The sequence below is a fragment of the Arachis hypogaea genome, chromosome 1, assembly GCF_003086295.3.
Source record: "Arachis hypogaea cultivar Tifrunner chromosome 1, arahy.Tifrunner.gnm2.J5K5, whole genome shotgun sequence".
Classification (NCBI taxonomy): Eukaryota; Viridiplantae; Streptophyta; class Magnoliopsida; order Fabales; family Fabaceae; genus Arachis; species Arachis hypogaea.
In genome coordinates this window covers 17,005,254-17,149,432 of record NC_092036.1, presented here as the reverse complement: position 1 = coordinate 17,149,432, position 144,179 = coordinate 17,005,254, and the positions used below count along the sequence as shown (strand labels likewise).

The 144,179-nt window shown below is 35.3% G+C and overlaps 6 protein-coding genes and 2 long non-coding RNA genes across 9 annotated transcripts; 4 read left to right on the top strand and 4 right to left on the bottom strand.

The window, feature by feature from the left end:
- Positions 1-780: 780 nt before the first annotated feature.
- Positions 781-2,242, bottom strand: LOC112737024 (UDP-glycosyltransferase 84B2-like). Its single transcript, XM_025787118.3, has one exon. The coding sequence runs from the start codon at positions 2,201-2,203 to the stop codon at positions 809-811; it is 1,395 nt and encodes a 464-aa protein (XP_025642903.1). The 5' UTR covers positions 2,204-2,242; the 3' UTR covers positions 781-808.
- Positions 2,243-36,965: 34,723 nt separating this feature from the next.
- Positions 36,966-39,214, top strand: LOC112799653 (microtubule-associated protein RP/EB family member 1C). The gene is made up of 6 exons (XM_025841725.2): positions 36,966-37,150; positions 37,250-37,405; positions 37,506-37,609; positions 38,235-38,448; positions 38,550-38,663; positions 38,755-39,214. Exons 1-6 carry the CDS (start codon positions 37,043-37,045, stop codon positions 39,022-39,024), a joined length of 966 nt encoding a protein of 321 aa, XP_025697510.1. The 5' UTR covers positions 36,966-37,042; the 3' UTR covers positions 39,025-39,214.
- A 1,026-nt stretch (positions 39,215-40,240) lies between these two features.
- Positions 40,241-40,987, top strand: LOC140183912 (uncharacterized). The gene is made up of 2 exons (XR_011880494.1): positions 40,241-40,419; positions 40,572-40,987. It is a non-coding gene; the product is annotated as an uncharacterized lncRNA (long non-coding RNA).
- Positions 40,988-41,323: 336 nt separating this feature from the next.
- Positions 41,324-49,349, top strand: LOC112799644 (ADP-ribosylation factor 1). The gene is made up of 6 exons (XM_025841714.3): positions 41,324-41,497; positions 41,584-41,758; positions 42,299-42,369; positions 42,454-42,573; positions 42,641-42,759; positions 49,000-49,349. Exons 2-6 carry the CDS (start codon positions 41,611-41,613, stop codon positions 49,088-49,090), a joined length of 549 nt encoding a protein of 182 aa, XP_025697499.1. The 5' UTR covers positions 41,324-41,497; positions 41,584-41,610; the 3' UTR covers positions 49,091-49,349.
- Positions 49,350-65,535: 16,186 nt separating this feature from the next.
- Positions 65,536-69,211, top strand: LOC112799632 (uncharacterized). Of its 2 annotated transcripts, none has more exons than XR_003201147.2 (4): positions 65,536-66,304; positions 66,378-66,477; positions 66,558-66,659; positions 69,070-69,211. It is a non-coding gene; the product is annotated as an uncharacterized lncRNA (long non-coding RNA). The 2 variants fall into 2 exon arrangements; XR_003201142.2 differs by having other exon boundaries at positions 66,544-66,659.
- Positions 69,212-85,499: 16,288 nt separating this feature from the next.
- LOC140180416 (serine/threonine-protein phosphatase 7 long form homolog) lies at positions 85,500-87,289 on the bottom strand. The gene is made up of 5 exons (XM_072221522.1): positions 87,221-87,289; positions 86,175-86,917; positions 86,002-86,089; positions 85,685-85,917; positions 85,500-85,641 (listed from the first exon to the last, which is right to left on the bottom strand). The coding sequence occupies exons 1-5, from the start codon at positions 87,287-87,289 to the stop codon at positions 85,500-85,502; spliced, it is 1,275 nt and encodes a 424-aa protein (XP_072077623.1).
- A 2,347-nt stretch (positions 87,290-89,636) lies between these two features.
- LOC112799617 (cyclin-D3-3) lies at positions 89,637-91,960 on the bottom strand. Its single transcript, XM_025841702.3, has 4 exons — positions 91,126-91,960; positions 90,812-91,013; positions 90,534-90,664; positions 89,637-90,432 (listed from the first exon to the last, which is right to left on the bottom strand). The coding sequence occupies exons 1-4, from the start codon at positions 91,627-91,629 to the stop codon at positions 90,130-90,132; spliced, it is 1,140 nt and encodes a 379-aa protein (XP_025697487.1). The 5' UTR covers positions 91,630-91,960; the 3' UTR covers positions 89,637-90,129.
- A 3,826-nt stretch (positions 91,961-95,786) lies between these two features.
- On the bottom strand, positions 95,787-96,161 carry LOC140180411 (uncharacterized). The gene has a single exon (XM_072221484.1). The coding sequence runs from the start codon at positions 96,159-96,161 to the stop codon at positions 95,787-95,789; it is 375 nt and encodes a 124-aa protein (XP_072077585.1).
- Positions 96,162-144,179: the final 48,018 nt, after the last annotated feature.

Below are 144,179 nucleotides of genomic sequence, written 5' to 3'. Positions count from 1 at the left end.
AATTAATTATTAACCTGTCCAACCAAAAAATACTGTAAAAATAAAAAAATTAAAAAAAATTATTACTTAAAAAGATAAAATATTAAAATGATATCCGAAAATTCATACTACTAATAAAAATAATCTCAAAAGTTATAAACGACAAATAAAGTCCATAAATTATTTGAAAACATGATAAAAATGTCTAAAAATATCACTTTTGTAATTATTAGTGAAAAATTATTTTTATATTTAACAAACGACTTATTTATTTAATATAAATGTAAAAATATTTTTATAATCATTTGGAAGGTGCACAAAAAAATGAAACAAAATTTGATCTATCGAATTTTTTAATTTTTAACAGAATTTTATTAATTCACAATAATAAAATAAGATTATTTGACGTAATATTATCAAATTTTAACAATAAAAATATGTTTTTTTTTAATAATTTTTGTAATAAACCGTATCAAAATATAATTTCGATAACATTTTTTGAGAATATATATTCAGTAGTTGTTTATTCTTATTGGATTTCAAAATTTTTCGAAAAGTATTTGTCATTAATATCATTTAAGATTATTTTTGTCACAGACATAAACTTTAGATACAATTTTAATAATTTATCTCTACTAAAAATTTCATTAATTTGACTTAGAAATGTGTCATTACACATAATGTAATGGGTCTCTCCTATATGTCAAATTTTTTTTTATTCCACGCTGAAAAAACAGTTTTGCATTTAAAAAGATCTTAATCAATTGATTAAAGAAACAATAATTATTTATTTAGGCCAAACATTCATACTAAAACCCCCCTACTATTTTTAAGGGTGTAAGTTGTGAATGATCATATCATGGATGAATTGGTTGATGTGCTTATCAGAAGAACCTCCTTCTTGTAACGCTTTTCTTGCTAAATCCTTCATCTCCATTGCTCTGTTTTTAATCTCTTCAGCATTTGGCCCGTCCATGACCTCCCAAATGCACCTTTGAAGCTCTTGTGCATTGATAACTCCATGTTCCTCAGACTTAGCATTCACTCCAGTCTTGAACACATTTGATACAAGCACCGCATTTGTTGGCTGATCAGTCCATTCGGGACAAGCGATGACCGGCACGCCGGCGACGAGTGTCTCCAACGTAGAATTCCACCCACAATGACTAACAAAGCATGCCACAGAAGGGTGCATGAGAACCCTCTCTTGTTGGCACCATTTCACAACCAAACCTCTCCCTTTTGTCTCTTTCAGAATTTCAAAAGCTAATTCATCAGCACCACCTTCTTTATTTTCTGCCCCAGGGTTCAGCACCCACAAGAATGGTTTGTTGCTGTTCTTCAAAGCAGTAGCTATGTTTTCAATGTTCTTATTGGACAGCACAATCAAACTCCCAAACGACACATAAATCACTGAGGAATTTGGTTTATTATCAAGCCACTCTATGCAAGAATATTCAGCATTCCACAAGTCCACACTAAAGACATTGGTTTCTGTCTCTCCTAACAAAAATGGAGATACTAGTGGTCCAATGGGGTAAATAGGGGTAAGTGAAACCATGGATTTCACTATCTCTTCCTCAGCTTCATAAAACGATGTGCCAAAAACCCATTTCACTTTATCAAGTGATTGGTACAAATGCATGAGTAATCTTTTAAAATGATCAGGACTTGAAGGAAGCATAAGAGTTGGAAGATCTCTAACCTTAAATGTTGGAAGCCCAGGTAACTGCACCTTCTCATTTGGATCCTCCAAATTTTGAAAATCATCACCAGTGTTCTTGAAATATCGATAATAAATAGAGAACACTGCAGAAGCTTGGATCCAAAGCATTGCACAGGGTATGCCATGTTCATTGGCTACATCTATAGCCCAAGGAACAAAAGGGTTAACAATCATGCAAGAAAATTCTTGAGCTTTGGTGAGGTTGGTGATGAGAGTAGACAAATTTTTAGACCCTTTAGTATAAAGAGAATTTATTAGTGAATTTTGATCACTACGATCAAAATCAAAGCTAAGGCCATCAGAAAAGAACTCAAGATGAATCTCTGAGCTCTGAGAATTTGGCATTTTGGGTAAACGATGGCGTGCATTTTCTGTGGTTGCAATGGTAACATGAACACCCTTTGAAATAAGACGTTTGGCTAATTTTAAGAAGGGATTAATGTGACCTTGAAAGGGTAGTGAGACCATTAGAACGTTTATTCTCTTGTCGTTGGCCATTTTTTTTCAGTGCACAAGAGAATCAAAACTATGAGAAAATAATTGATATTTCATATACATATATGAGATTCAAGAAGCAGAACATGTTATATATAGTGCTTGATTGGGTGTCGTTAAATTAATAAAAAGAATTTATATTTTTTTTATTTTTTAGCGTGTTTAATAAATTTTTAGTAGTAAAAATAAAATACTAAAAAATAAAAAAATTCTTTTTTAGGAGTTACAATTTACATTATTTTAAAAAAATGTTTAAGAAAATATTTTTTTACATAATAAATAAATAAATAATATTTTTATATTATTGTAAAACATAATTAATAGATAAGAAGATCTTTTTGTATAAGATATCTAAATATAAAATGACTTTTATTATTTTAAAAGATCTTTTTGAAAAAAATAAAAAAAAAATTTTAAAAGCTCACACAAATAAACCTATAATATAATTTACATAAATATTTGTCTAGTAGAATATTCTAGAACAAATAAATAAGTCAACACAATATAAATTTGATGAATAAATATATGAAAATTAACTTTAGTTAATATTAATTTATTTTTTATTGTAAAATAAGTTTTTAATTTTTAGTTTAAAAAATTTAGAATTTAAAATTTAGAATAAAAATAATTTTAAAAAATTGCAACTTAAAAAATTAACTTCTTAATTGAACTCAAAAATTTAGTAGTAAATATGGTGTAATTGCATCAAGAAATGATTGTCATATATCAAAGAAACACACGTCTTTTTACTCTAGATAAGTTAGAACCCGAATAAAATAGATTCTATTCGTCATAATAAAAATGATAGAATAAATTTGAGAAAGAAAAATAATGTATATAAATTATTTTTTAAATTGAAATATTAAATGCTATTATTAATAAAATCAAACAAGAAAATCATGAAGTTAGTAAATATATAGATTTGATTCGGTAAAATTCTTATTTTTTGAAAATAATTTATCAAAATTAATTTTTAAAAGATACTTTTACAAAAATTGTTTCACTTATATTTAATAAATCAACCTAAACATAATTTTCGATAAATATAGAAATAGCAATCATTGCATAGTTTTCGATAAAAATAGAAATAGCAATAACTGTTTATTGGGTTATATTATTTAACAAATTTTAATTGGATGAATAAATAAGTCAACCTCTTAAATTCTTGAAAATTAAAATATATGTTGCATTAAATTTTTAAAATAAAATTAAAAATACTTTTAACTTTCCGGAATTATTCAGTGAAACATTTAATTTAGTTTATTACTAAACTTGACTACTAACACGGACACTTTTCATATTTATTTGTCCGTATGTCGAACACATTTTAAATATTTTATTCATGGATATTCATTGAATATGTGTATTTTTTGTGTTTAATCATATCTTAATAAAAAAAATTTTGAACATATCTAAATATCATTGCGTGTTAGCATGTCCAACCTTATTCTTAACATGTATTCTTGACGTAAGTTTATAAATAATATATATTATTAATTATGAAAAGAAAAAATATTTTAAATATTTTATATAATTAAAAAATATTAAAAATAATTAAAAGTTGATTTATATTTAATATTGATAAAATACTAAAAGTTCATTATAATTTATCTAAAAAAAATATATTTTATATATATGTCTGCGTATCTCATACCGTATCGTATTTTGTGTCCGTATTAGTATCCGCGCATCATAACTACTAGTACATTTTAGAAAAAGTGAATAAATCTTTAGTTTTACTTCGAAATCAACCATTAGTAATCAAACAATTATAACTAACTTGAGTTAACCTAATGGTTAGTTCACTAGTGTATTTAAAGAAGTGCGTCAGAAATTCTAATCTCACTTTGTATATACAACAATTTATTGATCAACGATAAACTCTTAAATAAATCTCCAATTCATGTGAATTAATTCTTGACCTGATAGACCAGAAAATACTGTAAAAATTAAAAAATTCAAAAAATTATTGCTTAAAAGGATAAAACATTAAAATGATATCCAAAAATTCATACTGCTAACAAAAATAATCTAAAAAATTATAAACGACAAAGAGTCTATAAATTATTTTAAAATAAAATAAAAATATCTAAAAATTATCACTTTTTTAATTATTAGTAAAAACTCACTTTTATATTAAACAAACAGACTTATTTATTTGATACGAATGTAGAAATATTTGGATAATCATTTAGAAGATTCACACAAAAAAAGGAAACAAAATTTGATCGATTGAATTTTTTAAATTTTTAAAAGAATTTTATTAATTACAATAATGAAATAAGATTACTTGACGTAATATTATTAAAATTTAAGAATAAAACTATCTTATTCTTTAATAATTTTTATGATAAACCGTATCAAAATATAATTTTCCTAATGTTTTTTGAGAATATATATACAATAATTGGATATTTTTATAGAATTTTAAAATTTTTCGAAAAGCTATTTGTCATTAATATCGTTTAATACACGACAAAAATTACATAGGTGAAAGAAAGGATACGTGCCTTTAACTATATTAAGTGTTGGATTGTCATATATTCCTTCTCAGATTAAAATGAAATTAGAATTAGGTGACTCTGTGATCTTTTTATTTTATTTAACAATTGACATATTGTTGCAACGTTTTTGTCCGAGATGGTATAATCCGTAGACGATCGTAGGATGAAAATAATATTCATTATTTTTGTAAGGCCTAATTATTCTGCAGGTCCTATAGTTTTACCGAATTTTTAATTAGGTTCTTATACTTTTTTCTTTAATTGGGTTCATGTACCTTTTTTTTTTTAATTAAGTCCCTGTTAACGTTTGACGTTAAAAAAAACGTTAGTGAGTTGTGAAATGACTTATTTACCCCTATCCTCTCCCTATAAACACTCTCGTTGCAGTATACGAGGTTTCTCTTCTTTTCTTTTTTTCATTTTCAGTTTTCATATTCTCCAAATTTATGGCTCATAGTCAAGGAACCTCATTCATTCTCTCTTCGGAAAGCTGTGTTTCGAAGAGCTCGTACTCGAAGGAAAGAAGACACTTGTATTTCTGTGGAGAGGCAGTAACCGTCCACCGTTCCTCAGCCGTTTCTGACTATGGTAGGAGGTATGTTACTTGTGGGAAGATACCAAAATGTAACTTTTTTGAGTGGATTGATGATTTTGATTGGATTGAGGTTGATGACGGTGCAAAGAATGGGTGGAAAGAAAAGGCGGGTTCACTGTTTGTGTGGTGACACTCTCAGTCTTCAAATTTCAGGAACCACAAAGAATCTTAATAGAAGATTTATTTCTTACCCTAACAGAAGATGCAAATTTTTTGAGTGGGTTGATGAAGTTTGTGAAAGAAGTAACGTGTCTGCTGCTGCTGTTGGAGTTGTTGGAACACAAAATTATGCTAAGTTGGAAGCTGAAATGTGAAAATTGAATGCACAAAAAAAAAAGATAGAGAGGCTAAACGTGGAGATGGAGAGATTAATTGTTGAAGCCAAAGAAATAGATGCTTGTGTGGGTAGATTATGTGATGAGTTGAATATTTTCCAAAAACAAGTTCGGAGGTTGGATGACAATATGAAAATTCAATGTAAAATGCAATATATGCTATTTATGTTTTTGCTAGTCTTAATAATTGGAATGTGGTTTGCAAGAGTTTAGAGTTATCTGTGCTATGAAGTTGTAATATAAGAGATTGTATGGCTTCAATCCAATTAAAGTTAATTAAGTTTAGTTTGAATCAATTTTGCACTTTGATGTATTTTGTGTGTATAACAAATGATAGTTGGGAAGCAACTTTATCAATGTGAATATTTAAATTTTCACAATTGACAACAACTTGCAGCAAGAAGTGGCCAGAAAATATGCTACATATATTTTCATTAAATGTTCCTGTAAACCATACTTACACAAAATATCATAACATAAGTGGTCATATAATATGCCACATATAGCTAATCCAAAATAAAGATCCAAAAAGTGTAACAATTAAAAGTGGTCCAACTTGATTACAAAATATTAAAATAGTGGTCCTATCCACATAATAAACAGTGGCCACATAGACACAATTCATCACAAGATATAATATTTAACAGCAACCCCAACAACCCTAACTATAAATATAAAGAGACTTCAGTCATCACTTAGGTCTATATGTAGACTAGGTGCTCCTTTTTGCTTCATCACTCCTAACTTCAGCCGCCCACTTCTCTTCACACCAAACACCTTTGTCTTTGGTAAAGGTTGAGAAGATGCTTTAGGTGCTTGGTGAGATTTTGTACTTGCCACAGCTAGGAGAGGCTGGGAGGCTGGCCCTTCAAGAGGTAAGGCTCTAGTCTCAGCCTCTACAGCAGCAACAGCAATTGGAAAATAGTTATCGTTTGGATCTCTTCCGACAGCCACCAACAATTGTTGACCATGATCACCCTTTAAGTGGCAGCCATCTACTCCTATGATAGGCCTGCAACCAGCCAAAAAGCCTTGCTTAACAGAATTTAGACACATATACATCCTCATAAACCTTGGTTGGTGTGTAATTGAAGGCCTGTCAACCAAAATCTGAGTAGTTGACCCGGGATTTGTCCTCATAATCTCTGTACAGTAATCTCTGAGCTTGCCATATTGTAGAATATCCCTGTCATGTACTTCTTTCCTCGCCTTTCTCCTCGCCCAATAAGCCTTTGTGACTGAAATATTAGCCATGTATTTATCCTGAATGGTTTGAATTACTGTTGCAATCTTCATCTCCCCCCTACTAATATTGGTAATAATCTTCTGAGACACCCAACTACTTGATGCAAGCCTACCGCTGTAATCTCGTCCACAAGTGTGCTTTCCGTTAAGGATCTTCAGCCGAAAGCAATCGGAACCACCAACTTTGGATGCAAACGCCATCCACCTACACTTCCCTTTCTTTCTTCTACAGCCCACTCTACATCTAACCTTATCATTCTTGATATACCTAATACCCCTTCCATTCAACAGAGCATGCTCCCTAATAGCATCCTTAAACTGACCAAGTGACTTGAACTCTAATTCCACCTTAAACACATATTCCCTACTCATCTCAGTCTCATTGCATTTAGGATATCTTCTCTTCTTAATTATATCATCCGAATCTCTCTCATAGCTATCAATATCTTCAGTTTCATAACCCTCGGAAATCTCTCCAACCTCAACATCATCCCTATCGGCGGCGTCATTCACAGCAGCATCAACACCACCAGTTTGAGCATTGTCATGTTCATTTAAAGGGCCATCAAATCCCCCAAAAGCATTTCCAACTCCACCATCATTTCCATCTTCAACGTCAAATCCGAAATGATCCTCGTGGTCTCCATCGTCTGCACTGTCATCAAATCTATCCTCCTCACTAGACGCTTCTGATTCACATTCAACCTCTACTTCTACGAAACCACTCTCATTGTACTCACCTTCAGTTGGCACATAGTCCTTATCATTCGAACATATCTCAACACCGTTACCTTCCCTACAGCCATCAACAACATACACCAAGCAATGCTTAACAGTTTGCGACACTAATAACCTACCCATTCTCATGGCATCTCCATCACTCATCAACTCTCTGAGACCCGAACTCAATTGACAGCCTGATTCACAGTACCAGATCCTGGCATTCCCTTTGTACCCTAATTTTTGTAACTCACTAACTATTTCTTGCAAACTCCATTCATCGAGCTCATAATGCATATCTTCCAACACATTTTCCCCCAAATATTCTAACCCGTTCCCTAAATCATGAAACTTGCCACCATGGTGTATGTCTATGGTAAAATCTGAGTCCCCCATTCCTACAGGTATTAAAAACAGAAACATAATCCATTTAAAGTAACATCAGCACAGCCACAACAATCAACATTCAAGAATAAACAAAATTTATCATCCAATGCCATAGTAGCTCCATTCAATCACATAATTTGAAAAAAAGGTTCAGACTTTCATAAGTTGAAACCATCAGCATACATTACACTTTCACAAATCTCCCATTGAAAGCAAAATCTATTTAATAAAAATAGAAGTCGAATCCATTTAAAGCACCACCATCACAGCAACATGAGTCAAACAATGCCATATTTTTTTTGAAAAAAATAACACAAATATCAACTTTTAACACTGAAAAAATTAGGGTTTTTTCTTTGTCACTTACTTGCAGAAACTTTGACTGCAGAGAGATGGAGCAGAGGCGTGGTCGGAGGCTCGGCAACGTGCGGCACGGTGACTCCAGGCGAAGGCCTTCACCGCGGCGGAAGGAAGACGCCTTGGCCGGACAAACCATGGAGAAGACCTCTGACAATAACAACGCACAAGGGCCCAGCGCATAAAGAAGGCGACGGAGGGGACACCAGCAACCGTCTGTTGCAGTCGATGGCAGACACACACGCCGTCGACGGAGGCAGGAGACGGAGAAGACAAGAGAAACTTAGGATTTCTTTTTTTCTTAGGAATAAAATGTGAGGGGTTATTTGAGTATTAGGAAAAAATTTAGATTACTTCACCAAGCCTCTACAGCTAATTGCCAAGAATATTTTTTTTTTGTGAAGAATATTCTGTTATCTCAAACGGTACACTGACGGCAGGGACTTAATTGAAAAATAAATAAGATACAGAGACCTAATTGAAAAAAAAAGTATAGGGACCTAATTAAAAATTCAGTAAAATTATAGGACCTACAAAGTAATTAAACTTTTTTTGTAAGAGATTGTGCTATAAAATTTGAAGTCACTACCAATTAATTTTTTTATAAAAATAAAATGCTAATTAGATACTAAAAACAAAAAAGGTCTGTCATATCAAAATTTAAGTTTGGGAATCAATTACGAATAAAAAAGGAATTAATACTCTATATCATCTATTTTTAAATAATTATCTTTTATCTATTATATTATTTGTAAATATTTAATTTTATTAGTCTTCTTTAAAAAATATATTTTTTATTTATTTTTATTATTTTAATAATTAAATTTCGTCTACATAATTAACGAGAAATAATATATTATTTCTAATAATTTTATCCAAAAGAAAGATATTTATTTTATATTATTATTATTTGTTATGAAAATCAAATTTAATCAATGCTCATGATTAACTTTAACATATAATCTTAGGAATATTAAAAAAATTAATTTAATTGATATCCTAATTTTCTTTTAATTTTTATTATATTAGTTAATTTAAAGAGTTATAAAATATATGAAGTTATATTGTTCATAATTTTGGGCAATATTATATTATTTATGAGGATATTATTAATTAATATAAAAACGTAAAAAAAATTAAAGTTAAATAATTATATTATAGCTATCATCATGCTAAATTAACAGCCACCAAACCCGATTCGATATTTAGCTACAATGAATGTTAAATAATCATATGACAAGAATGTCCCAATTATCCTTATAATTTGTGCTTGAATTAATATTATAGGACTAAGTAATTACGTGACTGAACTTCACAAATTTTAATATGAATTGAACGACTTACTTGAGCTTTAATCCGTGATTCACATATATAGTAATTTTTTAGTTAATAAAAAAAAACGCTTTTACGTAAATGATTAAGAAAATCAAATATTAACAGATTGGGCTCTCATACAATATTATATCAAGAGATAAAAAAATTAGATAGAAATAAGAGAAAATAAAATAAAAATTTTTAAAATTAAAGTAAAAAAATTAGAATTTTTAATTATATTATCTATATTTATATTATTACATCATATTTTTATTTATAATATATTATTTTTTAATTAAACTATAAATCCAATATTAAATTTAACAGACCTATTCATTATTTTTTTAGTGAGTTCTAGATACACTTATTCTTATAAATTTAAACTGATATAACCAAAAAACCTATGTATGTAGATGGACAGAAATTAGGTACTGTGTTTTTTTAAGGTCTAAGTGCAATTTTAAAATATGTAAGAATATTTTTGTATATTTTATATTTTTTTTAAAAAAAAAAAAAGAAAAAAGGTCCACATGACAACTGAATTTTTTTAAAATAAATAAAATAAATAATTTAATTACGAATATATACTAATTTGAGAGTATTTACGAATTTCTATTAAGTGAGTTATCTTATTTACACTATAAATGAGATAAGTTTGGTCATATTTCGTTTACAGTGTAAACAATATATTTCTAGAAAGCGACTATAAATAAAAGTTGTTCACAGCGTTTCTGACTCCACATTTCTCTCATTCTCTCTTTTTTGCACCGTTTTGTTAATATTTATTAGTTTTCCAGATGTTATGGTACACAGGGATGCACGCATGGACGCAAGGGACCCTGACATCAACTGCCTCAACGCTAGTTGGCATATTGCAGGAGCTATCAACTTTGAAGTTAGTATTATCTTTATTGTTTAAATTAATAAGTGTATCCAATTTTATTTCGAGAACTTTTATAGAGTTAGTGTTTTAACACATGAGTAGATTGGATGATATCGAGGTAACACAATTTAGGTTAGTTGGCAAGTTAGTAACATGAGTTAGGTGTATAATTTACTCATAGTGAAAGTTAGATAACTAATTAATTTGATTTGATTAGTTAATTAAATATTTTTATTAGTTAATATTTTTTTTTTAAATTCGGAGAGGATTCTTAAGTATTGGTTTTGTATTATGTTTATTATGTTGTGATGTTTATTTGAGTTACATTTTAGATTTGTTAGAATAGATTTGCACATGCTAGAGAACTTAGTTTGGAATCGAATCTTTATAAAAGTTTTTCTTTTAAACAGAGGCCTCGCCTGCTACTACCTAGGCGGTTAGTAACACACTTGCACCCACAGACGCTATCATCCTTTACTTGAGGGAGGCTGGGTTCGGTGACACGATGCAGTTTAGGAACTTTGTGTTTGACAACTCCCTGATCACTGCAATCGTGGAGTGCTGGCGTCCAGAGATCCACACTTTCTACCTGCCATTGGGTGAATGCACCATCACCCTACAGAATATTGCATACCACCTCAGGTTACGCACGCATGGGGAGCCAGTGGGTGGGTGCCTGCATGACTTCTAGACTTGATACCAGCGATTGACATGGGAGTACGTGGAGGAGCTCTTGGGTGCCAGACCCCCACACGGTCTGCAGCAGGGTGCCCAGAAGAAGGAGTCATTTAGTATCAAGATGACATGGTTTTGGGACAGAATTCGCCACATGCCTCCGAGTACCACGGATCCATCCACCCTCCGACAGTACACTAGGTGTTACATCATGCTATTGATCGGTGGTTACCTGATTTCCGACAAGTCCAACAATCAGGTGCATATCAGATGGTTGCCACTGTTGCCTGACTTCGGGAGGTGCAGCAGTCTATCGTAGGAGTCTGCTGTACTTGCATGGACGTATCACTCCTTGTGCTATGCAGCCACTGTAAATACCGATTATCCGCTACCATTTGAGCATGTACCTCCCTACCCTTCTGGACAAACAACTACTACAATCTCTTGTATGTACATATAATAATAGCTAAAATTAGTAGATACCTTGTACCTTTCAAAAGCGCGTTAATGCACTCAAATAGGCTAGTTGCATGTCCCTAAACCAACGTCCACCATCACAATGTTACAACCATATTTTCTTATTAAATCTACCGGCTCAATAAGTCATCACACATGATAACGTCCTCAGAACATCCATGTACCACTCGTATCCAGCATTGCTAGGACTGTATGCAGTATTAATGAGATACAGTTTGTCCTCGGCTGACTTGAACCGAGACATGAAGTTTGCAGCCATGTGCCTGACACAATACGCATGGTGTTCCCTAGGAGGCTTCTAGAGGCTGTCATCAGCTCTAAGTGTAGCCTTGATGTCTTAGGATATATCAGATATAATCAGTAGCTCTTCTTGCAGTGTCACATGGCGTCTTATATTGGTAAGGAAGAATGACCATGATTTCGTACTCTCAAACTCAATAATGGCGAAGGCCATAGGGAGGATGTTATTGTTACTATCCCGTGCAACTACAATTAGAAACCCTCCACCATATTTGCCATACAAGTGTGTGCCATCTATGGAGACAAACGGCTTACGATGCTTGAAAGCTGCAATGCAGGGAGGGTATGACCAGAACATCTTGTTGAACCAACCGCCGTCGCGCACCATCAAGTGGCCATCATAATACGACACTACACTGATATCACATACCATGCTAGGGAGACAACTCTGCAATGCTTGGAGCAATTGTAGCACCTTGTTGTATAACTCCTTCTAATCACCATATATCTACGTAATTATTTTTTGTTTTGCCATCCAAACCTTTCTCTACGACGACTTGAAGTGATAGCTCTGTCTCGCTGTACTCTATAGAATAGAAATGGTCACTGACGGAGTGAACTGTATGAGTGGCAGGATGATTCTGCATATGAGGTTGCTGTCAAGCTGTCGGTGATCCTGTGACATGATGGGGCCAGAAACGTGTGTGTAGTCTGCTGAATTTACGCACCTCCCTAACCATTTTAAATATAGTCAAATTAAAATCTAACCAAAATAAGAATGACGAAGAAGATAATGAATTAAAATACAATAACACTCACCAATATCCCAGATTCTGTCGGAAGGCGACACAGAGACTATAAGGACAACCATCTGTAAATTATCGACAACATACATGGTACTTTAACCGATCTGACTCGACTATCCGATACTCGATACTTCTCCGAATGTTGTAATTCTTCACGTCTTGCTGCATTGCCTCTTTGCTCCTGAATCTGTGACCAACCCGAAACTCCACACCACCATTGGTGTTGTAATTATCGGCTCCCATATTCGAATACAGAGTTTCCTCGTGTAGTGCATCCAAATCCAATGTATGGTAGTGGCTGGGTACATATGATAACTTTGGAATTGGACATGGAGCAGGGAAAAGGTATTAAATTGATCCACCAATAGGAGTCTCAGGTATGAACTCATCATCGTCGTCATCGTCAGAGGAACCACTTTTATGGCTATCGGCAACGTACTCTTTGTCGAATTCCTCATCCTCAACGTCCATGTTCTACACTAGACTAGCATAGTGCAATGGTCGTGGTGTGAGCGGAGAGTCATTCGGTACAAAGTTGAGGCCGCTAGCATCACCACCACTACCAACATCATGAACCTCCGCAGAAAGCTCCATCACTTGTTCAACCATAATTCTACCATGCACGTCAAGCATTAGGCGCACATGCTCATCGCCATTGAGCCAGAATGGACGAACCTGAAATGCACCATTCCCTGTCGTGCTAGCATCCTATACCCAACTCTACCAGTCTCTTTTCTCTCCCTACCGCCGACGTGCGTCAATATCATACTCTTTAACTCGGGCAACGAATTTTCTCTTCGAGTTCGAAACAACATAGGACTCTCACACTCAAATATAACCCTGATATCACTATTTTTTATCTGACAGTTGGGATACACCATCACAACAAAGAAAGCATTGCCACTAGATATTTTTGCTAAATTTTTCGAGAAAAAAAAACGGGAGAGAAAGAAGAATTGATTTTAGTCGTATTCTATCTCATTTACTGTGTAAATATTTTTTAATCTCATGTAAACATGATACGTTACCACATGTTCATGCCTTATCTCGTATACACTGTAAACGAGATAAGTCACTTAATGAAAATTCGTAAATACCCTCAAATTAACGTATATTCGTAATTAAAATATTTATTTTATTTATTTAAAAAATCCCATGCCAATTTCTTTTGGAATTTAGAAAGAGCAGGTAAAACAACTTGTAAAACAAAAAGTAGTAAAAAATATAGGTAAATACCAATTCGGTACCTGAAGATTTAAGCATTAATAAAATGGCACCTACCAGATGTTATCAACAAAATGGTTCGTGAACAATTTTTAAATTTGACAAAAGTGATCATCCGCCATTTGACTCCATTTTCATTGATAGAAAATTATGAGTTGACCAACAAATTTGATAAATTTTCTAATTTACCTTTAGTCACAAATCCTAATCTCATCCTCTTCCACCCCTAACTCTCATCGCCACCATCCTCTCACCTTATCCCAATTCTGTCATCACTCTAACTTCTCACCACATAACCTCATCATCATCATCATCATCATCATCATCATCATCATCATCATGTTATTCATCAACAATATGAAAAAATGAATTTTTTTTTTACAGAAAAGAAATGAAAAGAATGAGGTTCTAAATCCGGCTACATTTTTCAAATTCACGCTCTCAGTTAAATAATTCTCCGTGAAGTTTTTCAGAGGCTTCACCGACAAATCAAACCTTGTGATGGCGAACCTCGATTCGTTGTAAAGGATCAAGCCGGAGGAATCTTCGGAAAATTCTTCGTCGCTAGGGAAGGGTTGTAACTTCCTACTTCTCTTGAGGTTTTTTTTGTTTCCGTCACAGCATGTTTTCTGATGTTGGGATAAGATTTTTGTGTTCTTCTTTTTCTTCTTCTCATATTCGTTGTGGTAATGGTGGTGTTCTTCTTCTCGTCTTCAGCGGCGCTTTTTTCATTTTTCATCTTCTTTTTTATTGTTACTTAGCTTTAATATATTTTGTTTTGATTATATTTAATTGTGGTTGTTTTTCTTTTTCTTTTTAGTTATGTTGTCACTGCTTTCATTTTTCTTCTTCCTCACTTCCCTATTTTTGGGAATTTTTATTCATTCATAAATTTTGATTATCGTTTGATTGCTAAAGTCTTAATATTTCTTCCATAAAATCAATGAGTTTGGCTTGTTGATAGTGATGCTGCAGGGTTGATGATGATGATCCTCTATTTTCATTTGTGAATAAGAAGAAGAAGAAGAAGGAGGAGGAGGAGGAATACAAGAGAGAGAGAGAGAGAGAGAGAAAGAGAGAGAGAGAGAGAAGAATCAAGGGTAAATTAGGAATTTTATCAAATTTGTTAGCCAACTCAACGTTTTTCGTTAATGAAAATGGAGTCGAATGATGGATGGTCACTTTTGTCAAATTTAAAAATCGTTCAAAGACCATATTGTCGATAATATCTGTTAGGTACCGTTTTGTCAGCGCTAACAGTTTTCTAATCCTTTTATAAGGGGTTGATTTTAGTTGTATTCTATCTCATTTACTGTGTAAATATTTTTTAATCTCACGTATCACATTTACTATGTAAATGTGATACGTTACCACATGTTCATGCCTTATCTCGTATACACTGTAAACGAGATAAGTCACTTAATAAAAATTCGTAAATACCCTCAAATTAACGTATATTCGTAATTAAATGAATTTTTTTTTACAGAAAAGAAATGAAAAGACAGAGGCTCTAAATCCGGCTACATTTTTCAAATTCACGCTCTCAGTTAAATAATTCTCCGTGAAGTTTTTCAGAGGCTTCACCGACAAATCAAACCTTGTGATGGCGAACCTTGATTCGTTGTGAAGGACCAAGCCGGAGGAATCTTCGGAAAATTCTTCGTCGTTAGGGAAGGGTTGTAACTCCCTACTTCTCTTGAGGTTTTTTTTTTGTTTCCATCGCAGCATATTTTCTGATGTTGGGATAAGATTCTTGTGTTCTTATTCTTCTTCTTCTTCTCATCTTCGTTGTGGTAATGGTGGTGTTCTTCTTCTCGTCTTCAGTGGCGCTGTTTTCATTTTTTATCTTCTTTTTTATTGTTACTTAGCTTTAGTATGTTTTGTTTTGATTATATTTGATTGTGGTTGTTTTTATTTTTCTTTTTAGTTATGTTGTCACTGCTTTCATTTTTCTTCTTCTTCGCTTCCCTGTTTTTGGAAATTTTTATTCATTCATAAATTTTGATTATCGTTTAATTGTTAAAGTTTCAATCTTTCTTCTATAAAATTAATGAGTTTGGCTTGTTGATAATGATGCTGCAGGATTGATGACAATGATCCTCCATTTTCATTTGTGAAGAAGAAGAAGGAGGATGAGGAATACGAGAGAGAGAGAGAGAGAGAGAGAGAGAGAGAGAGAGAGAGAGTAGAACCAAGGATAAGTTAATGATTTTATCAAATTTGTTAGCCAACTCAACGTTTTCTGTTAATGAAAATGGAGTTGAATGACGGATGGTCATTTTTGTCAAATTTAAAAATCGTTCAAAGATCATATTATCGATAACATCTGTTAGGTACCATTTTGTCAGCGTCTAAATTTTTTGGTTACTAAATTAGTATTTACTTTAAAAAAATTATAAAATAATAAGTTAATGACACTGTATATGTAGCAAGAGACACTCATATAAAATGTTTAAACAATACAAAAGATACTACTATCACTTCTAATACACTAAACAAAAAAGTAAAAGAACCATAATTTCAAACACGCTCAAAACAAAATAATAGCAAAGAGAGTAAATACTTTAAAGTTATTTCTAGATGAGCAGTCCCTTCTTCTTTTTTATTTCTTAGTTTTTTTCTTATGAAAAATTATACGAATCTTATATAAAATTTAAAAATTTTCAGCCTCAATTGATTCAAAATATTTTGCTCCACTAGCTCTTTGAAATACTTTTAATGAATTTTAGAAAAAACTTCTTCTAAACATTTTAGTAATTTTTTTTCTAAAATTTTACTAAATAATCTCTATTGAGTTTGAAAAACTAAATTAAAATTAATATGATGAACAAATATTATTAAAAATATTTTTAATGTTTTATTAAATATTTTAAATTGTTGGTTTGATGTATTTGGTTAGTGTATAAGAAAACAAAATTCAGCACCATAACAAATTGATCCAAAAATAAATGGTTGAACCTTGAAATTAAGAAAAAAGACAAACCCATTTACAAGCCCATGAAGCAAACTTAATGAATTAAAAGGAAGAAATCCAAAGAGGTCCAAAATCACAAGTCCATGAACCAAAATTGATAAATCAAACCTCTCTTGTTTCTGCCACATCACTCATTCAAAGGAGAAGAAAGAAGAAAAATGGAAGGCACAGAAGAAAGGTCTATGAAAAAATACTAAAAGATTTTTGCCACAGAAGGAAGGTTTTTGAAGAAGGGATAAAAGATTTTTGCCAAGAAAGGAAAAGAAAGGCTTCGATAAAGAAGCAAATCTATCTTGGTAAAGGCACAACAAAAGTTTATTTCCTTTTTTGTGCTGCAGAGAAAAGGAAAGCTTCAAAGCCTCAAGCAAGAAAGAAGCAAAAATGAAAAACGTGAAGCCATCTTGGATCAGATACTCATCAACGATCAGAATCAAAACTTGGAGCCAAAGTCAAGTTCAAGGATCAAGATTGAAAAAGGTTGAAGAAAAAGGATGAGAGAGAAGAGGTGAACTTGCATGCAACAGCCTCGGTCCTCTCAATCCTCTCTGATGAAGCCGCTACTACTCTGATGTTGGAGAAGAAAGATAATGTGAGGGTTGAACTTGTATCAACCTTGGAAGTTTCACCCTTCTATATTAAGGGTGAACAGCCAAGGTTTGAGAGTAAGGAGAGTAAACAAAAAAGTACAGAGTTCTCATAACTACCCAAAAGCTGCCTGAGTTCTTCTCTTTCATTAATGTTTTTTTAGTTTTTTTTCTTAGTATTGTCTGTTTGAGTCTCATGGTAAAAGACAAACATGGTGAGGTTTGTAAGAAAAAGTCAGTGAGAGGTAAAAGGCAGTAAATAATATTAGAAAAAAGTCATAGATGTCTTAGAGTTTTCTTTGTACATCTTTCTGTTGTGTATCATGATCCTATGGGGATTCTCTTACAAGTTGGGTTAGTACTTTGCAGTTGAAAAGTTAGGTTTTGAGTCCTAGTCAAATTTAGATTGGGTTTAGAATCTGGATTTGTTCCAGATAAGATTGGATAGATCCTAAGGAAGCATTGGTGTTTATAATCTTGAAAAAAAGATAGTGAAATTTTATCATTGTTGTAATGAAGATTGGATGTAGGCTACATTTGTAACGACCCACATTTTTGAAAATATAAATATAAATAAGTTATAATTTATTTTATAAATTGGAGTTTCTTATTTTTAAAAATTATTTTATTATAAGTAATTGAATTAATTTTATAACTATTTAAATTCAATCAAATTTATATTCTTATATATATTTTTATTATGATGAAATATTTTGCAAAATTAAAACTATAATTTTAGTAATTTATAAATAATAAAAATTATATATATATATAAATTTGAGTAATTGATATTTTTAATTTAAAAATAAAGTTTAGTTAATAATTTGTTATCGAGCTAGATATCTACCGATATGAGTAAATATCGGTACTTTTCGGTAAACTTAGCTTTGCTAATGCTTTATCATATATCTTTTATTATTATGTTACTAATGTCATTTATATTAGTAACTCATATATATTATTACTTGCTTTTTAATATATCCAGTTTTCATAGTTATCCGTTTAACATATTTATAACTTGAATCGCTAACTCAACAGTTTAAGAACATGACACGTGTCTCCTAATATGACACATGCCCCTATAACACATATAATCACATTAATCTCATTCTTCCCTTCATTTTGACCGAAGCCAAGAAAGGAAAAGAGAGAGAGCACGAGAAACTCCATGGAAGCCACAAATCTTCGGCGTTCAATTTTTTGAGATCTGCAACTCTAATAAAAAATCTAATCAGATAAAAGTATTCGTATCTTCTTCCTCTTCACGTTGATGTTACTTTTGTTTAGTAGAAGTTGACAGTGACATATCTCCTCTTTTTCTTGAGTTCGGCCAATTGGATTTCTAGAAGGCACAGACGATTTCTAACGATTTCTTCTTCAACAACTCGGTCAGACAATTTCTAATGATTTCTAACGTTTGATTGATTATTGATTGAATTTGACTGAATTTATGTTGAATTTTTGTGATATATTGATATTTGTGATTAGTTTGAGGTTCGGTCAATTTAAGTGCAGCCAAGAATCGAATTGTTTTGATAAATTTGGGATTGGAATGTTGTTGGTAATCAAGTGGAATTGTTGAGATTTGATTATGACATTGAGATTTAATAAGAAATAAATTGATGACATGCTTTGAGATATGGAAATGGTTTGATTTTGGAAGCGGTTGGATTTTTAATTGGTTTAATTTTTATAAATTTTTTGGATATTAGAAATGATTTTGATTTATTAAAAATGATTTGAAAGAAATTGAGAAATGGTTTGGATGGGACCCAAGAAGGGTGGCAATGTCCGAGTTTTAGGGGTGATGCTGCCAAAATTTTGTTATAAAATTTAAGACTTTGTTTGAAATGTTATTTAGAAAAATATTGGATTTGAAAAGTTGTATTATTTGATTTTTGATTTATTAAGAAAATAGTTATGTTTCGAGTTTAATTCATTTAAGAAAAGTATATGTTTTGAGTTCGATTTATTTAGAAAAGAATTATTTTACGATTTTAAATTATTTAAGAGAAGTATTATGTGCTAAGGTTGATTTAAATATGAAAAGGACTTATGTTTTGAATTTGATTTAAAAATTTCATTCGGAGAAGTTTTAGTAAATTTAAAAGTAATTGAATTTTGATTGAATGATTTCATTTTGCGACGTCTTGGAAAAAGTTAAAGAATTAATTTTAAGAATGGAACTCGGATTGGTGTTGTTTTTGACATTGGTTCAAACCTCTGATTTGTATGATTTGGTTTTGATTTGATTTAGAAACTTTATTTGATTAATTCAATTTAAGAAACAATGATTGTTAAGGATTTCTAATGAACTTAAAAAAATGAGATTGGTTGTTGCTCCCCTAAAGTTTGGAGGCTTTGCTGACGGGTTTAACTAATAAATGGTTTCTCTTTGTCTTTTGAAAGAAGAATTGGTTTTAAGTGAAATTGTTTTAAAGGTTTTGGAGAATGTCATAAGAAGGTGGTTTTGGTTTAAAAAGAAAAGGAGAAGATAAATCGGCATGTATGATTATGGGAAGGTCACGAGAGGGTGACGTTGGGATTTTTGTTAGTAAAGAATTTTATAAAAATATAGTCGTATTGTAAGTATAGATTCTAAATCAACAGAAAATCCCTTCGTACAAACATTTTGGTTGTCACAAGTAACAAACCCCTGATAAAATTGATAACCGAAGTATTTAAACCTCGGGTCATCTTCTCAAAGAATTGCAGGGAGGTATGCATATAATTGGTTATGGAAAAGTGGGTTTTGGGATTTTCGGATTAAGATAAAAAGCAACAATAGTAAATGGCAAAAGAAATAAAATAATAACAATAAAAAGCCTTGATTAGGAGAGGTTAATTGGAAGTTCTATCCTTGTTGGAGTTCTCCCAAGATCAATTGATAATTGAAGGTTGTTTCTACTTAGTTATCCTTTACTAGGTAGAGAAAAGTCAAGTAAGTTGGAAGTCTACTTCTATTCACAAGTTCTAATCCTCTCCCTTGGGAAGGATTAGTGTCAATGACTAGAGAGCCAGCCAACAATAAACCCAATTACAAATTAACTCTTGAGTCTTCCAACTCAAGGGTCTCCAAATATTAATCAACTCCAAAATCAAGTTGCGATCTAACTTAGAACATCAATTAGTTACAAATAATAGAAGAAGTGATAAATATGAAATACCTCAAACTATGTTTAAACATAAATTCAAATCTAACATGGAAAGGTTCATAAGCCAAATTGAAAAGATAAATATCAATTAAAGTAATAAAATAAAAATAGAAAATAAACTAAAGGAACATTGAACCTGTGATTGAAGAAGATGAAATCATAATCCTAATCCTAATCCTAAATCCTAAGAGAGAGGAGAGAACCTCTCTCTCTAAAAACTACATCTAAAACCTAAAATTGAATTATGATCTGATATGAATTGATGTCCTGAGTCTCTGCATGTTCCCGGACATTAATCTGTGTTTCTAGGCCGAAAATTGGGTTGAAATGCGGCTCGAAATCTGTGCCAGCGACTTCTGTAATTCTGCAGATCGCGCTCGTCACTCAGCATTTCTCGTACCATGCGTGTGCGTCGTCCACACTTTCGCGTCGTTCGTGCAGCTTCCAATCCGCGCGGTCGCGTCAGGCACGCGAGCGCGTCACGGTAATTACTTCTATTTCGCGCGGTCGCGTGAACCATGCGGCCACGTGACTTCTCGCTGGTCATCTCCTCAATTCCTTGTTTTCCTTCCATTTTTGCATGCTTCCTCTTTATTCCTTACGCCATTCCTGCCCTATGAAGCCTGAAGCACTTAACACACAAATCAAGGCATCGAATGGTAATAAGAGAGGATTAAGATTAGTTAAATTAAGACCAAAGAAGCATGTTTTCAATCATAGAACTAAACTAGGAAGGAGTTGTAAAATCATGCAAATCATATGAATAAGTGGATGAAAAGCTTGATAAAACCACTTAATTAAATACAATATAAACCATAAAATAGTGGTTTATCAATCCCCCCACACTTAAACATTAGCATGTCCTCATGCTAAACTGAAGGAGACTAAATAAATGAGTAGGGAAAGGCAAGACTCATGCAATGCAACCTATGAATGTGAATGCAACTACATGCTAAAATAATTCTACCTATGTAACACCCTAATATTCAAATCCTTATGCTCGAGTCATAAGTCAATGATATTACGGCGGTACGACTCTCAGGTAGATTTTTAATATATAAATATAGGTAATTTCGAAAAGAGTATTAATCGAGAAGCCTGAAAGGAGTAGAAATAAAATCGCGAAGACGTATCACTCACGTTTCGACAACGAAAAGTTACACCGCGAAGCCGAAAGCGATATACGGACAAGGCATAAAGGAGATTAAGAGATAGATAACAGATAGATATATATAACATAAGTAAATAGCCACTAGTCGCGACCCGCGAAGTTTAGGCCGGCTAGGGTACAATATGAAAGTAGTTGACAACAGTGCATCCTAATCTCTCCCAAAAGAAACATAAGAGCCTCTATAGGCAAGTCCCAAAAGAGTTCAACACATAACATAATATCTTCAAAACAAAGGTGGAGAGATTCTAAGCAAAACACAAAGTAGAGAAAATGAAGATCTTCGCCGGCTCTCAGACGAACCGCAGCTCACTTCTGAGCACTTGGACCTGTATCTGAAAAACAAGAGATATATACGGAATGAGAACCCCGGGCCCATGGGTTCCCAGTACGGTAAAAGTGCCAAATAAATACAATGCACTGCAACAAAAACTCACTAAGCATCCTAAACTCCTTTTCACCAAGTATCCAGCCTAGATTCTCACTAATCCATAAATAGGCATCTGTTGTAAGGGGATACTAAATCTAGTTCATGTTACACATGTTTCCCAACTCGCTGATTCTTTCACAAATCAGACTTAGAATCATAAGCAAAACCATTACCAGTTGTTCTGCCTCAGCAACTTTATATCAATACATCATACCCTCGCCTGGAGCTAGTGAAATCACATCACTGCGTCTACCCAGGGGGCTCAAATGATCTCATTCAAAAATCATCATCATTATGCAATCGCATTATCAATTCATCTCATCAAGAACATCCCCCAACATCCACCAACACCATCATGAGGGATCTCTCAGTTGTACAAACACAATCAATGCAGACAAGTAATACACAACTAAGGTACAAGTAGAACAAGTAGCATGTAATCAGGTAATATAGCATATATGATATAGAAATCCAAAACAAATAGGCAAACCCAAACAATTCAAACATATGCAAATGATGTATGCCTGCCCTATGGCTGATGATATCATCTGTCGGTTATCAAGCCAACCCGACGTGTCCGGTAGCTAACCCGGGCACAGTCTCTCTGTTGCGTATTAATATCATTAGAGGGAATATGTGCCCTGTCACCATTAGAGGGTATCTGCGCCCTGTCGCCATTAGAGGGTATCGGTGCCCTGTCGCCATTAGAACCAGAGAGAAAACACAAGCATTGACCCGGAGCAAGCGGGACGAACCACAACCCTTGCTACTACCCAGGTATCTGAGTTACATTCATTCAAAACTCCATAATTAATTCATTTATCATAAACATCATTTTTCGTCTCATACCCGGAGCAAGTGGACTAGCCACTGCTACTACCCAGGGAAACTCGTAACTCAGATAGTGGAAGTGCAAATCACAATTATTAATAATTCAGCATAAACATGCATGAATTCTCATCCATGGATCAACATCCATATCAGCCATCCGGCTCACGGTTAAATCCATAACCAGCCAATATTCATAGCATACACAGCTATTCCGGCTCACGGTTCAATCTAGAACCAGCCAATTCATAAACAATTACGGCCCTTCGGCCAATGGCATAACAAGCACTTCCACCATCATCCTCCCCATCTCACATAATCCTCAATGATCCTCATTGATTATTCATTTTCCCCTTGCTTCACTCGCAAGTTATCTCATTCACTAGCCCTTTTCTAATAGCTAGGCATATCATAAAGATTTAAGATATAAGTGGTGAGATCGGAGGCTTAGAAGTATGAGATTTGGCTTTTAAAACTCAAATATCAACTTTGGCATGAAGACAATGCCACGCGTACGCGTACTCCACGCGCACGCGTGGATGTCCTTAAAAACTCATCGACGCACAAGCGTCATGCACGCTAACGTGTGTATTAAAAATCTGCCAAATCGACGCGCAAGCGTCAACCACGCGTACGCGTAGATACTCTCGTGCCCCAGGCACAAAGCTGGCACAGTTCTGGCACAACTCTCTGGAAAATGGCTGGGCATTGGGTGCAGCACTATCGGCGCGCCCGCGCACATCACGCGCACGCGTGGATGGCGTTTTCTGGAAGATCGGCGCATACGCGCCAAGTGCGCCCACGCGCAAGGGGTTATTCTGCTAAAAATTTTCTAAGTTAAAAACTGCAGAATTCACAGATTCAACCCCCAATCTTCCGACGGACATAACTTCCTCATTTTAAATCGTTTTTCACCCGTTCTTCGAACGGCATGGACATCCCGGATCCAATTTCATTTCTAAACAGATTTGGCACAAAACAAAGATCCGTAGTCCAAGCTATGTCCCGTCAAAGTATGCCCAAAAACCATGTTTTCATATAAAACCACAAAGTGCCATTTTCAAAACAAGCCATTTTCAACTCTTTTCAAAATCAACCAAAACATGCCAATTTCAACCCTTTTTGAAACCAATCAAAATATACCAAAATCAACATCAAGCCTCCTCAACTCATACATTAATACCTTGCCACCATTCACAAACCGCCATATAACCATCTTTACCTATTTCAAACGAATGGCTAAATTACAAACATATCAACATGCCATACATCCTTCCTCATCCAAATTTTCCAACAATATTATTTCCAATCAACCATCACTATACATAACCAATATCATACTCACTATCACGTGGTTTCACCCCCAAATCAACCTTAATCATTTCTCAAGCATATATCACAACATACATATCTCTCATGCATTATCATACCATCAAGGCATCAATAATCATACTCACATATATGACCACATAATATATCTCAACCAAAATCAAACATACCTCATCTATACAATTTCACCCAAAATTACCAATTTCCACACTTCAACTCCTCAAACCTCATTATCCAATAACCAACCCAATCATTCATATATTCATTACATGAAATTCATCCAATCACTTGTGTCATCATACAATGCACACATCAACTTACCTCCCTTACCTCTTTTCGGCCTCCGGCCCAAAATTTACGGCCTCCGGCCCAATTTCACAATTTAAATGCATAAACCACAAATTAATACTCATTACCCAATACATCAAATTTTCAATACACCAAGCATACAAGGCCACACAATTCTCAACCCAATCATCAATTCACATTACATACCAACTATGCATATTAGCATCAACCATTTACACAATCCAAACTTAATCCTAGGGGCATCTAGCCTAGGAATTCTCATCACACCACACGGTACTTAAATGAAACTTAAACCGTACCTCTTGTAGCCAAATCAATTGAGCCTCTTCTATGGAAGTCTCCACCAACCCTTAGCTCCAAGCCTCACCAAAGCTCCACAAGCAATACCAACCTCCCAATTGTGCATCAAAATCACCAAATACACTAACATAACCAATATCACATACATACATCAACCTAGGGCTCATAAGGATGATAAATCACAAGGGTTTGAGCACTTCTTACCTCAGCCCATATGAAGTAGGGATAGAACCCACTTAGAATCCATGTTGGAGTATCCCTAAACACCCAAAATCACAAGATTTCAACACTAACTTCCCAAAAATGTGTAACAGTGGGGAAATTCGAAAACTGGGCAGAGATGAATGGAATACTCACCACAAAACTTAGATAGAAATGTAGAGGATGAGAAGAGCGACGCGTGGCCGCAAACGGCTCGTCAATCGGAGCTCCGTAGCTCAAGTTATGGTGGTTTGAAGATCAAAGAGAGTTAGGTTTTCTCTCTTCTCTTCTCTCTTCTCAAATCAGCGCCCCACACTACTCTTTTAGGGTAAAAATGAGCTGAAATGCTCATAACTAATGTTTATATATGTTGGGTCTTGGGCCCACTTAGGCCCAGTTCACTTATTTTTGTCCGTTGGCCCAATTTTGGGCCAAAACCTTTAAGATTAGCGCTTCAAACCGCACTTTCAATATTTCTACCTCCCCTAATCATAATTCCTCATTTCTTAATATTATTTACTCATAATCAAATTTCTCAGCTGCAGTACCAGACAGGTCTCAGCCGGTACTGCCGGTCAAAATTCCACTGCGCGCTTTTACACAGGAAACTATGTCTTCCGACTCAGAAAAACTCACTGAATCCAAATATCATATTTAAATCATCAAATTCCAATTGCAAAATCTTCCAACCCTATTCGCTCCTACTTAACTTATTATTTAATCAATTTCGGTTAGACCGGGTATTACAACCTACTTGGTGAAAAAGTAAATAAATCCTTCAAGAATAAATATGAACTGGATTTCACTAATTCAAATCACAAAATACAATACAAATAACTTGCAAGAAGAAGATAGCTCATGAAAGCAGGGAACATAGAATTAAGCGCTGAACCCTTACTTGGTAGTGTATATCATTCTAACTCTCAAGTGTCTAGGGTCAATTCTCTCAATTCTCTACTAATCTTGCTTTCTATAGCTTGCTCTTCATCTAACAATCAACAAAAATTTAATGCACCAATACACAAATCAAGAGGTCTTTTAAGGGTTGTAATGGGGTTAGGGTCAAGGTAGAATTGTATTTGGCCAAGTGGACTAAAATCTGAATCCTTAATTAACATAAACTTTCCACCTAACTTAAGACAATTTATTTAATTAAAATATAAAATCTAACTTCCCATTAACTGTGTTTTTCACATATTCATGCATCCCAAATTTGAGTACAGTACATATGCATTGATACCAACACTTACTTTGGGGCATTTTGTCCCCTTTTATTATTTGTTCTTTTCTTTTCTTTTCTTTTCTTTTTCACTTTTTTTTTTATTTTTTCTCTTCTTTTTTTATTTTTCTTTTATTTTTCTCAATGCATATGATTAAAGTATTGAATGCAATAATATGTGCTCAACTATTATTTTGCACATTTTCACTAAAATATACAACACCCAATTACTCAAACCAAATATTTTTAAATCCAACTTCTCCACACTTAAATTGTGAGCACGTTTACTAGTCTAAGCTAATCAAGGATTCAAATTAAGGACATTATTGTTTTCCACTTAGAGTTAGTAATGAGCTAAAGTAAAGAACAAATGGGTAAAATAGGCTCAAATTGGTTTGCAAAGGATAATGGAAGGGTAAGGCCATATGGGTATGTAAGCTTAGTGAAACAAGGCCTCAATCATATAAGTGCATGCATACATCAAATAATGAAAATATAGAATTAAGCAAGACAAAGATCACAATTTTAGAGAGAATGACCCACAAAAATAAAATATATTGGTTGATAAAATGCAACCAATCAAGTAGGCTCAAAATCTCACTGGTTTTGTGTGTTCGAGCTCTAAACCATGTTCCAGTATAATATTTCTTCAGACAAGTTTAACAAAAATTTTAATTCAAATTAGTGAAATTTTCTAAAAAGTTTCTTGAAAAAGAAAATATTACTTTAACCAAGTGGTAAAATATGCACAAAATCAAACAAATATGCAAATGCAACAACTATTTTATAACAAAGAAAATTTAAACATTGGTGTTGAGATAGGAAGGTACTAACCCACGGAGATCGGTATCGACCTCCCCACACTTAAAGATTGCACCGTCCTCGGTGCATGCTGAGATGTGCAGGTGGATGGGTTATTCCAACTGATGCTTTTCTTCAAGGATTGTGCAGATAAACTTGTTTGTCTCCCTTTTTAGAAGTTTCTTCCTTTTTTCGTCTTTGGTGGCCAGCCTGAAAGAAGAGAAAAAGAAGAATAGTAACCCAGAAATAAAGATAAGAAAGCAAATAAAATATGGTTGGGTTAATGCCAAATAATGAGGGTCTCAATGACATGGCAGCTACAACATGCAAGTGAGAAAACAGTAGAAGTACATGGTAAAGCAAGAGTGCAAAAAATTTGCAACAATGGGGAAGAGAGTGTGGGTAAGGAGAGATAATATAAATTTATGTCAATGCAAAAGTAATACAGGTATAAAAGATTGGCATTGATTTAAATAATATTACCTAACCAGAATAAAACAAGTCACTAAGCACCCAAAATAAATAAAGAGAAGATGCAACAGTTAAATAAGAAAAATTTAACACCAAAGGAAAAATAATAAATTTAGAAAAGAAAATAAAAATGTGCACAAAATTAAGATGCAATGAATGAAATATGAAAATAAATAAAATGAAAGATAAGAAGAATGAGAAGGGAAAGAAGGGAAGAAAGAAGTAAGGAAGAAGGGAGGGAGGAAAAATTAGGATTTGGGAAGAAAAGATAAGATATTTTGGCAATGTAGGGTAAGTTGTGCGGCGCAACCAACGCGGACGCGTGGGGGACGCGGTCGCGCGACTTGCGCTTAAATTAATCGACGCGGTCGCGTTGGTCACGCGGACGCGTGATGCATTTTGTGCTACTGGCGCGAGGGCAGCCTCGCGCTCGCATAACTTTCTGTTCAGAATTCATTATTGCCAAATTCCAGGGTGACGCGGTCGCGTGGGTGACGCAATCGCGTGGATGGCCTATTTTGAAAAATGACACGGACGTGTGGAACACGCGTTCGCGTGGCAGGCTTGTGCTTCTAGCACGAGTCCAACCCAATTCCAGCTCATCTTTCGGCCATACACCCTTTTTACGTCGATTTTGAGGCACGCGTTCGCGTGGGTGACGCGGACGCGTGGGAGGCGTTTTTCCTACATGACGCGGACGCGTCAGCGACGCGGTCGCGTGGACCAGTTTGTGCCAGAGGCACGCCTCCAGCCACACTCTCGCATGACTCTACGTTCAATTTATTTTCTTCCCAACGCACCTAGGACGCGGACGCGTCGCGTGCGATTTTTTTTGGATGCAGTATGCAGAATGCAATGAATGTTATGCAAAATTCTAGATTCAATAGAAAAAAGTAAAACTTAAAAACAAACAAAACAAAATAAAATTAAATTGAAAAAGAACGATCATACCATGGTGGGTTGTCTCCCACCTAACACTTTTAGTTAAAGTCCTTAAGTTGGACATTTGGTGAGCTCACTGTTATGGTGGCTTGTGCTTGAATTCATCCAGGAATCTCTACCAATGTTTGCAAATCCAATATCCTCCAGAATCCCAAACTTTGTTTCTACACCCGTCTTTAAGTGGATCATCATGATTCCATCCGGGTGGCAAGCTTCCAACAATAATGAACCGTGCAGGACAATTCTTACCACTGACCATCTTCCTCTTACTCTTAATGCCGCAAAGAGCTCTAAGTTGACCATCCGTCTTCAGTAGCCCATATTCAAGTGGAATTAGAAAGCTAAGGGATATGAATTTTACCCACTTAAATGTTGTGAAGGATGATGGCAACTTAGGGGGAGGGTTTTCTAATGAACTTGCAAGCTCCACTCCTTTGTGTTCTTCTCTGACAACTACCACCTCTTTGTAAGCTTCTTCAAGATCAACCTCTTCCTCTTGGTAGCTTTCTTCCAATTTAATCTCTTCTTCATTGCTCAGCAAGGACATGGGAGGTTGTGCTTTTTCTTCCTTAATCTCTATCTCTTGAACAACCTCTTCCAAGTCTTCAACCATGATATGCCTTGGAGGTTGTACACCCTCATCAACATCAAATGCAGCCGTCTTGGAAGGAGGCTCTATGTCTTGACTTTCCCATGGAAGTTCAGCATCTCCCAGGTTTTCAACCACTTCTTCCTCTGCAACTATTATGGCTTCCTCCACTTGTTTCGGTACAAAGTCATGCTCCTTATTGTCCATTGGAGTCTCTAGTGTCTCCTTCATGTTACGTTCTTAATTAGATTCTCCACATGAAACCATGGGGGTTCTTTGAGTGTCCGAACGTCTGGAAGGTAATTGATTTATTGCTTGCTCCAATTGATGAAGGGTTGCATGAAATTGATCTACTATTTCCTTGAAATGATCCCTTGACTCTTGTTCCTCCTTGATGATTATCTTTTCATGACAACTCCCTTCAATTATTCCTTCATCTTCAAGGGTCTCTTCTACCTTCACCTTTAATGCCTCCTCTAGCTCCTTATGAAGTATGGATTCGCGAAGACGATCATCTCTCTTTTGTTCCATATCAATAGCATAATTGGAATCATCTTGCTCTTGGATTGATGGATGTGGGTGATCTTCCATGGATGGTGGTGATGGGATGGGTGGATCATTATGTGGTTGAAAAGGAAGTGCACTAGAGCTTGATGGTTGATTGTTGAAGGTATTTGGTGGTCCGATTCGGGCGGCGAGAGCTTGTATAGTAGAGTTTAGATCGGTAAATGCTTTCTCCATGGAGGTTTGGGGTGGATAGGAGGGTTCATTTGTTGGGAGAAAGGGTTCATGGTAGGAAGGTGGTTCATCTTGATAATGATAAGGAGATGGTGTATATTGAGGTGGTGGTTCTAAGTATGGCTCATGTGATTGATAAGGATTAGGGTCATATGGAGGTGTTTGGTAGAAAGGGGCTTGTGAGTATGGTGGTCCAAAGTCATGTTAAGGAGGTGGTTCGTTGGCATATGATGGGGCTTGTTGGTAACTACAAGGGGGTCCACCATACCTATCATCTTGGTATGCATTATAGAATGGTCTTCGTCCATGATATCTTGGAAGGTGTTGTTGCCTAAAAGGTTGGTCAGATCCTCTTGGCTCCGTCCATCTTTGATTGCTTTGACCTTGATGCATATTCCTGTTATAGCTTTCTCTTCCTGCAACATAGTTGTAACCAGACTCATAGCCAAAGGGGTGAGAGTTCATAGTAGTAGGAGAAAATAAAAACAAAAACTAACAAAAGAAATTTTTTATTTTAAAAAGATTTGATTTTTTTTGAAAAAAAATAAGATAAAATATTTTTGAAAAAAATAAGATAAGATTTTTTTTGAAAAAATATTTACAATAACCAATAATAAGGCACACGTTTGCAATTCCCCGGCAACGGCGCCATTTTGACATTGGAATTTTTGCTAGTAAAGAATTTTATAAAAATATAGTCGCGTTGTAAGTATAGATTCTAAACCAACAGAAAATCCCTTCGTACAAACGTTTTGGTTGTCACAAGTAACAAACCCCTGATAAAATTGATAACCGAAGTATTTAAACCTCGAGTCGTCTTCTCAAGGAATTGCAGAGAGGTATGCTTATAATTGGTTATGAAAAAGTAGGTTTTGGGGTTTTTGGATTAAGATAAAAAGCAACAATAGTAAATGGCAAAAGAAATAAAATAATAACAATAAAAAGCCTTGATTAGGAGAGGTTAATTGGAAGTTCTATCCTTGTTGGAGTTCTCCCAAGATCAATTGATAATTGAAGGTTGTTTCTACTTAGTTATCCTTTACTACGTAGAAGAAAGTCAAGTAAGTTGGAAGTCTACTTCTATTCACAAGTTCTAATCCTCTCCCTTGGGAATGATTAGTGTCAATGACTAGAGAGCCAGCCAACAATAAACCCAATTACAAATTAACTCTTGAGTCTTCCAACTTAAGGGTCTCCAAACATTAATCAACTCCAAAATCAAGTTGGGATCTAACTTAGAACATCAATTAGTTACAAATAATAGAAGAAGTGATAAATATGAAATACCTCAAACTATGTTTAAACATAAATTTAAATCTAACATGGAAAGGTTCATAAGCCAAATTGAAAAGATAAATATCAATTAAAGTAATAAAATAAAAATAGAAAATAAACTAAAGGAACATTGAACCTATGATTGAAGAAGATGAAATCCTAATCCTAATCCTAATCCTAAATCCTAAGAGAGAGGAGAGAATCTCTCTCTCTAAAAACTACATCTAAAACCTAAAATTGAATTATGATCTGATATGAATTGATGTCCTGAGTCTCTGCATGTTCTCGGACTTTAATTTGTGTTTCTGGGCCGAAAACTGGGTTGAAATGCGGCCCAAAATCTGTGCCAGCGACTTCTGTAATTCTGCAGATCGCGCTCATCACGCGTCCGTGTCGTCCACGCGTTCACGTCACTCAGCATTTCTCGTACCACGCGTTCGCGTCGTCCACGCTTTCGCGTCATTCGTGCAGCTTCCAATCCGTGCGGTCGCGTCAGGCACGCGAGCGCGTCACGGTAATTCCTTCTATTTCGCGCGGTCGCGTGAGCTATGCGGCCGTGTGACTTCTCGCTGGTCATCTTCTCAATTCCTTGTGTTCCTTCCATTTTTGCATGCTTCCTCTTCATTTCTTACGCCATTCCTGCCATATGAAGCCTGAAACACTTAACACACAGATCAAGGCATCGAATGGTAATAAGAGAGGATTAAGATTAGCTAAATTAAGACCAAAGAAGCATGTTTTCAATCATAGAACTAAACTAGGAAGGAGTTGTAAAATCATGCAAATCATATGAATAAGTGGGTTAAAAGATTGATAAAACCACTCAATTAAATACAATATAAACCATAAAATAATGGTTTATCAGAGGGTGACGATAATATGGTTAAGGTGCCGAAATATAGATGTTAATAAGCCGTGGGATTTGTTTGTGATTTTGCGGGGATGGCCGTAAATATGGAATGGCTTCCACGAGAAGGGGTCACATGCTTCAGCTGGAGAATCAGCGCCTGCAAGGAGTGAAAACTTACAGAGGTTATGTTAATGGAATGCCTTATCCGACTTGTGAGTTGGATTGCGTTGGGTGCGGGTCGAAACTAACAATTGAGCTCATTACCTGCGATAGGAATAGGCATGTATCATCCTTGTTTGCATATTTTATATTTGATTCGGTGTGTAAATTGCTTGTGATTGTTTGAGTGTGTTTGTGATTTTCTTTACTTGTTAATTTGAACTTCTATGACTGGTTATTATTCTGGGTCCTTGTGTTGGACTATGAATTAAGTTGAGCTGTGATAATTCCGACTTAACTAACTACTTCGACCCTACTAAGAACTCCCCACTTCTTACCCCATATTTCCATCCCTTTCAATTACAAGTGCGAAGGTTTAGTGTGGAGTTATAAGAGCATAGAAGATTATGTTTACAAGTTAAGCTGTTAGATTTTATTTTTCCCTCGTTATTTATTGTTTTTAGTTTTTAGAGGGGCATGATTTGTTTTTGAGAATCTTGAAATAAGTCTATGTATTAATGCTATGTGAATATATATATATATATATACCTTTGTGGTTCAGTGGTTTAAAATAAAGGATTTTCGTTTTTCTTAATTAAAGGTTTCGGCTCATTTTTGCAAAGGCTCAATATTAAATAAATATAGTATGAAATTAAAAAAGTAGAGGTAGGTGACACCCGAACTTTTAGTACAATCATGAGGTGCTAAAAGTTAGGGTGTTACAATATTGCACCTTATAGCAGAATCAGGATATATCTGAGTATTTTTTCTTCTTTCCTTCTACTTTTCTATTTCTGTAACTCAGGAGACAAAAATAAAAATATCTCCCAGTTGACCACGAGACAAAAGTAAAAATATCTCTTAAGTTTCCTTGAGAAAGAAAAAGCAATATTCAGCAGAAATAATAGCTAAGATTCAACCCCCTTCTTTTAGCCACTGATAACCATCAATCTCTTTAAACCATTTTTTGTAATTTTTCTCACTTTTATTCTTTTTTTTTTTGAAAACTCTCATTTTTAGAATTTTTTTCTGAATCTTTTTTTTTCTTTTATTTTAGGATTTTTTTCTGAACTTTTTTTCTCTCTCCCCTCTACATTGATTTGTTCGTGATATTTATAAAAAAGATGTTCCTCTATTAATATAAATTGAAGAAAAAATTTCATCATCTGTATCTATTTTGGTCAGTATTTATAATAACAGCTTGTAGATAAGATGACTACTTTGTTTTACAAGATTTTGGTGCTGTTAATTTTTTTAAAGGTTTCTATCTCTAACTTTATCCTGTTGTTAGCTTACTATTTATGATTTTTCATATTTTTTATTTTTATTTTTATTTTTTATACTAACATAAAAAATATAAAATTATTTTTGTGATTTTTATGATTTTTTATTTTTAATTTTTTAAAAAAATATAATAATAACAATAATAATAATAATAATAATAATAATAATAATAGAAATAAAATTATATGTTAATTAAAATAAATAAAAAATAAATTTTATTTTGAATTTATAAAATATTCACTAAATAATAAAGATAAAAATGTATAAAATATTGAATCTATTATAAGTAAAATTTTAAATATAATAAGTTTTTTAGGATTTAGGGTGTATTATATTACATTGTGTGATTTTGATTAAATTGGATCGATTTTAAAAAGTAGATTCGAAATTCTATCAAATCCATGCGGTTTGTCAAATATAAAATTCGATCAAATTTAAATTAATACGGTTTTAATTGATTTTCGGTTTGGATTAAATTAGATAAACGATTTAATTTAGATTACTTTAGATTTAAATACCACTACTAAAAGCCAATGTCAGAACTTTTAATGTTAAAAAAGGGGTTAAGTACGATTTTGGTTCGTAATGTATAGGCCAAAAATTTTATTCGTCCCTAACATTTTTTTACATACAAAATTGTCCCTAAGGTTCAGCTTGATTTTAAAATCGTTCTTTTGGATAAAAATACCCTTATTCCTTAATTTATCCTAATCCCTCATTTTCTTTCTTCACTACAATGAAAGGAGGGCAGAGAGATAAAGACACTGGCAGTAGCAACGTGGGTGAGCAGAAATGCAGGCGGACAGAGACGTAGGTGGTCGTAATGCGAGCGAAAAGATACGCTGGCGGTAACGAACCAGACAGGAAGAGAAGCATGCAACAGCCACGCAAACGGCAGTGACACGGGTAGAAAAAGATGCATGTGGCAGCAACGCAGGCGGGCACGGACGCAGGCGGCAGCAACTTGGGTAGGCACAGACTCTCACAGCAGCAACGTGGGCAGGCATAGATGCTCGCGGTGGTCTGAGTCGCCTTCTTCTCATTGCGGTGGTCACCCCCATTTGTACTCCCTCAAGTTCTATTCGAAGTCTTTCATCACATAAAATTTTGAGTATTTGGTGATGATTTTTGTTATTATTTGTGGCTGATTTTTCTTCTTCAGTCTCTGTTAATTTTTTGTTCTTGTTGTTGTTGATTCTCTTTGTTCATCCTTCTCTTTTTCTAGTTCGGACTTTAAGAAATTGTGACATTTGTGTGAGAAATTGGTGTTGCTGATTCTTGAATTTTTGGAGTATATGTGAAAAATTGTGAAAATTAGGATTGTTCAGTATGAGAACTTGGTTGGTGTTGCTGAGTATGAGAACTTGGTTATCTTTCAATAATGTTGGATCTGAGAGAGTGGGAGTCAATGTGTGTAAAATTGGAAAAGAGTAATTTTGTCCGAAAATTAGAGAAAGGACGATTTTAAAACTAAGTTGAACTTTAAGAATAATTTTGTATACAAAAAAGTTTGGGGACGAATAAAATTTTCGACCTATACCTTAGGGACCAAAATCGTACTTAACCCTTAAAAAAATAAATATAACATAATTTCTAAAATGACATAGGATTTCAAAACTTAAAATTTTTAGATTTTAAACTAAGAAAGAATTCGATCATAACATTTGTTATACACTATTTATTTTACAAATTGAATAATAAATTGATTGATGTAATATTTTAATTATCTTTTAAATAATATATTATATAGATTTAGTTGATATCTTTATGTTTTTTTATTACGACTAGCTAGAAAATTTAAATTTCTGCTCCTATACAACTTAGAGGCCATATTTTAGAGAAGATAAAAACTATATATGCACTGTATGTAACTAACTAATTTATTTTTTGCTAACAGCGTTTGAGAAATACATATAAAAATAAACTTAAATGACATAATTTTTTTAGGATATATCTAAAACGAGCTTAATCATTATGTGCTTATTGAATGGACCACATTTATATAGGTCATTAAAATTTATTAGATGAAAATCAAAAGCTAATATAAAACAAGAGCATTGATGAACTCTAATAAATATAGAATATCCTAATACATAAATAAATACTTTAAATGGCAATACTTTAATACACAATACTTTAAACGACAATAAAATCTTTTATTCTTAAATAACTAAATATAAAATATATGAGTATTTTTTATTTAATAAAATTAATTATTATGCAAAACTTTTTTATAATATTGAAAAATTATATTAAAATAATATTTTAAATAGTAACATAAAACTATAAAATCATTAAAATTTATTTTATATTACTTGATAAATAATTAGATTATTATATTCAAAATTTATTAACTAACTACTTTTATTAAAGATATTATTATATAATATAATTTTTTATAAAAATATTTTTAAAAAATAATTTATTTAAAAATTATATAAAATATATGAAAATATTAACTTTTTTATTTAAGTATGTATTTAAAATTATATTATTTATTATGTTTTTCTAAAAAAAATGAAAAAAATAAAAAAATTAATATTTTCATGTATTATATATAATATTTTAAATAAATTATATTTTAAAATATTTTTATAAAAAATTATATTATATAATAATATATTTAATAAACTTAGCTAGTTAATAAATTTTAAATATAATAATCTAATTATTTGTTAAGTAATATAAAATAAAATTTTAATTATTTTATATTTTTATGTTAGTTATAGTTTAAAATATTATTTTAATATAATTTTTTAATATTATAAATTTTTTTTGTAATAATTAATTTTAATAAATAAAAAATATTCATATATTTTATATTTAATTATTTAAAAATAAAAGATTTTGTTGCCGTTTAAAATATTGTGTATTAAAGTATTACCATTTAAAACATTTATTTATGTACTAGGATATTCTATATTTATTAGAGTCTATCAATACTCTTATTTTATATTAGTTTTTGATTTTCATCTAATAAAATCTAATGGCCTATATAAGTGTGGCTCATTCAATAAGCACATAATAATTGAACTCATTTTAGACATACCAATTTTTTTATACTCATCTAAGAAATTACAGATTTGAATGTAAAAAAAAATGTCTGAAAATCTATTTGTTCTGTAATTCGTAAACTGTGCCTACCAGATTAGCTAGTAAAGTAATATATAAAGCCGTAAATTTTCTTATTTTTGCACAAAATAAAATAATAAATTTTTTATTTAGATAAAAGAAACCCTAAAATTGGTAGCACAGTAGTATTTATTTGGACTTAGCACAGTAGTATTTGAGTCACGAAGGCCCACCTAGAGGCCCAAACAGCGTCAATCAACGTTCTGATTTGAAATTCGTGAGATTCCCGCTCTTCTCTCTATTTAAATTTCAACTCTCCCCACATTCTCTCTCCATATCCAGATAGCCGTTAGAACTTAGAACTCAGAACGAGAGAGAAATAATCAGAGAAAGAAAAAGAAAATGGCGACCAACATCGGCATCATGGATTCGGCTTACTTTGTCGGTAGATCTGAGATTCTTACATGGATCAACTCCACTCTCCAACTCAGTCTCTCCAAAGTTGAAGAGGTAAGTAAAAGATTCTCTCTTTCTCTTTCTTTCTGTCACACTAAACCCTAAAAAAATTTGAAAATTCCGTTTGGTTCTTGTATTTTGCAAAATTGATAGGCATGTTCGGGCGCGGTTCATTGCCAATTGATGGATGCGGCTCATCCAGGGATCGTGCCGATGCACAAGGTCAATTTCGATGCCAAGAACGAGTACGAAATGATACAGAACTACAAGGTTCTCCAAGACGTTTTCAACAAGCTCAAAATCACCAAGGTCGGTTCGAATTTCATGAATATTCTCTGCTATTTATGTGGTTGATAAATTCAAATTTCTAATTGATTTTGTGGTTTTGTTTTGTTTTGTTTTTTTTCAGCACATTGAGGTTAGTAAGCTTGTGAAGGGACGCCCTCTCGATAATTTGGAGTTCATGCAATGGATGAAGAGATACTGTGATTCAGTCAATGCCGGCGCCCACAAGTAATTTCTTAACGTTCTGTGTGACGCTTAGTTATTAAGATTTAAAGATTTTGTCATAATTTTGAGATTTCTAATCTAAGAAGTTGAACAGGTTCAAGTGCATGCTTGAATTATCTTACGTACTGTGTTCGAAATGAATTGCAACTTAAAGCATGTGTCCCTTTTATATGGGAAAAAAAGGATAGGTGATTCTCGATGTATTGGTTTTTAGGCTCTCTGAATTGATTTTGGGGGTTATGTTTTTAAGGTTATCTGAAATTCTAAATTGCTTTATGTTTTTGTTATCATGGTATCTGAAATTTTGAATTGCTTTCTGTTTTTTATTCAACCTGTTTTGATTTGTAGTTGGTTTAACATCATCTTGTTTTAGGAGATGTTTTTCTTAGCTTATAATTTATAATCATTAAATATGCAAAATTGAAACTTCAACTGTATGCTTCAAAATAAATTGCAATTAAAAAGGTTGTGTTGCTTTTGAGTTTAAAAAGTGATTTTTGAATAAAATTGGCTACAGGTATATTAAGTGCCTTGATATTCTAGTTTTGAATTTTGTCAAGTTTGGTTTTCCATGGATTTGTATATGGGCTTTTGGTTTGATATCTCAATTTGAATTTGAATGCTGCAGTTATAATCCTCTTGAAAGGAGAGAGGTTTGCAAGGGAGGAAGAGAAGGTGGCAAGAAATCAGCACAATCACAAGCCTCCACCAAGGCTTCTTCAGCACCGAAATCTCACTCTTCTCATCCTACTCGAAGAAATGAAGTGCCATCTGCAAATGCTGCTGCAAGTCAAGCTGCAAAGAGGCCCTCTTCTTCTGGTGGCCCTGCTTATGACGAAAAGGTGTGCGTCTTTTTTTTCTTTTTTTTTTTTTTTTTACAATCTAAAATTTATGAAAGCAATAATAAAGTGCATTTATCTTGACTAATCCAAAATCAATGCAGATAACTGAGCTGAAGCTATCCATCGATAGCCTCGAGAAGGAGCGCGATTTCTACTTTGCGAAATTGAGGGATATTGAGATACTCTGCCAAACACCAGAGATAGAACGCTTACCGGTATTGCACTCTTTTTTTCCTTTGGTTTTTTTTTTAACTGAATATGGACTCCAATACTGATTATTGAGGTTCTTTTTATCATTTTCTTCAGGTTGTTGCAGCAATACAGAAGATATTGTATGATGCTGGGAATGATGGAACAGCCATGGCCGAAGCTCAAGCTATGATTTCTTCTGATCGCTACGAGGATGCTGCTGGATTGAGCCCCATCGCGGAGGTTTCAGACGAGAGAAGCGCTTCTGAAAACCAGAAGAGAAAGAATATTGTGAATCCAGAGTTTGATGCTGCTGGCATCACAACTCCGAGACAAAGGCTTTCGGACATTTCCAATGTTCACTGCAGCGAGTCACCTCTTGTATGACTTGCTAAAAGAAAATGACTGTTTTTTTCTTCAACTATGAGCTTGTATTGCTCTGGGTGAATGTGTTGTGTTGGGTGAATTATGTGCAAGGATTAGTATTGTTCTGCTTCTATATGAATACTCGTGTATCTGATATATGCTATATGATTACAGGAATCAAATATTTTATCAGGACAAGTTTTTTTTACAATCTTATTGGGTGATTATATCATATTAATTTTAGAAAAATAAATCAAAACATACTGTATAATTAACACCCCTTACAAAACTTATCTTCCTAATCACTATAAAGGGGTATAACGGCCTCTGCTTTTTGCTAGGACTTTGAATGCTCTTTGGTTTTGAAGAAATAAATACATCTTCCATAGGACTTGAGAGCCTGAGGAAGGAAAAATTCATGAGCTCGTGTTTCATATGGTAAAGGACTATCATATAGCTAACTGCCTAACTCTGAGTGTTTGCAAAGGTGAAAAAGAGAGTCAGTGCATTTTAGGAGAGATTACTTCGCTGGTGGAGAGATTACGACTCGGTTGATAAATAGGGAAGGGCGGCTGGTGGAGGAATTTTGAGGGATCACGATGGGAGGTTCATTGCTTGCTATAATGTGAACCTTGGTTGTTATTCGGTAACCTCAGCTGAGCTTTGGACTATTTTATTTGGTTTAGATTTGGTGCTAAATATGGGTTTTCATGAGGTTGAAATTGAGGTGAACTCTGCTACAGCTGTTTGGTTATGCTTACAAGATCTTGGTGAGTTGTATTCTTCAATATCATTTATTTGTGGCAGCTATCAAGAGGCGTTGTAGCGGATTTTGTAACTCAATTCTTCATCCTGAGTATAGGGAGACTAATACTTGTGCAGATAAATTTGCATTTTAGTCATAATTTATCTTATGGTTGTCATATTTACTTTATTCCATGCAAATTTAATTGGAATTACTCTTTCTTGAATAATTTCGATATCGTTTTTTTTTTTTTTTGAGCTTTTAGTCCGGTTGTTCCAAAAAAAAGTATCCGTTACAAATCACCTCTATCTATTAGAAATTTCCTATCCTAATAACATCATAAAAATCAAATGAACACATGACAAAATCTTATTGGGTGGTCCAATGACCCAAAATGTAGCATTTTGCTTTGGTGACACGTGGACGTGGGTTTGCGTGTGAGCAGACCCTTTTCCTATGCCTATATAATCGTCTTTGAAGTAGTAATCAACTCCCAACATCCGTTATTACCTGAAATATTTTGTTTATAGCAATTTTTAAATAAAAGAAGACTAAAAAAACAAAAAAAAATCTTAAAACTGAAGCATCTAAAGAGTAACACCAAATTAAATTTCCTCAAGGAAGAAGCAGTATCTAGATCAAAGTCCTTTGTTAAGATGAATGCACAACAAGTAAAGAATCTATATCCTTAATTCCTCTGTTTCTATGTTAATTGTCGTTAATCAATGTGTTGTTATGTTAATTATCACACTAGAGAATCTATATCCTTATTTCCTCTGTTTCCAAAGTTGATTGAAACTTGCATGATGAGTTCCTATGTCAGAATGAGACCATGAACACAGAAGCAAGTGCCACTCAAACAAGGGTGGAGACGGTGGAATATCGATCCTCGGCCGGGCAACCGCAAGAACAGAGGAAGGTGGAGGTGATTCACCAGCACCAGCACCATCCCAACACCACCACCAAAACCAAAACCAGCGGTGGCATTCTTACTGAAGCCGCAGCCGCCGTGTCGTCTACTCTGGAGTCTGCAAAAGATGCCTTGTCCAAGAATTAATGTCAACTCAGAATGTCCCATTCCCATAGATAATTCAGCATCTAAACAAGTTTGTTTAGGCCATGTAAATTTGGCTTGGTTTATGTTTCATTTGTATCTTCTGTTTTTGCTATGGCTAGCTGCTGCACCTTTTATTATTACTATGATCATTTTTTTAATTTGTCAATTTTCTTTGTGCCTGATCCATATTCTACTATTCCTTTGTTAAGATATTTTTTGGTCAAAATGTCTAGTTCAAGTGTTCAACAGATTCCTTGTTTCATTTCTCAACAACAGCATTATACAGATACTTGTAATTCTAATAAATGACCTAATTGTGGAAGCAGGGAAATAAACAAAAAGAGATTTTTTTTTCCTTTAAAAAATGATTATTAGAATGATGCTTTCTGCATGAACCGCTGCCTTTTATTTTTCTTTTAAAAAACCCGCACAAAATGATTGTGCTAAAATTAAAGACATATTCGAATGCTTTTATTTATGTCAAGCACAATATGAGAATGTTACAGCTGGAACAATCCACGTTCTCTTTTACCCAACTTGGGCCTCCTTTATGCTTTCATCAATCCACATTTGAATCTTATTCCTATCAATTCTTACTTAATGGTAATTTCTCGTTTTGATGATTATATAATACGCCATCTGCTAGTGTGAAGTACTTACAGATATTTTGCTATAAGATATCATCTAAGCAGGTAAATTATTTCTTCCTTTTTCTTTGTCATAAATTGTTTAATTGACTCTGGAGAATTCTGTTGGTCTTACTTTTCTGTTTTTTCAGCCTCAGATTCAGTTCCTAATAGGCACAATGGGTTTGATGATATCACGGCTATTCAGAATGCTGTATTCAAAGAAAGAAATGAGGATTCTCATGGTGGGTCTTGATGCTGCTGGCAAAACCACCATACTCTATAAGCTGAAACTTGGAGAAATCGTCACTACCATACCAACCATAGGTGATCCACTACTTACTTCATCCCATGATTAAGTGCTTGTGTCTTTGTTTGCTTGGTGTTGGAAGAGGATGAAAAATTGAAATTAAAGTCTGTTTGGTTTCTGTTTCTATTTCCTGTGTTTATTTTTGGTGTTCTATTTTCAGGATTTTAGGAAGACAAAGAGATTTTGTTGTTTTTCCTGTTTCCAATATTTTCTTAGCAAAATTTGTTAAATAAAAACATTGAAAACAAAACAGAAAATGAAGGCAGAAAATAATCATTTATTACGTTGATGAAGTTCAATACATGATTTTTAGCATGCGTTTGGCAAAATCAACTTATGCTTTTGCATTATTTTCAGTCCAGCATGTTTTGAAAAAAATGGTTTCCCCTTAGAACAAGCCATTAACATAGATGGAAAAATATTACTTCGAAAATTCAGTTGCAATTTTCACTTTCTATCCAATTTTACTCTTCACTAAAGAAGTTTTTAGATTGTCTGTCATTAGTTCATTATAACAAGAAAGAATATAGTTGTTAATTACTTTCTTAATGAAACAGGTTTCAATGTTGAGACTGTTGAGTACAAGAATGTTAGCTTCACAGTTTGGGATGTTGGAGGACAAGACAAGGTACAACATGTGATTTATGACCATTAATCCTAGGTTTGTCAAATATTTATGTATGATCTAATTATTTTGCCAAATTCTATGTAGATTCGACCACTGTGGAGACATTATTTTCAGAACACACAAGGGCTTATCTTTGTGGTAGATAGCAATGACAGAGAAAGAATTTGTGAAGCCAGAGATGAACTCCATAGGATGCTAAGTGAGGTAAATAATGAAATCCAGATTTGAATTAAAAGGAAATATGTGATTGAAACCATATTGTTCCTTGCAGATTGAACTTCGCGACGCAACATTGCTAGTTTTTGCCAATAAGCAAGACCTTCCAAATGCCATGAGTGTTTCAGAAATAACAGATAAACTCGGTTTGCATTCGCTTCGCCAGCGCCGCTGGTAAGTCACAATTTAATTAAAGACCTAAGAAAACTTGGAGTAGAAGCAAGAGCTCCAGCTAAAATGAATTTATCAAACTAACTAATTCAATTTTTTTACATGCCTTGTGTACAGTACTCCCAAAATTTCAAAATATCCGTTAATTTAAAACCTTGCTTCATTTATATCTCGACATATCGAGTTGCAATTATATCATATAGATACATTAAATTATTAAAAATTGAGATAATATTCAATTTGGTCTTTAAATTTACAGGTGAGTTTCAACTATCTCTATTTAATTCCTAAATTTTGCATACGTGTCTTATATTAGTTCTTGAAAATAATTTTTAACGCACAAATGTTAACAGAATGCTGACCTAAACAATAAGATGTCAGTGAAACGACGTCATTTTGGTTTTGGTACTCATACTCAAATAGCCTAAAAATATCGTAAGTGATGTTTATTAAAAGTTTTCCTCACAAAATTAGTGACATGACGTGGTTTTTGAGTTATTTAAGAATCAAAACCAAAACCAAAACTACATCAATTTACAGATTGCAATGTGGCAATTGACTATATACGTCAATGCTTCACTAACGTTTGTGTGCCGAAAATTGTCTCAGAAGACTAATAAGTGAGTCATGTTTGCAAAATTTGGAGATTAATGGCCAGTTTGGATAAACAACTTAATTAAGTTCTTTTTTTGTGACTAAATAGAAAAGAAAGAAAAAAAAGGCAAAACCAAATTAATTGGCTAAGTTTATATCTAAATCTATTAGATGTTAAAGCTCACTCCATGGTTGGCTCCAATTTGAGTGAAGTTCGCGCTAGAAGCAGCTACTTTAGCCATACAATGTGCAACACTATTTGCATTCCTCTGAATTAAAAGAATAGAGACTCTCCAATTCCAATTCATAACCTCTTGTATATGCTTTGCCAAATCCCATTCCGGAATATCCTTACCAAGCATTCTTTGGTTTACCAAGAAAAGAGCTTCTAAACAGTCTGTTTCACAAATAACCTCACGAAATCCACTCTCCCATGCAAGAAGTAAACCTCTCCAAATTGCATACAATTCAGCAAAAAGAACACTGTACACTTTGACTTTCCCAGTGCAACCTTTCAACCAGCATCCATCAGGATTGCGAATGATACAACCAAAACCAGCATAGCCAAAAGGAGCAAAACAACTAGCATCACAATTCAATTTAATAGAAAGAACTGGAGGTGGATCCCAATGCAAACAAAGCGAAGGAGGAGACAAAGATTGATGCATAGAAAAAATAGTGTAAAACTCCCTTACTGAACTACGAATCAAACTCACCACTTTACTAGCACTCCAAGAATTATCTATATTAAATAAGTCATGATTCCTGCTTTTCTAAATCCACCAGATGGTCGAAAAGAAAAGAAAAATATCTCCACTCCTTACACCTCTATAGAGCCAATCACGTAAATTCGAGTTATCTGAATACAGGCCTAAAAGGTTCCAGACCTCCTTGGCACTAGGGCACTCCCGAAGACAATGAAGAATGGATTCAGAACCATTCTGACACCGATGACAGGTGCTACATAAAGCTAAGACATGACCCAAACAAAACTCTACCGTAGGAATAACATTATGAAGACTGAGCCAAATCAAGAACTTGTACTTCTCAAGAATATGTAGTCGCCATACCCACAACCAATTATCATGCTCAGTCTAGTCAAACTTTCTTTTGGCTAGCTAATTGTACCCACTCCTAGTTGAGTAGAGTCTAGAAGATGCCACACCCCACGACCAACCTGAACTCTCTCCAGTATTCAAATCCGGATTATAAGCATTCAAACGCTGTTTGACATCTTCTGAAATGATAGAGAAAATATTATAGAGATTCCATTGACCATCTTTTCAAACATCTCTAATAGTTAAATTAGAGTCAGATATATGTACAAAAGGGACATCTTGAGCAATTGGGCCCTCAATACTTCAATTGTCAAACCAAAAAGATTGATCAAGTGACCCAACGCACCAAGAGAAGGCATCCTTAAGAGCACCAAAAGCCTTTGAGATACTCTTCCAAACATGAGAAGCATTGCAAGGGATAGGGCCATCTAAAACTCCCTCATTCCTTAGATACTTTGCTTTCAATAGTGCAACCTAAGATTTGTCCTGACAATGAAAAAGTTGCCAAACCAATTTACCAAGTAAAGATATATTAACACACGCAGAATCTCTAACACCCAGACCACCAAATTTCTTTGTAGTGATCACGGTCCTCCAATTAATAAGAGAAAGACCTCTACCATCAACTTGACCATTACAAAGGAACTGTCTCATCATAGAAGACAATTTATCGCAAACCCAATTTGGAAAAAAAGATACCTACATATGATAGACAGGAATGGATGCTGCAACAAAATTGATTAGGCAAAGTCTCCCTGCTTTATTTAGAAGCCTTCCTTTCTAGTTAGCTAATCTTCCCCTCACCTTTTCAATCGCCGAATGAAAAGAAGCCCTACTGGTACGGGAATGATTAAGGTTAACTCCAAGGTATCTTCCTAAGTCCAAAGCAAAACGTATTGAAGAAACACTAGTAAAAATATCTCTTTTACGAGCAGTCACATTTTTAGATAAAAAAGCTTTAGACTTTTCAATATTCACTTTCATGCCAGATGCCTTGCAAAAAATGTTAAGAGAATGCATGACCATTTGGACCTGAATCTTTGTAGCCTGACAGAAGAGTAAGAGATTATCTGCAAACATCAAATGAGAAAATTTTGGTCCACCCCTAGTGACAGAAACTGGTTTCCACACACCCTCGACCACCTTATGAGATATATAGCGAGCAAGTCTTTCCATATGAAGCACAAATAAGTAAGGAGATATTGGATCGCCCTGTCTAAGCCCATTCTAGGAGCAAAACTATCCAATCTATTCCCATTCCACATAATAGAAAGAGATGATACACGGACATAATTCATAATCAAATTAACAGTGATGATAGGAAAACCAAAAGCAATGAGAGTACTCTCCAAAAATCTCCAATCCACCCTATCATAAGCTTTTTCAAGATCATTTTTAAAAGAAAGAGTACCTTTCTTGGATTTTGTGTGCTTCATGAAATTCAGAATTTTTTGGGCCACAATAATATTATCAGGAGCACCATGACCTAGAATAAAACCTCCTTGTAAAGGACTAACAATATCTGGAAGAAAAGGCCGAAGTCGATTAGTCAATACTTTGGTGATAATTTTATAAACAACATTACACAAGCTAATATGCATGAAATCCTTCATAAAGCTAGGGTTATCAATTTTAGGAATAAGCACAATCAGAGTTTCCATGATGCTAAGATTTAAGTACTCTCCCAAAAAAGTGCTCCGGACAATATTCCAAATCTCAGTGCATACTATCTCCCAATATTCTGTAAAAAAAAGCTTGAAAGCCATCTGGACGGACCAGGAGCCTTAAAAGGGCTCATACTGAATACTGCTGACTTGACTTCTGCAAAAGAAACAGGGTCAATTAACCTAGCACAAGCCTCGATGCTTAGAGTGAGCATCAGAACATCTCCTAAACAATCAACCTCAACCTCTTCCGTTGTACCAAAGAGATTCTTGTAAAAAGAGAGGGCTTCTTCCTGGAGAATATCTGGATTAGTAGACCAAGATATGCTTTGAATCTGATCAATCTGATATTTCAGCTTACTTTTTTGCACAAAAATATTTCCAAAAATCTTTGAGTTAAAGTCCAAAGAAGCCTGTTGAACCATCTTAAGCTTTTCAGTAACGCCTCCAAACTCTTTATTCCAAGCCTTACTAATAACATGTTTATAAGAAGGATGTGTTGCCCACGCAACTTGGAACCCAAAAGGACGATAACCTTTCACTCTGGGGCCACCATGACAACGAACTAAAATAGGACAATGATCAGAATGAAGCCTACTAAGAATTTTAGAATAACCCTCAGGAAACATTGTCATCCAAGTCTCATTAACTAGAGCTCTATCCAACTTTTTAGCCAAGTCCCTGCCAGCCTGAATTGCTCTATACCAAGTATATCTCCTACCAGTCACTTTAAGATCAAAGAGCTCACAGTCATCTAGAGTAGTAACTAATGGACTAGCTCTGTGAGAAGAAAAATAAGCACCTGTACTCTCGTTTGGTGCCACAATCTCATTAAAATCACCAACGGCCATCCACGGTCCATTATGGCCTGAATTAATAGAACGCAAATAATCCCAAAGCATACTTCTTTTTTCGAATTGAGAACTCCCATACACTGCACTACAAAGCCAAACTAAGTTACTCATACTCACTTTCACTGTGATACATTGGTCAATTTGGTCAATAACCACACAAGAAGCATTAGCAATAGAAGATAGAAATCAAATGCCACCCCTGTGTCCTACTACTTCCTCAATACCAACACAATGAAAACCCAACTTATCCCAAAAATTCTTCAAATTATTAAACATGGTATGAGTCTCAAAGAGAAAGAAGAAAGATGGTTTATATATTCTCACTAAATTTTTGCAATGCACACGGACCATCTTGTTAGACGCATCCCTCACATTCCAGGCTATGATATTGAAACTATCTGTAAAAAATAGCAAAAAGGGAGCTCCAATAACAAACCCGAGACTCAACATGATGTCCCTGTCTTCGACGATCCTGCCTTTTGATGGACTCTCAAGTTGCAGCACAATTTTCTCCGTCGAAACTTGTGCCACACCCGCCGTCGATGCTCCATCCTTATCTACTGGTGAATTCTGCAAAGAGTTTGGGTGAGGATGCTTTCATATAGTGTCATTTGTTGTCTCACCTTGCTGCTGATGATGAATATTGTGCCGGGTCCCTGAAGAGGCCACACTAACCGATTTTTCAATATTGATGCCCCTGCTTAATTTTACTTTAGATCCAATAGCATGTGTTGTACGTTGTTGGTTAGGCCTTGTCCAAGTATTGATAGCCTTGTTAGGTGTCTTCTTTGCTTTTGGTTGGACCTGATGGGTGCTAGGAGAAGGCTTTTGACCTATTTTATACTTTCCTTTCCTAATCACTTGAGTCCAACCTTCCAAATCCTCATGTTATGCATGATCTACATGAACAGCATGCAAATCACTTTCCACCAAATCCGGGACAGCAACATTTATAGTCTCATCTCCAAGATTCTTGCTAAAATTAAAATTTGCCTTTTCCACATGCACTGAATTTTTGGAATTTGAGCTTTCTGGCTGCTTTGCTACATCACCGACCACCTTGGCATTTGCTCCTCCTACCGTATTGCTGTCAGTCTTGCACACCTTCATATCATGACCAAACTTGAGACAGGAGTCACAAATAAGGTGAAGACTTTCATATTCAACTTCATATTCAACACCTTCAACAAGAATCTTCTTAGTCACTGGCAATCCTAAATCTATCTAAACACAGGCTCGAGCATATCGTCCTCTTTCAGCTAATTTTGTTGCCAAATCAACCTTGACGGGAATGCCAACTGCAGCCGCAATACGGAGCATTGCATCTTCTTGGTAGCACCAAATTGGTAATCTGAAAATTCTAATCCACATTAAAGTTGCTCCAAAACAGTTTAAAAACATAATGACTTATATTAAAAGTATCTTATAAATAAGTTATTTTGTATTCGAAAAGTTATCATAGAAATATTTAATTTAAAGTTGTGTAATAAATAGAAGTGATAAAATAGCTTTTGAAAATGAAAAAAATTAATTTTTTTTACTTCTTCAAAAGCTCTTTTTAAATAACTTTTTGAAAAATTAAAAACATATATAAAAAACTGTATTAAATACCATTAATATGACTTTTTATAAATCAAAAATAAAAAATATATTTTAAAATTTCTCAAACAGGTTTTAAATAGGAGTAATTAAAACTTTAAAATTAAATTAAAATTCGCATATAAATTCAAAGACTAAATTAAATATTAACTCTTATAAATATATATAGAAAAATTTAACGTCATAGATATTTTGAAATAGGTGGAATATGCATATGTGTAAAGTATAAACGAGATAACTCAAAAGTTAACAGATAAGTTGTAACAAACTGAAAGTGCTTGGTTGAGGGAAAAAGTTTGAGATTGCATATAAGAATAAGCTGTTAGACTTGTCTCCACAGTAGAATCTCTAAGCGTAAAGTGCTTAGAGCTATGCTATCTAATTTGTACGTCTAAAAAGTAGTATGAACACCAAAATTCGAAGCTGATATTGATATTTTCATGTAGTTATTATTGCGGCTATTGATAAGTGCAGGTACATTCAGGCAACTTGTGCTCCATCTGGCCAAGGACTATACGAAGGGCTTGATTGGTTATCCAGTAACATATCCACCAAGGTCATATAATTTATAATCCAAGCTATCATCGTTTCTGATCTTTCTCTCAACTATGAAGAAAACAAGACCGGTACATAAACATATGGTGTAATGTAATCTAAAACAAAAATGATTATATATATACACTAAATTCAGTTATTATCTATTTATATATAAATATGTATTTTTAATTTATTTATAATATGTATTTTGTATTTTAATATGTATTTTATATTAATAATTGATATTAGTATATATTTAGCATGGTTAATCTAAAATATTTCTTTTTTTATGGACATATGTAATATATTTAGGCGTATAATTATTCTGAGAGATACATGAAATATTGATTTTAGGCTTAAATGTGACGTCCAAACTCCTTCTGAGACAGCGTCTGACTTGTTCTTACGGAATGAAGCCGCTGTTCGAGTTTCTTGTGATGAGGTGGAGAATGTACGTGTAAGAGACACCGATGCTTGAGTTAGTAAGGATTTTAAGCAGGATTTTTAGTAGATTAGAACATAAAATATACATAAGGGGTGTCAGTGTACTTATAATAGGGCTCATAACCACCTTTGTTGGAGTAGTTCCACATTTATTGGAGGATAACCGTTCACTTTATCTGAGGAGTTTGTTGGGATCTATCTTTTAGGGAAGATAAAGATAGTTAGAGAGATTTGCGGAGGCAGTTATATTACTTGCTTGGACAAGTAGAGTTGAGCTCCCTTTGTTGTGTCTAACCTCTTCAGAGGTTGGATATACGGCATAGGCCTTCTCTTTAGATTGGGCGTTCTACCTTTATTGAGCCTGGCTTTCATGAATTTGGGCTAGAGTATGAACAGTGCCCCTACTTGAATTCGAGCTTTATATGAGATCGGGTTCAAGCGTTTCGTGGCTCTAGTCTCGACGTCGGGTACGCCGTCTTCATGAGGTCGAGTATTCGACGTGTTTTTGAAAATTTGAAATTTTTAGCATTACCTCTTTAAATGAAGGGCAAACGTTTCACGACAATTCCCTTGAGATTCGTGCATGTCTTTAATGGGGGACGAAAGGACTATTTTGCCCCCTTCTTTCTTATAAAATGCTCCACGTTTTTCTTATTCCTCATTTCTGAAAAAGCTTCCGTTGTTCTCTTCTTCGCAAAAATTCCCTCTCTTTGTTTGCTTCGCGATCGTTTTTCATTTTTCAAGTTTTTCTCTATCTTGATTTGTTTGAGAGAGTGTTTAGTGAAGAAGATTGTTCGTGTCTTTGCCACTTGACGTGCGTCTTTCCTTATTTGAATTCTTCATCAAGGTTGGTACTATTGACTTTTGACTTCTTTTCGTGTAACTATTTATTGGTCTTGTTGAATTTGTTTGCATTGAGGCAACCTTTTAGGGAGCAGTAGAGGTTCTTCATAATGTTGGTTTTGTTTCTATCTTTGAAACTTTTCTCTGAAAAAATTGTTGGTTGCTGCCGTTTTGTCTACTAATGAAAAATTCTTTCAAAACTGCCTTGTTGAAACTGCTTTTTGCTGTTTGTGATGTGTTTGATGAACTATGTTTCTAGAGTTTTGAGGGATTGTGGTCTTTTGTGACTCGTTGGTTATGTTCGTGTTGCCCCTATTGGTGTAGCTGCTATCGGTGCAAGAGAGATGCCATTTCTATTTATTCTTGTTTTGAAAATATGTTTTTCAAATCGCGTTTTGCATTTTGTTTCTTTTGTTTGACTTCTTTTGAATGATGCCCGAGTTTTGTAGTGACGATTTCTTTGTTGTATTCGTAGGTGTAGATTTTATGTCTCCTTAGTCATAAAAGATATGCCGACAAAAGTCCCCTTCTCTTTTGACTTGGGTAGATACTCCCGTCCTTATCGTTGTCCCTATAGTTGATAAAGAGTACTGTGAGGTATTCCGTAGGCATCATAGGTTATGTGGAAATAGAGAGGATGAGAGGAATTACGAGATAATAGTGCTCGGTCCCAAGGAGAGGGTGTATTTTCCTCCATTAGATGACTCGGAACGTCCCTTTTTCCATGCATATGACTGCTTCTTTACAAAACTAGGCATTACATTCCCATTTTTCGATTTTGAAACGAATATCCTCTGGACCTATAATGTTGCTCCTTCCCAAATTCACCCAAATTCTTGGGTTGTTTTGAAAAATCTACCAGCTTTTATGTCAAGAGATCAAGGTCTGACCTTCCCTCAAGGTCTTCTTTCACCTTTTTGTCTTGGCAAAATCCAGATCTTTGAAAGGGAAGTCTTCTTGGTTTTCCTTTCGTGTTATTCAGGGTAGAAAGGTTTTTTACATTTACAATGAATTCTTCCACGATTTTAAAAACTATTTCTTTAAAATTCGAGCTGTAGAGGTGCTTGGCCTTTCTATCTTGATAAAAATGATGAGCCTTCTTTTCCACTGTACTGGGAGGAAAAACCCGTAATAGCTAAGTACAACGTAGATGCCTTAGATGATATTGAAAAGTGTGTGGTGGACGTGTTTGAAGAGTGTTGGGGCCGAACTCTTCACTTGGATACTAAAAGATTCTTAGGAAATCCCCAGTCAACTTCGGTCTGAACTAGGTAGATTTTCAACCTTTAGCTTTTATAACCTCTCAGTTGTAACTTGTTTAGCTAAGAGGCTTTTTATTTCTATTTTGCAAAGACCATGGAGCCGAAGTATGTAGCAATGAAACAACTGCGCCAAACCAAGAAGACGGTTGTGGCTCGAGGTATTCAGAAAAAAGAAGACGGGGTGCTTCTGTCCGACCTTCCCCGAAGAAGATGGATTCGAGTTCTTCAACCCGAAAGAAAGTCATCCCCACCCCTTCCGTTCAATTCATTTCCCCTGATTCTCCGTCAAAGAGTGCGGCAGTCCCTGCTTTTTCTTCATCTTCAGAGCCTCCTCCAAAAAGGCAAAAAACTACTAAAGATGAGCATTTATAATACAGGGTTCGACAAGATTGCTTGGAGTGAGAAAAGCATCTTTTTCCATAGCCACATTAGAATGGACGATGCGGCTATTCAGAACCATCTCCAGCTTATAACCCAAAATGGAATTCAGATAGATGGGGTATGTACATCCTTGGTCAAGGAGCTGTAGAAGAGTCCCCTTAGTACCACCCATAGCTCTTTGGTGGCTATCCGAGCTGAGGTGGAAAGGCTTAAAGAGATAAAGAAGGAGTTGGAGGAGAAAAAAGACGGGTTGACTTCTGACTTAGAGAAGGCTTGGTCTCGGGTAAAGAAGGCAGAAGCAGCTGCAGCCATGGCGGAGGGGATAAAGAAGAAAGCAGAGAAAAGTTATACTCGTGTTTATGGGGAGAAAATTGACCTTCAGGAGAAGTTAAAAAATGCTAGAGAGGAATATGCTATTCTTCAAGAGTCTGTGGTCGAGGGGATGGACAAAATGTTTAACAATCTAAAAGCTCAAGTCCAGGTCCTTGCCCCCGGGGTCGATCTTTCCTTGTTCAGTCAAAACAACATAGTGGTTGATGAAAAGATCGTCCCGGCCCCCGAGGAAAAGGAGGAGGATCCTTTGCCCGACCCGAAATCTTCAAGAGCGCAAGGCAGTCAAGCTTCTCAAACCCCCCGAGGTCCAGCCCGAGATCGTTAATGCTGAACTCTCTCCTTCGCCTCCTGGTGCTATCCTGGCTGTACTAGTCCTCCGACCCTGATAAATCCCAATTTTAGGGTTTATCTTGTATCGATTTCAGGGGTGTTATCGACGATTCCATACGCTTTTCATATGAAAATACACGGTTTTGTGTTTCTCCCCTAGTTTTTGCCTTATGGATGAAAGCATGCCTATTTTGCACTAAACTAGATACATTTCTATTCTCCTATTTGATGCCATTCGATGTCGTGACCTGTGTGCTAAGTGATTTTAGGATATAGGGCATAGATGACCCGGAGGAGAAAAGGAAAGTGGGTGCAAAAGAGGGGAGCATGAGAAATTGAGGCTTGGGAACTTCAGCAAGGGCGCGTGCGCGTACTTGGCGCGCCCGCGTGGATTGCGCAGCCAGAAGCCAAAGTTAGAAGCCAAGCCACGAGCTGGTGACGAACGAATTTTTGCCGGTATAGAAATTATCAAGTAATCAATCGTAGTATAGTCTAAACCGACGCAAAATCCATCATCAAACAAATCTACAATCTATAACCGAGAGTATTAGTCCCGAGTCGTTCTTCCCTAGGAATGCTAAAAGGATGCATGCTATTGGTTAAGTGGTCTTTTGTGGTCTAAAGAATGTGGCCTAGAGGTGTTAATAAAAGGGAACAACAATCAATCAATAGTAAAAACCTTGGCCAAGGTTGAACGTTGGAAGTTCCATCACTATAGTTTCCTTCAATTGTGATAACAAAAGAGTGTTGCTTCACTTAGTCAACCCCTAATTATAGAGGAAAGTCAAGTAAAAGTAACTAACTTGAGTCACAAGTCCTAGTCTTACCCTAGGAAAGTCTAGCTTTAGTGCACTCCAAGTCAATTAGCAACTCTCAATTCTTAATCAACAATTGACATCCATTATTCAAGTGTCTCCAATGACTCAACCACTAGGCCAAGTGAGGGGATACTACTCCATATCTAAAGTTGGCATTTTCTCAAACACTTGGAGAGCAAGAATGAAAGACATAGCAAAATGGAGAGAGAAGAATTAGAATCAAAGCAATTCAACACAAGAGATTAACAACAATCAACAATGAACAACAATGGAAATGAAATCTTCAATGAATCAATAGAATCCAATAACAACAAAGTTGAATCTAAGACTTATGAGATTAGAACAATTACAAACACTAATGAGATTAGAGAAGAGGATCTACAACATGAACAAAGTAAATTGAGAGTTGCAATGGATCTCACCAAGGAATGGTTGAGAATTAAGAAAATGAAGATGAATCCTAGAGAGAAGTTGGAGTTTCTCTCTCTACAAATGTAACTAACTAAAAATATCTACCTCATGATCTAAAATTAGTCTATGGATGTGAATGTGTGTCAATCCCCTTCAATCCTTGGCTCTTATATGCATTTTGGCGCCAAAGTTGGTTGCTGAAACCTTCCAAAAATCGCCAGGCACGTGTTGCAATAAAAGAATCATGTGCGGACCACGACGCGTGCGCGCACGGTACGCGTGCGCGTCCCTGGCTAATTCTGCGATGTGCGCGCGAGCGCCTTGTGCGCGTACGCGTGCTTGGCCGAGATCAACTCTTTGGCTTTTTGTGCTTCTCTCCACTTGCATGCTTCCTTCCTTGCTTCCTTTGATCCATGCCTAGCCTATTTCAATCCTGTAATTACTAGCAAACACATCAAGGCATCTTATGGAATCAAAAAGAAATTAGAGTTCATCAAAATAAGGCTTAAAAAGCATGTTTTTACACTTAAGTGTGAATATGGGAGAGATAACAAAACCATGCTAATTCATAGGCTAAATGTAACAAAAGGTTATCAAAAGACTCTCAATTCAATGCAAAACAAACCATCAAATTGGGGGTTTGTCAACCTCCCCACACTTAAACCTTAGCATGTCCTCATGCTAAATTAAGAAGGAACTAAGGGTAATGACATTTATTTGGATGCAACTAAACTAAATGAATCCTACCTAAATGCAATTGTCTAAGCAAATGAAAATGCTTAGTTCAAACATGTCAAATTGCCAAGGGAGCATGTGTAAGCACAAGGGCTAGGCAATAGGAATTAATTCCAAACCACAATTGTATTGAATTACCAAAAAGAATTTAAACTTGCAAGAAGATAGATAATATGGGTGAACACATGTGATTGAACTTTTGAACCCTCACCGGATGTGTGTATCCGCTCTATTCACTCAAGTGTTTAAGGGTCAATTCACTCAATTCTCTTCTAATCAAGCTTTCCAAAATTTGATTTTCTTCTAACAATCAACATTTATTCAATGCATGCATACATTCATCATGAGGTCTTTCACTTAGGTTGTAATGGGGTTAGGGTCAAGGTAGGATCATTTATGGCTAAGTGGACTAAGATTTGAATCTTTGATTAGCATAGACTTCCCCACCTGACTATATAATGACCTATACAAGTTCAAACTATTCTAACTACCCATTCTTCACTTTTCTTACACATTCATGCATCCTTATTTGATTCATAACACCTATGCATTGATTTCTTTTTATTGACTTCACTTTGGGGCATTTTGTCCCCTCTTTATTATTTTTCCTTCTTTTTTTTTCTTTTTTTTCTTTTGTTTTTCTCATTTTCACTTTTATTTCTCTTTTTTTTTCATTTCTTTTTCTTTTGTCAAACTATATACAAGAATATCAATGCATAAGGTCTATTCATTTTAATCAATACATGAGTATGTACCCAATTCCTAAACATGAAAGTGTACTACCCCTTTTATCCCATCCAATGTTCCCAAGCCTCACCAACTTTGAATAATAAACACTCTCACTAGCCTAGGCTAATCAAAGATCCAAACAAGGACTTTTATTGGTTTTCCGCCTTGGGCTTGTAATGTGCTAAATTGAGAATAAGTTGGTTAAGCATAGGCTCAAAATTGGCTAACAATGGAGAGTAAAAGGTTGGCTATTTGGGAAAGTGGGCTAATGAAATAATGGCCTCAATCATATAAATGCATAAATACAAGAAATAAATGGACATATAGAATCAAGCAAATCAAGGATTACAATCATAGAAAGAGAGCAATTTCACACAAGAATGGAAGATAAGTGGCTATAAAATGTAACCACATCAATAGGCTCAAGTCTCACAAGCTTGTGTTCTTAATTCAATACATGCTTCACAAAGTATGAAATTCAAGCAAGTTTTACCAAAAATTTTCTTTCAATCAATTGGGTTGATGCCCTATATTTAAACTTCTTGGAAAATTTCAATATTTGACTAAGCATTGTTGTGATTTGAAAAATTCAAAAATTTTCTTAGTTCACCCTTTCTTTTTTCAGTTAAAACCAATTTCTTATGCGAAAAGGGTGACTAAGTGTTTGCAAGTCAAAGTATGATTTCTAATCACAACCACGAATTAAAAGGAAAGATATGCAAAAATGTATAAAGAAAAATTCAACTAAAAGTAAAAGTATGAAATCCATCATCTAAAACATCTAAGGATATCCATAAGCATCAAAGTATCTAAAATCCAAAATAAATCCAAAATGAGTAGTAAAAGTATCAAGCAGTAAAAGTATCCAAAATAAACTCAAAATACATCAAATATATACAAAGAGTGTGCAAAGTAAGATAGCTAGCAAAGTGGCCAAAATGTTCACCGGTATCTAATGGTGCCACCGGCTACCTCCCCACACTTAAGATTAAGCATCGTCCTCGATGCTAATCCTGAGGATCAGGGATAGGTACACCGATAGGCTCTGGCTGTGGCTGTGGTACCGGCTGAGACTCCTGTGGCTGAGGTGGTGCCTCCATATGTGCTGGCTCATCCGCCTGAATACCCTCAGTCTGTAAATCTGTGTACTCCCCCTCATGGGTCTCCTCATCGGAACCGGAAGACTCTGGTAGAGGGGGCAGCTTAAGGCCCTGGGCCACAAACATCTGATCAATCCGATCTAGGCGACGCATGATCTGGCGCTTACTGCGCTCCATGTACCGGAAGAGATGCTGAACTAACAAGTACATCGGCTGAGGTGCGGCTGCGGTAAATGCTCCCGTAGGGGCTGATGATGAAGAGGGTCTAGCTCCCTCAACTGCTGCTCTAGCTCGAGATCTACGACGCGAGGCGGGCCTCTCGTGCACCCAGGATCCCCACGGAATAGTAACTGGCTCCTTCTGAGGGAGCGGTGGAAGTGGTGATACATCATCCTGGTGCCACGGAACTCCGGCCCGCTGAATCATCTGAGTGACCAAGACCGGAAAAGGAAAGAGACCTCGGATGTGGGCCCTCTACATGAACCGCCTGATCAGCTGGGGGTAGTAGACCTCTTTCCCCTCCATCACACAGCTGATCAGGATCAACATAGCAACTGGGATCTCTGTGAAGTAAGTCGTAGGCATGACATAATGAGCGAAGATCTGCTGCCAAGTCTTGGCCTCTCGGCTCAGATAACTAAAGTGCATCCCCTTGGGTGCCGTGTTATCGGCATCCATAACCTAAGGAGCATCTGGAGTAGCTACCACTGCCCTCAATGCCTCAAAATCAAAAGTCATGCAATGAAGGTCTATCTCGGCCTGCATGAATGCATCAGTGTCACTGGTCTTAGGCCGGCAAGTAAGGGCATCCTCTATGGCCTGCTCTGTGATGGGTACCTCAATCCCCCTAACAAGTACCGAATCAAGGGTGTGGCGGAAGAAACTGCAGTAGAACTCCTGCACCCAAGACTGGTTCACCCGGCTCAATTCCCTATCCAGAAAAGTCAAACCCATCCAGTCAATACGCTGGTGGATGATGTCGGTCAAATCTGATGGAATAAGCAGTTTCTTCTCAGTATTCAGATTCTTTGAATTGTAACTTGGGAATCTGAGTTCACAATAGAGATTGGGGAATTTGACCGTATCCTGAGCCGGTAGTAGTTGGTTTGCTTTATCTATGTCATTTAGAGGGTTTTGAGCATAGGCAAGCAGTGAGGCGAAAGTGGGGTTTGGTGTTTTCTTCCTCTTTTTAGAAGATGATGCTTTACCTTTCCCTTTTTCCGACATCCTGAAAAATAGAATAGAATATAGGCATTTAAGCATTTAGCACGAAACGAGTAAAACATGTTCAGGATGTAAGGTAGATGGCGAGCAAATATGATGTGAATAAAACTTGAAACATGGACAGCAGGTAAGACAAAAACATAGCTATAAACCAGGAATTTAATGTTTCAAACAATGTGAACAATTCTCAAGGAATGGGCATGTTCATCATCATGACTCAAAAGAATGGTCAAAAGGGTTAAAATGCAAGTAAGAGTGAAGTTGGTAAGTGAGGAAGTCAGTGATTTGGAAAAGTGGAATTAGAAATTAGTAGTATGATGAGAGATGCACCTTTCAAGCACACAAATCATGTTTACAATGTTTAATGCAAATCCCGAAAGTCGAAAATAGCGAGAATTAGCCCAAATTCGTAATAGAGATCAAAATGAGATTAAATTTCTTGAAATTTGGACAGCATCTCGGCTTAAAATTGGACGTTCCCGGATAGCAAATTAGCACAAACAGCATCATTACAATGTCAATTAATCACAGTGGCAATGAGATAGCATCCAGGTAACACAGATTGCATATAGAGCAACTCAAAATTCGCACTTGGCAGACAAGCAAACAAACAGAAAATAAACACAAACGGAGCACTTATCAGGCCTAGAATCCTCTATCCAGCCCTAGCTACCTAACCGCAATTATTTCTTACTAATCCTAACATACAACATTTGAATGCAGACTATCTAACAGAAAATTACAGTAATTAACAGAAATGAAAAAATTAAAGAGAATAGAGATTGGAGCAGGAACCTGGGAGCGGGAAAGAACCAAGAATGGAAAGGGGAAACGGGACTGGGGCAGAGGCAGAATCGAAGAGATGTGCCACCGTGGACGGTGGCGGTGAAGTTGGCCGCAGCGGCGGTTCGGCAGGAGAGCAGAGGGAGAGAGTGAGTGGTGGCGAGTGGGTGAGAGAGAGAGTGAATGGGAGTGGGCGTGGTGAAAGAAAGGGGGTTGGCCGTCCAGTGGCGGCTGTCGGCATAGCAGCAGCGGCGGCCGAAGTGAGAAGAAGATGGGGGGGAATCGGCGATGGGGGAGGTGGGGACAGGGAGAGGAAGAGGGATGAGAGGGAGGGTAGCCGGTGATGGCGGCGCAACCGTCGGCGGCGATGGAGGTGGTTGCGGCGACAGAGGAGAGGAGATGGTGGAACGGGGAAGAGGGTGGTTGGGGGAGGAGAAGTGCGCGACTGCGCAATGCTCGTTGCGCATTAGGTTATCATCATTTTGAAACGACGCGGGCGCGCACCTTGCGCGTCCGCGTGCATTAATGAAACTAGGGATCTACGCGTGCGCGCACAGCGCGCTTAGGCGCGGAAGATCGAAATGGGTAAAGACGCGTGCGCGTACCGTGCGCGCACGCGTGCAAGGAGTTAGGCTGTAGGCTTAAGGTTGGCCCATATGAGGCCTAACTCTCTGGTCAATGGCCTGGAGGTTGCACTACTTAGGCCTGCGCGTACGCGGCATGTACGCGTCCGCGCACGTTGAATTGGGCCAGGGGCTTGAGGATGGCCCAGAGCTGGCTTAACTCTCTGGGGCTTGGCGCAAGATCTTGCGGCAGCAATTCGACGCGTACGCGGCAGGTGCGCGTACGCGTGCCATTCCCTATAGTTGTATGGCGCGCACGCACGTAGTGCGCGTCAGCGTGGAGTGAATTGGGCTCAAGGCACAACGCTGGCCTAGGAGAGGCCCAACTCTCTGGAATATGGGTGATGATGCATCCGCTCATGGACGCGTGCGCGTGCAGCGTGCGCGCGCGTCCACCCCCTCTTTTTTTTTTTTTTTTTTTTTGAACAGGATAATGCCTAAAAGCTCTACTTGCCCAAAGACTCCCCATGGTGCCTACAACTCCTTATTTAGTCAAAAACCTACACTTTCTAAAATGCAAGTTGGTTTTGAGATTTATTCTATTTCTACTAATCACAACATACATGTTAATATTCTAGCTACTAATGTATACAAACAAGCTAATTATAATATGCAGACCTACCTACAATGGTAACTCAAATCACTTATTAAACAAGGTTAGAAGAGAGTGGAAAGAGTTTACCATGGTGGGGTGTCTCCCACCTAGCACTTTTAGTTAAAGTCCTTAAGTTGGACATTTGGTGGAGTCCTTGCTAGGGTGGCTTATGCTTAAACTCTTCTTCGAATCCCCACCAGTCCTTGCACTTCCAATAGCCTCCGGGATCCCAATTTAAACGTACAAGGCCTTCACGGGGGCCTAAGCAAGTAACGAGGCCCTTAAGTTGATAGTGGTCTACGTATGTTCCGGGGTCCCATACTTTATTTGTTAACTCCTTTTCTTCTTGATCTTCATGCTTCCAATAGGGTAACAAACTTATTGAATTCTCCTTGTAACTCATACTCATCATCCTAATCCCATTGAATTTGGCTTCACTCCACCTTTGAGATTCAAAGTTTGATATTCCATCCTTTATGCACCTTGATTCAATTTGTCCACCGACATCTAATCCGTTCTTACTCTCTAGCCCACAAAGAGCTCTAAGTTGACCGTCCGTTTCTAACAATGCATATTGATATGGGCCAAGAAAATTAAAGGATGAGATGATTACCCACTCAATTTGTGATTGGGACGGCGACTTAGCAAGGAAGATATCCAATGGTCTTGACATTGTAGGTTCCACTTCCTTTGGCTCCTCCATGATGATTTCCATCTTTTGATAACTTTCTTTAAATTCTTCTTGTTTGCTAACTTCCTTCAAACCTTTATCATTGATCAAGTTATGTGTTGGAGGTTGCGCACCCTCCTCAACATTGATTTCACATTCGATGGGGGAAGCTTCAACAAGATCACCATTGTCACTTGATGTAGAGTTATTTTCGTTGATGGAACTTCCTTCTTGTTCAACCTCCTCTAGGTTTTCTTCCACTTCTTTATTTTCAACAATCTTCATTTCCTCCGCTTGTTGCAACACATACTCCAATTCCTTGCACTCAACTTGAGACTCTAAAGTCTCCCTCATACCTCCCTCTTTGGTTGCTTTCTCACAATCACCCGTGAACTCATTTCGGTTGTGATATGAATCCCAAGAATCTATCTTTTGACGGATGGTTGCTTGAAGTCGATCCATTTCTTCCTTGAAACGACCCCTTAATTCTTGTTCCGCTTTACTAACATAATTAGGATCATATTGCTCTTGGATTAATGGACATTGATATGCTTCCATGGAGGTTTGTGGCGGAGAGGAGAAATCATAATATGGTTGGAAAGAAGATTCATCAAAGCTTTGAGGTGGGAAGTTGTTTTGGTTATTGGTAGAGGGTGGAATTATACGGGACGTAAATTCTTGGAGGGTAGAGGTGAAACTAGTGAAGGCGGTTTGGAGTTCTTCTTGCTCTTGAAGAATGATACCAAGTGTATCATTCATGGGGATTTGAGTTGGAAGGTAAAGATGTTGGAGTGGAGGTGATTCAAGGGTCGCTTGTTCATAATCGTCACAAGGGTATGCATAGGGGGAATATAGATTTGGATCATATGTAGGCAATTGGTGAAAATAAGATGTGGGTTGAGAATATGGTGCATAGAATGGTGGTGGTTGAGAGGTATAACCATGATAGGAATCATCATATTCATAGGGATGGTATGCATTATAGGAGGGATTGCCATCATAGTAACTTGAAGGGGAAGGTTGCCATGGTGATTGCTCATATGGATATGGCTCCCTTCCTGAGAATTCGTCTATCCCATAATGTGAGCCATCATTCAAGTTTTCATCGCCTACAAAGTAGTCATAGTCATATCCAAAACCACAAGGACGAGAATTCATAGTGGCAAATAAGAACAAAACTAATAGAGATCTAAAACCAACAAAAGCTAACAAACAAACAAAAGACAAACATATTCACAATATTCACATATTTACATTAACCAAAAACATGGCACTCATGCGCATTCCCCGGCAATGGCGCCATTTTGACGAACGAATTTTTGCCGGTATAGAAATTATCAAGTAATCAATCATAGTATAGTCTAAACCGACGCAAAATCCATCATCAAACAAATCTACAATCTATAACCGAGAGTATTAGTCCCGAGTCGTTCTTCCCTAGGAATGCTAAAAGGATGCATGCTATTGGTTAAGTGGTCTTTTGTGGTCTAAAGAATGTGGCCTAGAGGTGTTAATAAAAGGGAACAACAATCAATCAATAGTAAAAACCTTGGCCAAGGTTGAACGTTGGAAGTTCCATCACTATAGTTTCCTTCAATTGTGATAACAAAAGAGTGTTGCTTCACTTAGTCAACCCCTAATTATAGAGGAAAGTCAAGTAAAAGTAACTAACTTGAGTCACAAGTCCTAGTCTTACCCTAGGGAAGTCTAGCTTTAGTGCACTCCAAGTCAATTAGCAACTCTCAATTCTTAATCAACAATTGACATCCATTATTCAAGTGTCTCCAATGACTCAACCACTAGGCCAAGTGAGGGGATACTACTCCATATCTAAAGTTGGCATTTTCTCAAACACTTGGAGAGCAAGAATGAAAGACATAGCAAAATGGAGAGAGAAAAATTAGAATCAAAGCAATTCAACACAAGAGATTAACAACAATCAACAATGAACAACAATGGAAATAAAATCTTCAATGAATCAATAGAATCCAATAACAACAAAGTTGAATCTAAGACTTATGAGATTAGAACAATTACAAACACTAATGAGATTAGAGAAGAGGATCTACAACATGAACAAAGTAAATTGAGAGTTGCAATGGATCTCACCAAGGAATGGTTGAGAATTGAGAAAATGAAGATGAATCCTAGAGAGAAGTTGGAGTTTCTCTCTCTACAAATGTAACTAACTAAAAATATCTACCTCATGATCTAAAATTAGTCTATGGATGTGAATGTGTGTCAATCCCCTTCAATCCTTGGCTCTTATATGCATTTTGGCGCCAAAGTTGGTTGCTGAAACCTTCCAAAAATCGCCAGGCACGTGTTGCAATAAAAGAATCACGTGCGGACCACGACGCGTGCGCGCACGGTACGCGTGCGCGTCCCTGGCTAATTCTGCGATGTGCGCGCGAGCGCCTTGTGCGCGTACGCGTGCTTGGCCGAGATCAACTCTTTGGCTTTTTGTGCTTCTCTCCACTTGCATGCTTCCTTCCTTGCTTCCTTTGATCCATGCCTAGCCTATTTCAATCCTGTAATTACTAGCAAACACATCAAGGCATCTTATGGAATCAAAGAGAAATTAGAGTTCATCAAAATAAGGCTTAAAAAGCATGTTTTTACACTTAAGTGTGAATATGGGAGAGATAACAAAACCATGCTAATTCATAGGCTAAATGTGACAAAAGGTTATCAAAAGACTCTCAATTCAATGCAAAACAAACCATCAAATTGGGGGTCTGTCAGCTGGCACGTGTAGCGGCTGAGCCATGACCTCCATGGACGCGCACGCGTACGTCACGCATCCGCTCGAATTGCGAAATGGTCCAGTGGCGCGTGCGCGTACTTTGCGCGAGCGCGCCGATGCTCGAATATAATTTTTTTAGGGGGTCACGTGACTTGGGCGTGGAGACAGTTGGAGATCCCATTTTGGGAAAGTGCCTTGGCGGGAAAAGCTTAAAAGACCAGGGGTTAAAGGGTTAAAGGACATTTTAGCTCATTTTTAGATGTTTCTAGATTTTTCTCCTTGTGGTAGTTACACTCTTGGGTAGAGAGAGAGATCTTAAGCTCTCAATAGGGTTCATCTTCTTCAATTTCTGAATCTCAATCACTCTTTGGTGAGATCAATTTGTAATTCTCAATTTACTTTGTTCCTATTATAGATCTTCTTCTCTAATCTCAATTAGTGCTTGTAATTGATCAATTCTCATAGATCTTAGATTCAACTTTGTGGTTTTGGATTCTATCAATTTCTGAGAAGTTCATTTCTATTGTTGTTCTTAGTTAAGTGTTGTTAATTTCTTGCATTGAAGTGCTTTTAATTCTAATTTCTTCTCATTCTTACTATGTCTTTCATCCTTGCTCATCAAGTGTTTGATAAAATGCCAATACTAGTTATGGAGTAAAAGTTTCTTACTTGGCATAGGGGTTTGGACCATTAGAGATGTTGAATAGTTTATGTCAATTGTTGATTGGGAATTAGGAAGTGCTAATTGACTTGGAGTACACTAAAGCTAGATTTCCCTAGGGTAAAACTAGGACTTGTGACTCAAGTTAGTTAATCTCATTTGACTTTTCTCTATACCTAGGGGTTAACTAAATAAAGCAAAGCCTAATTGTTATCATTATTGAAGAAACTATAATGATAGAATTTCTAATGCCAACCCTAGGCCGAGTCTTCTAATATTGATAGTTTACCACCTATTCTCGCTAAACATCTAAAAGGACCATAACAAAGCTTTCTAATCAATAATATGCATTCTCTAGCAATTCCAAGGGAGGACGACTCGGGAGACTAGTACTCTCGGTTATAGATTGTAGGATTGTTTGATGCGAAGTTGTGAATGTCGATTAGACTATACTCACGATCATGTCCATTATTGAATTCTAAATCGGCATGCTAAATTTTGTTTATCAGACCCCTCCTGCCCGAGGTCAAGACGTCGTGACGAGGGAGGTCTTAACCCTCTTTTTGGCCCATCTTTGTAGTTTTTCGTGGTTTTTCTTTTTGTTGAATGGCCCGACTTGTGGGCCTTTGGCAAACAATTTATTTTGTAATAGTGGGTAGTTTCTTAGACACTTTATTTTATATTGTTGTAGTTTTAACAACTTTTTGTAGTTGCATTCAAACAACTTTGAAATTTAGAAAGCCTTTTTGCTCTTTTAAATGAAGTTAAGCCTTTTTTTTTTGGAATTTAGCTTTTATATAGTTTTTTAATTTATTATTATGTATTAGCAACTTTTTTCAATGCTGCTCTTTTGCTGAACCCAAACAATAAGCAGATTTCCTTTTTTAAGTTCCGACTTCGTATAGTCAGATTACTTCTACACTTCATTTTTATTCCGCCTTATAATTGAGGTCGCTTTTTACGAGTTGTTTATATAACTTCTTACATTAATTTGTACCTCGTCGCTTCATCTTGCCGACTGTTTTAGGTCGGGCAATGATTTTCATGTTTTGTCGAGCTTAAATTAATGCGTTTTATAGGATACTTTTTGAAGAGTAAATGGAATTTTTATTAATGGATAAGAAATTCCCTTACATGAAACCTACTATTAAGGGTTTTGACTGTCTTTAGCCCTTACTGTGATGCCTCGTTAAAATCCCTTTTAGAAAAAACTCTTTTTAGGAAAAAAATCTTAAGGTTGGAAAAAGAGTACACCAGGGAGCAAAGTTTACTTCTCAACTGTAAGATCTAGAACTTTTGAAAAAGGACTATCATGAGCTAATTTCAAATTTAGTATTTTTGTAGCTTTAATTTCCGAAATTTCTTTATTAAGGAAAAGTTAAAGCTATTTTCGATTAATTGAATTTGAAATAAATTGAGACTTATTATCCAATTTTACAATTATTGGATTATTTTCTATACTCGAATTATAAAGTTGGTAGTTGTGAAATAATAAAGATTTTATATGATTTGGATTAAATAAGTAATACTTTAAATAGTAATACTGCTATTTTGGAAAATGAAAAAATTAAATATATTATTTCTAAGTATTTGATTTAGACATTTTATTGAAAATAATTTGTAAAATTGATGAGCAAATAGTATTTTCTATATACAATTAGTGTTGGAGTTAATTTGGGTTTCAATTACTATATTATTCCCAATTTTATTTGAAATTACCGAATTGCCCCTAACCCTAGTTTTCAAAAAAAATGATGAAATCCTAGCCTTTCCCAACCTTTCTCTGCGCCACCTCACCCTCATCAAACCACACACACATAGTTTCCTCCATCGTGCAAGAGGGGAAAAGAAGCAGAAAGGGAAAAACGAAACTAGGAAAGGGGAAAAGCGGGGGGACCGTGTCTGAGCTGCCGTGTGGGAGCAAAACCGTTGCAGAGGGAGCTACCGCTCAGCTGGTCGCTGCCATTCATCTCACCGCTGCCAGCTGCGATGTCTCCACTGAGCCACCGAACCTGTCACGCATCGCCGCCGTGTTGCTCAGGGGAGAGTGAGTGAGCGAGGAACAAATCAGAGAAGGGAAGGGGGGTAGGAGAGGAAAGAGATTTCGCCGGTGTGCTGGGCTTCACCGCCGCCACCGCGTCGCGCCGCTTTGGAGTCCACCGTTAGGTCCGAGTCGAAGGAAGGGAGAAGCCACACTGTCAGCGCCGCGCAGAGAGGGACTCGCCGTCAACTCCGTTGTCCTCACTGTTGTGCCACCGTCGAGCCCGCAATCGTGGAGGAAGCACAGCGCCGCCGTGTGACCATTACCGTCGAACTCGAAGGAGGAGGAAGGCCGCCCAGTCACACCGAGCAGGAGAGACAGAGAGAGCTGAGGCCGAGCTAGGGTTCCAACCACCGCAACCAGCCGCCATTCACGTCGCCGGCATCGCCTCCGTCGGAACCGCCGCCGTTGATACCAGCTTTTACCTCCGACGTGGCTGATTATGGGTGAAAGGGGGGCGAAGCTGCCTCTGCCGCCGAAAAATCCCACTGCGGTCGCCGGAAAACTCTGCCGGTAAGTGCTTTGAATTTGTTTTTTTTTCGCTTAAGATTCTGGAAGCTTTATCGTCTCTGTATGTGGGTTTCAGTCACCTTTGCCGGAGCCCGGTCGCCACTGCCGCTTGAGATGGCTACCGGGTTGCCGCCGAACCGGTTCAGAGGTTGTTGCTGTTTCGTTTTCGTATTACAGTAAGTATTTTACGTTTCAAAAACTTCCGCGTTAATGTCTATTTATGTATATTAAGGTCTTTGCAGTATTAATGTGTTAGGAGTTAGAATCCGGTTTGCTTATGCCACTTGTAGCTGTTTCTGCTTTATAGAGAGACGAAAAGAGCTTATGAGGCGTTTGGACTATGGTTTTGCATTTTGAGGTAGGAGCGCTTTCCGAAAACTATATCTTATATATTGGAATTATTACATATGGATACTGATGTGAGACAATGTGTATTTGGTGATTGTATCAGCCTTATGTATTGTTTGATTGTCTCAAATGATTATGATTGTTGTTTGGTTGGATTGTTGTGCGGTTTTGTGAAATGGAATGTTTTTAAGTTGATTTTTTTTAAGATTTGAGATCGAGTTTAATCCGTTGAGAATTGATTTGAATTGAGTTAATTTTTTGATAATGTGAAATATCGAATGCACTTTTGGATTTAGCCTGGTTTACTTTAATTGACTTGGTTTTGACAAATGATTTGTTGCTGAATCGTTTCTTTAAAGCTTTGAAAATGAGTTAAATCGGTTGATATTGATTTGATTTTAAAACGGCTTCCTAGAGATATGCAAATGAGGCGACTATTGGATTTAGCTTGATTTTGAATTGATTTCGATTTTGGACTTTTGAAAGGGATTGAGGAACAGTTTAGTTGGGATCCAAACTGTGTGGCAAAGCCCAAGTTTTAGGGGAGGTGCTGCCGAAATTTCTATAAAAATCCTAGACTTATTTGAAAAGCTATTTAAAATGGTTTGGATTTGAGAAATTGTATCATTTGAATTATTAAGATAATATTTATGTTTTCGAGCTTAATTTATTTAAGTGAACTTTATGCCTTGAGTTCGACTTATTTGGAAATGAACTATTTTTACCATTTGAATCACTGAAGGAAAGAATGATGCTCTAATATTGATTTCAATATAAAAAGGAGCTTTTAGTGATTTTAAAGTAAACTATACTTTTGACTGAATAATTAAGTTTGAGGCATTTTGGAAGACGTTAGAAAAAAAATGGGTTTCAAGAAGAAATCTGAAAGTGGTTTGATTCAAATGAATTGGTTCCGTTTCAAGTGAATTGATTTTTGGACCGGGTTGGAACTTGTAATTTTGTATGATTTGGTTTCATAATAAATTCAGTTTTATTTACTTAAACTGAAAGTCTAGGATTTTAAGAGTTTCAATAAATTTTAAGGAGTTGATATAGGTTGACCTTCCCTAAAGACTTGGGACTCTGTCGAAGAACTTTTGTTATAAAATCCAATTGTTAGATGGGTGATTTTGAATATTTTAAATTAAATCCTTAACTTGTCATGGTTTTGGAAGTTTCAAAAAGAGGATGCCGAGAGTGGCTTTGTTTTAAAAAGGGAACCTACCTTGAGAAAAAGGGGCTTATGAGCCTGAGATGATTTGAGAAATGGAAACTTTACAGCCAAGGCTGAAAAGAGTTGAAACTTGATTTCAAAGTGAAATGAATTGAGAAAAAGTGATTTATGACTTAAATGCCTATTTTATGAATTTGATGATGTTGAATGATGGAAGTGCTATTTTGTTATGGGCCAGAATGGCTGTGTATGCTATTGAATTATGGCTGATTACCGAATGAGTTATGAGCCGTATGACTGACTATGAATTATGAATTTAAGCCGCATAGCTGAGATGGATGTTGATCCATGGTTGAGAATGAATGCATATATGCTGAGATATTGATAATTGTGATTTTGCACTTCCACTATCTGAGATACGAGTTCCCTGGAAGAAAGCAGTAGCTAGCCACCATGTGCTCCAGGTGGAGACTCGAGACTTTGTTGATCCTATGTCGTAAGGGTGGCCAGGCACTGTGAAAGTCCCAGATGAGCTCGCTCCCGTGAATATACACCAGTGAGGGTGTTGGATATGGATTATGATTATGATCATGATCATGATCGAGAATAACTCGAGTTAGGAATGCACGACAGAGGGACAGTCCAATGGTTAGCTACCAGGACTTGTCGGGTTGGCTCTATAACCGACAGATGATATCATCAACCACTAGGACAGGCATGCATCATATGCATCTATGTGACATTATTTGGGTGAGCATATTGTACTTGGTTTGCCTTTGTGACTACTTGTGATTAACTGCTAATTGTTCTACTTGCAATAACTGTTTGTTTGTGCTTGAATCTTCCTATTTGTGTTTGCGACTGAGACTCTGTTGGACTGTGGTGATTGGTTGTTGGTTAGAGTGTTTGGGCCTAGGGCCGTGGTTGGAATGAGATGGACCGATGGTTGGTTTCGGTTTTATGTTTCTGGTTTGGAAAAGTATGAAAGGCTAATTTGGTTTAGCATAGATAAACCTTTTAAAAGGCTTTCGAATCTTATTTTAGATGAACAGTTTCCTCTTTCAGAAAAAGATTTCAGATTTCTCTTTTATTGTAAACCGTTGTTTTTGAAAAGAGACATAAGACAGTTATTAATCACTGGTACCGTTTACCTTCACGTATCATATTACAGTAATTCCCAAAAACCCTCTACTGAGAACTCTTTCAAGGATGATATTCTCATCCCCCTACAATTTTCCCCTTTCAGGATACGGACGCAGAAGTCACGAAGGGTTTATTTAATTGTTGTTGAGATGGTTTGTATTACTTTAGTTATTGTTTATTGTTCCCTCGCCTTTATCTTTATATATTCTATAAGAGGGATATGATATTGTATTAGATAATGCTTGTAATATATATATATATATATATATATATATATATATATATATATATATATGGATGTACTCTTTATGAGTTTTTGTAAGTTGTATGGTATCTATGGATGTACGTTGTTGAACGAAAGTATTTTGGGAGCGGTATTGCGGTTTAAAGTTTTAAACAGGCTCATATTTTAGTATTAAATAGTATAAGTGTCGTCATAATGTCCGAGCTATTAGAGTCGCGCAGCCGGAAGCGTGAGCTTTGGCAGTTAGGGTGTTACATCAACTGTAGTACTTTTTTAGGTTGCATGCGTGCCTAGACCTCGGGAGCTCCCGTCCTTATAGGTCGGACACTTTATAGTAACTCTTTCCTAAGACCTCGACTTCCTTTCTAATTTTAGGACGCAAAAGCTTGTGTGAAGTTATTTTTTATGACAAATGGACCATAAATAAGAATTGGGATGAGTTTCCTACTAGAGATGATCTAAGACTTTCTTAAAAAAGAAACTCCAGATATTTGATATCTTTCTCTTTGAATGAGATCTCAATTCCAGCGACGGTTTCATTAGATATCTTACAACTAGAATCTCTCTTTTTTCCGATCCAGTTCCTCCACCACCGCGAACCCCAGTTAGATTCAGGATAGAACATTGATGTTGTTTTTGAGGTGATATGATCTCTTTAGTTATATTCGATTTCTAAAGTTGTTTGACACTTAGGGGTGTTCATGGATCGGATAGTATACACAGATCCGCGGTAAATATCGCATCCGATCTTAAAATTGCGGATACGATCTGATCCGCAAATTGATCATATTGGATCGGATCCGATCCACACTCTTTGCGGATCGAATCGCGGATATCTGCTCTACATCCGCGTATCCGATCCGCGGATCTGCGGATCCGCACAATAATAATTAAAAAATATATGTTTGGTATTATATTTACTTGTTTCTATGTTTTAGTTAGTAGTTATTATTCATATATTGTATTATTTTATTTTTGTTATTTAGAAAGAGTTTGATTAAAAATATTTTAGAAATAAATAAGTTTAAAAGTGTGAAAGAAATATTTTTATTGAATTTTTTATATAGAAATATGATTAAAAAGAGAAGGTTCAATTATGTGGATATATCCGATATCCGATCCAATACTAAAAAGCGCGAATATCATATCTAATCCAATCCGATGAAAAATTGTGCGGATCGAATCAAATTTTCGACCATATCTGATTCGATTCGATCCGCGTACACCGCTATTGACACTTTTCCGGGTTCAAATTTCATGTAGTTTGCTTGTATCACTTAAGAAAGAATTTCTTAGTACAATATATACTTGAGCAACCGATAGATAACAATTAATAAAATTTTTTAATTATATTTATACTTATTAATCATCAAAACTTTTGAAATACTGTAGAACTAACATAATATTATTAATAATTTATATTTTATATGTTTCTTTTGTTTTTTACTAATAAAATTCCATATGTTAGGTGTCTAATTATTGAACATAAATCATAAAATGATATTGAATGTTTGCTTCTTTCTACACAAAGCGTGCTCAAGTTAGTGGGCTTTACGTACAATTTTAAAAGCTCGTGATTTATGTGCTATAGATAGTGTTAGTTTCATGAGTAAATTGTATCACTGTCCTACAATTTGTGTGTTTCTTAAAACACATTGCATAGCATGATTTATGTTTTAAGAGTCAGTACAATATTTTTATGGTTAACTTGTTCAAGTATAAAAATTTGTTTCAAAATATTTATCAATTAGACTAAAAATCAGTAAAGCAATAGTAATTTTTATGGTCAATTAGTTCAAAATGTTTCATAAAAATAAGAGTTATATAATATATTTAAATTTTTTTGGCAACCAAATCTAACTAAGTTGGTCCAAATCTAATAAAAATCAATTTCATTAGTAAGAGCATGAATACATGTTCTAACTACATGAATGTTCCCATGTTTCTCTCCACCTGCTCCTTCTTCTTTGCGATTCTCCTCCTTCTTTTTCACATTTCTTTTTTTTTGCGTGTTTCTTTTTCATCGTTGTTTTTTTATTGTTATTGTTGCTGCATTTTTTTTCTTTTCCTCCTCCTCTTCCTACGTTTCTTCTTTGTTTAATTTTTTTTGTTTTTATTATTGTTAAGAGAGTAAAACCAAAAGAACAATGAGAAGGTAAAACAAGAAGAAGATGATGAACAAAAAAAGAAGATAATGATAATAATAAAGAGGAAGAAGAAGGAGGAAGACGAGTTTTGAGTTCAGTGCATTCTAGATTTAATTTTGGTGCATTCTAGTCTTAACTTATTTTAAATTGAGTTTGTGCGTTATCATCATTAAGAAATTTCGGTATATTCTAAATTTGAACTGTTATATATATAAAAATATAAAAGAAGACAACGATAATGACAATTCCGATAATAATGATGAGGGAGGAGAAGGAAAAAAAAGAAAGAGAAAATCGAAGAAATTTAAATGAGAAAAAAAAAAGAGGAGGAAGAGATGGAAGTGATGGCGTGGTGGTGGTAATAATAACAATAATGAAAGAGAAAGATGAAAGAAAAGAAGGAGGAGAAGAAGCAGCAGCACCAGTGGCGAAACTTGAAATAAAATTTTGGGGGGCTAGATAGAGGGTAATTGCCAAGATGCTTTTGATATGGACTCCATTTAAAATAAGCTCGTCTAACCTCATCTCTCTGGTTTGGGTGATATTGCCAAATTTAAAGCCGTTTTCCAAAGTGTCGTTCCAAAAAATTAAGGTCAAACTCATCAGATGTAACTTTTTGAACTTTTGAATGTTGTATCTCACTTTCTTCGTGATGCATTAAAGTAGAAGAACTATCTACATGTGTTAATATTGTAAAAGTTATATTTTCTCCTTCTTAAATATTAGCCTTCCTCTTAAAAAATCATCAATTTTTTTATTTTTCATTATTATTTTATATAAAAATTTGAATATATATGCTGTAAAATATGTAAAGAAGAAGTTAGAAGGACAAATATTAAAATTTATAATATTTATTAAATTTTTTTATCAATTTATACAAATACAATAATATTAATACTTATTGAATATTCTATTATTTTTTATCATATAAAAATTAAATTAAATAAATAGTAAAATATAAAATAATATTAAATAAATAAATAAATAATATCTAATTTTTTATATTTGAACTTAAAGATAGAGAAAGTGTTGCTTATTGAACTTATTGGGTACTTTAAGTCATAGTAAAATATTTAAGCTAATTAAACTATTTTTATCTTTTAAAAAAGATACTACTAATTTTTTTATAAAAAATTTAGAGGGTCATGCCCGCCCTTGTCTGAACTAAGCTCCGTCCCTGAGCAACACCACAGCGAAAATAAGAAAAACGCAGAGAAAAACCGTCATAATGACATGTTTAGTCAAAAGACAATTAAAAATAGTGATACGTGGATGTCAATTAAGTTATACGAACTCGGTTGGATTTAGTTAGATAATTAATTTAATTGTGGAACATTGTTCTAAAAATAATATGAAATTACTTTTAAAAAATTATATTTTATAAATATATCATATATTTTATTATATTAAGTTGAATTTAAATTGAACTTTTAAATTTTTGAAACTTTAATTTCACCAATTTCATGATCAATTAGATTTTCACCATCGTAATATATACAAGATTGAAAGTGACAAATACTTTAAAACAGAAAATGTACAATTTTAATATTTTTTCTATAATTTCTTTAATCAATTTAAATACTTAAAAGTTGAGAATTTATTGATACTTAATGAAGTATTTACTTTTGGCTTGAAGCGAGTACGCAACATATACACAGTGATGGCTGATGATGAAGAGTCAAGACAAGTTTTTACGAAATTTCCTGCTCTGTTCATACTTTGAGGACCTTCCCTGTTTCAGTTCACACCCATTGCAAAAAAGAGAAGTACTAGCTTCTTTGACATTTTGTCTCTTAATGCATAGGAAACAAATTTCTTATAGCTGTTGCTCAACCACTACTCACTTTCATCTGTTATATTTCACATGTGAACTCCTCTTTTCTTTCTTTCTGCCTCTCTTGTGTGTTAAATGTTAAATAATATATAATATCTCCCTTAAACCTTGTGAACCATGCGATAATTAATGGTACTCTTAAATTAAATATTATTCTCATTTTTCCTTTATCTTCCCCCTCAAACGAAAAATCTGTCAAGTATGAACCAATGGAGACAGAAGAAAAGACAAGACAATACCATACATCTCTAAGGAGACAATTAGTGTGTAACATTTAACAATAGGACGAAAATTATTTTTTATTAGACTAAATAGGACGAAATAAGATTTTTAGAAAAGAAGTAAAATATTTTAAATATTAGAAATTAAATTAAAATCTAAGGTTAAGTATGATTTTGGTTCTTATAGTTTAGTCAAAAAATCAAAATCGTTCCTACAATTTTTTTCGTTTAAATTTATCGTACGGCTCCGCTAGGTGGACAACAGAAAATTTGAACAACGTAAACAATGAGCAGTACTTCTGGCCCACAGAAAGTGAAAAAAAAATAGCTCATCACAAATTACCCTCCCAAATATTCTGCTTTCACATTTTACATTTTACCATCTACCTTCTAACCCTTTTACCACCGCATACTTCTCTCTAAATTCTCATTGTGCCGTCGGTCCCTTCCTTATTAGCCAGTCTCAGGACCGTCGAACTTTTTCTTTATCAAGCCGTCAGTTTAGAATGAAAATAACCATCCACATATCTAGTAAAAATGAACATCCATCAAATTTTATTATATCTACTTAAATCCAATTCAAATTAAATAAACGTTCACTTTAGAATAAAAAATAACAATCTACATATCTAATAAAATGAACATCCAACAACAGTTCATCAATTTCATACTAAACAGTCAAACAAAGAAGGAACAAAATACTGACAAGGGAAAGCGTTGAGAAAAGGAAAGCATAAAAAGAAAAAAAATTGAAGCTTGAAAGAACATGAGTATAAGAATGACGGTACCTGATGTCTATAATTCCAGTAGCTATTGGAACCAGCGATTAAAATGGCCCAACGAGTTTCTTCCTCTACGTTGTTACTATCGTCAGAAGACACTTTGAAGAATCTAAAAGCTTTGGAAGGAAGGTTAAAATAACTTCTCCGTCGAGGTCCTGGACAACAGAGACAAGAATGGCGTGGAAGGCCGCGAACAAAAAGAGGAGAGAATGGCTCATTGGATTGAAAAGAAAGACATGGAGAAAGGGGTTTGAGGATTAGGTGAGAGGAGAAGAAGGAGATGAATAAAAGAGGGAATCTGTTAATAATTATTTAATTAATTAAAATTTTGAATTTTAAATCCAAATTTATCTTTTTTTAAACTGTTGTTTGCGTTGTTCACAATATACATTTGTAATGTTTAATTTTGTTTTAAAATCATTTTTTGGACCAAAATACTCTTCTCAAACAACTTTTTTCGTCAAAATAACCAGTATCTTTTTTTTTTTCTTCTTCTTCATACAACATCATCACCCTTCTCCAACAACCCTCTTCACCATCATTTTTACCGCTACCACTACCCTTTTTCCATATCATTTGAGACACTCGCCATTGCCACAGTAGAGCTCGAGTCCATCTCCAGAACTCTCAGCTCCGAATCCTTCTCCTCCTTTCTCTCTCGCATCCACAACACCGATTCTTCTTCCAAATCACCAGTCTAAAAGTAATGCGTTAACATCCTCTCACTCCTCACGCTCTTCCACGACAACGCACTAGCTCCATTATGGTCCAAAATGATTGCAATCGTGCTTCCACCGCCTACGCGACTCTAACTCTACCGTCCGATCTACTTGTGTTGATGTCGTCTTCTTGATGTTGTCGCGAATCACGAAACTGTTGTTCGCCACTGCATTCCTCTGCCTGCTCATGGATGCGCAGGTGCAAGAGCTGAAACAGCGGTGCGTGACGTCTTCCTTCACCGGTGTTGTCGCCACCTTTCTATTCTCTGTATCTCTCTTTTTGATGCTGGCATCGTTGTTTTTATTTTGGAGATCTCTTTCTTTGTTTCTCTATCTCTCATCTTAGTCTCTCTCCCATCGCTCTCTTGCTCCAGGATGAGCACAACGAAAGAAGCGACAAGGAGACAACGGTGTCAGACAGTGTCTTTCTCTCCTCTTTTTTCTTCTCCTGTGCTTCTCTCTCTTTTTCTGTTTTTTTTTTTCTAATTTTATTTTTTTTAGAAGTAATTTGGTTTAGAATTTTAAAATTTAAGTAAAAATGATAGTTTTAAAACCAAACTAGACGTTAGGGATAAATTTGGTTAAAAAAAAATTATGGATAATTTTATTTTCAGACTAAACCATATGAATCAAAATTGACATAACCTTTAAAATTGTATCTAATAGTTTTTTAATTGATAAATCAGATTTTCGTATTGAATGAAAAGAAATATTGTCAATAAAGTCAGAAATTATTTTTAATATGGGAAGGGAGATGGTGTTTTGGTTGAATATTGATATTTGAAGTGTATTACAGTATTGTGGAACTCGTCCAACACGCCCCCCACGTGTTGCACCACGCCCCCCACGTGTTGCACAATACGCTGCCACGTGTCCACCACGCCCCCCACGTGTTGGCCAGAATGCTGCCACGTGTCCACCACGCCCCCCACGTGTTACACCACGCCCCCCACGTGTTGACTTTTTACCTACAAAATCCACATATTTGTAATTACACCAAATAATCCCATTTCCCAAAAAAACACCAATATCTCTTCCATATAAAAAAAAATCAGCCTAATAAAGTACTAATTTATTAAAAAAATACGAAAAGAAAATAAACGAACCAGTTATTTAATTTACAGACTAATTTATTTCACTTGTTATTGTTTGAGTTTAATCCAAAATTTAAATAAATTTAATTTAAAAAATTATTTATTTAAATAAATAAATAGGCTAATTCGATAAATTTTTTCTCTTTAAACAACTGTATTAAAACTTATTTTAAATATTAGCAATTAAAATAATATTTTACCATTTTTTCCCCTATCAATTTCGTTTGTTACTTGTGTATTTGGTTGACGTGACGGTATTATAACCACTTGGGTGTGGACAATTCATTGGCACCTTACGACTTAGGTCAGCATAATCAGACAATAGTTCACTGTAGATGAGTCCTTTTCCCTCCCCTATTCATGCCGCGTTGCCAAGGCTCTATTTGGAGTTTGGACATAAGTAAAAATAAGTTAGGGATGCCAAGCCTCTATTATTCCCCATGCTGGTGACTAATAAGGGTATCGAAAGTATTTAGTAACTAAAAGAAATTGTTAAAAATAATCCAAATTTATTTTATTTAATATTTATTAATTATTATAATAAATAAAATAAATATTAAATAAAATAAATATTAAATAAAATAAATTTTGTCTATTTTTTTATTTTTCTAACATTATCAAAATAATATTTGCATATTAAATTCAAACGTTGCTGTTCATTTAAACCCTTGCCAATATTATAACTGGATGATTGTTATTTGCATAACTAAAATTACTATTTATTTGATACTCTTATTTTTCCACCTTTAAATTTAGAGTTTAGTTTTAATTTATTGATAATATAAAATATTTTACATAATTATCAATTATATTTATTTTTTAGATAATTATTTATATATTTAATATAAAATATTTATTTTACTAATTTAATATTATATAATTAAATGTATATGTAAAATTATTTTTTATTAATAATATATTAAAATTAAATTCTTAAATTAAATAAGTTTAAAATTGACATCTACTTTTATACATGTATAAAAAATTGATTAAATTAAACAATTTTTTAGAGTTAAGTGATATTACACAAAATTTTTTATTTGTAATTAATAAAATACAATTTACAAATTAAAAATTAGCTACTTATCAAATCAACAATTATATATTTATAAATGTATGTATTATTTAACTTATTTTATAAATTGTTCGTTATAAAATTTGACCTGACACAAGGATAAAAAAGAAACAATTTTAACAACTATTAATTTAACTGTTTTATTTTTTATATACATATTTTATATTTAATATATATTTTATATAAATAACTAATTTAATAGTTAATATTTTGTGTACACTTAGGATTGAACTTTTTTACTAAAATGCGCATGGAAAATTCTTTAATTCCTAAAATGCGCATACGTAGAAATGTTTCTCAAAATGCATATGGCCATTTCTAGTATGGCGGGCACGAAATGGGTTTCCACCATTCCTAGCATGGTGGCCACGAAATGGGAAGACCATGTCACTAAGGGCAAGCACGAAATGGGAACCCTATTTTAGGTTTGGCAGCAGCAAAATGGACAGACCAAATCAGGGACGGCAGACACGAATTAGGGACAAGGCAGAGGTGAGATGGGGAGTATCTCAGATTGGACTACCACGAAATGAACACTACATATCGATTGTACCGCACACGAAATGATAGAATTCAGTGTGTACCACACACAAATTAGAAGAATGGCTAGACTATAAAAACCCTTCTCCTGAAGAACTGACTCCACAATTTCAATTCTCACTTCTTCTACCCTCCTTTTCTCTCCGTGAATTTCACTTCCATAGAAGTTGGTTTCACCAATTTTTGCTGTGGTGATGGCATCTGAATATATTTATGTGGTCATATATCCCAACGAAAAATTTTTCATACAGCCGAAGGGGTCACATTTATGTGTGATGACCCACTTTAGATAATGATTTCCCCACAATCATCTCTTCGACAACTAAAAAATCTTATTTTGATGAACACTGGGTTGTTTGGGAAAAAGAATATCAGTACCCTGATTTACAGGATGCCAGTTGCGGTAGCTAGTTCTTTTGCACATCAGAAAATGCATATTAAATCTGACCAGCACATGTCGATGTTATTTTCGTATCATCGCAGCATTGGAAGCATCTATTCTATGAAACCTTGTGTGAAGCTCCAATATGTGGGGGGTAGCTCATCTAGTTCGAACAATGTGGAGAAAATGCGAAATTCTGGTGTTGGTGAAGCCATTCCATTTTCGAAGATAGGTAGGGCTCGAAGTCCTTATTTTAACGCCTTCGTGGCGCCCCCCCCCAAATATAGAAAATCCTCACCAATGTCCCTCCCCCGATGTCCACGTTCCATTTCCGGTAGGAATAGCCGACGACTTGGCTGACTCGTCTGAGGAAGACGAGATCGAGGATGATAGCGGAGAGGAAGCAGAAGTTGTTTCGAAAATCCAACCGCTTGAGGGCGATCGGTTTATCCCTACTCGAGCCAAACCGATAAATGTGATGGGGGTAGGAGGTGTTTCTAGCAGCACCCCCGACCACTATCTGCACCTGAGTCTTGGTCCAATGAACTCGACTACCGCGGAGGACATACGGAGCAACTATTTTTTGCGATCAATCTGTAGTCGGTATGATACAGTCCGTTGGTTTGTCCACACTTCAAACCATGTCTAGAGGCGGATGGGCCACCATCCATTGTCGTTGCGAGCCGATTGGCGATGGAAGGTGTCGATGTTTAGTGGAGGGTTTGGCGGACCTTATTTGCCACCGAATTGCCGCATCACTCTATCGATGTTAACAATCTCGATCCACCGAAACAAAATCAGTAGGACGACTGTGGTATAGAAATAACCATGTAGGGCTCCAAGAAATTCCGCAGGCACCCTCGACAGAATACGTGCATCCCTGTATGACATCCACGTAAACTACCAAAACCCAAACGTCACAAAAAAAAGTTAAATGAATCTTCATGGAGAAAACAAAATATGCTTTAAAATACAATGAGAATAATTACCTCATCCACCTTCAGAGTGTCCAATCGCAGACAGTGCCTTTGCAAGCGTTGCTCGGCATAGTCATTCTTTCCTCTCTTACCCGCCCACCTATAAAGAAACATGATGAACGTAACCACATTTAAATTCCGAAGCACATGAAATAACACAGGAGTCATCCGAATGGATGTTATGTAACATAATATATTACCTTGTAGCTAACGAAAACGTGTATGGGCTCATCACGTCTGGTGCCCAGAAAGGAAGCCTGAAGTATATCCAAGACATGAGCAATATATGACAGCCAGACATTCCCTCAATGTTATAATTCATCGCTAGGCACATGGCACTATACAACCAACAGAGAGTGGCACTGCCCCAACTATATGTACTAATGGCATCATAGTTGGCCAACAGAGAAAGATAGCGAACATGAACCGTGTTGTTCGCTTTGTCAGGAAGTAAAACGCCACCCAATAAATACATAATGTAACAACGTGCATACCGTACAATGATGTCCTCGAGAGAGTCAAGAGGCATTTGTTGGAGTCTACTCCTGAGTCATTTCAATTTTATGTTATACTTCGTGGTCCCAACATGTCCATCAAAAACTTCACCAAGGAGTTCCTCACACCATTGCCGAATATCCCTCTGGTGGAACTTACTCCAAGACCTTAGACTGCCACTAACCGGCTCACCGTCAATTGGTAACCCCAACTGCATGGCAACATCCTCCAGAGTAACAGTACACTTACCCCATGGCAGGTGGAATGTGTGGGTCTCAAGACGCCATCTTTTTACAAAAGCGCTAATCAATGGGTTGTCGTATTCAAAACGCTTTATCAAGAACGCATAATAGAATCCGACTCTTCTTAGATACGGTTTGAGCATCTGCCTCCTAATCTCCATACTTGGATCTGTGTCTTTTGTACTAAAAACATCGACTAGTGTGCCATGTGAAGTCAACACACGTGCCGGCTAAAATAGAAAAGCATGAAAACAAAATTATTCAATTTACAACAAATGTTATAGTCATCAACAAATTGTTATTAATTTATAAAAAAAACTCACCTTCACATGTAAATGTGCAGAAATGTGAATTTCATCCAACCTATTAAGATTTTCTTCCACATTCATTTCACTACTACTCATTTTTTATGAATTAAAAAAGATATTTTCCCACCACAAAAAAAAAGTTTTTCCCCACCCTAAACACAGCAACATAATAAACCCCACTAGTCCTCTCCTATTTCCCACCTTACGAATTGGTCCCCTCCCCTTCACCCCCTTTTATATTGCTTCAACCAAAAGACTACAATAAATTATCTCCCAAACTACCCACTGCATGCACGCACGGGAACTATCACTGCTGGGAGTTACTGCCTTCACTGCCGCATCACCATTTTATGCCTGCCATAAGCAAAATTGCCCATTTCGTGTGTGTCTGTATTGAGTTGGTCCATTTCGTGTGCGTCATACACGAGCTCCTCCATTTCGTCTGTGTCATAGATGAGGTCTCCCATTTCATGTCTACAGCAGAAGAAGTGGCCCGTGTCAGACCCAATGCACCATTTCGTGCTCACCATTCTTGACATGGTGCCTAGAACCATTTCGTGGCTGACCCTTACAAAAAGGTTGTGCATATTTGAGGATGAAGTTCAAACCGTGCGTATATTGGGAATTAAAGATTTTTCCATGCGCATTTCAGTAAAAAAGCCCTTAGGACTGTTGTTGACATTGTTACAATAAGTCTCCTCGCATTGTCACATACGCAAAGAAGATTCACAATGTTGGATGTCCAACTTTAACTTTTCATTTTATCCTTTTATAAGCAATTAATTTTTAGGATTAACTAACAAAATTGCTCCTAAATTATTCAAATGATGACAAAAGTACATTTAATTTTTATTATTGACAAATATCCTTAAATAATTTAAAAACATACCAAAATTGCACATTCATTAAAACAAAAGAGGTATGCTAATGTTTTGGTTTGATGTGACAAACAGAATGGCATATGTGGCAAACAAAACCACCTATTCTCTTCTCTCATATTTCTTCTCATTCACCCACCCTCTAACTCAGTCACCAGCACCTTTGTCTGCCACGACAGAGCCATCGAAAAATCACCACCATCGCAACTCCACCTCCTTCCTATCCTCTCTCTTTTTTCTTCTCTAACTTCTTCTCACTCTTTATCACTCGCTTTTCTTCTCTTACCTCCTCACCATTGACACCCATTGTCCTTTTCAAAATCATAAACCATAAAAAAATTCAAATTCAACTTTCTTTTCAAAACCTAATTGAACTTTATCAATTAAAACATATCCAAATTGAAAAGGAAAAAACCTAATTTAAACTCTAATTTCATTAAAACCATAATTCATTAACAATAGTAGCATTAATCAGTAATCACCAATAAACTAAATAAAAAAAATTCCACAACAAGAACAACTAAAAGAATCAAGACTCAAGTAGAAAGTGTAACATCCCTTCCAGCAAAATACCTTGCTTAAGTCAGGGTATTTCTACTAGAAAGAACATTATGTAACCTTTTCTAATGTTACGGAAAGCAAAAGCAGAAGTAGTGGTGGATCGTCAACAAGAAAGAAGCAGTGCGAGCAAGGACCACGGGCAAGAGAGGAGCAGTGCGAGCGAGGAATGCATGCGGTGAATAGCGGCATCCTTCTCAGCCACACTACCACTGCACATACTCGTCACTGCCCCTGTTCGAGCATCTCTTCCAACACCGATGGAGGAGCCAACTCCATCCCGTTATGCTCGCCTTCTAGATCTGGTCGTGCTAGCCTTCCAGATTCAGCTAAGCTCGCATTCTAATTCTGGTCGTGGCGCTCGCCTTCCAGTTCCGATCTTCGCGCTTGCCTTCCGGTTTTGATTGTGCTCGCGTTCCATTTCTAACTGTAGGTTGTGCTGTAGTTTTTCAATTTCATCATTTTTGGTGTTGTTGAAAGAGGGAGAGTGAGTAAGAGAAAGTCAGACAAGAAGAGAGGAAAAGTGAGTAAGAGAAAGTGAGAAAAGAAGAGAGGTAGAGAATAGGGAGGTGGATATAACTGCGACGGTGGTGGTTCGTCGGCAAAGGATGCTGCAAATGGTGAGTGAGTTAAAGGCTGGGTTGGAGGAAGTGAGACAGTGAGAGATGATAGGAGAGAACGAAGTGATGAGAAGAAATTGGGGGTCTAGAATTTTTTAATTTGGGATAAAAATATAACGAGGCCATATCAATTTTTTTATTTGTCACATCAGACCAAAACGTAACGAACCTTTTCTATTTCAGCGGATTTACAATTTTAATATGTTTTTAAATTATTTAAAAATATTTTTATTAATAACAAAAATTGAAGATATATTTATTAGTGTCAAAATAATTCGAAAACGTTTTTTTGTGATTAACCCTAATTTTCTTTTTCTCCACTTTAATTTTACTTTTACACTTTGCTTTTAAATTATCTAAGGAAGACAAGCATGAAGTGTTCCTAAAAGCAACTCGTATTTATATAGAAGGTGCTGAATGTTATAGAATATAAAATTTAAAAAAGATCTATTGTCATGAATAAAAAAGTATACTATGTAATATTATTACTTTAATTCCATGGGAGCACTTTAATTTTTTTTTAAAATATTGCATGTATAAAAAATAATTATCAAATAAATTATTATATATTTATATAAAAATATATATATTAATTAATTTTTATATATACATAATATAATTTTTTAATAAGAAAATACAATAGTTTGGCAACTGTATTTCGGTCCCTTTGGTCAGTGACTTTAATTGCCTAATAACTAAGGCAGTCGATATAATCAATCGTACAAGCTACTAAAACATGCTAGATTGTACGTATACAAAGGCTAGGGCTGTTGAAAATGTCTAGACTCTAGAGTATGAAAGTATCCAAAAGTATACACAAAAAACCTAGCGTACATGATGTTTTGGAATTTTTCACCAAAATCACAAGGCACATATGAAAAATAGTACGTGCATGAGGAGCATGCCCTGCTAGCTTAGGCTAGTCAATGATGCGTTGATGCTAGCTGCCTATTCTTACTTACGCTCCTCAATAAGGATCCTTTCGGCTGCGCATGCATGTTCATGTATTCAATTATTCTTAATTTTGGTCCCTTTGGACACATACACACGCAACATACATTTAGCTCCAAAATTATTGACTTGACTATATGCTATCTGTCTCCCATATCATATATAGACTGTGAAATCTGGCATTAAAATATCTGATTCTAAAAATTTTAGAAATTGATTTGGATAATTATTTTAAATTTATTTATGAATAAATAAAATTAATTTTGTATTTATGAAAGGCGAAAAACTGTCACTTTTACTTATAAAAGTTTAAAATATTAATAAATCTACACATGAATAAACTTAATTTGAGTATTTTTGTCATATAAAAATTATTTTTTATTGATACAAAATTAATTTTATTCATTTATAATTAAATTTATCAACATTTTAAAATTTCATAATTAAAAATGATAATTTTCTCTGCAGTATGAATTTTGGGGTTTGTGGATTAATGTGAGAATGACTTGTTTCCATGATGTTATTTTAATTTGGGAATACCTATACTCTAATAAAATAAAAATAAAAATAAAAAATTAAAGTGATGATATTATTTTGATTTGTGAATACCTATACTCTAACAAAATAAAAAATAAATAAGATCCACATATAGCATGTGAAATTTACTGTCCCACATACTTTTGCCTGTTGTGAAATAGACATACCCAGGATTTGAATTAGCATTTTTGAATTAGGATTAATGTTCTTTATCTAATAGGCATCCTATCTCAATTTTCAAACCCTACTTTATGTATATAATAATTTATTGATCAATATAGTAAGAAACAAAAAGATTGAATCCTAAGATTGAATCAATAGAAAACTTTATGCTATATTTGAATAATGCATCTAAAACAGAAAAATGAAACAAATATTTTCATCTCCCACTATTAAGAAAGACAAAAATTTTCTATATTTATTTTAGGGCAATTTACCAATTTAAAATGATTGGTTGAATCCTTTACCAGATTACAACATTTGGAAATTGCATACCAATTTGTCTTGTTTAAGTTTATATAGAAACCGTGGGAGCCAACCACGGATTCCAAATGTACATAAACCGTGGGAGGTAGCAAGGTTTTATGAGTTGGAAATGCACAATGTAAACCGTGGTAGGCAGCCACGGTTTACACTTTATTAATGAAAAGCAGAAACCGCTGGAGGTAGCCACGGTTTATGAAGAAGAAAAAGCATAAAACGTGGCTGGCAACCACGGTTTATGAAGGCCATTGAATGAGCATAAAACCCTGTAACCTAGCACGGTTTATGTATAATGAAAATCTATATATATTCGAGTGAGAATGTAGTTGCTGAGGAGATCATTATCACAATGTCAAGTGAGGAAGAGTGTGTTCTTGTCTTAGTGCATTGCTCTGGAAAAATTAAAAAAAGCAAAAAATATGGTGTGAAGTTCACTGATAGAGAACCGTTGAGTGTATTTGTTAGTTCGTCAAACAGTTTGTCAGATTTGAAGAGCACCATCTTGCAGAAGCTTGGGGTTTTTGGGAGCAAGGTTGTGAAGAAGATCTTCTACAAGATTCCCATCGCTGTAGTTTCCAGCGGTGTGATGTATGATACATTCGTGTTAGGGGCTGACGAAGATATTAAGGTTCTATTTCATTGCGTGAGGAGTTTTCCTGAGGTCAGAATACACGAGTTGTATGCGAAGTTGGAGGTAACTCTGGATAGTTCTGGGGCATCGGCTCCTGTTCATAGCTCGACTGCCGCAGGCGGTGCGTCTTGCTCGGCGCCAGCAAACCGGTTTTCTGTTCCGCAGGTTGCCTCTCCTTCGTTTGCGGCTGATCTGGTACCAGCGGTTGCAGTTCCTACTGCACGTTCCCCTAATGAAGGGGTCCTGCAACAGGCATTTCTGGGGGAATCAGGTCGTGCCACAGATGATGAACATCAAGAATTCGGGGAACCTGATCGAGTAGAGAATGCAATGCGGGACGATGACTCTGACCAGGAGCCTGTAAATATATTTGGGGACAGCGACGATGACACCGGTGCCAATCCACAAGCACAAGAAGGTCCTTCAAGTTCCGGCACACAGCATTACCCTCCACACTTCTCGACGTTAAACTTGGAGGCTCTGGGTGAACATACGGCCGGAGTTGCTACAGTAGGTGGTTCGTCAACCGAATTTCAGATTGGGCAATCCTTCCAGAGTAAAGAAGAAGCTGTTCTTAGTGTGAAGGACTATAGCATCCGTCGAGGTGTTGAGTACCGAGTGTTGGAATCGGACCATTTGAAGTATCATGGAAGGTGCAAGGATTTCGGCAAAAGTTGTAGTTGGCTGATTCGGATTTCGCTCCGTAGTACGTGTGCCGATACGCCTACGCCTGTCCACGCGGCGGTTGTCCGGTCTGTCGACAACCTGCACCATAGGAGGTGCCTGGGATGACCCTCTATGACGAGCCTCCTCAGTCAACACAATAGGCCTGGGATCCTGAAATGCAACCTCTGGGGATAAAAATCGGTGGGCCACACGACACCACCAGTCCAGGTACTCAGCTGATGGCCCAGGATCAGCAACTCGGTCAACGGGTAAAACTGAGGCATGCCGATCCTGCCAATGCTCATGCCACTCCCGATAATATGAGGGGAACCACCTATCTCCACCCCTGCCGTCCTTCGCATGAAGCCAGTCTATGTTAAGAGCCAAACGAGGGAGATGCTGAACCCCGCCGAACTGAGGCATAACCCTATCCACCTGGTGCCACTCAATCGCAGCAAAATAAATGAGACTGGTAACTGCCGTCCATAGCCTGCGGTGCTGGTCTAGTAGTATCTCTGGATGAACAACAGCTGCGACATCCGGAGTGGAATAGGGCTCCCACACGATCTACACCACGTAATGAAACTTTACGTAAAACATATTCTATAACAGGCAAAACATAACTGAATGAACTATAAATAAATTACTCACATCATGCACACGCAATCTATCCAAACAAAGGCGTGCAGCCACCACTCTTTGATCTACTGCATCGTTCCTCGGTAGATACTGAGCCCACCTACAAGTTCAATTAAAAGAATGTCATAACATCTAATGGGACATGTAAATGAACAATTTCAAACTCTAGCATCATATTTCTTTACCTGGATGCAAGTGGAAACCCGAATCTGTTGAAATCACTTGGCCTCAGACAAGGAAATCTCCAGAAGATCCAAGACTGTAGAAGCTGTAGTAGCCCAGCCAAGTTGACAACATTTCTGTTTGTTCCACGACAAAGACATCTGTACAACCACGCCAGCGCGGCCGAGCCCCAGCTATATCTACCCAAGTCATCCAACGATGCCACGTAAGGCAACCAGCGAAGGTGGACACGGTTGGCGTTCTTGTCCGCAAACAGCTGAGATGACAACAGCATCATAATATAGGCCCTCGCGTATATACGCACGATGTCCTCAGTAGCATCTGCTGGCAAAACCCGAAACCGCTCATGGAACCATGTGTAGCACACTGTCATCTGCTTCACTTTATTCTGCGGAGGTAACTCCCCAAACAGCTCACGGAACCACACACATGCCGGTCTTCCATTTTCCATGAAATTCTCAAACTCACTAAGGCACCCACTCACAGGCTCACCATCAATCGGTAAACCCAGCTGATAGGCCACGTCCTCCAAGGTGACCGTACACTCCCCAAAAGGCATGTGAAATGTGTGGGTCTCAGGATGCCACCTCTCAATGAATGCGCTAAGTAGAGGCTCATCAACCCAGAACCACTGACTGTTCAGCCTAGCCAAGTGATATAAGCCCGCCGTCTCTAGATACGGTATGATACGCTCGTGTAAAGGCATATTCTGTTGTCTTCTCACACCACTAATAACCCTAGCAGGCTGTAAAAAGATAGATAGCGAACTCTCAACAGACAACAATAGCAACAATTTACAGTAATATCAATAAAAAACCCTAAGCATAACAACAATAAAGAAAATAACACTAACAATATTACTAACACGTAAACCTAAAAAATTAATTCTACCAATAATATAAATTACAAATTCAATAAATATAAAATACTCACTATCATGATAACAGCAAAAATTTCTATTATAACTGTTAAAATATTAATTTAACATTTACCATTAATGATAAGAACATTAAACAAAAAATAATAATAAAAAGCCGGTTTAACCAACCTCTTGGTCGATAAATCCAGCCACATGCGCAACGCGGTTTAACCGGTACATCCGGTCTTCTTCTTCCATCGGTTCTCCACTAAACCGGTTCAACTTCTCAAACCAGCAACTTAACAAAAAAATTTTTTTTTTCCTCTGTCACCCACCAACCTTCTCCTCACTCACAAATCTCACAAATGATCAGCCCTCACCAGCCACGGCTTTGCTATTTATACTACTCACTCATAAACCGTGGCTGCCTCTAGGGTTTTATGTTCGAAAGCATTTACTCATAAACCGTGGCTGCCTACCACGGTTTATGCTTTACATTCTCTTCACGTAAACCGTGGCTGCCTACCACGGTTTACATACAACATGATTTGATCATAAAACCTTCCTACCTCCCACGGTTTATGTACATTTGGAATCCGTGGTTGCCTCCCACGGTTTCTATATAAATTGATTCAAGACAAAATAGTAACCAAATTCCAAATGTTGTAATTTGGTAAAGCTTTCAACCAATTGTTTTAAATTGGTAAATTGCCCTTTATTTTACCTGTCTATATTTTTGCCTTTATCCTTGTTTCTAAATCAAGCAAGTTTTTATATCTATTATCTCTACTTTTATCCTAAACACAACTGTAAACCACTCACGGTTTTCCAAAACTTCGACCTTTCCACTAACCTTTTAATTTTATTTTATTTTAGAAATGGGGGATTAATATTTCCTAAATAATCTTATAACCAATTAATCAAGACAACCTTTTTTGGTTAATTTTTTTGAACATTGGATAATATTTTGTGTAATGCATAATTATGATGTAGCTGTGTATTTTACTGCAATATTGGAAACTAGTAGAAATCGCTCCCCACAATTTATAAACAGTAGGAAGAAGACAAAAATAAATAGCAAAAAGAGAAAAATGAAGGAACGACTAGAAATATGGTGGGAACGATTTGATGTATAATGTTTAGCCTCCGATATCACAGACATAGGGGTGGCAACACTACCCGAACCCGCGGGTACCCACCCCGCTCCTACCCGCTCGGGGCGGGTAATTATCCGCCCCCGCACCGGGGCGGGTTTTAACGGGGCGGATTCTTGGGCGGGGCGGGGCGGGGTCGGGTTTAGGTTGAACCCGCCCCTACCCGCCCCGGTATATATAATATATATGTAAATATATATATTTTTAATATATAATATATGTAACATATATAAAATAATTAGTAAAATGATTAATAATATTATATCATATATAAATTTTTATTTTAATTTATATTATGTATGTAAATGGTGGTTATATAATTTTTAAAATTTAATTTTATTTGTTGGATTTAATAATTATAGGGGCGGGTAGGGGCGGGGCGGGTACCCGCAGGGGCGGGTTAGGGTTTAACATTTTACAACCCGCGGGTAGGGCGGGGCGGGTTTGATGCGGGTTTTTTGTAGGGCGGGGCGGGGTCGGGTAGAGCAAAAACCCGCCCCTACCCGCCCCGTTGCCACCCCTACACAGACACAACTGCATCATAATCACATATTATATCACACATTATACCAATTGACAGCCAATATTTAAAAAAAAAAACGCCCTTTTTTCTCTAGTAATTTTAAGAATTTGAGAAAAGCAGGCAAAGTAAAGTAAACTAACGAATTTGACCCTCAAGGGAGACTCATCATATCATATCAGCCAGAATTATTGTTTGGCTGAAAATGTAGCTGTCAAACTTTGAAAATCTCTAATGTTGATGACTATTGCAAAACATCATAGCTACAAGGACTAAATTATGCACTGCAACACATAGCTAACCATAACCAACTCAAAGTGTAAAGCCAAAGAAACAGGACCACCTTAGTAATAACTAAGAAGCAAAGCAACCTCCCTAGTCATTTTCAAATTTGATCCACTATAATGTCTGGTCTATACCTTCTTTTCTCTCTTTAGTGGGATTCCAGAATACAGAATACCCATTTTCTCTTGTTCCCAATGGCAACAACTTTGTAGTCAACCTTGCTCAATTATCACTTTCCATACATAATTACAAACATAGAAGTCCTAAAGTTTCAGAGAGTTAAACAATTTGCTTATATTTTTTTTGAGCTCATCCCTTTTTGAAATATTATTATATAACGTGGTAAATAAATGGTTTTGACCAATTCGCTTTATAGTTTATAGTGACATGCTCAAAACAAGCAATGATTAATTTCCATCACTTTTGCTACAGTGACAGCTAGCTTTTGTCACGGACATGCATCTTCATTCTTCAGTTAAAAAAAAAACATTGCAATAATTTGTAACCACAGATACCAAATTGCTTAAAGTCCAATATATATTCATACATGTTGTCAATTAGGCATCAATGACTCAGATCCAATATAATGCTTAGTATGTAGTAAATGAAATTCAAGCAAGCTACGATAAAATCCTCAACATAGAACTAGAGTTGAATTCTCCATTAACATTAACTAGAAGGGTGACAAATATCTTTAATTCTTTATACAAGACCATCAACTTGTTCTTCTAATATATTCACTAAAGAAATTTCACATATTTGATTATCAGTTATCAATCTTCAATTCTTCAGCTGCAGTTCCTATTCTGCACAAACAGGGGAGATCTAGAATCTTGTCTCTTGATTCTTAATGACAAATATCTTGTATAAACAAGATAGAATTTGCATTCGAGAGATTAACTCAGGTAGAATTACAAGTTTACAACTCGTTTTTCCACTCAATATCAGATCCCTAATCCACCTTAATCAACAAAGTAGACAGAAGGGAACTTAGTCTCTGCCTCAATAGACTTTTCAAGTAGTTTGCAAGAAATGTATATATATTAAGAACATAAAATAGTTGCATTTTCAATAAAATAACTACCAAATAAATGCAACAGAAAGCTACCATGTTTGAAGCAAAACTACTAAGCTCATTATTAATGAGGGCTATTAAGAACATCGATAGACACGCGACTAACAGAAGGCAGTCTCATCTGCTGGTCCTTAGCTCTGCTCCTCTTAAACAGCGGCTCCATCGAATGTGAAACCGACGATGCCGCAACGGCCCACAAATCGTTTGAGCTATCACAACTGAAAGAAGCATCAATGACACCTCCCGGGCTACTCGGGGCAGATTCGCGCTTGCGCTTGCGCTTGTGCATCTGGTGAAGACCGTCAGTAATACCTTCTTCACAAACTAATGATTTCAGCAAGAGTTTGTAGCACTGGTTCCCTTGTTCCTATTAGATCACCACCAAAAATGTCCCAATTACTCATCAAATCAGCATTCAGCATCATATTTAACACAAATCAATAGATATGTATAAGACATGAGACAAACCTCACTAATCTTGAGTAGTCCCAGAAGTTCACTAATGTACTTAGTTGCATTAAATGGCTCAATCTCTTTAATAACATGGATCATCGTAGCAGCAGCCAATGTAGATGGAAGATAACTCATAACCCTTGAATCTACATTAATATAAACAAAAGGACAAATCAACCTGAATGGAATGACCCAGATTCGGTTAAAATATGAACACCTAATGTCATAAATTAGCATTAAAAAAAAAAAAGGGTCTTGCTCTAGATTCTAGCATACATTGCTTACTTACTTACCGGCAATGACGCCAAGAAGAACCCGCTGGCACCGCCATAGAAATTCCCAATGCAAGCGACTCTTGAGGCCAAGCCTTCTTACAATGTGTTCAAAAAAAGAAATTGGGGTCACCGGATGCATCTTCCATTTGAGAGTAGACAACACAAGAAGCTCCATTCTTTGTATTGTCTTTGCTTCAAACACAAACCTCGATTCTTCCACCTACTCCAAAAAGAAAATCTCCCTTTTTTTCAGAAGCATAACAACAAACACCTGGTGTGCATTTCAAAAATAAAAAATAAAAAATAAAACAAAAAAAGAGATAGAAACGTACTTGGAGGTCTAAGAGGAGGGGCACATGTGTCTCTTCCATCTTTGCAGCGATTGACAAGCACGCAACCGCCGTTAACTGAGTCATCCATGGCTTATCCCTTTGAAACGTGAGGCTCGTGACGAACCTGTCGAAGTAGTTAACGGCGAGAACGGTGGTCAAAGCTGAAAACCCATAGTGCGCACACACGTTAGTGATCCAGCCAACGGGCCCAACTCGAAGCCCATCTAGAAGTCCACGGTGGTCGTCGTCGTTACCAGCGGCGGCGTGGGTCTCTTCCTCTTTGGAGATTAAGGAGGCGAGCTCGTCGTGTTCCCAGAACAGGTCGTTGTCATGCAGAACGGGATGAGGAAAAGATTGGAGCTTTGCGGGGCAAAACGACGGTGATTCGTCGTGGTGGTTGTCGTTGAGGTGGAACGACGCGTCGTTTTGGGTGTCGTCAAAGGTGTCGTCGTGTTCTTCTTGGCAGAGGAGGGTGTCGAGAAGGGAGGGAGTTGTGGGAGACATCTTCTTGAGAGAAGATGATGAAGAGAGTTTTCTTCATTGTAGAAGGAAATAGAGAGTGTGAAGAGCCATTTTCATCACTTATTCTGCATACATTTTTTTTCTCTCTGTCTCTCTCTCGCAGCGAGTGAGAGTGAAGAAGAAGAAGAAGAAGAAGAAGAGAGACGAATGCAGTAATGAAACAAAGTGTTTTTATCTGAGAAGTGAGATGCACTTCACGCATGTCCTTTCCTATCCATTTTCCCCAATATTCTTAACAATTTCATATACACAAGTAGAATATAATCATATATGGTTTTGCTAGGTTACCTTTGATTACAAGTTATGCAAGAACACAAATTTGTATTTAACTGATAAAAATAAATAAAAATATTATATTTAGAAATATTAAGTTAATATATTTTATAATTATCTTGACAAAAAAAAAATAAGTATATTAATAAAAAAATATTTTTTATTTTTTATTTTTTTATTATTTTTATTAATTTTTTATAATTATATTTTTATTATTATATTTTTTTAAATTTTTTAAATAAAATAAAAATGAGAATAAATTAAACTTTTATAATTTATTCTAGTTTTATCATTGAACAACATACAAAAAAACTAATTTTTTTATTTTTGTCTTTGAGTAAATGGTTAAATTAGTCTCTTGAAAAATCATGCGATATCTATTTTGGTCTTCAAAAGATTAAATTAATCAAAATTGTCTTTAAAAGATTTATTGTCACACCTCTCCAACTTTGGCTAGAACAACCCTCAGATATTTCAAACTCAATGATCCTATGTCAACACATCAAATCTCCACTTGGAGTAAGTGAAATTACTCCACTACATCTACTTAGGAAACTTAATTCATCTCATCAAAAGTAGCCCTTAGCATCACCATTGTTTGCATAAGGGACCTCTAAGATATACAAAAACAAGCAAAACAGGCAAATAAAACACAAGTATAATCAAGTAAAGCAATTAGCACAAAATCATTTAATATGCATAAATTAACAAGCCAAAAATATAGCAAACCTAAACAAAGCAATCAAGTATAAATGATGCATGTCTGCGCTATAGCTAATGAGCTCATCTGTCGGTCATATAGCCAGAGCCCGACACATCCAGTAGCTAACCCGGATATCGTCTCTCAACACGAAGGAAATCCTCAACCTTCAAGAAGGGAACCCTCAACCTCTCATTTAAAGAGAGACTGTAATGTAACGATAGGGAATCCTCAACCTCAGTCGTTCATACCACAGCTATAAATTGAATCGAAGGAAATTTTCAATTTTCTCCATTTAATTTTCTAATGTAACAAGAGAGAGAATCCTCAACCCTGCTTGCCCATTGTAATAAGAGAGGGAATCCTCAACCTCAGTTTGTCTATCACAGCAAGAGAGAGAATTTCCAATCTCAACTTGCCTATATGTGAGCGAGACAAAACTACCATCCTCACCATATCAATCCAAATCTCAATTCAATCAAACATAATTAAACATACCCAAAAATCGAATTAATAATACATAATTGAATCGAAGAAAATCCTCAACCTTCTATCCAACTCCCTGGTGCAACAAGAGAGGAAATCCTCAACCTCAATCTCGTCTACCGTAACAAGAGAGGGAATCCTCATCCTCCTCAATCCGTCATCAATTTACCAAACTCGGGCTCCTTACTCCCCATCATTCATTATCAAACTCATTCTCAATCTTATTTTACTTCATTCATAGTCATAGTCAGAATCAATCATCGCTATCTCTTATTATCATAATCATTCCCATCTTCCTCAATCAAATCAATCATCATTTTTCTCCGTCATCATAATCATCCTCAATCAAAATCGACTATCATCTTTGTCATTATCATAACCATTCTCATCCTACTTAATCATAATCAATCATCATCATTTCTCATTACATTTAATTCATCTTTCTTCAATTCACTAACTCAACCCATACATTCTCATTCTTAACTCATCTACCCTCTATTACATCGGCTCTAGACTCATAACAGGGTTTACAGAGGTTTAGAAGGCTAAGAATGGTTTGAAACACAAAAATATATTTTCTGCAAAATAGGGTGGTCATGCGTACGCATGCCTTCCGCGTACGCATAAGTCTAACTTTTGGTAGTGACACATATGCGGATTGGACCACAGTCGCGTATGCGAGTACCTGGACAGAAGCATTGGCTCGTGTATGCGCGAACCCAAAATTTTCCAAAGTCGCATATGCATGCCGTGTTCGCGTATGCATGAATCCTTGGCAGTGGCAATGCTCGCGTCGTGTGATACCTCCGCGTACGCATGCATATTAGTATCTAGAAAAAGCTGATATGCTGTAGAAATGCAGTTTTTTTACCAAAACTTTGAAGCGTATACTTTTTTGTTAAAAATTATTTTTCAATCATTCTTAAACCCGTTAGAAATATCATTGAATAAATTTTCATAAAAATATAATTTCATTGAATTTTCAACTCCGAAGGTCGAGCTATAGCCCGTCGAAGTTGGCTAAAAATTTGTTTTTGCCAAAACTTAGGATTTTACCAAATTTGCATTTTCTCCAAAATCAAACCATTTGAACTCAAGCCAACACACTAAAATAGTTTAAAAAGTTATATTTTACACAAAATCAAACCTCTATTCCAGCTATACCACCAACACTCCTCAAATTTTTAAAATCCTTCATCATCCAAAATCAAATTTCAACCCTAAATTTATAACCAAGTTATTTCATATCAATCCTACAAATACACATATCCAATTACTCATCAACCTCAAAACTCTCATCCTCAATATGACGCCAATATATACCAAGTCCCATCAGTACACCACTCTTCACAAATCACAATATGTACATATTTTATACCAATCCATCATTACATACATTTACAATCAAACCAAAATCAATCATCCAACTCATAATCTTTATTCCTAACAAATTTTAACATAGTACACCAATACTTACCTCAACTTACCTTTCATAGCCTCCAACCCAAAATTCATGGCCTCTGACCCAACATTCATCGATTTCTCAATTCATAAATCATAAACAATTATTCTACCAATAAATTTCACATACTCCATCATATTACAATTTCAATCACCAAACCAAGTCAAATTAATCAAGCTATCAAGTAAACATATCAATTCCATCCAATTATACAATTCAATCCTAATCTTAGGGGCATCTAGTCTAGGACTTCATGTCACATAAAAATGCTATTTAAACGAAACTTAAACCGTATCTTAATGGTAGCAATTCTAAACCCTTGAGTCCTTTCACGGGCAATTCCAATGTTCACCAAAATCTCGCCGCTTGATCCACAACTTAACCCCGCACCGACCAACACAACAATTTCACTATTCACAACAAAAATCCACAATTTCTCAACCTAAAGTTCATAAGATTGGACAATTGAAAGGGGATAATACTTTTTTACCTTAACCTACTGAGATTAGTGATAGAACTCACCAATAGCTCATATTAAAGCACCCTTAAATAACCAAAATCATAAAATTTTCTCAAAACTCAAATCAAAACACGAATTGAAAGGCGAAAATAAAACTGGGCAGAGAATTTTAAGGTACTCACCACAATACCTAGTTAAAATCGAAGAGAACGAGGAAAGTGACGTGTAGTCGCAAACAACTTGTCAATCGGAACTTTGGAAAGGAAGTTATAGAGGATTGAAGACGAAGGAGGTTAGAGTTTTGTTTCTTCTTTCTCTCTTCTCATATCAGCCGTCTCTCTCTCTTCTCAAAGGGGAAAAATGGTTGGTTTGTGCTGAAATGGGACTTATATAGTGTGGGTTTGGGCTCACTTAGGCCCAGTTCACTCAATTTAGCCCGTTGGCCTAATTTTAAGCCAAAACTTTTAAGATTAGTGTTTTAATTTTATTCTGATTATTTTCACTTTTTCAAATTATAATTTTTAGTTTCTTAACTCTCTTCGCCCATAATTAACTGTATCACTCGTAGTGGTGGACAGACTTAAGTCGGTACTGTCGGTTCATTTACCAATACGTGTTTTTACGCATTTTTCCAAAATACATTACATGTTCCCACTCGAAAAAAAATTTCGAATTCAAATATCATCATTAAATTTATAAATTATGAGTTCTAGATTTTCTAACCCCTTGACCCATATTTAATTAATTACTTATTTTAATTACCATTTAATTGGAGTTTTACACAAATTCTCGTCTTCTTCTGCATCAATTGCGTGCTTCACCATCTTCACCCTTGCCTTTTCAGCACCGCCATTCTCCTCCATCAAATTCCCAATATCCTCACCTTTATCCCTCAAAATAAACCCTAATTTTCGCTCCTCATAATTTTTCAAATTCCCAGGATCCTGTACATAGGTATTCCTGTCACTTTGAAGAACACGTACCAGCACATCAAACCTACTATAATGTTTCAAATCAAAATTACTGTTGTTACTAATCAATTGATTCCTAATAAGATTGTTGTTATTAGAATTTGAGGAATCGAAATCAGGGGCAAGGAGAGAGTCCTTACCGTGAAAGATGATCTTAGCCATCGATTTTCATAGAGTGAAGCCGATGTCGTCTATGGTCTGGCCGATGGTCTCGAGCGACTCTTGCGCTACAGTGGCGCCAGCGTCGAGGGAGGATGGGAGATCCTTGACAGCATGTCACGGATCACTGCAATCTCCATCCTAGGGGTAATTTGGGATTTTTGAGTAATTTTTTAGTGTTCGGATAGTTTTATTGTACGGAACCGATCTTTTATGGGTATAACTTCAATTTTGTTATTTTGTGGGTAGATTTGTCAATGTCTAAAATTTTTGTGGGTAGAAATGATAGTTTACTCTCTGAAGTATTTACCTTTAAGAATTCTAGAAAAAAGAGAATTAGGTTGAGTCACGATTTTCCAACACTATTTATCCAAAAGAGCCAAGTTTTAAATCTTGAGATATTTGAAACCAAGCCTGCCTTCTTTCTTAGGCCTAGTCATCCTATCCCAACTAATCCACACCATTTACCTTTCGGAACCTTGCTACCACCAGTCCACCACCAAAATTGGGTTAAAATACTATGAAATTTTATTAGCAAGTTGTCCGAAAGTTTAAAACATGACAAGATGTAGATTGGTATAGTTTTACCAACTGCTGTCTTCCATTAGATAACAAGCACATTTTTCATCTTTGTGTCTTTTTAAGAACCTTATATTTGCTTGAGTTAGACGGTGGATTTCATAGAGCGATTGATCGACAAGGAAAGGTAGGCTCAAATATTTATCTTATGCACCTACGTGAGAAATATTTAGCTGGGCTTCTAGGGAGGTTTTAATCGGTCTTGGAGTGTTATTACTAAAAAGTAAGACCGATTTATTAAGATTAACTTTTTGTCCATTGAAACTCTCATAAGATTCTAATAATTCTAGAATAGAGGGACAACTATCTTCTAAAACTTTACCGAATAAAATGAAATCATCAGCAAATAGTAAGTGATTCATAGTTGGACATTTTCTATTTATCCTAATTCTCTAAATGAGACTATTTTGCTCTACTTTGTGTAACAAAAAGAAAAGTCTTTCTACACATAGTAAGAAAAGAAAAGGGGATAGAGAGTCAACTTGATAGATGCTTTTATTTCGTTTAAAAAATTATATGGTTGATCTTCCACAACAACAGATTAAGAAATGGTTATCATCAATTCACAAATCCAATCAATAAATCTTGATTCAAATCCCAACTTCTCCATAATAAATCATAAAAAATGCCACTCTATCCTATCGTAGGCTTTACTCATATCAAGTTTGAGTGTCATTTCGTATTCCAAAATTTGATTCTTTTGTTTAAGACAGTGCATACATTCTTGTGCTATAAAAGTGTTACTAGAAATAAGTCTACCTTTTAAAAATGCACTCTGAGTAGGACTAATTACGTTATTCATACACCCTAAGAGTTTGTGGACCAGCACCTTCGAAATAATTTTATAGATAACAGATGACAAATTGATGAGCCTTACCTGAGTCATATCACTCGCATTTGGGACCTTTAATTTGGCACTAAGTAGATATTGATTTAATTAAAATTTTTTAAAAAAAAAGAAACTTCTCATAATTTGGAATACGTCTTCTCCTACTATATCTAGTAGAATTAAAAGAACTCAACCGTTATACCGTCTTTCTTCAATGCACTCTAAAGACTGATACTAAAAATAGTTCTTTTTATTTCATCCATAGAAACAAGTCTTCTGAGCTTATCGTTCATGTTAAATGTAATATTAAATTTTGTAAAAAAAAATCTAAAATCTACCTAATTAAAAAATATAAAAATACTTTTAAAATAGTCTTCAATCACCCTAATAATATCAGTATTAGTGGTTGCCATATCCCTATTTTCCTTCTGTATATGCTATATCTTATTTGTTCCGAATCGTTGTCTTTGGATGTGTTTTACATATTATATATCATAGGCATAAATCGTTGGTCTGAATAAGGTTTAATATTTTTATTCAAAACTTTTAGGATTTTCACTGTATATGTAAATATTGGAAGGACAAAATTATTGACATATTCGATTTAGGATAATCTAACAATTTTGCTTCCTAAATATTTTATATAAATAAATTACCTATGAACTTATTATATATAAAGTCTTCCCGTTAAATTAACGGGTGGCACCGGTAGTTATTACATGTTACATGCATGCTTAATAAATATTAGAGTAAATTATTAAAATGATATTTAAAAATTTATATAACTAATAAAAATAATTTTAAAAAATTATGAATAAAAAATAAATTTAAAAATATAACAAAAATAATTAAATATAAAATATATATTTTAAAAAAAATTAGAAATAATATTTTAGTGTGTTTTTTTAAATATATTAAAAAATAAAATATGTTTATCTTTAGAATTTGTTGATTTTAAACCAAGTAAATATTTCTTATAGCTTTTGTGAGTGACTGAAATGATTTTAAAAAAATTAAGAAAATCTTAAAAATCGAATTTTGTTCTAATTTTTTGTATGTATTTTTTAAATAATTATTTAAATATTTTATAAAATTTTAAATTAAATAAATAAATTATTTACTAAATACGAATTTCGTTTGTTACTTATAAAAATAATATAATTTTTTATTACTTTTATCTTATTTTTACACTATTCAAAAACTTATTTGTTTGTTTGATTCTTTTAAAATTATTTTTGTCAGTGATATAAACTTTCATATATATTTTGAATGCTTATCCCAAATACTAACAATTATAATTTTGGATGCTTACCCTAAATACTAGCAATTACAGGCATGAAAAACATTAATATGAGATTGTGGGTTAAAATATTATATAGTAATGTCTTAAATTAATTTTTAAGAATTTTTGTAGTCAAACATTTTAAATTTTTTTAAAAAATAATTATCAAATCAATTTCAAAAGGTAATCTCCATTAGATACAACTAGTATTTTTATCCGTAATAATATTACGGAAATATAAATTTTTTAAAATTATAGTCTACTTTATTCTGACCGTTTAGATTATGTATGACACAAAAGATTTATAAAATCAAATTAGTTTTACAAAAAAATTCATAGGTTGACAAAAGTCTTTGTCTAAGAAGATCAAAGTATCTGTACATAAAAAAAACAAATAATAAAATTTTTAGTTATTATTTTTATATGAAAAAGTCTAATTTTTTATTAATAATTAATTTTAACATTTGTTATCTAAAATTTAAAAAAATTTAATATGTATACTTTTATATTTAATTAGGTGTTAAGTCTGTTGGACAAATTAATTTTTATACTTGCTATTTAAAAATAATATTTTTTTTCTTTATGTATATAAAAATATATTTAGATATTAGCATAAAAAAATTATAGTGATAATTATAAAATTAAATCAAAATTAACTTTTTTAAAATAATTGATTATTGATTCTAACTTTTAATTATAACATTAGTATTCTCTCCAAACTATATGTAATAAATATTTGACAGAAGAGAAATAAAAATATAGATTAGAAAGATAAGCGGTGAAAATTTAATATTAAATAAAAAACTAAAAAAATATGTATATAATAATAATATTTTTTATTTGAATTATATTATTTTATTAATTTTATTTTTTGTAGAATAGAAAGATAGAAAAAATAGAAAATGAGAGAAAAAAGAGATAAAGATGAAGAATGAGAGTGAAAGTGAGAGTGAGAGTTTGTTAATTTTGGAAGAAAAATTTTTATTTTAATTGTAAAAAAATATTGGATGACATATTTTGATTTGTCAAATTACTAATATAAAATGTAAATTATATATAGAGTAAAAATGGTAGAGAGAAATAGAAAAATAGAGAGAGATAGATGAGAGAATTTAGGAAGGGATTTATTATTTTTTTTAAAAAAATATTTTCTTCCAATTTTAATAAGAGAGTGTCATGTGATACATTTGATTATTAAATTAGATAAAATATATGATACATAATATAGATATATTTCAATTTCAATTTTAATTTTAATGCAATTAAAGAATGTCATATTGTACATTTTGATTGTCAAATTAGTAATTAGTCATTGATATTAATAATGATATATAAAATAGATAGAGTGATTGAAAGAATGAGAGAAATAGAGAAAGAAAAAGGGAAGAGAGGATAACTCTTTGATTTTGGAAGGAAAGATTTGATTTCAATTGCAATGAATGAGTGACATGTGGCACATTTTTGTTGTAAAATTAATAATGAAGAAAGAAAAATTCTTTAATTTTGGAGAAAAATATTTAATTTTAATTACAATGAGAGAGTGACATGTGGTACATTTTTGTTGTAGAATTAGTAAAGAGGAGATGAGAATTCCTTAATTTTGGAGAGAAAGATTTGATTCCAATTGCAATAAAAAAGTGATATGTGGTACATTTTGGTTATATATATATATATATATATATATATATATATATATATATATAATGAGAGAGTGACATGTGACACATTTTGGTTGTAGAATTAATAAGGAGGAGAGAAGAATTCCTTACTTTTGGTGAGAAAGATTTGATTCCAATTGCAATAAAAAAGTGATATGTGATACATTTTGGTTGTAAAATTAGATACATATAATAGATTACAATGAGAGAGTAACATGTGACACATTTTGGTTGTAGAATTAGTAAGGAGGAGAGAAGAATTCCTTACTTTTGGTTAGAAAAATTTGATTCCAATTGCAATAAAAAAGTGATATGTGATACATTTTGGTTGTAAAATTAGATATATATAATAGATTACAATAAGAGAGTGACATGTGGCACATTTTGATTGTAAAATTAGTAAGGAGGACAAAAGAATTCCTTAATTTTAAAGAGAAATATTTAATTTTAATTGCAATAAAAAAAATGATGTGATATATTTTGGTTATATATATATATATATATATATATATATAATAGATGTTAACTTGGCAAGTTGGCATATGGCGTTACGTGACACGTGTATAATAATAAACAAATAAATCCTTATGCATGGGAAGCAAGGATGCATCTTTTAGCAACGTTTGAAAGTGTTAAACTGTTAATTTTTAATGTACTAATATGTTTTTTTTTCTTTCAAAATGCTTTAGAAACTTAATTGTTTTTTTAACAATCTGATGGATTAAAATATCAATTTATAATCAGGTTAATATTCAAATTAAAAAATTAAAAAAAGTAATTAGAACATAATTTTATGAATCTGAATTATTTCTTATATAAAAATGAAGAGATTGTATGAAATGACCTTTGCCGTAAACTTGTAACCAAGATCATCGAGAAGACCGAACGGTAATGTTCTTTTCTTGCTCTCAGTTACAGAACTATCACTCAAATGATTTACCAATTTCAAACCCTCAAAACAGCCACAAAATGTTGATATGAGTTGAGAAGCCTTGTAATGCTTTCTAATTTATTTAACACATGAAATTCCAAAACCAATATGGAATGTCAAAAGAGGGGGTGCAAAGGGAACGGCCATTTGGCAATTCTCTACGGGTTGGAATTTTTGGAGAGAACAATGTCTAAAGTTATTGTCGCATTTGGTTGATGAGACGCATGCACCTCCGTACTCTCAGTATTGGAAAGTGGAAACAAAACCACAGTGACTGAGTATAGTATCCGTATTTGTTTTATTCCTTTTTCTTAACGAATAATTTAAGCGATCTCTGTATCTGTTAATCCACCAAGATTAAAGCATATTTTCACAATCAACAAATGCTAATCATAGTTATTAAAATCATTCCGACAATTGACTCGCTTAAGACACTGAATTATTGGGTTAGTAATTCAATCAATGGATCACTAATTTAATTGATTAATTCAAAATTAATTAATTATTATAGAATAATTATTTAGATCAGTGTCCAAAAATTTTAAAAGAGTGTATTAATATGCTAGTGTCATAATCTATATGCATAAAACTAAGTTAATAATAATAAAGGTTGACATATAATAAAAGTAAAATAAACAGAAAATTATTATGTTTGACGGAAAAAAATATTATGATTGATCTGTATATTAATTTTTTTGGGACTAAAATTTCTGCTTTTAAAATTCTTAGGGACTGATTTGGGTAGTTACTCTGCCAAAAAATAAACTGGAGACTGATTTATCTGTCAGAGTAAAATCTTAAAGATTGATATGTGTATTAATTTTTCTTGGCGACTAAAATGTCTACTTTTAAAATTGTGTGACTAATTTAGGTAATTACTCATCATTATATTATTTTGTAAAAATGCTGACGCAATGTATTTTGGTACCAGTACATACTTTTCTCTTCTCAACTTATTTTAAGAAAGTATATTTCTTATAATTATATAAAAATTAGTATTTAATGAATAATTATACTAATTATCAATCATTTTAATTATAGGTCATTCTAATTGTCAATCATTCTAATATAATTATCGATCATACATAATTAACATTTATAAGATGTTTACATTTATAACTTTATTATGCACGAGTGTAATAATAGCACATATATTAATTTAACATTCCCATAATTAATTTCGTGCTACTAAAGGTTATATACAATTTTTTTATCGTTCAAAAGTCTAAGTTTTAGAGTAAAAATATTTTGTTTAATTTTTTAATTTGTTGTTTTTTTTTACTACTTCGTAGAATAAGAATTTATTTTTTATTTTTCATCAAAGTTGATCATTTTAAGGTACAAGTTACACTTTTTTTATGATCTTTTATTTACATAGTCATTCTCTTATTCTTTTAATAATTTAATGATTATTCTTACTAAAACTTATTTTTTTTAATCTAACCTTATAACGCGATTGTCTTTTGCCGCAATTGTTTATAATGCACCACATCTATCAAATACCACCTCGAATTATATTCAGTGATCCGAGTTTAATTAGATGGATATAAAAGTGCAACGAAGGGATAATGAACTCTATTTTACTAAAAGATAGTTAGATCTATTCATATATTATGACCTAATGAAATGTGGGTAAAATTATTTTTCTTGACATTTTGATTTTTGAATTAAAAAATTATGAATTTTTCCTGACAAATTGATATTGCACTACAAGAAAAATGTTGAATACCAACAAAATAACAAAAATAATTTGCCGGTAAACTGGTTACCGTTGGATTGTATCCGATGGTATAAATCTCGCTGGTAACTGATTACCGGCAGATTTGTTTTTTCCGACGGTAATTTGTGACGGAATTAACGTTGAAATTTGATGTTAAGGTTACAAAAATTTGATGCCAGTTACCGTCGAAAATTATCCAACAATAAATTTGGCGCTAGAAGTTGTGACTTCGCTCTGCGTTACCGTCAGAAAAATCTGACGACAACTTTATTTTTTATTCATTTAACTGAACTGGATGATCGTTATCATCGGGTAATTTTTATGGGAGTTTTTTTTAAAACTATAATGGAACTTGTTAGTTAGTAATTGATAATCAACTCCAAATTAGTAAAAAATAAATAATAATTTATCTGAAAACAATGATTTATATATGATATTAAATATCAAATATATAGAATAAAAACACGAAGGAATGTGATGCTGCTAAACTAATCAAATCAAAGCCCTAATGACTCTAGAGCCTGATAGTCATCGTTGTTGTAATCAAAACAAAGTCTGCTCATCACATGTCAACTTGTCATCATCCCTACCTGAAACAGTATAATTATATTATAATATAATCAAAGTTTGATAAAGAAATACATAAGATAGAACTAAGGCCAGCATGCATTATAATTATATGATCTTACTAACCAATGAAAGTTTAAACATACAACAAGGTTAACCTTATTCATATTCATCGTCATCTTCTTCCTCTAGTTCATTATCCTCCTCTTCCGAGGTAATTTCCTGATTATCAAATTCGTCTTCTTCTTCTTTGTCTCTATCGGCCACTTTTTCTTCTTGAACATCGTTGTCATCTAATGGTTGTGTCTCGTCATGTACCCTAAGGTTGATGATGTCATCATCCATAACAACCGACCTAAAGGTGATTAGATCACCGGTATCAACCACCATTTTCGAAGAAGTTGGGTCATCAATTTAGTAAGGTTCCTAACCCTCTGTCCCATCAGACTCGATATAATCTCTTGGCTTAGTTTTAACCACAACCACCCAACTAGACTTGCATTACCCTGGATAAGGCAAATAGTATACTTGTCGTGCATTTTGAGGTAGAATAAAAGGATCGTATTGCCTATATTTCCTGCTCACATCTACTTCAATGATATTGTAGTCCTTGTGCTTTGTGTTCTTAGTCGTGAACTTGGATCATACCATACACATTTAAATACTCACACCTTGTATGTAATGTGACAAAAATACTCTAATTGAATGATATTGTGCAACACAATACAACATATTAATCAGAATGACCACCGCCTACATCCCCACAAATCTAAACTCTGGTGTTATCTGTTTTCTTTTTCATTGACTATTGTAAAGAATGAAACCTATATCCATTAACAGTGTGTATTGGGTAGCTTGTGCTCTTATTCATTGGATTCCAACTAAGTACAACTAGTTTTCATTCTGTTGTGTTAATTAGATTTACTCTGATGTATTCTCTGAACCAATTTAAAAAAAAATTGAGTGATGTATAAGTATTTGTTTCTTGGAATAACCTATGATACAATAGGATAATTAAAGAAATATCAGTGTACTACAATTTTGATTAAATGGAAAAGTTAATGTCTTACTTTGTAATTTTTACAAAGACTTAAAGAACTCACCTTAGGTAGTGCAGCATTGATCTCTTTTTTCTCTAACCAGTTTTCACTACCCATGCCCATTGCAACTCCTTTCGAACAAATATTGAATAGGTTGGTCCACTTGACGAGATTCTCCCCTCTCATCATTCCATCCAACTCTTGTTCTACGTGACTCAACATGAGACTCAAAATAGAAGGAGTAAAATGCAAATGTTTCTTTAGCTAGGAATGCTTTGCATATGCTACCCTCAATCCGAGCTCTATTCTTCACAGTGCGCTTGAATGACCCAATCAACATCTAGGGTACATCCACTTGAATTGGACCGGCTCACACACTCTTATTTCATATGGCAGGTGGACTGCTAAGTGTTTCATAACATTAAAAAACTCTAGAGGAAATATCTTCTCTAACTTACAAAGTATGATGAGAATGTTCTTCTCCATGACTGTGAGATCATTAATGCTAAGTTTCATTGCATATAACTCCCTAAAGAAATCACTTATTTCTGCAAGGGATTTTCAAATATTGGTAGAAAGTTTTCTAAACACGACAGGAAGTAATGACTCCATAAAGACATGACAATCATGACTTCTCAACCAAGCAAGCCTACTTTGTGAAATATTTGTACACCTACCCATGTTAGAGGCGTGACCATCAAAAAACCTCAATCCTCTAATCCACCTACAAACATTTTGTCTTTGGTCGTTCATTAGAGCGAACATCGCCTTTAGTTTAGCCCACTCGCCATTCTCATGTCTATTTAAGTTCAGATTTGGCCACCTGCAAATGTCTACCAAGTCTAACCTTTCCTTATCGTTATCCTTGGTTCGGTCATCATCTATTACTGTATGCATGATATTATCAAACACATTTTTTCAATGTGTATCATCTCAAGACAATGACGAACCAAGATGTCTTTCCAATAAGGCAACTCGCAAAATATACTATGTTTTGTCTAATTACACTCCTTATCATATCCTGAAAGTCTCAATCCTACCTTGTTATCAATGATCCTTGAGATTCTACTGACATGATGCCAAACTTGCAAACCACTCAATCTCACAGGTGCCTCTTCTTGCTCTATTTTATTCTTCCTAAACGAGTCCTTGTTGCACCAAAAAGAATGATCAATATTGAGGAATCTTCAATGACAATCAAACCACGAATTCTTCTCCCTATTTGTCAGCCAAAATGCCTTTCTATTCTCCATAAAAATGTGACACATCATTCTGTCTTGAGTTGACCAACTTGATAACATCCCATATGCAGAAAAGTCATTGATTATCCACAACAATGCAGTATGTAGTTGAAAGTTTATCTTGATTGAAATATCAGATATTTTTACACTATGAATCCACAACTCAATAAACTCATCCACCAAGGATTGCAAGAAGACATCTATTTTCGCATTTAGGTTACTTGGACTAGGTATGATACAAGTTAGAAACATGTATGGGTCCTTTATGCACATTTTGGGAGGTAGGTTATAAGGAATTACCACAACAGGCCAGCGTAAGTACGCATTACCAAAATTAGAGTTTGGTACAAACCCATTAGAGCACAAAGCTAATATAACATTTCTAGGCTCACTCACAAATGTAGGGTGCATGGACTCGATTAAAGTGCTTCCAAACATCTCCTTGTGACCAGTGCTTTATAAAACCATCATCTCTCTTGTTGTTACTAAGCCAAGTCATGTGAGGGGTCGAACTCATCAATGCATACAATCGTTTTAGCCTAGGGATTAGGGACAAGTAGTGCATCTGTTTGTTTAGAACTCTCTTTAACCACTGTTTACCAATCTGTTCTCACTCGACTTGAAACCTCAGTGTATCACAAAATCTACGAGCAGTTAGGTCTACGTTTCCCTTGTAATACATCATACATCCATTCAAACAATAATCGATTTTCACCGAATTCAGACTTAATTTCGAAACGAACTTCTTTGCTTTGTAGTGGTTCTGGGGAATGCCAATAGTCCTGCTAGGTACTAATTCATTGCAAAGAGTGACTCACTTGTCAAAAGACTCTTGTGTATGATTTGACTCAAACTTAATTCTCATCATTTTAACACATTTAGACAATTTCAAATGAACGCATCCCTCAAACAAAGATTTTGCGACTAATTCTAATAGATGATAAAATCTCTTTGCTTCTAGGCTAGGCTCTTGTTTAGCATCTTTCATATCGGTAACACCAATTACATCAAACACCATTTCTTTATATCTCTCTCCTAATTCATTCTTTTCATGTTTAGTTCTCTAACCATTCAAACCCTCGTTAATCAACATCAAACCTATTGGAATTTGAGGCAGACCAGTTGATTCCCTACTCATTCTATGTGTTTCATCCACATCCATTACCCATCCTTGACCCCATTACCGTCAAGGTAAAGTGTTATATCCGAAGGTCCTAACTACTTAGTCAGCCAATATTTATAGCATGAACACCTAGATATCCCTTGAGACCTAATTGGTTCGATGTTGAAGACATATACGACAAACTCGTCAACCCCCTCTAAGAGCTCAGGTTTTAACTTTTAACACCCGTCGTACACCGTTATCCCTATCATACATGCACAAACGACGACTTGGAATTATTTTGCAATAAATAACTTATTAAAATTTTTAGAAAATTGAGCAGAGTTTCTTCTATACTTAGAATCTCCCACCAAATCTAATTATTATTTTCTCATGAACAAATATGTTTTAAATAATTTAAATAAAAATTCGATAGAACTTCTCCTTAATTTAGAGACATCCATTAAATAAATTTATTACTTTTCACAGAGCAAAACAACTGCAGGAATAAATTAGAACAAACATGCATTCAATAAAATATCAAATTCTAGCCGTTCCAATGCACAACCCCTTATTACTCTATAATTTTTTAGCAAATAAGGGTTTTGAGAAGACGCTACTATGCAACCTTCTTCCCCTTTTGTCCTAAAACTCTATCCTAGAAAAAATAAGTCCGACATAAAACTTAAACAATTTATTATATTCAAAGATAGAAAACTAACCTAGAATATGACTGCACAAATCATGAAATAAGCAAACTCCAATTGATCTCAGAGAAACTAACACCGTCCTAGTAAAAAAGACGACTTGTTAAATTCACAAGTTGAAACTAATTCAAAAACTAATTTGAAAGGAATAAGTAAAACTCAACATTGCAATTAATTAAAACATAATTCTAATTTCACCAAATTAACAACAGATATAACAAAAATAAACTATATAAATTCAATGCAATTGAAAAAAAACCATTCACTAAACTCAAATAAAATCTTCCAATAGCTCAAGCACTCTTATTTTTCTTCTACCTAACCTAACCTAACGTTATTTAATTTCTAATTATACTAAATTAGTATAACAAACTCTAATCACACACTTTATTGAAAAATTTAATTAATAAATTAATAAAATACCTAACAAAATCCTAAACAAACAAAAAATATGGAAAAAAACTATAGAAAAATTACTTCTAATGGTGGCTGTAGATGGTGGAAGGATGGTGGTGACAAGAAGCGACAATAATGACAACAAGGTGACAACTTCTGACTGCAAGGAACACTAACAGTGGTGGCAGTGGTGGTGACAGCTCTGATGAATCCATAATTGATGATAATTTTTGGCTTGATTTGAATGGATTTCATCACATAAACTCACATTTATTCACTTAAATAGCATATTTTTGTGTTTCATTCCTAAGTTGAACATAAATGTGAAAATATGTGTTTTGTGCTTAAATTAGTGATTTTTAATTCCACTTTTATGCCATTTGAGGCTGTGATATGTTTTGTGAGTGATTTCAGGTCATTTAGGCAAGAATGGGTTGGTAGAAGTAGAAGGAAGCATATACAATGGGAGAACACATGAAGAAAACAAGGAGGAAGCACACACTGGAGTGTGTGTGCGCACAACCCTATGTGCGTATGCACAAGAAGAAATTTAGTATGTGTGCGTGCGCACAACCCCCTCTGTGCGTACGCACAAGTGAACATTCAGCGAAGTGTGCGTACGCACAGTCCCTGCACATGAATTCATTAATGAAACACATGACTTGCGATTTTTTGGGGCTTTTGGCCCAATTTTGGAAGGCTTGATGTTGAATGAGAGTGCTATATGAAGGGGAAATGACCACATATGAAGACAATAGCTTACATTAGGTTTTTGTTAGTTTTTTCATTAGTTGAGGAAGCTTCCATCGGAGTAGGAGTAGTGTAGAGTAGAAATTCTCTCTTAGGATTTACTAAATTTCTATTATATTATTTTATAGTAAGCTTTGATTTTGGATTCTACTCATCTTTATTCTAAGTACTCTTTAATTTCTCTTTAATTACATCACATTTACTCTCATTTCCCTTTGGTTCATGTGCTTTGTTAATATTTACAATTTTGAGTTCTTGATGTTTTGATTGATGAATTTAGTGTTTTATGGTTTATAGTTGCTTGATTGAATGTTTATTATTGATATTGTGAATAGTTTGGTTATAATTTTTATTTTCCTTTGTAATTTCCTATGTTTTGGTTTTATGCACACCAAGTGTTTGTGAAAATACCACTTGGTAATTTTGAGTAGATTTTCACACTTTGCCTTGGAATTTGAGTTCCTATGATACTAGAGTCATAACTTTCGATATTTAGTGACAATTCTTGGGTAGTTAGTTAACTCTTGTTTCCATTAACGCTAGCTTTTTAACAATTAATTTGGTAAGTTAGCTATGACTTATGGATTAAGGTCAATTATGCTTGCTCGACTTACTCCTCGATGTTAGGTGTAGACGAAGTGAGATTGACTCATCATAGTTACCATAGTTATAGTTATGACGATGATAGGATTTCTTGGAGTCTCATTCCCAAGTCAAGGCTCTTTTATACATATCTTTGTATTTTCACTAGTTTTGATCTTGTTTCATTTTTAATTGCATTAATTTCAATTTTGATAATTTCTTAGTTTTTTTAATCTTTTGTTCTTTGATTGCAAAAACCCCTTTGTCCTCACAACCAAAAGCGTAACATTTCAATTGCATCCCGATGTAGAACGGCCCGAGATTGAATTACTCTCAGTTAATATTGGTATTTGAAAAATTAAACTTTGGTTGATTGGGAATTGTTGCCGGTTTGGTCTATACTTGCAAAGGAATTTATTGTTTTAAAGTGAAAAAATCCAAACCGGTGGAAATCCCTAACTCATCAAGTTTTTGGCGCTGTTGCCGGGAATACAATCAGTGTTATGTTTTTGGTTGTTGTGAATATATTAATAGTGTAAATAGCACTTTTTGGTTGTTTGTTTTCTTTTATTAGTAAGTTTTGTTTATACTTTCTTTATGACTTATCTCCACCATTACCACAATTCACCCCCATGGAATCCAAAGACTTACCTTTCTAGTCACCAATTCTACACACCATCACCTCACTACATACAAAACCAATATCCACCTTCATGAGTTTGATTGTCAACCTTCATCATCTCAACTTTCATCTTCATATATGGATCAAGCCACACAAGAAGCGCTTTTAATGCTCATTCAAGAACAACAAGAATTTCGGAGGAAGCAAGAGCGAATTATGTCTACTTTGGCAGAAAATCTTGACCGATTAGCTTCATTGCACTCAAGCCACAATCAAGAGGCGTTAATGGTTGAATGTGAAGAACCAAACTCAAGTACAAAGTGTGGATTGAACGAAGAATTGCAAATCAAGTAGAAAATGAGAGTTTGCAACATGAAGTACAAGAGGAGACACTTGAAGAATTGTTGGAGATTGATCAAGTGGATTCCATTATTCATGAATTTTCGTCCAACTTGTTTAACCCCTTCGATGACCTTCATGACTCTCCCTTGGTTGAATTTGAAGGAGATGTTAATGTGGACTTCACACAATCCCTAATCTTTGACTTGAGTGATGATGAGAAAGATTTAAAGAAGGTTGAGGAAGACTTTAGCTACCAAGAAGTGAAGGTACTTGTGCAAGAGCAAATTGAGTGGATAAAGATTTCATCAACAAGCTTTCTAGGTCCACATCAATATGCCATCTTGGAGATGGATATCCAACTTCAAACCCTTCTTGGAGTGTTAGATGGTGGAGAGAAGAATGTCAATTGGCAAGGAAATAGAAAGATCATCAATGACGCCAATTCAACATTTAGAGTTCAATTATGGTGCAATATTCAATTGAGTGGATCCCAGGGGATGTCCAAGTGTTCTAATGGTGATTTAGGATAATGTTCATCTAAGTGCAACAATGAAGATCAACAAGAAGATGAACAAGAGACTAGAGTATGGGATCAGGGCATTAATTTCAACACTCAACACTTATGGATCCTCAAGGCTAGTTTGGAATTGCCACCTAATTTTGTCCTTAATTTGACCTTATCTTGGCAATTCAAGGAAGAGTGAAAGCATAAGCCACCATAACACAAGCTTCACTCAAAAAGTCCAACTTGAGGTCTTTAAACTAAAGTGCTAGGTGGGAGACATTCCACCATGGTAATATCCTTCTAACTCTTCTCTCTTTTAGCTTTTCTTGAATAATTGGTTATGTTGCTTAGTTAGTTAGTTGCATTTTGGTGTTGGCTAGGTAATTTTAGCAGAATAGTATGTTTTTGGAGTCTTATGGTGTTTTGGAGCTTGAAAACCTGTTTTGGATGTCTTGTTTAGTGCCTTAGAGGCATTAAAAATTTTTGCAGAAATAGAGTCCTATGCGTACACACGCACTTGGGCGCGCGCGTACTTTCCTTATTTTTTGCCATCTGTGCGCATGCACAGCGCTGCGTGCGCACACTCCTTAGCACCCAGTCTGTTCAGGGCACTCGCACCAGCTGTGCATCAGCACCCTATCTCTCTTTACTTCCGTGCGTACGCACCCTGTGTTGTGTGCACGCACACTCACCCTTTTTTGCCTTTTAAAAAAAAAGAGCTACCTGTGCGTGTGCACAACTTTTGGCACCCATTCTGTTCATCGCGCTTGCACCCAGTGCGCGTGGGAACAAACCTTTGATTCCCCTTGTGTGCGTACGCACACACCCTTGTGCGCGCGCACAAGACTTGATACCTCTTTTGTTCGCAGTGCCCGCACGTTGCTATGCATGTGCATACCCCTTCTTTTCTCTTATGTGCATCCGCACACTTCCTTGTGCATACGCACAAGGCCCTTTTCGAACATTAATTTGAAAAGGGAACTGTCTCGCGCTTCAGCTTCCCCTAACCCTTTTCTTTCTTCTTCTCTTCTTCTCTAAAACCCAACCCTTAACCCCAGAACCAACCCAACCTAGCCACACCTCCCAAACACCCTTTCGTCCGTCCGATGCTACCACCACTGGCAACCACCATCGCCTACCCTCTCTCTCTTCCTTCTTCTCTCTCTTTCCCATTTCCCCATTTCTTCTTCTCTGTGTGCGACACCGCTGTCTCCACGCCACTCTCTGTCCGCATCCTCCAGTTCCGGCGAGCAACCACCAGCGGCGGCGAAGTTCTGTGCCACCGCGACCTCACCACCACCCTTCAGCCTACCCCATTATTCTTCTTTCTTTATCAATGCAGGTTCCCTTCCCCTGTTCCCCGTCTTGCTTTTCTTTATTTTCATTGCTTTTTAATTCTGTTTTAGTGATCTAGTTGGGTTTAGGTTAGTTAAAAACTTGTGTTCTGGATTGAATTTCTATGGCTGTTTATTTTACTAGGTTGTTTTCTGCTTAGATTGAACTGGAATTCACTGTTTTGAATTCTGCACACCATCTATTCAGTGAAATGCCTAAATGGGATTTTTGATTTAATTTCTATGTCTGATCAGCATAGGCCTTAAATTTTATTTTCATTAGGCATTATAACTCATACCTGTACAATTTTTTGAAATTTTTTATGATGATTGAGATTGAATTCTTATATGCACCTAGTGTTACTTTTGCTTGAAACACCAAATTGGCTTTAAAATTTCAGCTTGATCATTTGTTTGGTGTAACTTTAGCTGTGCATATCATACTTTAGCTTGATCATTTGTTTGAATATGCTCTAGTTGCTCTTTTTGATTAAACACCAAATTGCACTGAAATCTTAGCTTTGATTACTTGTTTGGTGTTATATGTTAAGTGCATAAAGTGTTACATTAGTGAATAGACTGCGTTTCTTACTCATGTGTTCTTGAACATAAATGGTCATATACAATAACTTGTTCTTTGAAATTCTTTTTGAGAAATACAATCTGATTTTGATCAAGTATTGCTTTTGAAGAAGGGTTTTAGTTATGTGATCATTTCCTACTTCTTGACATGAATAAGTACACTCTTCTCATGATTAAATTGGTTATTTCCTTGGTGCTAATTTTTGGTTGAACCTTACACTTTCAAGGCATAATTAGGCAATAACCAAGTTCCTGATTCAATTCACTTCCATTGCTATACCTAAGTTATTTGTGATTTAATTATTAATCATTTCCTATAATTGTTACTTAGGTTTCTTAATTGTGGAAAACTACATTTTCTTTTGAGCATATCACTTCTTTTGAATATGTTTTCCTCAATTAAATGCCTGTTTACCTTATTGGCTCAAATTTGTATTGTTGATTATCTCCTCTTTGATTTTGTGATTTTTACCTGTTTCTCCTAAGTTGTATTCCGTTTTTTCTCCTTTTTTAGGATGCGTCACAAGTGTAAAGAGAAAGCCAATCCTTTGGCTCTTCCTCCTACCGTCCGAGCACTCAGTCGGACACCTTTGTCAACGAGGAAGCCCATGAGCAGTATAAAAAATTGGAAAAGAAAACCTTCCACTATGAGCGGAAGCTAAGTGTACCGGAGAAATATGCGGAAACCATACATAATAGACTCGATTTTTACTAGTAAAAATTCGTAGAATTTGACCCGGAGGAAATCAATGAACACTAGGTCAAAGAATTCTATGAAAATCTACTGAAGAGAGAGGCCACCACTGTTTTTCTTAGGGGGGTCACCTTAGACACCTCCGACCATGCTTTAGAGGCTCTCTTGCAAATTCTGCATATTCCTTCGGGCCACGATGCTTACTCGAAGATAATGGCAGATTTGAATACAGGCAAGCTATCCTTGGACACAGTTCTGAAGAGGATTGGCCTACCTGAGGCCCGATGGGAATACAGTTGAGGGGAGAATGCGGTTCCACAGAGCATTACATGTGCTCATCTACACCCGGAGGCAAGGATTTGGTAACAAATCATTGCTGATTATATTTTTCTGAGCACACATGCTACACACATTCATGTCCGTATGGCAGTTCTTCTATGGGCCATTCTGGAGGGCAAGAGGATTTTTATTCTGCCCCTTATCAGAGAGTTGATGTGGAAGGTGAACTAATAGTAGAAATACAACATTCCCTTTCCATCAATGATCACCTGCTTGGCCACCTTATCTGGGGTAGAGAGGTGACCGGGAGACCTGATGTCTGTCTATATCAGCACCCAGCCATTTCTATCATACCGAGAGTATGATAGACTGCCGTAGAAGAAGAGGAAGACAGCAGAGCCATCAGCATCATCAGGTCTACCACCACCTTTAGTTCCCGTACCTACACCTCGGACCCCTTATGAGTTGGTCCAGGACATTCTTCAAGCCATCCACTACATTGAGCACTACAATGAGCACCATTTTCAGTGGTTGGCAGCTAATCTAGATGGTAGAGACCCCAGTCTACGTCCTGTAGCTACACTAGAGCCCGAACTAGAGGCTGAGACATAAGATGCAGCAGCTGAGGCTGAGTCGGCAGTTGAGGCAGTAGTTAAGAAAACTGAGGAGAGAGCTTAGCAGACAGCAGAGCAAGGAATTGAGGTAGTAGAGGAGGCAGCTGACCAGGCTGTTCAGGAGCCAGCAGCTGAGACCACCAGAGAGCCAACCCAGGATATCATCATCCACCAGCCACTACAGCACCCACCACCGCCAGACGGTGGAGCTTCTCAGAGTTAGCCACCCCAGGTCTGATTTTTGGCACAGAGGACCATACATCACTTAAGTGTAGGGAAGGATCTACTATTTTTTTAGGTGTAAATTCTCCCGAGCACTTTTTATTTAGTTTATTTTTAACTTTATTAAGATCTTGTGGATATTTTTAGTACTTTGTCTTATGCTACATACTATTATTTTGATCATTTGTATATATATGTGTGTGTGTGTGTGTGTGTGTGTGTGTGTGTGTGTGTGTGTGTGTGTGTGTGTGTGTGTGTGTGTGTGTGTGTGTGGTATATATTTTGGTTGTGGTTGGATGATGTGAATAGCATTTGCCTAGTTCAATTTTGCTCCTAATTGTTCATGTTAGGTTTTGGATATTGAAAATTAGGAAAAGAACTAGGAATTTTGAAAACTTTGCATCCATTACAACATACATACATATAGGAAATAATTTTGGTGAAAAAAATAACAAAGATTTCTAGGAATTTTATTTTTAGGGTATTCTATTGAATTGATTTGAAAAATTGCTTTTTAACTTACTTGAATGATTTTTATAGAACATAGAAGAGAGATAGAACAAAATACTTTGTGAGTCTTTGAGCTTTAATGAGTGGTTACACATTCTAACCACAATTTTGTTCATAGTGTGTGGTGCACGAAATTGCAATCACACTTTTGCAACTCCACACAACTAACCAGCAAGTGCACTGGGTCGTCCAAGTAATACTTTACGTGAGTAAGGGTCGATCCCACGGAGATTGCCGGCTTGAAGCAAGCTATGGTTATCCTGTAACTCTTAGTCAGGAGTTTAATAATAAAAATAGTTTTGTTTGCAAAAAGTAAAAGAACATGAAATAAATGATACTTGTTATTCAGTAATGGAGAACAGGTTGGGGTTTTGGAGATGCTCTGCCCTCTGAATTTCTGCTTTCCTACTGTCTTCTTCTCCAAACATGCATGACTCCTTCTATGGCAAGCTATCTGTTGGTGGATCATCGTTGTCAATGGCTACCATCCGTCCTCTCAGTGAAAATGGTCCAGCTACTGTTCCCGTAGGGCTAATCATCTATCGGTTCTCACTTGTGTCAGAATAGGATACATTTATCCTTTTGCACACTGTCACTGCACCTAACATTCGCGAGTTTGAAGCTCGTCACAGTCATCCCTTCCCAGATCCTACTCGGAATACCACAGACAAGGTCTAGACATTCCAAATCTCAGGAATGCTGCCAATTGTTTCCAGCCTTTACCACGAAGGTTATGATCTCACGGATTCGAATGCTCTGTTGTTAGGAGAAACAGTCAAACTCGTGGATCAAGAGCCCAAGAGATACGTACTCAAGCTGTCGCCCAATGACTACGTTGAGCTCAGATAGAACGGAAGTGGTTGTCAAGCACGCGTTCATGGATTTGAGAATGATGATGAGTGTCACGAATCATCACATTCATCACATTGAAGTATGAGTGAATATCTTAGAATAGAAGCAAACGTAATTGGATGAAAAACAATAGTAATTGCATTAATCCATTGAAATACAGCAGAACTCCTCACCCCCACCTATAGGGTTTAGAGACTCATGCTGTCAAAGATACAATATGAAATGTGAAAATGTCATAAGTCCCTCAATGAAAGTCTAAAAATAGTTTTTATACTAAACTAGTAACCTAGGTTTACAGAAAATGAGTAACTAAGTGTAGATAGTGTAGAAATCCACTTCCGGGGTCCACTTGGTGAGTGTTTGGACTGAGCTTTGAAGCTTTCACGTGCATAGGCCATCCTTGGAGTTAAACGCCAGCTTTGGTGCTAGTTTGGGCATTTAACTCCAGTTTTGGTGCCAGTTCTGGCGTTTTACGCCAGAAAAGGGTTCCTAGCTGGCGTTTAACGCCAGTTTGGGCCATCAAATCTCGGGCAAAGTATGGACTATTATAAATTGCTGGAAAGTCCAAGATGTCTACTTTCCAATACAATTAAGAGAGCACCAATTGGGTTTCTGTAGCTCCAGAAAATCTACTTCGTGTGCAGGAGGGTTAGAATCCAACAGTATCTGCAGTCATTTCTCAGTCTCTGAATCAGATTTTAGCTCAGGTCCCTCAATTTCAGCCAGAAAATACCTGAAATTACAGAAAAATACACAAACTCATAGTGAAGTCCAGAATTGTGATTTTTGACTAAAAATTAATAAAAATATAACAAAAAGTGAATAAAATATGCTAAAAACTATATGAAAACACTACCAAAAAGCGTATAAAATATTCGCTCATCAGTGTGCTTTTCTCTTTCTATAATTGTAATCTTGATTTTGCTTAATTCTTTATGTCCGATAGTTGATGTTTGAATGCGTTGAGTATGATTGGAGCCATCTTTGTATAGCTCACTAACCTATATAGACTTACCTTTGCATCTAGTTAACCCCTTTTGAGCCTTACTTACCCCATTATTTTTAAGATCACCACATCACAACCTTAAGTGAAAGACCATGATTTACCTTGAATAGAATCCTTGATTAGCTTAGGTTGAGGAGTGTGTTTCATTTAAGCGTGAGGAAATTTTGGAAAGCATTGGTAGAGAAAATTTTTATTTGGATCTTCATTAAAAATTTTGGAAAATTGGTACATTCATGTATGAACTATTAAACCATATGCATTTATCTTGATTGAAAAAATAAAATCAAGAAGGGGACAATATTTTCCCCAAGGAAAAAAATGACAAATAAGGAATACATATGTGATGTGAATGAAAGAGCATACATGAATGTGTATAAAAAGTGAGAATGGGAAGGTTAGGATTGTATATTTTGTTATTGGATTGATAAAGGTTGAGTTGGAAACTTAAATTAATCAAGGATTCAATTTAGTCCACTTGGTCATATCTATCCCTCCTTAACCCTAACCTCATTACAACCCTATAAAGTCCTCATGATAATTGCATTCATGTATCACATGGTTGTTGATTGTTAGATGAAAAGCAAATTCTTGAAAGCATGATTAGAGAAGACTTGAGTGATTAAACCTTAAACACCGAGTGATAAGAGTGTATACACACCTAGTGAGGATTTGATCACTCGATTCTATGTCTCCACCTATTATCATGTATTCTTGCAAGTTGCTTCATTTTGATGACTTGAATCAATTCTCTGAATTTTGATTGCATTGAATTATTTTCATGCTTAGCCCTATATGTCTATACTCTTGCTTAGGAATTTGGTTATTTATTTTCACCAACTCAATAGGAAACTATAGATACATATATAGATAGCATATAGTGTATTTGCATGCATATAGATAGTCGCATTCAATAAGTCGTTACCCCTTTGATCATTCTCCTTGTTTGGTTTAGCATGAGGACACACTATTGTTTAAGTGTGGGGGAATTGATGAATCCATAATTTACGATAACTTTTGGCTTAATTTGAATGGATTTCATCACATAAATTCATACTTATTCACTTAAATAGCATACTTTTGTGTTTCATCCCTAAGTTGAACCTAAATGTGAAAACATACGTTTTTGTGGTTAAATTAGTGATTTTTAATTCAAATTTTATGCCATTCGAGGCCGTGATATATTTTGTGAGTGATTTCAGGTCATTTAGGCAAGAATAGATTGGTAGAAATGGAAGGAAGCATGTACAATGGGAGAACACATGAAGAAAACAAGGAGGAAGCACACACTGCAGTGTGCGTTCGCACAACCCTACGTGCGTACGCACAAGAAGGAATTCAGTATGTGTGCGTGCGCACAACCCTCTGTGCATATGCACAAGTGAACATTCAGTGAAGTGTGCGTACGCATAGGTCCCTGTACGTGAATTCATTAATGAAACACGTGACCCGCGATTTTTGGGGGCTTTTGGCCCAATTTTGGAAGGCTTGATGCTGAATGGGAGTGCTATATGAAGGGGATATCAACACATATGAAGGCATTAGCTTACATTAGGTTTTATTTAGTTTTCATTAGTAGTAGGAAGCTTCCATAGGAGTAGGAGTACAGTAGTGTAGAATTTCTCTCTTAGGGCTTTACTAAAATTCTATTGTAGCATTTTATAGTTAAGTTTCGATTTTGGATTTTGCTCAACTCTTTTGTAAGTACTCTTAATTTTTCTTTAATTATATCATCTTTACTTTCATCTTTTCTTGTTCAAGTTACTTGTTAATATATCCAATTTTGAGTTTCTTGATGTTTTGATTGATAAATTTAATGTTTTATGCTTTATATATGCTTGTTTGATTATCTATTGTTGATATTGCGAATAGTTTGGTTATAGTTTTCATTTTCCTTTGCAATTTCCTATGTTTTGCTTTTATGTCCACCAAGTGTTTGTGAAAATGCCACTTGGTAATTTTGAGTAAATTTTCACACCTTGACTTGGGAATTGAGTTCCTAGAATACTAGAGTCATAATGTCTGACATTTAATGGCAATTCTTGAGTAGTTAGTTGACTCTTGTTTCCATTGACGCTAGCTTTTTACCAATTAATTTGGTAAGTTAGCTAGGACTTATGGATTAAGGTCAATTATGCTTGATCAACTTACTCCTCGATGTTAGGTGTAGACGAAGTGTGATTGACTCATCATAGTTGCTATAGTTGTGGTTATGACGATGATAGGATTCCTTGGATCCTCATTCCCAAGTCAAGGCTCTTCTATGCATTTATAGCGTTTTCACTAAGTTTTGATCTTGTTTCCCTTTTTATGTGCATTAATATCAATTTTGATAATTTCTTAGTTCTTCTTTTTTTCTTTGATTGAAAACCCCTTTTCCTCACAACTAAAAGCGTGACATTTCAATTGCATCCCGATGGAGAACGACCCGAGGTTTCATTACTCTCGGTTTATATTTTGTATTTGAAAAATCAAACTTTGATTGATGGTCGATTGTCAGGTTGGGACTATGCTTGCAACGCCAATCTTATTTTGAGAAAATTCCTAACCCGCCTTAAACTAATCATCACTAAACCCTAAATCCTAAATCCCTAAACCCTACCTAAACCCCTAAACCCTAAACCCTAAATCCTAATCCCATAAACCATAAACCCTAAAAACTAAACAAAACACTAATTTCTAACATAAACAGCAGCATCTGAAAAATATAAAATTAAAATGTCAAATACAAGAGAATTCAGAAATACATCCAAAAAACTGAGCCTTACACCAATATCCTGTAACTATACACCCCAAAACCTTTCCCCTGCTGCTGGATCCCTGAACTGATAATTCATAACATGTTCGTGATATTGGCTGGAATTTGGTTGCACCACTGATGCAGCATCAAAAAGGTTTAACTGAAAATAATAAACTCACATATTAGCAAAACTATTAACAAAATAATTTAACTTAATTACCACCTATTTAAAGAACATCACTTTTACCTCGCTTAAAGCTTTCGTTTTCTTCTTTTTTGAGACATTTGCAATCTCTTTGTCCAACTTTGAACCTAACCTATTTTTTGGACGTCCTCTTATTCGAACCCTTGGTGGGATTTGAAGCTCATTAACGGATTCCAAGTTGGCATTTTTGTGAGATAACGAACATGTCCCCTTTCTTTTGGCTTTCAGTGCTTCCATCTCAACCATAACGTTATTGTAGTCGCGGTGCAAAATGGTAGTCAGCTCCTCAGATTCTGATGCAAATTCGCATATATTTTGCAAACAAAACACCAATTCGTCAAACCTCTTGCTTCTTGGCTCCAATAGTGGCTCGTCATGGTTGCTCTTGATGTGTGTGTGTTGCCTCTTTACCTTCTTGCTCCATCGTTCCAATATATATCTCGGTGACACTTGGGTTACTCGTTCAAAGCTTAACACGCTTAGGGCCTGACGGCATAATATCCCTCTTGACTCAAATAATAAGAACTGGCATTTTACTTGGGCTGCTACTGAGTCGTAAGTAACCACAAACTTGTTGAATGTTGATTTGGAAACTTGTTCTCCAACTTCATATACTAAATAGCTTAGAGCGGAGTTCATTAATCTTGTGATGTAATTCCCCTTCCCTCTGAATTGTGCTTGGACTTTCCAAAACTTTTGGTGTGTGTACACATGTTGAAACTGAGCTTCTATGGAGGATTTTGTTGCTCATGGTATGACCGTCTGAAAATCTGCAGCATCCAATTCTCTCTCTCTTTGCTCCCTGCCTCTGAGGCAATTATCATATTGTTTGACGAATTGAATAAGTGAGCTATTTCGGGTAATGAACTTGTTAAAAAATGAATGCATGCTCTCGCTCCTTTGTGTATTTCTCATCCCGGCTCAGAAGTGGTGATCTAGATAAATTGGAATCCATATATAACGGTCTTCATAAAGCTCTGCACAATACACCCAAGATTTATTTTACACCTCTGCTACAGATTTTAAACGTCATTACCTGAAAGCCACTTGTTGTCCACAAGACCATACTTCAGCAGAAAATCATTCCAATTCCTATCAAAGGATTCTTTGGTAAGAGAGTTCCAAACAACATGGCTCATATCTTGTTCGATTTCTATGTGTCCCTTGTATCCATTTAATTTGCTTGGAATCTTCTTCATGATATGCCAAATACACCAACAGTGAATTGTTGTGGGCATACAAGCCTCGATAGCCCTTTACATCGATGCACATTGATCGTTTAGAATCCCTTTCAGAGCCTTTTCTCCCATGTAACAAAGCCAACATTGAAATAACTATTAAATGATTGAATATCTTTGTTTTTCATCAAAGCGCATCCAAGAAGTGTTGACTGATGTGGTGATTCATCCCTACAAAAGAACCACAAAACAGATTATACCTAAAACAGATTACCATAAAACAGAATTAAAATCAATAAATACACCTAAATAATGATCGTATACATCCAAAAACCTCCAATATACACCTCTGTAGCAGATTCATAAAACAACATTAATTCAGCATCATAAACCAGAACAATATATTACCTGTTTGTATTGTAGGTGGTGTCAAATGAAATAACATCTCCAAAATACTCACAGGCAGCTCTGCTCCTTGCATCCGCCCAAAAAGCAAGCTTAATGGACTGATCGTCCTCGAGTTCGAGCTCGAAAAAGAAATTCAGATTCTTCTCTTTCATTCTTAATAAGCATTTCCCATATTCTTTTGCATCCTCTTGTTTCAAAACATTCCGCACTTCTCTAGTGATGTAATTCCTCACGTCTTTTTCAATAAAATTTAACTTGTGGTGACCCTCGTCTGCTGCAACAAACGATTGGTAAGTTTTTCTAGGTCTGATACCGACTTCCTTGTTATTCTCTATTGTACAACGCACGGACATGTTTAGTTTCCTGTGCTGTTTGAGCATCTGTACTTGATCTGGACAGCAAGGATGTGAATGATGCAACACGACCTTTGAAATGATCCAAGCACCAACATCCTTCAATACGTGTATATAAATTCTTACAGGACAATTTAAACCAGCTGAGGGATTTGTCTTCTCAGTCGGAGATATTTTTTATTTCCATTTTCCCTCTCTGCTACATGTAATCAATTGATTCTTAATTTCGTTTCCCTTCTTATTTGTGCTCCGAACTCTTGTAGAAAAACCTGCAACCTTCGAATAACCCTTGTAGAATTTTGTAGCATCTTCAAGGGTGTTAAAAGTCATCCCAACCTTGGGGACAAACTGGTCATTAACACCACAGAAGGTCTGCAAAATACACTCAAAATACACCATATTAAAACAAAAACTGTAAATAAGAAAATAGGAAAAACCAGATTCATGAATCATAACTAAACAGAAACTAAAACAATTTAACTAAAATAATAAGACAAGTCACCCTTTGTCATATGAAAAGTCATAAACTGTAAAAACACCCAAACTTTCTTGAAACACACCCAAATATTCCTGATCTATACCTAAATGTCTGATATAAGATGGACAAAATTATTTTAATTCTAATGAGAACTAGTACATTAGATTCAATTCAAACAAGGAAGAATAAAGAGCAAATATCACAGGTAAGGTTCACGCATTATTCAGCTACACAATAAAAAACTACTAACTGAATTCAAATTCAGATTCAATTACTAACTAAAACTAAATCACACCTCAGGAACTTCATTTGATTCAGTTTCAAAATCCACTTTTCTCTGGTTCAGCTGACAATCTGAAGTTGAATCATCTATTATCTTCAAAAACGATTTCAGAGTTTGATGTCAAAAAATAATGAAAATCGAGAATAACGAAGAAAGAGAATAGAGCGAAAAAAGCACGTAAATAAAGAAGGAGAAAGCAGAGAGAAACGCACGTAAAATACGAAGGAGAAGGCAGAGAGAAACACACAAAAGAAATCGAAGAGAGAAGATAAGAAATTTGAAAAAGAAAACAAAATCCTTTCAAAAAAGGAAGTTATATATTCGCGCGTTGATTGAGTTAAAAATCTATTAGAGGCACGTGAAACAGACGTGCATAACAGGCGCATTTGAACATAACATCAATTAAAAGACTTGTAGAGGAAAATCACTTGTAGGTAGAGATTAATTGATTTAGTATATATTAAGATGCTAAACCACGTAGGTGAGTTTAATGTGCTCAATTTTACAAATATATTTTATCTCAGATATAATATATCTAAAATACATGTAGTTTTATCTTCAACCTACTGTATTTAAAATATATATCAGATTTTAAATTTATAAATGGTCTAAAAATTATACATAGTAATGAATAAAAAATTTATTTTATTTATATATAAAAAATTCCACTAAATTTCAGATAAAATGATAAAAATAATTTCATTTTTTCTAATCTATCTCTTTTTTTTTTTATCTCACTCTCATCTTTTTTTTTCTCTCTCATAATTGTTGTTATTTTATGTACGCAGAACATAAGTAATTTTTAATGTCTTTTACATTATTAGGGATGGAATGGGACTCCATGAATATTAAACTTTAAAAAATTAAAAAAAATTAACACAATCATAATAAAATTTAATACAATTCAATTAAATAATATATCAAATTAAAACATAATCCAAACACAAATTCAATATAATTAATATACACACAAAATTTTCAATACACAAATTAAAATAAAATAAAATAAAAAAGCTTCTAACAAAATAATATAACAATTTTTTGTGATTGTCATAATTGGATAATAATATCCCTTTTTATAATGACTCAAATTTAAATAATTAATTATTATAAATTTAAATATTATACATATCATTTAATTTATTTTTTGATATAACTTAAAAAAAATTAAACATATACTTATATAAGAATATTAAATTTTTTTTTACGAAAATTTCAAAGGTTCCCTTTCCTCTTTATTTATTCACAAGGACGAATTCTCATTCCTATAAAAATTTTGTAGATCCCGTTAACTTTCTAATTACAGGTAATTTCCATGGATATCCGCAGATTATTATTATTTTTTTTTTTTGGCCGTTCTTACACATTACCTCTACGTCCGCAACTTTCACACTTTAAATTGAACAAATGATTTTATTATTATTATTATTAAGACAAGCTCTGCGAACTGGCACCGTGTATATTAACTAAATGTCACCAACTAGGTATATTGTCTATGTACCTGAATTAAATCTTATCTTAAGAAACCACAATACAGCTAACGTCTCTCTCTCTTTCTCTCTCTGCAATCTTGGAAGATAAAGTATTTAATTTTACTGGCTTTTTTTGTCTTATTATTATTATTATTATTATTATTATTATTATTATTATTTCATGCTTTAATATGTTCCTTATTTAAGGCGATAGGTGTGCTCCTTTAGTTAGGGTAGATGCAAATTTAAATTATCACACCAATAATCATGTTTGTTATCATTGATATAATTAAGGTTAGCACGTGAATTCTATCACAGATCTTGTATTTAAGATTTGGGTTTTTTCACTTACAAGTTACAATGCCACTATTAATTCTTTATTATTGGAGCTAAGCTTCAGAGTGGTCCCTAAAGTTACACTCGTGCTTCATAGTAGTCCCTAAATTTATTAATTACCCAAATTGGTACCTGAAGTTAAACGCCGGGACTCAGTATTGTCCTTCCAGCACATTTCCTCCAGGTGGCGTGATCGAAAAGCTGATGTGGCTAATTTGGTGACACGCGGGCAAGGCTAAAACGACGTAGTTTTGATGGTGGCGCGTAAATGGCCGAAACGACGTCATTTCACTCCAAAAGTTGGTTTTGAAGACTCCCCCATCAAACGTTAATGTAACGCATTCTCTTCTCTCCTTCAAAATACAACACAAACCCCTCCTCCCCTTCACTCATCAATGGCGGTGGGTGGATTGTGGTAACTGTTGCGATTTCTGTGGAGCACGACTATTATATAGGATCGGATATCATCATCTGCCTCAAACGAAGACTGTATCGAAGGCTTGTCTCTCTAAAAAAGGTAAGGAAAAAGAAAAAATATAATGTGATATAAGAAATGCTCTGTTTTTTGTTAAGATTGTTAGTTTAATCTCTTCAGTAGTTAGAAACGATTTTTTGGAGTGTTATCTGTGGGTATGCATGTTTGTGTTTCGCAATATTTAGCTAGGTTTTGATCGCAACTAGTTTTCTGAGTGGTTAGGCTAATGAAAGTGTTGACTGTATGAGGGCTATTTGTCATGAAGAAATGCTATTTCTTATCTTTTATGCTTTGCTGCATTTACAGTTAATGTGGTTTCCAACTTGTTAATATGGTTGAAGATGATGATGTTGATCATGAAATTTTGTTTTTAAATTGCAGATGGGAGATCCTTGGATTACCATCATATTTCACCATGGAGGGTTATTCGTCACAAAGCGTGATGGAACTGTGAATTACAGTGGTGGACAGATATCTGAGTTGCCGAGAGTTGACGTAGACACAGTGGATGTATTTTTTCTCCGAGACTACTATAAGACACTTGGGTATGACAATGTGACTCACTGTTGGTGGCTGGTGCCTAATAGGCCATTGCAAAGTGGTCTTAGAGCTTTGACACATGACAAAGAGCTCATGGAGATGTGTTATGCTGCTCAGACCAACAAGGGAATTGTCCATGTGTATTATGAACATGGGGTCTTTGAACCTGTGTTTGATGAGAAAACATGACTACCATCATCCAAAGACAAGGAGTTAATAGTGCTACCAGACCCTATTCCACATACATACCACAGTATCAATGTCACAGCCAATACAATTTCCACCACATCACCACCAATTCCAACCTCAGAACCAATAAACACCGCAATTCCTACTCCAACAACAATCCCCCAACTATGCCTACTGGTAAAGGTATTTCAGGACCAAAGCATAAGAGTCACACTACTGCAGCTTCTGTTAGTCATTCCAAATCACCACCCAAAAAAATGGCAGCACCCACAGCTGCTGCTCCCACTGTTAAGTCCACCCCACCACAAAAAACAATGGTCAAACCCACAGTTGCTACTACTTCTAAGCCCAACCCACGACCAAAAAGAATGGGCCAGTCCACTGCTGCTCCTACTACCAAGCCCAACCCACCACCAAAGTCAACAGCCCAGCCCACTTCAAAACCTGTAACAAGATCAACATCACAAAAATCAAGGAGGTCTGATATACCAAAGAAAGGCCATCAAAAAGTAAAGAATGCATCATTACATGCTAGGAGGCCTTTAACAAGATCAGTTGCAATTGGAACTTTTGGAAGAGCATCTGTTAAGGGAAAAGATCCTGAGACTGTGTTTGTTATCTTGTCTAGTGAGAAAGAATCTTTAGACTCCCATGACAGTTATAACAGTGTAGAGGACGAACCGTATATGCCTGCTACTGCTGATGTCTCTAGTGAGGAAGAAGAAGTGGTTGGGAAGAGATCAATTGGAAAGAAGAGTGATGCTAAAAAGAGGACTACAACAGATAATAAAGAAGTTAATGAAAAGAGTTCAGTTATGGTTGAGGATGATGGGATTGTGTGTGCAAAGTCAGGGTCTGAAGATGATGAATTCTTCTTTGGCTCAATTCCTAAGGTGGGTGAAACGGGAGCATATTATGATGCTCAAGATGAATCTTATGATGAATCTGATAGTGGAGGGTCTTGGCACTCTGAGGAAATGAAGACTCCACCAAACTCTGAGGATGAGTTAGAGGAGGTTGAGTCAGATGAGGTGTTTCCGGTATTTAGGGAAGGAGGAAGGTTTGGTGAGCTTAAACTAAAGGTTGGGATGAAATTTAATTCAAAGATGGAATTCAAGGAAGCTGTTCGTGAGTATTGTATCCAGGAGGGAAGGCGGATCTGGTGGAAGAAGAATGACAATTTAAGGATGAGGGCTGTTTGTAAGGGAGAGGAGTGTGGCTGGGTAGTATATGCTTCCAGGGACAGTGGGGGTAACTGCTGGCAGATCAAGACATTTATGGACGATCACACTTGTCCTAGAGAGACTAAGAATAGACTAGCTAACAGGAAGTGGCTGGGTTGCAAACTGGTTAGGAAATTAAGAAAATATCCCAACCTTAGACATTGTGAAGCTGCCCAGTACTTTAAGAGCAAGTGCGACTTGGACCTCAACAAGTCTTCACTAACAAGGGCTCTAGGGGATGCTAGGGCCATAGTTTATGGAGATGCTGCTGCCCAATATGGTATGGTTAGGGATTACGGGTTGACATTACTGAAAACTAATCCTGGCTCCACTGTTAGTATTGGTGTTACACCTCATCCCAATCCTGATGAAGATCCAACTTTTGATAGGATGTATATTTGCCTTGATGGGTGTAAAAGAGGGTTCAAGGCTGGCTGTAGACCGCTTATAGGGTTGGATGGAGCATTTCTAAAAATAAAACATGATGGTCAAATCCTCTCTGCAATTGGTCAAGACGCAAACAATCACATTTATGTGATTGCTTATGCAATAGTGTCCATCGAAAACACGGATAATTGGCGATGGTTTCTGGAATTGCTGCACCAAGACTTGGGTGACTACAAGCAACATGGTTAGTGTTTTATTTCAGACATGCAAAAGGTATGCATATCTATTGATAGTTATCCTAAATAATAGTAGTGATTCTTAGATATACCTGCTGCTGAGTAGTGAATAATAGTAGTATAAATTGAATAATTGTTGTGTAAATTAAATAATTGTTGAATTCAATATCTGCTGGTGTATAAACACAAATCTATTTACTCGGATTGAGTCATTGTTGTATGATGCATAAATAATTGTTTAATTGAATAATTGTTGTGTAAATTAAATAATTGTTGAATTGAATACCTGTTGGTTTATGAACACAAATCTGTTTATTCAGATTGAGTCATTGTTGTATGCTGTATAGTTGATGGTTGCATTATAGGGGGTAGTATCTGTGTACTCAACTAAGCTAAGGACCAAGTTGATGTCACTTACACAACTTGAGGGACCAGTATGAGTTCATTAAAATAACATTAGGGACCTTTTTGAGGCTCGATTTGAAACTTTGTGACTGGCTTGTTGGATTTGCAGGGTCTAATTCATGCAGTTCAGGATGTGTTTCCAAATGTCCATCACAGATTCTGTGTATGGCATTTATGGAGGAACTTCAACAAACAGTGGAAGGATAATCAGCTTAGAGGTTTACTTTGGGAGTGTGCAAGGTCTACGACTCAAGAGGGATTTGTCGAAGGGATGAAAAAATTGGAAAGGCTAAATAAGGATGCTTGGACCTATCTATGCAAATGGCTAAAGAATTCATGGAGCAGGGCATTCTTCAGCATTGCACCTAAAATGGACAACATCTGCAATAATGCATGTGAGGTTTTCAACTCACGGATCAAAGAACCTAGAGCCAAGCCTATTATCACACTGTTGGAGGAGGTCAGGATGTACATCATGAGATCTATAGCCAAAAACAAAGTGAAGCTGAGGAACAATGACGTGATTCTACCTCCAATACAGAGAAGTAGGTTGAAAAAGATAAGAAAGGAATCAAAAAAATGGGTTCCCATGTGGTCTGGTGATGTAGATTACGAAATATTTGAAGTTCATGGGTGGCCTACAAATATGGCTGTGGACTTAGGCAAGAGATCATGCACCTGTGGTTTTTGGCAACTAAGTGGTATGGTTTTTTTATGCATATTTTTTAGTTTTTTTATTTTCGATTTGCAGTTCGAATTTTGTTTATGTATGGCTGTGATGTTCTATGTAGGGATGCCATGTGTGCATGCATGTGCCGCTTTGGCCAGGGCTGGTAGAAGGCCAGATGAATTTTGTCATAACTGGTTGACCATGGAAGCATACAACAACACCTATGGCTTCCATATAAATCAAATTCCTGGCCAGGCACTATGGGAGAAATCACCTTATAATAGACCTCAAGCACCAAAGTTCAAGAAGAAACCAGGGCCAATCAAGAAGAAAAGAAGAAAGGATGCTGATGAGGAGCCAAGTAAAGGCAAGAAGCAGAAGACCTCAATGAAAAGAGTTCATAAAAAAGGACATTGTCGCTATTGTGGTGAATCTGGTCACACAAAGAGGAACTGTCATAAGAGGACCGTTGATGAAGAATCAACTGCTGTGGCGGCTGCTGCTGCTGCTAATTCTGATGCTAATGGAGGTGAGGTCAACAATTCTGCTCCAACTGTTGCTGTAAATGGTGGTAATGCCCCAGCTGTATCACAGGATCAGGTTGAGATTCAGCTTGATCTTAGTCAGCCTATTATGTCAGAAACTGATGACTCGCAACAGGTGGGTAATATTACTTACCCATATATATATAAATGTATTGTGCGCATACATTAATTTTTGTTAGTCACATTAAATTTTTGGTGTTTCATACATAGGTGCAACCACCTCCTGTTCGGCCATCCAAACTGCCTCCTAAGAGAAAGTTGTCCACACCCACTGCTACCACCCAACCAACCAGCACCCCATCTGCAAGCACTCCATCTCCTCCATTTGCAAGCACTCCATCTACAAGCACTCTCCCAACAAGCAGTCAGCCTGCAAGCACTGAAACAGCAATGAATCTACCAGCAATGCGATTTGTGCCTAATCCGGGATTCAAGCCACCCAGAACCAAGAATTACTGACTTAGTTTTTTTATATTTAGGGACAATATGGTGTCTTTATTTGTCTGTTTTGCTGAAGTAATGTAATGTATATGCTTTCTTGCTTACAATTCCAGTGTTGGAGATTGAAAACTTATGACACTTATGTTTTGAAAACTCTGATATAGTTGGTGACTATTGTTCTGGCTTTATAATGCCTTATTTTGGTGACTATTGTTCTGGCTTTATAATGCCTTATTTTGGATGTAATCACTACAATATGAATTATGACTTTCTTGAAGATATCTGTCTCAGATTTTTGGTTTTATTTTGCACTCTCATATGCAATTAAGTTGCATTCCAGACACTGTCAACTCCTATTTTATTGACAACAATTATATTTTGGATGAATAAATTGCTAGTTCATCTTGTTTCTCCAAATTCTAACATATGCAAGCACACTAGTTTCAATCACTTCAATCACTTTAATTTTCATTTCTTTCAAACAAACTGACAGGTACAACTACAGCAACAACATGCAAAATTCATTTGTTTCTTCCCAGATACAATTGTCCAAACTGCCTATCTAACTTTATGACAAGAATAGCTACTGTAACCAGCATCATAAATACAAAAACTAAAACTCCACCCACTTTTAGAACCCTAACTTCAGACTCTAATCTTCCAAGTTTCCAAGCAAACTTCATCTTCCATTCTTCATTGTCAATTAAAGGGCTTGCTCTACCATCACATGTGATCACATCTTCTTCAAGAATTTTATCAATCCACATAAACAAACCACACCACTTCTTGCCTACAGTCTGCACCAAGGTAAAAGAATCAACTAAATTTATATCCAAAATTATAGCAAACAACAACAACAACAACCACTTACATTGTAGTTTGGGCAACCCACGAAGGGTCTCCCTGGATTAGAATCCATCGTTGACCATCACAGCACTGGTCTCAAACCGCATCTACACCATTCTAGCAAATGCGAATCCCTGTTCCTGTTCATTCTTCTCATGATAGAGCCAAACGATCGTGGGTTGTTCGAGCTTCCAGCAGCATTGCTCGCACTAGCCATTGTCGTTTGGGTATCAAGATGCTGCAGAGATACGAAGGGAAGAGACCAGAAGAGAAGAGAATGGAACTGGAGGTTGATCTTCAGATTTGGGAATTAGGGATTTTAAACTTCGAATTAGGGACCAAATTGAGTCAATAAAATTCGTTCATCCACCTCAGCTAGCCGTTATGATTGCCCGCGTGTCACCAAATTAGCCACATCAGCTTTCCGATCACGCCACCTGGAGAAAATGTGCCGGAAGGACAATACTGAGTCCCGGCGTTTAACTTCAGGTACCAATTTGGGTAATTAATAAGTTTAGGGACTACTATGAAGTACGAGTGTAACTTTAGGGACCACTCTGAGGCTTAGCTCTTTATTATTGCTTCGTTCTAATAATCACATTCTTTTTTTTCTTAGATAAAAATAATAGGTTATATTTCATTAATTATTGAAAAATGAAATATAAAGATATTCAAAAGTAAGACATCATAATAAAAAGTGGAAATTTTCTAAAATAATACACTAAAAGTATTTATCCAACGGTATATAGTCAAAAAACAAAGAAAAATCTTAAAGAAGAAATAATGATAAATCAAATTGAATGAAACTAAGAGTTTGTCTCATGGAGATGACGATCTAAACTGGGAGTTCTTTGGATTTCACGAAGCAAATTGACAGAGCTTGTTAGAATGGCATACGGCATTGAAGTAGAACCTTCAAAAATTAACTGGTTGCGAGTTTTTCAACAGTTCCAGCAAATGATGGTAAGCAATTGAGGATTACAGTCAGAATTCTTCAATAGGTTAAGCATCTCTGTTGATGCAGTCCACCATGTCCAAAAGTCATTAGGACTCTGAGGGGGAAGACAGTCACGAAGATAACTTTGAGATCATACTTCTTTAATTCTAGAGCAATCGATCAAACATTGATTGTTTCTGTTGTTTCATGACAGCAGTGGAATATTGGCGATATAGATGGGATTTGGTGATGAATCTGAGCAAGCACTGGAAGTCAGTCATGAAAAGCTTTCTAGATAAATAGCTTAATTTTGTGAGGCAAGTTCAACTTCTATAGATCAATCCATGGCTTTTTCTACTGCATATAATTAGGGTAAAGCTTTAGAGGCGGATGGTAAAATAAATAGCCAATTCTGTAACTTGAAGCTGTATCATATTGCTTGACTTCGTTCACATCCCATTGCAATTTGTCCCTACTCTGCTGAATTTTAATTGACAAAATTCTGTCTACAATGTCTTGGGAAAATAATTCTTGAATGAGATTCTGATTCCAATTCCTATCTTCAGCAATTAGATCTTTAACTATTGGAACCAACTCAGAAATAGCCTGTCTGTTGGTATGTCAGAAGTCATTAAAAGATACGGAGGAGGCAGCCAAGGATCTTCAAAGATTCAGATATTCTCTCTAGTACCCACAACCTAGTTAAAGACCTTTTTCAACAATAATCTTTTGGCCTTCCAGTGTGCTCCTCTATCCCCAAGAAAGTAAGACTCTAGTTTCTGACGTTATAGCATTACCATTGCTAAAATATTTATTACCTCTTAGGATTTGGATAATAGGAAAGTAGGTTGTGTTACAAGTCCCCAAAACTGTTTGTCTAAAAGTGCTAGATTTTGGATACTGAGATCTTTAAATTCAAGACCTCTTTCTCTTCGTGGGCAAGTCATAGTGTCCCAGCTAATCCAAGCCATCCGCCTTTCAAAACTTTTTTATCTCTACTAAAATTGAGAAAGTAGAGAGTGAATTTCCGAAATTAAACTATTAGGCAACTTGAAAAAGACAATGTATAAATAGGAATAGTTTCTCCCACTGTCTTAAGTAATATCTATCTACCATCTGACGATAGAAGATTGTGCTTCCACCTTTAGATTCTTTTCTTAACTTTTTCTTTGCTCATACTAAAAGAAACTTTTTTTAATTTAGAGACTGTAAAAGGCAAACCAAAGTATTTATCCTAAACCTTAATATGATTAATATTCATAGAATTAGCCAGTAGTGTACGAATAATAAAAAAAGTATTATAACTAAAGAATATAATAAATTTATTAAAATTTATCCTCTAATCATTAATGCTTTTATAAGAATTTAATAAATACAGGATATTTGAACATGATTCAGAATTTCTAATAATCACATTCTGTTCCTTTTGCATATCGTTAATTAATCCACAATTATTAGCATTTTTGTTATCGGCTGAAAAATAAGCACACGAAATTGAACCATGAAAACGGCTTAGATGCATCAAGATGGTGTAGGTGTTATGCATTAGGATAATCTAGTGATATATTGACTTAAATTATGAAAAAAATGGCATCTATCATAATTTTTATTTAAATTTATACTATTAGATTTGTCGAATAATGGTTAGTATCACTTGAACAAAGTCTCAAATTAAAAATCTCGAATTCATTAATTTTAGTAGTAGTCTCATCCATCACAGTCTAATACGCAACTCGGGTCGGATTCGAATTAGTCGGACCAAAAAGACATTAAGAAATAAATTTATTTTTAAAATTATATATAAAATAAATAAGTAACTAAAAACTATCTTTATCTTAAAATATAATTTGGACAATATTTATCAAAATAATTAATATGAAAAAAGTAAAGTGATAATTTAATCTTAAAAAATTTTACATCAGATAAATTTATTTTTAAAAATAAAAATACTAAATAATTCCCTGAAATTTGTTTTCGTTGAACACATCAAATCCTTTCATCAAAAAAAATCCTTGAAGCTGTTAGTGGCAGGGGCTTATTTGTCTAATTTAAAACCAGTAAAAAAAAAAAGGAACAAATAGAGTAAAGACACTTTGGATGAAATTTATAACACAAGCTATATATCCAAATCCATGTTCTTTATGAACAACTACAAGGCCAGTTAATACACTGCGTGATAAGTGGATTATTATTGGCTGAGTAATTCTAAATATAAGACAATTTAATTAACGTACATATTAATCATTTTAAAATTTAAATTTAGGCATATTTATTTTTTTAAATTTTAAAATTAGACAAATTAATCCTACTTACTAATAACGTCAAATTTTTTTGATATAAGAATTTAACGTCTCTAATAGAAACAAATGTCAAAGACTTTTTAAATATTTTTTATTCTTCAAAGACGATTTTATTTGTCGTTGTTGGATAGTATAACTTAGCATAAACACGTTGCATTAGTTAATAATAGACGATAGCTCTTGTATGTACAACTAATTTAGTTAGAGTTTGTTACAGATGGTTTGTCTAGCTGGCAACTTAGTTAGTTGGTTAGATGATTAAGTTAACTCATTGATATAATTAGTTTTAACCTTAGTTAGCATAACGTATATAAACTAGCTGATTGTACTATTGAAGTTGAGTAAAACCATTTAACAAGTTCATTTTCTTATTCATTCTCTTCTTCAACTCACGAGTTATCCGAGGTTTTTATATAGTATGATGAGCGTTCTCTCACCTGCTTCTTTTTTTCTTCTCCAATTCACTCATACGACAGAGTTGATGAGAATGTTTTGTTTCAGTTTCGTTGAAGTGTCTATTCCCATCATGGGTTTATGGAGATTGAACGGAAGTGATCGTTCTTGTTGAATTTTAGGGGATTAACATCTTTGTACTATTTTTAGTTTCTTTTTGTACGATTTTTGGTTCGTGAAACTTGCCTTTGCAAAATTATGTTCAATTTTGATGGCTTTATAAAAAGAATGGTCGATCCACATGCTCCTAGCTTAGAGCTGGAAAATCTTAGATTCTCAACTGTTGAACTTTAGAATTTCATGCAGATGATGCACCACTTTTCGACAATGCAATCTCAGTTGGCTCCACTGGTTAAATCTAGCTCTGATCTCAATCGGGATCCTTCCAGTCAATTTTTCATTCACTTGAGCGAAAATTCTAGTATCTCACTCACTTCCATTCCCCTGAGCAACCACAATTATCATTTTCGATCCCATTCCGTGACGATTTGTGGATGGTTCTCTTCTCAAACCTAATAAGACTAGCCCAAGCTTTAACTCTTGGGACCGCTGTAACTCTTGTGTGCTTTCGTGGCTTCACACTTTTCTTAGTTTTGAGATTTTAGCTAGTGTGTTGTGATGTAATGTTTCTGCTGATCTTTGGTAAGATTTGAGTCATCGATTTTATCAGGGGGACATTTTTCGCATCACTGAGTTGCAAGAAGAGATATTTCTCACTAAATAGGGAGAACTTTTGATTACTTTATATTTTAGTAAGCTCAAGTCCATTTGGGAGGAATTAGAAGAATTTCGGCCGATTCTGAATTATGATTGTTTATACAAATGTGATTGTATTTGTAGCGTTTTTAGAGAGTACAAATCACAAATCAACATCATCAGATTCTTGCGGGGCCGGAATGAAGAGTATGCAGGTGTTGAATCCCAAGTTATACTTATGAAGCCACTCCCGAATGTTGCTACGATATTTTCTATGCTTCTGCAGCAGGAGACACAGATAATTACATCTAATCCACTTGAAAGAAAATTGTTAGTCAATGCTCTGCACAGACCTCCAATTTTACCCCTAATTTCTCCAATAATTCTACTTCACGATGCAAAGGCCACAGTGGTTGCGGGGCCGCAGTCGTTGTTTTACTACACAATGCACTCGTTGCGATAAACCTAGTCACACTATTGAAACCTGCTATTAGAAGGATGCTTATTGCCCCTTGTATGTGAAAGCCTCAAAAAGACTGATGATAGAAGAGTTGTTAACAACATAGTGGCAAATGGAACTGATCCACAAACTGACACCATCTTTGAAGCTTTGAAGAGTGGCACTGATAAGCGGATAATTTATACGCTTTTTGGCATTGTTTTTAGATAGTTTTTAGTCTAATCTAGCTACTTTTAGGGATGTTTTCATTAGTTTTTATGCTAAATTCACATTTCTGGACTTTACTATGAGTTTGTGTGTTTTTCTGTGATTTCAGGTAATTTCTGGCTGAAATTGAGGAACCTGAGCAAAACTCTGATAAGGAGGCTGACAAAAGATTACTGATGCTGTTGGAATCTGATCTCCCTGCACTCGAAATAAATTTTCTGGAGCTACAGAACTCCAAATGGTGCGCTCTCAATGGCATTGGAAATTAGACATCCAGAGCTTTCCAGCAATATATAATAGTCCATACTTTATTTGTGATTAGACGACGTAAACTGGCGCTCAACGCCAGTTCCATGCTGCATTCTGGAGTCAAACGCCAGAAACACGTTACGAACCAGAGTTGAACGTCAAAAACACGTTACAACTTGGCGTTCAACTCCAAAAGAAGCCTCAGCTCGTGTAAAGTTCAAGCTCAGCCCAAGCACACACCAAGTGGGTCCTGGAAGTGGATTTCTGCATCAATTACTTACTTCTGTAAACCCTAGTAGTTAGTCTAGTATAAATAGAATATTTTATTATTGTATTAGACATCCTTGGTCTCAGTTTATTCCATTATTCATCTTAGGAGACTATTGATCACGTTTGGAGGCTGGCTATTCGGTCATGCCTGGACCTTCATCACTTATGTAATTTTAACGGTGGAGTTTCTACACACCATAGATTAAGGGTGTGGAGCTCTGCTGTACCTCAAGTTTCAATGCAATTACTACTATTTTCTATTCAATTCTGCTTGTTCTTATTCTAAGATATTCGTTGCACTTCAACATGATGAATGTGATGATCCATGACACTCATCATCATTCTCACTTATGAACGCGTGACTGACAACCACTTCCGTTCTACCTTAGACCGGGCGCATATCTCTTGGATTCCTTAATCAGAATCTTCGTGGTATAAGCTAGAATTGATGGCGGCATTCATGGGAATCCGGAAAGTTTAACCTTGTCTGTGGTATTCCGAGTAGGATTCCGGGATTGAATGACTGTGACGAGCTTCAAACTCGCGATTGTTGGGCGTGATGACAAATGCAAAAGAATCAAGGGATTCTATTCCAACATGATCGAGAACCGACAGATGATTAGCCGTGCTGTGACAGAGCATTTGGACCATTTTCAGTGAGAGGATGGGATGTAGCCATTGACAACAGTGATGCCTTACATATAGCTTGCCATGGAAAGGAGTGAGAAGGATTGGATGAAAGCAGTAGAAAAGTAGAGATTCAGAAAGGACACAGCATCTCCATGCACTTATCTGAAATCCCCACCATTGAATTACATGAGTAACTCTATCTTTATTTTCTGCTTTATTTATTATTCGAAAACTCCATAATCAATTATTATCCGCCTAATTGATATTTACAAGATGACTATAGCTTGCTTCATACCAACAATCTCCGTAGGATCGACCCTTACTCACGTAAGGTATTACTTGGACGACCCAGTGCACTTGCTGGTTAGTTGTGCGGAGTTGTGACTAAGTGTGATTCACGTTTGAGAGTGCTACCAAATTTTTGGCGCCATTGTTGATGATCACAATTTCGTGCACCAGGCACCAATTTAGACACTTTGTTATTTGAAGAATAGAAACAAGTTTTGATTACTCTATTCAACCTTCATGGTGATAAACATTCTCATTCTACTAATCTAGTAATCACTGTTCATACTTCTTCAGCAGGTATATATAAAATTCTTTCAATTTAAAGTCACAATCTTAGACCAATGGATTGGATACAGGAGCTACTGCTCATGTTTCATTTTTTTTAAATTTTTCAACCAATAGTATTATACAGATCGAATCTTGGTCAAGATGACAGGTAGTCCACAAATTGTATCTACCATTAGGGGGACAATTTGATTTTTCAAGTCTTTTTATCTTATTGATCTTTTATATGTGCCTTCGTTCTCATATAACATCATTTCAGTATCACAAACATCTTCAAAATTTTTTTGTGAATTTTTATTCAATTGTATGAAATTTGAAATTTAGGATCATATGAAGCTGCAAATGATTGGCACTGTTGACCTCAAAAATGGATTGTATATACTGAATTTAGACACATAAGTCATATCACTCCTTACTCCACTTAAGTCATTCACACCATTTTCACTAATAGGCACTCTGCAGCCCTATGGCATGACAGATTATGCCACATTATCCTTGATAGATTAGAAATAATGCAAAGAAAATGTGATTTTTTAAATTGTAATTTTGACTTATTGAATAATGTACCATGTGAACTGTGTCATTTTGCTAAACAAAAGCATTTATTTTTCCCTTCTAGTAACATCAAATATGTTGAATATTTCGATATGATACATGTTGATATTTAGGACCTATTGCTATATCCTCCACAAAAGGGCATAAATAATTTTTAACCATTGTGAATGATAAATCTCGGTTCACTTGAACTTATTTTATGAAATTAAAATCTGAAACCTCTTAATTAATAAGGGACTTTATACACTTTATTGAGACACAATTCAATAAGAAAATAAAAATTATAAGGAGTGATAATGGCAAAGAATTTCTCATGATAAATTTCTATAGTTCAAAAGGCATGACACACCACACCACTTGTATTTAGATTCTCCAATAAAATGGTATGGTAGAGCACAAACATCAAGATATTTTAAACATGGCTCAAGCCTTGGTTTTCAAAAGCAATCTGCGACTTAAATTTTGAAATTTTTTCATTGCTCAAGCTATCCATATACTGAATAGGATATCCTCCACTTCTTTATACTTAGAGAACTATTTTCAAGTCCTTTATCAAACTTTGCTTCCTATTTAATATTTTTTAGTATTTAATGTTTTGGCTTTTGCCTCAACTTTTGTTGCTTCCAGAACAAAGTTTCATAAAACGGGTTCAAAAGTGTGCTTTTCTAGGGTATAAGTTAGGTACAAAGGGTTTCTTATTATTAGATTTGGTTAACAAATACATCTTTTTCTTCTCGAAATGTGGTTTTCTATAAACACATCTTTCCTTTTCATTATGATGTGGCAACTGCTAGTCATCCCAGTCCCTCAATAACCATTTTCCTCAATTTAAATCTACACAATACATAGATCTTCCACCCTTAGCTCCCACCATTTTTCCTCAATTTAAATCCACACAATACATAGATCTTCCACCATTAGCTCCCACCACCTATCACACTGCCGACTCAACCTTACCACCGTCTCCACAATCTGGTCCCCTTCTTTTCCAAGCACACTCTACACATCAAAATGTCCCCCTTCATCCTTTACTTCTCCCACTCAAGCTCTTAGGTGTTTCACTAGAGTATGTAAATTTCCTTTTTATTTGTCTAATTTTCATTGTATGCAACTCATCTCTACATTTCTCAGCATTAGTGGCTCGTCTTTTAGCAAAAGGTATCCAATTTCTCATCTCATATCATATGATAATTTATCAAATACGCACAAAATTTTCTCTCTAGTCATCAACTTTCAATCTAAACCAAGTAGTTATGAGCATTCGATTCAAAATGAATATTGGAGACAAGCCATTGCAGCTGAGCTCAAATCTCTTTAGGATAACAAGACCTGGATTGTCGTTCTTCTTCCAAAGACTAAGAGAACTGTGGGTTGTAAGTGGGTCTTTAACATAAGTATCATGCCGATGGCACCATTAGTAGCATAAAGCCCATTTGGTGATGAAGGGTTACATCCAAATTGCTGGCCTAGATTTTGTTGAATCTTTAGTCCTGTTATAAAACTTTCTACTTTTAGGATTCTTCTAGCCTTGACAGCCACAAATAAATGGTATTTGCATCAATTAGATGTAAGTACCACATTTTTTATGGTGACCTACCTAAGACAGTTTACATGCATGCTCCTCCTAGTCTATCGATTCTGGCAAACCATGTTTCTAAGCTTGAACGGTCCCTTTATGGCTTGAAGCAAGACATTCGTCATTGAAAGGACAATTTATGCTTTGTTTTGAAGGACTCGGATTATCAATAATTTAAGGCTAATCATTCCATATTCACTAAAGAATAATCTTCCTCTTTTACTGCATCCTTATTTACATCGATGATCTAGTCTTAGGCGGCAATGATATACAAGAGATTCAACTCATGAAATCTGTCTTGGATGCCAAGTTTAGCATTAAGGATCTTGAGAATCTCAAGTATCTTCTTGGTTTTGAAGTTGCTCAAAGCAAGAAAGGTATTATTCTTTACCAATGTAAGTATACTCTTGATCTCCTCCATGAATTTGGTCTTCTTGATTCCAAACCTACATCCATACCTAAGAGTTATACCACTGTTCTTTCTAAATTCTTTAGCACTGCGCTTTTTGATCTTACTCCCTATCCGCAGCTTATAGGAAAACTGTTGTATCTAACTAATACTAGGCCTAAGATTAGCTTTGCTGTAAACAAGCTAAGTCAGTTCCTAAACTGTGCTACCACTAAACACTTTAAGGCAGGACTTCACATGTTAAAATACATAAAAAATGCTCTGGCAATGGGAATTTTAATGGAAGCAAATTATTATACGAGGCTTGCTAGCTACTTAGATTCTGACTAGAGAACCTATTCAGATACGCATAGATCATTATTGAAGTTTTTTTTTCTTGATTCGTCACTCATTTCTTGGAAAAGTAGAAAACATGTCACTATTGCCCGTTCCTCAGCAGAGGCGAAGTATACGACTTTGGCGCTAGCCACATGTGATAGTAGATGGATCAGCTACATTTTGAAGTATTTTCGAGTGCTATTGGATAGACAGATTACGATATTATATGATAACCAATCTACATTTCACATTGTTTCAAACTCTGTGTTCTACGAGCATACCAAACATAATGAGATAAATTGTCATATGCTAAGAAATCAAGTGCAAGATAGATCGCTGAAATATTTGCCTATTAGTACCACAGAGCAAGTTGCAAATCTCTTGACCAAGAGTTTGGCTCCAGAGTCATTTTCAAAGTTTCATTCCAAGCTTGAACTGTTTGATGTTCACACTCCAAGCTTGAGGGAGGCTATTGGATAATATAGCTCAGCATAAATGTGTTGTACTAATTAGTAGTAGGTAATTACTCTTGTACAACTAATTTAGTTAGAATTTGTTATAGATGATTTTTCTAGTTGGAAACTTAATTAGTTGATTATATAATTAAATTAACTCATTGGTATAGTTAGTTTTAACCTTACTTAGCATGATGTATATAAATGAGCTGATTTTATCGTTATAGTTGAGTAAAACCATTTAGCAAATTCTCACTTTTTGAATTTGAAAAGTTTATCTTCTCATTTTCTCTTTTTTTAACTCACGAGTTATTCAAAAATTTTTACAATTGTCGAATGTTTTAAGGGTTAAATTATCGGTTTACTCGCATATAAATTTTAAAACAACTTATATTTTATATTATGCTAACTATATTTGGTATATTGATTCTTTCAATTTAAAATTGTTCAATTATGAGTGAATCAAAGCGTTAATATCCCCTGAGCCAAATGTGTTACCATGGTACAAAGAGTTTAGGAAAGAAACGAAAAATTATTTAGAAAAGTATTATTTTTATTATTCATATTTTTTCATCTATGATTACAAGGTTCTTACCAATATATAGACCAAGAATACACTAAGAGTACGCTCGTTATGGAATAATATCCTAATAAATTACATTGATTTTTTTTCTAATCCTCTTTGATATTTTTCTGATTTTGTTCCCTAATTATGATATTCTAATACTCCCCTCAAGGTGAATAGTGGGATCACCAATATTCAACTTGGTTAGAACTTTATTAAGGGCTTGTCTTGAAACTGCTTTAGTAAGAATGTCAGCCAGCTGATCTTCAGATCTCACAAACGGAAGCTCAATAATGTCATTTTCAATTTTTTCTTTGATAAAGTGTCGATCCATCTCAACATATTTTGTTCTATCATATTGTACGGGATTCTCTGAAATGCTGATTGTGGCTTTGTTGTCACATTTCAACTAGCTTGGCAATTGTGGTGGAAACCCAATCTCAATCATCAATTTTCTTATCCACAATACTTCAGTTATGCCTTTAACGAATTCTGCCTCTACGCTTGAAAGAGCTACAACTTTCTACTTCTTGCTTTTTCAAGTTACCAGGTTACCTCCAACAAGTATAAAGTAACCAGCTGTTGATCTTCTATCATTTGGGTTGCCCGCCCAATCTATGTCAGTGTATGCCTCAACCTTCAAATGGCCATTCCTTTTGAAAATGATTCCACTTCTTGGAGCTCCTTTCAAATATCGAACTATTCTCATGGCAGCTTCCATATGATCTTCTTGTGGCTTATGCATAAACTGACTTACTATTCCCACAGCATAAGCTATGTCAGGTCGAGTATGTGATAAGTAAATTAGTTTTCTAACCAGTTGCTGGTACCTTTCCTTATCTACTAGGGTGGCACCTTCTACTATCTTCAACTTGTGATTAACTTACATGGGCGTATCTATTGGTTTGCAATCCACCATTCTTGTTTCTGCCAGAAGGTCCAAAATGTACTTTCTTTGGGAGACAAAGATTCTTTTGCTGGATCGTAGAACCTCTATTCCTAAGAAATATTTTAGTCTTCCCAAATCCTTCATTTCAAAGTCTGTAAATAGGTTCCCTCACAATTTTTCAATTTCTTCAGCATCACTTTCCGTTATGATCATATCATCCACGTAGATTATTAGGCAAGTGATTAAATCTCCCCATTTTTTCAAAAAAAAAGGGTATGATCAGAGTTACTTTGCTTGTACCCATACCTTTTTACAGTATCTGTAAATCTTCCAAACCAGGCATGTGGAGATTGTTTAAGCCCATAAAGAGCCTTCTTTAACCGGCAAACTTCATGTTTTCTAAATCCCATTGAGAAACCTGGAGGAGCTTCCATGTACACCTCTTCTTTCAACTCTCCATGCTATAAAGCATTCTTGACGTCAAATTGATGAAGTGGCCAATCTTCATTTGCTGCTATTGAAAACAACACCCTAATAGTATTAATCTTTGCAACCGGTGAAAAATTTTTAGTGTATTCGATACCATAGGTCTGTGTATAACCTTTGGCCACTAACCTTGCCTTGTACCATTCAATAGTGCCATCTGCCTTGTGTTTAATGGTGAAAACCCATTTGCAACTGACTGGCTTTTTTTCTATTGGTAAGATACACTTCTCCCAAGTTCCGTTCTTCTCTAGAGCTTCCATTTCTGTATTCATGATTTTTCGCCATTCAACTTTCTCATTGGCTTCTCGGACAGTTCTTGGAATGTCTTCTATTAAGAGTCTGGTAGAAAAATCCTTTGCAACATCTGCTATTCCTTCTCTAGCCATTCTTATCGGGTATCTTGAGTTACGGGGAACATGTTCTGGTGAGTACCGATCAGGAGGCATCCCTCTGTTTCTTCTTGGAGGAAGAATAAAGGTATTGGGCTCTGGTTCTTCATGTTCCAATTCTATACTGTTATTGTTAGTGGTCTCATTAAAAACAGGGAGTAAATTATCAGATTGACAATTACTTACCTCTTGTCTGACATTCTCAAAAGGATTCTCACTAGTTGTATGTACCGAGTTGTTTTCTATGATGAACCACTATTTCATGATAAATCTTGTACTTAAATTGAATGATTTATCAACTCTTCACCTACTTATTCATTTGAATTTGCATGATTTTACAATTCCTTCCTTGGAATTTGATATATGAGAAAACATGTTTCCTATGCTTTAAAATTACCAAATTTAATTATCCTTTATTACCATTCGATGCCGTGATTTATGTGTTGAGTACTTTCAGGTTTTATAGGGCATGAATGACTTAAAGGATGGAAAGGAAACATACAAAAATGGAAGGAAAGCACAAATTGGAGTCCTTGGAAGAAACTGGCAGTGACGCGTCCGCATGGACGACGCAAACGCGTGGTTCGCTCAAAAAAGAATCGACGCGAGTGCATAGATAAGGCGAACGCGTGACCTGCGAAACACAAGTGACGCGGGTGCATGATTGACGCGTCCGCGTGGAAAAGCAACACTCCAGATGACGCGACCATGTGACCCACGCGGACGCGTGACATGCGCGATCTGCAGAATTTGCAGAAGTCGTCCTCAGTGATTTCTGGGCCCTTTTGGCCCAGATCCAAGCCCAGAGAACACAAATTGAAGGATTATAAATGGAGGAATTCATCCATTCATGAGCATAGGGAGATTAGAGACTGAATATTGGATTCATACATAGTTTTAGGATTTAGATGTAGTTTTTAGAGAAAGAGGTTCCATCCTCTCTCTTAGGATTAGGATTAGGATTTATCTTATTGGGATTATCTCTTCATCACAGGTTCAATGTCCTTTTTATTTGTCTTTCCAATTTGATTTATGAACTTGTCTATGTTAGAATTGACATCTTTATTTAAATATAATTTGAGGTATTTCAGACTTATGATTGCTTTTCCTTATTTTTAATTTAGATTATTTACTATTGGCTTTGGTTGATTAATTGGTGACTCTTGAGTTATCAAACTCATCGTGATTGATAATTATTATTCTTGCTGATTAATTTAGATTCCTATAACTCTAGTCTTTCCTCAAGGAGTT

What these genes read in the sequence shown, in the direction of transcription:
- LOC140180411 (XM_072221484.1), bottom strand. Translation starts at nt 96,161, where the DNA reads ATGGCTAAGATCATCTTTCACGGTAAGGACTCTCTCCTTGCCCCTGAT.
- LOC112799644 (XM_025841714.3), top strand. Translation starts at nt 41,611, where the DNA reads ATGGGTTTGATGATATCACGGCTATTCAGAATGCTGTATTCAAAGAAA. An exon ending in TCCATAGGATGCTAAGTGAG is followed by an intron (nt 42,574 to 42,640) that starts GTAAATAATGAA and finishes TGTTCCTTGCAG; the next exon opens with ATTGAACTTCGCGACGCAAC. An exon ending in TCGCTTCGCCAGCGCCGCTG is followed by an intron (nt 42,760 to 48,999) that starts GTAAGTCACAAT and finishes TGATAAGTGCAG; the next exon opens with GTACATTCAGGCAACTTGTG.
- LOC112737024 (XM_025787118.3), bottom strand. Translation starts at nt 2,203, where the DNA reads ATGGCCAACGACAAGAGAATAAACGTTCTAATGGTCTCACTACCCTTT.
- LOC112799653 (XM_025841725.2), top strand. Translation starts at nt 37,043, where the DNA reads ATGGCGACCAACATCGGCATCATGGATTCGGCTTACTTTGTCGGTAGA. An exon ending in GTCTCTCCAAAGTTGAAGAG is followed by an intron (nt 37,151 to 37,249) that starts GTAAGTAAAAGA and finishes CAAAATTGATAG; the next exon opens with GCATGTTCGGGCGCGGTTCA. An exon ending in ACAAGCTCAAAATCACCAAG is followed by an intron (nt 37,406 to 37,505) that starts GTCGGTTCGAAT and finishes GTTTTTTTTCAG; the next exon opens with CACATTGAGGTTAGTAAGCT.
- LOC140180416 (XM_072221522.1), bottom strand. Translation starts at nt 87,289, where the DNA reads ATGGAAGAAGAAGACCGGATGTACCGGTTAAACCGCGTTGCGCATGTG. An exon ending in GGGTTTCCACTTGCATCCAG is followed by an intron (nt 86,090 to 86,174) that starts GTAAAGAAATAT and finishes TTGAACTTGTAG; the next exon opens with GTGGGCTCAGTATCTACCGA. An exon ending in GACGGCAGGGGTGGAGATAG is followed by an intron (nt 85,642 to 85,684) that starts GTGGTTCCCCTC and finishes GAGCATTGGCAG; the next exon opens with GATCGGCATGCCTCAGTTTT.
- LOC112799617 (XM_025841702.3), bottom strand. Translation starts at nt 91,629, where the DNA reads ATGTCTCCCACAACTCCCTCCCTTCTCGACACCCTCCTCTGCCAAGAA. An exon ending in TCTTCTTGGCGTCATTGCCG is followed by an intron (nt 90,665 to 90,811) that starts GTAAGTAAGTAA and finishes ATATTAATGTAG; the next exon opens with ATTCAAGGGTTATGAGTTAT. An exon ending in GACTACTCAAGATTAGTGAG is followed by an intron (nt 90,433 to 90,533) that starts GTTTGTCTCATG and finishes GTGATCTAATAG; the next exon opens with GAACAAGGGAACCAGTGCTA.